General features: G+C 45.8%; 1 protein-coding gene across 6 annotated transcripts; it reads right to left on the reverse strand.

Annotated features, from left to right (window-relative positions):
* Positions 1–4,384: 4,384 nt before the first annotated feature.
* On the reverse strand, positions 4,385–119,215 carry LOC136611940 (pendrin-like). 6 transcript variants are annotated; one of them, XM_066591930.1, is made up of 22 exons: positions 119,147–119,188; positions 108,682–108,871; positions 105,485–105,621; positions 97,857–97,999; positions 87,478–87,588; positions 81,410–81,585; positions 74,705–74,869; positions 72,877–73,029; positions 70,722–70,804; positions 69,758–69,905; positions 69,184–69,297; positions 67,163–67,240; positions 64,476–64,571; positions 63,274–63,380; positions 62,270–62,339; positions 61,455–61,547; positions 61,008–61,103; positions 59,892–60,128; positions 57,221–57,275; positions 23,333–23,475; positions 22,449–22,527; positions 4,385–4,863 (listed from the first exon to the last, which is right to left on the reverse strand). In XM_066591930.1, exons 3-22 carry the CDS (start codon positions 105,604–105,606, stop codon positions 4,853–4,855), a joined length of 2,280 nt encoding a protein of 759 aa, XP_066448027.1. In that variant the 5' UTR covers positions 105,607–105,621; positions 108,682–108,871; positions 119,147–119,188; the 3' UTR covers positions 4,385–4,852. The 6 variants fall into 6 exon arrangements, with proteins under 6 accessions (XP_066448027.1, XP_066448025.1, XP_066448024.1 ...); XM_066591928.1 differs by lacking the exon at positions 108,682–108,871 and having other exon boundaries at positions 97,857–97,996; positions 119,147–119,215; XM_066591927.1 differs by lacking the exon at positions 108,682–108,871 and having other exon boundaries at positions 119,147–119,215.
* Positions 119,216–144,179: the final 24,964 nt, after the last annotated feature.

Below are 144,179 nucleotides of genomic sequence, written 5' to 3' on the forward strand. Positions count from 1 at the left end.
GGGCAGTATAACAATGCATCCGCCATCTCCCTGAACAGCACCGCATCTTAGTTTATGGTGCTGTGCCGCAGTGACCGCTGTAGGTGCCATGGGGGCCATACATCATCCTGGGTGTTCTTTGTGCAACGGATCTGGCGCTGCAGCGTGGGCTCTGTTTACAAAGGAAACCGCGACGTGTCCACGGCCGTAAATACCATGGCTGCCGGCAGAGACCGCATATGGCTGCGAGTACTGCGCACGCACACGGTTGTGCGCTGCGTGACGCTGGCTTTATAAAAAATTCTCTGCTGTGTTTCGCCAACCCTATGCAATGTATTGCGTACGGACTGCATTTGCATACACGGTCTAAATGAAAGTGTAGGACTCACGCTGCGCAGAGAAATAGAGCATGCTGCCATCTTTTTCTCATGCGTATCTACATGCAGTGTCTACACGCACAGGTGCATGGATTAATGAAAGTCCATTGACTCCACCACATATCACATGGCCGCGCATCACACGCGTAACCAGAGCCAGCCGATTCATGAATCCCGCATCCACAAGACAACGGCTGTTGATTGGTTCTCTCACCACTGCTCAGCCTATCAATGCAGCGCTCCATGAACCAACGCAATGACTGTGAATGGTTAATCATGTGCCGCATTGATTGGCTGACCAGTAGCACAATAGCTAATCACAGCCATTGCTTCCTGGAGGCGGGATTTATGAAGCCCATAACCAGGAAGTGATGTTGTATGAGCAGCCGAGGATTGCAGGACTCTGGAGAGCAGGGGGAGGGACCGGGCTACGTTTGCTAGGTAATGTATTCCTTTCTTTTTTTTCAATGTAATGCAGCTAGGGCTTATTTTGGGGTAGGGCTTATTTTCAGGGAAACACGGTATGCCTCACCCATGTTGTAGAAAGAGTACATACATTGCCGAGCACCTGCTTGCAGTATTAACCCCTTAGTGATGAAGCTTGTTGGCATTTTAATGACCAACTAATTTTTCCGTTTTTTTCTTGTCGCATTCCTAGAGGCATACCTTTTTAATTTCTCCATTGACAAGCTGTATTTTTTTAATTATGTCAGTTTTGATCTGCAATAATCAATAGGCAAAATTAGCTATTTTCGCCATTTTTTTTCATGCTGTGCAGGTTAGATAATGTACTAACTTTTTTTGTCTGGGTTATGAATGCGGTGATCACAGGTTTATGTTTTAATTTTTTTTACATATTAAAGGGGAAAGGTGGGATTTTGACTTTTTTCCATATTTTTTTTTAGCCTTTTCTAACTTTTTATTTTTGTCCCACTAGAGCACTTGAATACCACCATCTTTTCCCACTAGGAGACTTCAATATCACGATTTTTTTTAAAATCATTTTTATAACACACTATGCTATACTTCAGTGCTGCAGTGTATTTTAAAGCCTCATTACCACCGTACCTGGCAGACCCGGAGCTCACATCCAAGCCTCCAGGTGCCATAGCATTCTCATCGGGACCCCACAGTCACATTGCAGGGGTGCGATGGGTGACAGAGAGAGCCCCTCCCTCTGTCAGCCTTTAGGTGCTGCAGTCGTATTGACCGTGGCATGTAATAGATTAAACAGTGGGGATTGTGTGTGAACAGCAGCTTAGCAAGCGCCCACTATAGGAGGAGGTTTGTTACAACAATGAATAAAATCTGAGCCCTGGCTGTCTGAGAGGATGTTACAGGTGTGATCACCGCTTGTGTACCGCATGCAGGCGCGTGGAAGTTATATGTGAATAATAAAACATAACATCCAGTCATACATTAGTTGTAACACTACTTTCCTTGTGTACCTTAACTCTTGTCTCAAAAAAAAGTTCATTTTTTTCTTGTGATGATTTCACATGGAATGACCATACAGATAAGGCAGTTGTCAGATTCCATGCAGTCGAAGGGTAAACCAGTAGAAGCTGCTTGGTGTTGTGCTCTTTGGAGTAAACCAGCTATCAGTTGGCAAAACTCAACAATTGGATTTTATGACATTGAAACACTATTAAACAACAAAGGTGAGTATGGGATGATAGTACATGTGAATTATGTGGTTTGTGCTTGAACAGAACACTTTTATTAAGTTCGTAGTCATTGGCTAATGAATCTTAAAGGGGTTGTCCCGCGAAAGCAAGTGGGGTTCAGCACTTCTGTATGGCCATATTAATGCACTTTGTAATGTACATTGTGCATTAATTATGAGCCATACAGAAGTTATTCACTTACCTGTTCCGTTGCTAGCGTCCTCGTCTCCATGGTGCCGTCTAATTTCAGCGTCTAATCGCCCGATTAGACGCGCTTGCGCAGTCCGGTCTTCTGCCTGGTGAATGGGGCCGCTCGTGCCGGAGAGCTGGTCCTCGTAGCTCCGCCCCGTCACGTGTGCCGATTCCAGCCAATCAGGAGGCTGGAATTGGCAATGGACCGCACAGAGCCCACGGTGCACCATGGGAGAAGACCCGCAGTGCATCGTGGGTGAAGATCCCGGTGGCCATCTTGCTAAGGTAAGGAAGAAGTCGCCGCAGCGCGGGGATTCGGGTAAGTACTAAACGGTTTTGTTTTTTTAACACATGCATTGGGTTTGTCTCGCGCCGAACGGGGGGCCTATTGAAAAAAAAACAACCCGTTTCGGCGCGGGACAACCCCTTTAAATTAAAGTGACTGACATAGACCCCAGGAAGAAAAGCTGTCACTCAGCAAGCGCAGCTCTGAGTCAATCTTCAAAGTGTATTTATTCTGAAATCCTGCAGCTTTTCAGAGTAAAATACTCTTGGGGGTAATGGGCATTTCTGTATCAAGTTGAAGCTGTCTGTGGTTTAGGCAGCATGAATCTGATGACAGAATCTCTTTAAATACACTACATACCATATGGCTTCCTCTAAAGGTATAGGAAGCACTACTGTAGATCAGCGGTGTGCTAGCGCTAACTCTACAGCTGTTGGTGTTTGCTGGAAGTTGTAGTTCTGCAGCAGCTGGAGAGCCATGGGTTCACCGCTGTAAGGAATGCATGAAAAATCTCTTAAATCAAGAATGGTCTTCTAAGACATTTTATCATGGCTGCTAGTCAGGTCATTAATAGGCTTTGGAAATTGACTACCCCTGCATCGAGAGTACTATAACTTGAGGTCTTTGACTCACTAAGGCACATGGAAAAGCTCAGATCTTTAGATGATAATGCGGTTTCTAACTTTTCCTTTGTTGGGGGCCTTATGGCTAGACTTTAGGTTTCTGCCTGCCTTTTCGACTTGGCTATCTAATGGTATCGTTCCATCCTAGATTACTTAACGTAGCAATGTCATCGGCCCAGACACCATCGGAAGGGCCACAAGTTTTTTCTGTCTTTGGTTATTTCTTCTCTTATCTTCTCCTCGCTCTTAAAAGCCATTTACACCGGACGATTATCATTCAGAATTGGTCAAATTCCCGCTCTTATCAACCAACACATAATGTAGGGTTATATGACCTTAAGAGAAGAAGGGCATTGTTCTGTGGAGTCTTACTTCCAGAAAGTGTTGTGTGTGTATAGGATAAGTCATTGTAAATGCATTACCCTTGTGATATTTTGCAGAAGCCCTTCATGTCGCAAGAACTTCATAATAAGTTTCAGTACATATAAGGCTAGTTTGCTGATGGCCCTGTGTGTGTGTGGCTATAAGAACCAAGTGACTGCATTTCATTGATATCTGGATGGAATGTGGTCACTCTTGAAGGACCATTAATTAAATACTTTTGTGTGACACTAGTAATTCTAAATCGATACCTTATAGTGCATTAAACTGCATTGTTAACATTGTAAGTAGATCTGCTTCATTCTCACCTCTTTTTCCTTCCACATTCAGTCATTCAAGTTACTGTACTTTCCATCACATCACAAATATTCTGATTTTGTTAAGAGATATACAATCCGTCCAAAAGTTAGTCAGACAGTCAGTCTTAAAATGCGCAAGATTCATCACAGTGACTCGTTCTGGATGGTAAATCTATCAAATTTTAAGACTGTCTAAGTTTATGCCAATTATTAGTTCCCTTAGTTTACGCCACAAATTGTACTAAAATTTGACACAATTTGCTGCAATTATTGTCAAAACTTAGGCCACACACCTTTCGAATGATTCTGAAAAAAATTGGAAATGCAAAAAAGTCAGCCTCCAGTAACAGAAATAACAAAATAAAGACCGCTACTGAAATCACATCTCCACTGTTCAGAACTTCTTCAGTGTCCTCCTTAATGATGTTATGTCTGTGTGTATGAGCCAAATCTGCAGTCCTCTCAGTGCACACAACATAGTAGTAGATTCCTTCCACCAACTCGGAGAGAACTCCGAATTAGAGATGCAGCCTGCAGAGGGGAAAGTAGTGATACATGGAGGATACAAGAAATACTGGTATTCTTATTGTACATACAGCAGTTTATTCTGCAAAGTTATTTTTACATTTCAAAAGTCCAAATTATGTAATCTTTGAAAAAAGAAACTCCAATCTGAAGACGTGAGTAAAGCTTTAGGATCCACCTTTGTAGATAGGACTTGTATATGGCAAAAACCCCTGCTGTAAGAAACTTAGTCAGAAAGACTGAACTAGCGTTGAGGTGGAAAGAGGAATATTATGAAATTCCAGTAAGATTATCTTCACATTTCCTTCCTTGATTCTTTATTATGTGGATCACATTTTCAAATTTGTGAAAAACCATGTTAAGCTTTGAAATGTCTTTTGTTCCTGTTGCTGTGAAGATCCAGAGAAGTAAACAATGGCACAATCATGGATTGCTAACCATTGTCAGTCCTTTGAGTGATTGCTGGGGCCATTGTTAGCAGGCTGAGTTCTTGTATGGGATGGAAAGTTTTCAGTCTTTTGTATCATCGTATTTCTGTAATGTAGGGAGGATAAAAACGGATTCTGTAAGTTATATATAGAAACGTGGGGGAAGTTCACAGTATTTATCAAAATCTACAAATGGAAATATCATTACATTTGAGTACAATTTAATCTAAAAGGATACTGTCACGTCCCATATTGTCCCCAAACTCTGGGTAGCGAGATATAGTGACAGATATACTCATTTCAATGGTCTGTCAGTTATACTGATCAGTTTAGCAGTTCTGTATAACTTACTTTTTAAGTAGTGCAATATGGCCTGAGACGAGTCTAGTGTGGCTTATTCATATTCATATATTCACGCTCCCCTCCCCCTCCTTCCAGCCACTAACAGGTCTCTCTTTATTACTGTACATATGGAGAGACCTATCAATAAATGGCTAGAGGATGGAAGAGGGCAGGGAGAGCGCAAATATATGGCTATGACTGAACTACATCAGCCTAATTTCGGACCGCCCTGTACTGCTTAACCCCTAAAGGACCAGACTCTTTTTAGGGATTTTACCCACGTGGTGGTTTTACTGCCCTATTTTGTTTTCTTCAGCTACCAAAATTGCTTTTGTTGAGTTTTTTCCTGTGACACATAGGGCTATTTTTTATATCTTTTTCCACTGACTTTTCCCCGTTTTTTGTTTGTTTTATTGGAAGTAATTTATAGTTTTCTTTTTAACCCCTTAGTGACGAAGCCTGTTTGCGCCTTAGTGACGGAGCCAAATTTTGGAAATCTGATGTATCACTTTAACAGAATAACTCTGTAAAGGTTTGGCATATCCAAGTGATTCTGACATTGTTTTTTCATCACATATTATACTTAATTTAGGTGGTAAAAATAGACCAATAGAATTTGTGTATATTTATTAAAAGTGCCAAAATTGGGAAAAGTTTGAAAAAAATATTAATTTTTCACATTTTCAACTGTAATATCTCAAGTATGTGCAAACATACTGTACAAATTTTTGATAAGATATATATTTCCATGTGTTTACCTTATTCTGAGCACACATTTGAAAAACTTTTTCGTTTTTTTTAATCCATTTAGGAGACGTACAAATTTAACATTACTTATCAACATTTTGAGGAACACTTTGTTTCCCTACGCCAAGCAAAGATCGCAAAGGCTCATAGTTGTCAGAATGATAGATGCCCCCACTCATGACCCCATTTAAAAAACTACACCTCTTTATGTATTCACTGAAGGGTGTCAGGAGTATTTTGACTCAGTTTTTTTTCAGGAGTTAATGCAATTTAGAGGAGACAAAATAAAATTTCATATTTTTGCAAATATGTCATGTTAAAGACATTTTTTTTCTAGGGTGCACATGATAAAGAAGCTTTACACGCCAAAATGGATACCTCTGTTTGTCCCGTGTTCAGAAACATACCCATTGTGGCCCTAATCTTATGTCCGTATGCACAACAGGGCCCAAACCGTAAGGAGCAGCAGATGGCTTTCATAACAGACATTTTGCTTGAAGGTGTTTTAGGTCCCATTGCCCACTTGTAGAGCCCTTGAGAGGCCAAAACGATGGAGAACCTCCACAAATGACCCCCATTCTGAAAACTAGACCCCTTATCGAATTCATCTAGGGGTGTACTGCATATTTTGATCCCACAGCTTTTGAATGAATCTAAGCAAAGCAGAAGGTAAAAAAAATACGATTTTCATTTTTTTCACAATCGTTTCATTTTAAAAACTTTAGCACACATATTTATGAAAACTTTTACCCCAAAATGGATCCCCCTGTTTGTCCCGTGTTCAGAAACATACCCATTGTGGCCCTAATCTTATGTCCATATGCACAAAGTAGCCCAAAATGACAGGAACAGCTGGAGGCTTTCAGAACAGACATTTTGCTTGAAGGTAATTTAGGCCCCATTGCACACTTGTAGAGCCCTTAAGCGGCCAAAATGACAGGGAACCCCCACAAACGACCCCCTTTTGAAAACTAGACCCCTTAACGTATTTTAGGGGTGTACTGCATATTTTGACCCCACAGTTTTTGAATAAATCTAAGTAAAGCAGAAGCAAAAAATATGATTTTTATGTTTTTGGTAATTGAGTCATTTTAAAAACAGTTTTTTTGTGCAGCACACATATGAATGAAGACTTGCGCCCCAAAATGCATCCTCCTGTTTGTCCAGTGTTCAGAAATATACCCATTGTGGCCCTAATCTTATGTCTGTATGCACTACGGGGTCCAAACAGAAAGGAGCATTACACTTCAACTGTTTTTAACTTTTACGTGATCGTAATTATCCATTAGATAACGGCGATCATATGACCAGGACCGCTCACCGCGGCCCTCAGTCTCTGCTCCAGGAGCAAGGATATTTTAAATTTCCTGAGCCCTCCTTAGCTTCTGCGCTTACGTCTGCCATTTTGCGGACGGGCGCATGTGCCGAAGTTTGGGAAAGGTCCTTGGATAAAGATCCCATCGGGGGACGTGGCCGGAGGATGCATGTTTTTGCGTCCTCTAGGATTAAAGCCCTGTTAGCCAGGATGTTAAAATACTATGGGGCCGTCACTAAGGGGTTAAATTAGTATATTTACGCTAAAATAAAGTATGGAAATGGGTTCCTCATTTTGTTTTGGATGTTTTGTTTTTTTTTAAACTCGTTTTATTGATAGGTTAACAACATGTCAGGTACAAAAACAGAACATTGTACAGTACATAATCTTGAGTATGAGGTATAAGCCGGTCGGGCCTGTGCTTTACAGTTTACATCATGTCTGGCGTTTCATTGGTCAGGAGTGAAAGGGGGGTTTGTTAAGATTAAAGAAAAGCATGGTGACATAGGGTGGGTGGGTATGTGAGGGAGAGTGGAAGTGGCGAGGGGTCTATATAGGAAGGTGTAACCGTGCTGAGGCATATTTTAGAGCATATGTCTGCTATAGGAGTCGTCATAAGTAGACATGTATACCTTTACACCAAATTATGATTATTAACCGGTTATGTTGCGGTACGGAGTCGGGGCCATCCAGGTGCTTTCTTTTTTTTAAAAAGGGAGTAGGTATATTATTGCACTCCGGGTGGCCGACCGAGCGCGGGGCAGAATCTCCCGATCCCATCACGACCCCCCCGGGGACTTTACTACCTTCTTTGTAACGCTGATATGGCTAATGAAAGCGGTTGCGGAGGGAACAGGGTCAGTGAGGAGTCACACCATTGGCCCCACACCTTTTGGAATTTGTCCGGGCATTTGCGGGCTTTATATACTATATTGTTGTAGGGTATAATTGAGTTTGTGATTTTCTTCCACATTGTCACGGTCGGGCCTCTCTGGTCCATCCATCTCATTGCGATAACTTTCCTGGCTATGAACAGGACTTCCCATAGGAATATTCTGTGGTAGTGTTGCCACTGCTCCTCATCAAGGATTCCGAAAAGGCAGATTTCTGGGGTGGCGGGGACCGGGATATCGAGGACCGCGGAGAGCAGGTTTATGACTTCGTCCCAATATGATCGGATCCGCGGGCAGTCCCAGATCATATGCCAGAAATCGGCGTATGTGCAGGTGCATCTAATGCAGTGTGTGGAGGGGATCCTGCCCATCTTATGTAGTCTCGCCGGAGTGAGGTAGCATTGTTGAACTATGTATAGTTGGGTCAATTTATTATTTGCTGAGGGGGAGACAGATAGAGGCGATTCTAATATCTCTTGGAAGGTTTCTTCCGTCAGCGTTGGAATCAAAGATTTCCACTTAGTCAGGGCGGGAGGGATTTCCCTAGCGGCTTTTGAAGTTGTTGGGTGGGAGTATAATGTCGAGATGAGTCCTCGGGGCCCTTGTGATTTTAATATTCCGATTAATGGGTAATGAGTCCTCGGGGCCCTTGTGATTTTAATATTCCGATTAATGGGTAATGAGATATGATGCCACTCATTGGCGGGAATTGCGTCTGGAGCGCATGCCGGATCTGTAGGTATTTGTAGAAGTGGGATCAGGGTATTTGGTATTCGGCCTGGAGTTGCTCGAAGGATATTAGAGTTATATAGGTCTCCTAAGTGAGCTATCCCATGCTGTTCCCATATCTCTAGGTCTGTTAATAGCCGCAGTTCCCCTAGCCCTGGGTTCCTCCACAGCGGCATGTCAGCGGCTATGTCAGAAAATCCGCTCACCTCTCTAGTCTGGCGCCAAACTCGCATTGCCAGCCTATGGCTGGGTAGTATTTTGCCCTTCACGGTGGCGGGTAATTCCAGCAGAGGCTGGAGGTGTTTAGAGCCTGGGCCAGGTGAGCCTCTGAATTGGGCAGTGGGCTGTCATTCAGCCAGCATTTTAAGTGTATCAGTTGACCAGCAAGGTAATATAGGAATAAATCAGGGAGTGCTGCCCCGGCCTCATCCTTGGGTCTCTGTAGCGTGGAGAGCTTAAGTTTTGGGCGGGAACTTCCCCATATGAAGGAGATCATGAGGGAGTTCATAGTACGAAAAAACTTCATCGGGACTGGTACAGAGATGTGTTGCAGGGTATAGAGGCACTTTGGTAGGACTATCATTTTAATCAGGTTAATACGGCCTGCAACTGATAGGGGTAGTGATCCCCATATTTTGAATTTGGATCTATAAAGGTCTATTAATGGATAAACGTTCAGGTCTAGGGTTCGGGAAATTGTGTTGGTGATCTGGACTCCCAGATATTTGAAGTCTTTAGAGACTCGTAAGCCACACAGTGAGTCCGTGTGTTGTAGGGGGTTTTGTGCAGAAACGAACATTAGAGCGGATTTTGACCAGTTGATCTGCAGACCTGAGAAGGTTCCAAATTTATTAATGATGTCTATGGCGCGGGGCAGGGAGGTTGTTGGGTCCGACATAAATAGCATAAGGTCGTCGTCGTATAGCGCCACACGGTTCTCCCGATTTCCTATTTTAATCCCGTGGTACAATGGGCACGTCCGTAGCATAATGGCCAGCGGTTTCATGGCCAGGGCGAAGAGAAGCGGGGAGAGAGGGCATTCCTGTCTAGTACCTCTGCACAGGGGGAAGTACGTAGAGCAGGTGCCATTCACGGAGATTGCTGCCAGTGGTGTTTTGTAGATTAGAGAGATCCATTGAATAAAACGGTCTCCGAACCCGAATCTCTTCAGCAACTGGAGCAGGAAGGGCCACTCTATGGAATCAAAGGCTTTAGCTGCGTCTAGTGAAGCCAGGGCCCAGTCCGTTTTGTCTACCGATCCGATTTGTGCTATTGCCTGGACTCTTCGCAGATTTTCTCTTGTAGATTTGCCCGGCATGAATCCGGTTTGGTCTGGGTGTATCAGGTCTAGAATAACTCCATTGAGGCGTCGGACTAGCATTTTTGTCAGGAGTTTATAGTCCGAGTTAAGGAGGGAGATGGGTCTGTATGAGCCGCAATCTAAAGCGTCTTTTCCCGGTTTTAAGATCAGTACGATTGTGACCTCATAGAAGGATGGGGGCAGAGACTTGTTGTCGTAGGCAGCATTGTACGTCTCAAGTAGTGTGGGTAAGAGTGTCTCTTGGTATTTTGCAAATACCTCGATTGGTAGGCCATCTGGGCCTGGGGCTTTACCGCTGGACATCTCCTGAAGGGCTTCTGAGAGTTCAGTCAGTGTGAATGGGGCATCTACTAGGGTCTGTTGGTCCTGGGAGAGTGTAGGGAAATTAAGGTTAGATAGGAAGCTTGTTAGTTCTTGTTGTGTGGCATGGAATCCAGTGGCATAGAGGTCCTTATAGAAGCGTTGGAATCTTGCTCCTATCAAGTTTTTTTTCATGGAGAATTTCTCCTGTTTCCGATGCGATACGGAGTATCGACGGTGATGCCGAATTTTGATGCACCAGGGTGGCCAGTAGGCTGCTGGATTGGTTGCCAAGTTCATAGAATCGCTGTTTTACAAAAAAGGAGGCTCTACGGGCCTTCTCTTGTAGGTGAGTTAGGTATTGCCTGCCCTGTCCTAGCCACTGTTCCCTACGTTCGTCAGTTGGGTCTGCAACGTAACTTGCCTCCAGGCGTTCAGATTGTGACACCATCTCGCGCTCTAGCTTAGAGGATTCCCTTTTGATATATGATATAGATGATTTTAAAGCACCTCTTAAGAAGGCCTTTAATGTCTCCCACAACACTACCGGGTCGGTGTCCGGCTGGTTAAGTTCTAGGAAAGCGGAGAGTTGGTCGGGGATTCTATCATTTGTTCCGAATAGGTTTAACCAGAATGGGTGTACACGCCAGTTATGCCTATGGGCATGTGTGTCAGGTGTGGAGACTTCTATAAGTATAGGGGAGTGATCTGATATGCCTCTAGGGAGGTAGGTAATATGGGTTATTGCAGTGCATAGTCTGGCATTCCCGAGGCAATAATCTATTCGGGAGAGAGTATTCCTGCCAGCAGAGTGGCAGGAGTATTCGCGGGTCGCCGGTCGACTAACTCTCCAAACGTCTCGCCACCCAACCTCTTGCAAAAATTGCGCCAGAGGTGAGGGGTTGGTTTGGGCCGGGTGAGCGTGCGGGGCGCTGAACCTATTCAACTGGGGGTCCAGTACCAGGTTTAGGTCGCCCATGCATATTATAGAGGCATTGGGGTATTGGGTGGCGAATTGGGCCGCCTGGTGTAGAATTGTTATGTTGGCCGGTGGGGGGAGGTATATCCCGATTAGTACGTAGGGCAGGGACTCTATCCATGCCTGGATGAACAAGAATCTGCCCTCTGGGTCTCTAACTGTGCGTCCCGGTTCCCATCGCAGTCGCTTGTGGATTAGTATGGATACTCCTCTGGCGTATAAGGAATAGGTTGAGTGGATAGCCCATTGGACCCATGGTTTCTGTAATTGCCCTGTTTTCTCAGAGATCATATGTGTCTCCTAGAGGCATACTATATATGGGTTATGGTTTCTGATATAAGAGAAGATCATAGATCTTTTTCTAGGAGCTCCCATCCCTTTCACATTCCAGGAGAGAATATTTATATTGGCCATTTGGTTCGCGTGGTTCTATGTTTATGCGGATGGGGGTTCCCCAGTATGTCAAGCTGAGCCCGCGCTCGGTCCGCCACCCGGTCCCCCCGAACAAGGGTCGAGGGATGTTTTTCCCCGGCTCCGACCGAAACAGGTTCCATATATTGTACTGCAAAAACTTATCCAAAACTTTACAATTGTGATTACATCAATAGCAGGTTGCCAAGGTGTTACAAACATCATAACATTTAACATAACTTAAACGTGCGTTTAATAACGGGGAAGACTGTGCACCCAATAAACGATGGTAGATCTGGGCACAGTCAGGCAGATTAATTCTGCTTAGAGCTCTAGGCCCCCATTATCCCAGGTACATATGCTTCTCTGCCCGACTGAAGTTTCTTGTACTTGTTTATACCAGTAAGAATTTTTACTAAGTATGTAGCAGGTTCTTTCTATAATTTCTCCTATTCGGTTAAATCCTGCTACTGAGGAGTGGCACACAGGGGGATGGAAGGATGGTAGTGGCGGGGAGGGGGGAGAAAGGAGACAGACAAGGAGCAGACGCTGGTGTATGCGTGTACGATCTTGGAGGCCATGGGGGGCGTTGAATTGGTCGTGGTCTGGTATCCAGGCCCTTTATCTCCCTCCTCTCCCCCAGGCAAGCTTGTTAAGAGGTCGCTGGCGTCTAGGTCCGAGGGGGGGTGGGGGGATAGTGGTAGTCAAGAGGGTGAGAGGGGGGGGGAAACAGGAAACGGATACAGGTGTATACATTTGCAATCTTGAAAAACATAGGGGATATCAGACTGACCGTAACCGAGCGCCCAAGTCCTTCGTCCCCCTCCCCCCTCCCGGGTGAACCTGTCAGGAGATCATTGACGTCTGGGCGATCTTGGCATGCGGTTGAGCCAGTCCTCAGCTTCCTCTGGAGTGGAGAAGAAGGTGGCTCGTTCATTATGTACCACACGCAGGCGAGCTGGGTACATCATGGCGGCCTCTCTCAAACGGCGCTTGACAGCCACGAAGGACGCTCTGGTTTTCTGAAGGGCGGCCGAAAAATCTGGGAAAAGAGAAATGTTAGCGTTCTGATATTGGAGGTTCTGCACTCGCCTCGCTGCCTGGAGGGCAATATCTCTATCTTTGCTGCTGAGGAGTCTTGCCAGCAGCGGTCTTGGGGGTGCTCCTGGAGGTAGGGGGCGGCCCGGGACCCTGTGGGCCCGCTCAATAGCAAAGGCCGCGGTGAATTTGGCCTCTGGCAAGAGTTCTTTCAGCCAGGTTTCCATAAATGAGCAGGGATCTTGACCCTCAGCGCGTTCCGGTAGTCCTATTATTCGGAGATTGTTTCTGCGCAGCCTGTTTTCAAGGTCGTCTGCTCGCTGGGACCAAGTGTTCACTGCTTTGTCAAGTTCTGTGAGTTTGTCTGGTATTGGAGCCATGGTGTCTTCAAGTTGCGATATACATGTCTCGGCCTCTCCTACTCTGCTGCTGAGGTTGTGCAAATCTTGTCGCAAGAGTCCTACTTCAATTTTAACCTCCTCGATTTTACCGGTTAGGGAGGTAGTGCTGGTTTGTATGGCCTCTAGGAGCTGTGCTGTGACCTGCCTGAGCGTTGGTTCCTTTACGGTCTCTGGGGAGAGGGCGGAGCCTGAGGCCCTGCTCGCGTCCTCGTCTAATCTGGTTGATCGACGTGGGGTGTCTGTTGTCGGTTCGAGTGCGTAGGCTTTGAGACGCTCCGTTATCGGTGTAGGGGTACTGCGGCTCATCCTGGAAGACTTGCGGTTGGCCCGCTTGCGGGAGGAGAACGGCGGTGGTATGTTTGCGGTCTTCGTGCACTGAGGGGTCAGTAGAGGATCTTCTTGTGAGCAAGGGTTTGAGATGTATAGATACTCTCCGTTGCGGTGGGGTGGGAGGTTTGGGATTAAGAAGTTTCTGAGCTGCTTGCTTTGGCTAGTTGTCAGTGGAGTATATTCAATATTTGCTGTTTGCCGCAGCCAGAATTACAGCTGAGGGCCGCACTAGGTTGTGAAAGTAGCGGCTCTGATGGTCAGCGTTCAGCTGGTGTGGCTGCGTTTTCGCGGGACGTTGGTATGCCGTCAGTCGTGCCCCAGCACCTCCTTGCAGGGAGAGATGGGTGTCCACGAGTTGTTCCGTGTATTATTATTCGCCCGTTTCAGGGGTTGGGTGACTGCGGGGTCGTCAGCAGACGTTGCGTGCGGCCTGGTGGCAATTGCCCGCTCCGGGCTGGAGTGGTGTCTTAACAGGTGGGGTGTCGCCTTACCCCTTATGTTGGGGTAGTATGGATTGCAGACGGTGCCAGTTGTGGGTTGGTTCCCTGCTTCAGGGGTGCAGAAGTTGTGGGGTGGCTGGCAGTCACCTTGTGTGGTCTGGTGGTATTCACTCAGAGTAGTGCCCAGACGGATGGGGTGCCACCCTGCACCTTATGTTAAGGTGGCGCAGGTTACCAATGAGCCCTATTTAGTTATGGGGGTGCTTCCTCGTTTCTGTCTGTAGGGTACTTTTTGTGCCGAGCTACTGTTGTGGCTGGGGGGGGAGGGGGGGGCTGTACTCCCCTCGGTCCCTGTTGTGCAGAGAGGGCAATCTGGTGGCCGCTATGTCGCTTCCCCTCTTCCTCCCAGCCGCTGTAGAGGGTTCCGGCGTCCCGCCGGGTCTTCTTATGTGGGGGAGCTGTGGAGCACGCGCCGTCCGTCACGGCAGGAAGTGCCGGGGCCAGAGTCCAGGGAGCAGGCCCAGGGCCGGTATCTGCCGATTTCGCCGTCGGATGCCCGCTGAGTCTCTCCTATCCTCGCTGGGGGTGGTCACCTGTGTCCGGGTGAGTTCTTTTGCGTTTTTTTTCTCGTCGGGCAGTCAGGATGGGTGCAGGATGGTGGGGATTGCCACGGAGCTCAGGCTCTGTGCGTCCTCACAGCATGGCTGCTGGACACGCCCCCGTTTTGGATGTTTTGATATATAAAGTGTATAGTTTTGGATTGCAGGGCGCATACGGTGATGGTTTTTTATTGGTGTTGGCGGTGGGTCATTTTGTTTATGTATATATTTTTATTTTATTCTGTCATTTTTTTCTTTACTTATTTCTGGAGCCATTTTTTTTTTACTTCACACTTTTCCACTGTAGCTGGGGTATGCATAGGAGCTCGAGTTAAAGGGGAAAACATTCCCCTGTAGTAACCATAGTCACTGGCAGAGCTGATCAGGGTCTGCTAAGACCTTAGAGCTCTGCTGTAACGGGTCACCCAGCTGTCACATGATTGCCAGGTCACATAGTGAAAATAATACTTCCACTCATTAGTACATAGCTATCTACCCGGGAAAGAAGAAGACAGAAGCAGTTAAAAAACGCTTTTTTCTTCCCCTCTGGGTCCTTGCAGGAACAGAGGCTTTAATCCTGTACCATATTTCTACTATCGTCTGGGATTAAAGCCCAGGACCAAGTGCCCTAAATTTACTGCAGTTGGTCCTTATGGACACATTTGGAGGCGTTTAGTTTCACTTAAGTGCATGCATCTTTGTCTGAAAATGATTATTCCAATAGGATTTTATAAACGTTTTTCATCATTTGGTTTCTGCAGGTTATTTGTATCACAGTGCATAATAAGTTGCAGAATGATATTCACTAGTAAATCCATCTCTGAACTTGTGTAATGGCTCAGTCTCCAGCCCCTCTCTGCCCTCTTCTGAATTAACCCCTTAGTGACGAAGCCTGTTTGCGCCTTAGTGACGGAGCCAAATTTTGGAAATCTGACATGCGTCGTTCAACGTAGCATAACTCCGTAAAGGCTTTACATATCCAAGTGATTCTGACATTGTTTTTTCGCCACATGTTGTACTTCATTTTGGTTGTAAAAAGAGACCGATATAATTTGTGTATATTTATTAAAAGTACCAATATTGGAAAAATTTTGAAAAATTGTCATTTTTTCACATTTTCAACTGTAATATCTCAAATATGTCCAAACATACTGTACAAATTTTTGATAAGATATATATTTCCATCTGATCACTTTATTCTGAATGCACACTTGAAAAACTTTTGTGTTTTTTTTAACCATTTACAGGACGTACAAATTTAACATTACTTTTCAGCATTTTGAGGAACACTTTGTTTTCCTGCACCAAGCCAAGTTTGCAAAGGCTCATGAGTGTCAGAATAATAAATACACCCCCAAATGACACCATTTTAAAAACTACACCCCTTAATGTATTCACTGAGGGGTGTCATGAGTATTTTGACCCTACCAGTTTTTTTCAGGAATTAATTCAAATTAGAGGAGAAAAAATAAAATTTCATATTTTTGCAAATATGTCATTTTAAAGACATATTTTTTTTCCTATAGTGCCCATGAAAATGAGGATTTACACCCCAAAATGGATACCCCCTTTTCTCCCGTGTTTAGAAACATACCCATTGTGGCCCTAATCTTATGTCTGGATGCACAACAGGACCCAAAATGAAAGGAGTAGTCGGTGTCTTTCAGAACATAAATTTTGCTTGAAGGCATTTTAGGCCCATAGCACTTTTGTAGAGCTCTTGAGCGGCCCAAACCAAAGAGAACCCCCACAAGTGACCCCATTTTGAAAACTAGACCCCTGAACGAGTTTATCTAGGGGTGTACTGCCCATTTTGACCCCACACTTTTTGAATGAATTCAAGCAAAGCAAAAGGAAAAAAATGGGATTTTCGTTTTTTTTGGCAATTCTGTCGTTTTAAAAACTGCTTTTTTGGTACAGCACACACATGAATGAAGACTTTCACCCCAAAATGGATACCCCTGTTTGTCCCGTGTTCAGAGACATAATCATTGTGGCCCTAATCTTTTGTCTGGATGCACAACGGGGCCCAAAATGAAAGAAGTAGTCGGTGGCTTTCAGAACAGAAATTTAGCATGAAAGTGATTTAGGCCCCATTGCCCACTTGTAGAGCCCTTGAGCGGCCAAAACGACAGAGAACCCCCACAAATGACCCCATTTTGAAAACTAGACCCCTTAACGAATTCATCGAGGAGTGTACTGTGTATTTTTACCCTACAATTCTTGAATAAGTCTAAGCAAAGCAGTAGGAAAAAAATTACAATTTTCATTTTTTTGGCAGTTGTGTCAATTTAAAAACAGGTTTTTTTGTACAATGTACATAGGAATGAAGACTTTCACCCCAAAATGGATACCCCTGTTTGTCCTGTGTTCAGATACATACCCCTTGTGGCCCTAATCTACTTAAAGGACACATGGCTAGGCCTATAATGGAAGGAGCACCCGTTTGATTTCAGGGTACAACGCAATAAATTCCAGGCCCCATTGCCCACTTGTAGAGCCATTGAGCGTCCAAAACGATAAAGAACCCCCTCAGATGACCCCATTTTAAAAACTAGACCCCTTAACAAATTCATCTAGGGGTGTACTGCGTATTTTGACCCCACAGTATTTGAATAAATCTAAGCAAAGCAGAAGGAAAAAATTATGATTTTAATTTTTTTGGCAATTTTGTCAATTTAAAAACTGGGTTTTTTTGTACAGTGTACATAGGAATGAAGACTTTCACCCCAAAATGGATACCCCCGTTTGTCCCGTGTTCAAAAACATACCCATTGTGGCCCTAATCTACTTATAGGACACATGGTTAGGCCCATAATGGAGGGAACACCCGTTGGATTGCAGGGCACAACTGAATAAATCCCAGGCCCCATTGTTCATTTGTACGGAATAAAAATTGACTCCCTAAAAATATCCCCTCCCCACACACTCCGTGCCATTTTCGGCCTTCCCCCAAATCTTAGATTGAAGTAATAATGTGAACTGTGTGGTATTTCCGAAGACAGGGGTAATTACGGAGGCTGGTTGGGATGGGTACATGGGGCAATAAAACCGGGTATCTCCTCCCCTCTCCTCATGCTTTTTTGTAGGTATTTCGTGACCTCAGTAGCGGGTATGGGGTGTAAAAAGTGGTGCTCTGTGAGGCTCCGTAAGCTTGATGAGGTGCGGCGGTCTCGCACAGAAGACGCTCAATAAGGTGCTCCTGGAACTGCATGAAGGCAAGCGTTCCAGGGGCTTCTTGTAAATTGTGTATTACAGGTAGCGGTCTGAATAACGCCGGGCTCACGCAGCCATAGGTGGAATCCGCTTGTGGAGGCCCGCAGCGGATCCCAGCTGTGAGCCCGTCTGTGACCCTGCGTACGGCCACGTAATGTACTGCGCATAACTGCCTACTCACACAGGCGGTCATTCGCAGTACTTTTTTTTTGTTTGTATTTCCCGCACCGTCGCTTAGCGATGACGCGGGTACCCGCAGCCCGTTTACAATGTAGTTGCGTATGGGCAGCGGGTATATCCGCGACAATGGAGCAGAATGGGCTCTATGTTGCAGATATCCGCAGTAAAATAGAACCTGCTGTGTTCTCTTTTCTGCGAGTGGATTACACAATTCCAACCCGCTAATGTGAGCAGAATTGTGTAATCCAATGCGCTTCATCTGCGTATTACCGCGGATCAGACGCATGCGGAATCTGTAATTCCTATCCGGTCATGTGAGACCGGCCAAAGGTAGATCGCTACCTTTTTATCTCGTGACCGGGGACCGCTCAACGAGGCCACCCATCACTGCTCCAGGCTCTCGGCGACCGTTGGTCGCTGGGAGCAAGGAGATTTTAATTTTCCTGGGCTCCCCGACTCCTGCGCATGTGTCCGGTGTTTTGCCGGCGGTCGCATGCGCAGGATCCGGGAAAGTTCACGGGAGAAGATCGCGTTAGGGTGCAAATACGGAGGCCTCTGGTAAAACGTTTTATCTCCTCTCACTGATCGCATCGGTGAGGGAAGATGAAGCTTCACCTTTTTTTTACTTTTACGTGATCGCCAATATCCATTGGATAACGGCGAACACGTGACCAGGAACCACTCACCGCGGCCCCCCGTGAAATCTCCAGGCTCTCGGCTAAGTTTTGTAGCCAGGAGCAGGGAGATTTTAAATTATCCTGGCAATCCACGGCTTTTGCGCATGCGTCTGCCATTTCGGCGACGGGCACGTGCGTAGAAGCTGGGGTAAGGTCCGCGGATAAATCCGCGGGCCTTAGGTACGTCATTTCATCCTACCTCACGGATATGATCCGTGGGGGGAGATGAAACGCAAGCTTTTTTAACTTTTTTAAAACTTTTTAAAACTTTTTGTAAACTTTTTTTTTTTACTTTTACCCTTTTTTTTTACTTTTTACACTTTTTTTTACTTTACATGATCACTGCTATCCATTGGATAACAGTGATCATGTCCCCGGTATAATCTCTCTGTTCCTGGCTACACATGGCAGCCTGGAGCAGAAGGATTTTAAATTTCCCGGGGCTCGAGCCCGTCTGCGCACGAGCCCGATGTCAATCATCGGGCGCGCATGTGCAGACGGGGATTCGGGTCCCAGGACATCGGGGAGGACTTAGGTGAGTATTTTCACCTCCCCTCATGGATCCGATCCATGAGGAGAGGTGAAACTGACCATTTTTCTTTACTTTTTAAAGTTTTTTGCGATCGCCGCTATCCAATGGATAGCGGAAATCGCGGTCCCCGGTAACACCTCCTGGTTCCCGGCTACCTTCAGGAGCCGGGAGCCAGGAGATTTCAAATTTGCCGGGGGCTCCCGGGCTTCTGCGCATGCGCCGGCGGGTCTGGGAGGACACCGATCTCCGGGGGACACCGGGGACAAGCCGCGTGAGTATTTTCAGCTTCCCTGATGGATCCGATCCATCAGGGCAGCTGAATCTTTACTTTTTTACACATTTTTGTTTACTTTTTTGCGATCGGCGCTTTCCATTGGATAGCGCCAATCGCAATGCCGGGGGGGACTGCCCGCAGCCCGGGATGACAGCTCCATGCTGCCGGCTACCTGCGGGCACCGACAGCATGGAGCTGTCACGTCCTCAGGCAGGTGGGCATCAATCCAAAGAGGATGCATAAAACTACGTCCTCTAAGATTAAAGCCCACTTTCTGAGGACGTAGTTTCCCGATGGGGCAGTCATTAAGGGGTTAACTACTAACCCTTTCCAATCCAATGTGTATCCTGGTTTTCCAGGGGGCTTACTCTTTTGCTGCTGTTATGCAATGGCGCTATATGCTGGCTAAAGCCAGTACTGCATGAGGTGACACGTTGGATAGGCTCCGAGAGCAGAGAGGCTGGCAATATACAGTAAGAGAACCCCGACGGGCGTCTTCCAACATCGGAGCTGTACAGCCTTAAATCATAATGTCTTTAGACGTCAGACAGTGGATTGGAAAGGGTTAAGTTGATTTATGATCAAAACAAAATTTATACTACATGACATTCACTGTACAGTATAGTTGACATGTCAACTGTATTCTGTGAGTCAATGCGATTACACCATTACTAAATTTATGTAATTTTGTCAAGTCCTGTTGATTTTTCACAATAAAATCACTTTGTTAAAGAAATTACTTTTTTTAAGTGTCGTCATATACTGAAAGTCATAGCATTTTGGTTTTTATCGGTGGAGTTGTATGACAGCTATTCTTGTGGGACGAGCTTTTCACAGGTATTATTTTGTGGTACATACAACTTTTAGATCATTCTGCATTCTATAACATGGAATAAAACTGAACAGGAAACAACAATTCCAGAATTTTTTTTTCTTTATAGCATTCACTGTGGGGTAAATAACATGGTAATTTTAGTATGGGTAAATGCAATGTTCCTTATGTCTCCTTATGGGAACACTAAACAGAAACGAAAGATAATTTCCTGATGACCTGTGGGAGTAGAGTTTAAGGAACCTTTCAGATGGGACAGAATTTGTCCGTACGGACATTTATGTGTTACAATGTTATTCCTATAGGGCTTGTATTCCACACCTGTTAAAACCCACAGGTCTTTGCTTCTGTTCTTTTCCTAATTTTTTCTCTCTTTTTTTATTTTCACCTTTTCTTCTCACTTTCTTTGCAAATTTTTCGTTTTGATTAAAATAGTTAAAACAGTTACAACAGTTAGGGAACGTCTTTTCAGTCCTCCACACACGACAGACTGTCCGTAGACCTATACCACAAGGGATTCTTGCTCGCCTCGGGGGTCTTGTGGCTGCCTGGTGGGCCGTTTGTGGGACCCTTTGATATCTCAAGGGCTTGTTCGACATGTTTTGATTTCGTACCCATGTTTAGATCAGTCGAGAGCTGCCCTAACCGCGGAATGGGTCCAGCTTGTGGCCCAACCAGCAGCTATATCAAGGATCTCAGAGTTCCTTTCATAGCCCTATGTTGTTGGCTCTGTTTATGGTCTCCTCGAACTTAGACCGTTTTTCACCAGGTGGATTTCCCCTTATTTTTTCTTTTTTCCTCTCCCTCCTGATCGCCTCAGGAGGGAGGTGACTTTCATGCAAACCTGCATAAAGACTCCTAGTCCAGGGGGAGGGGGAAAAGGTGTGCTCTCTTTTATGTTTTAGAAAGATTATATCTCTAATGGCGTAGTTTATCATATCTGTTTTCTAATGTATGTTCGTTTTGTCAATTAAAACAATAAATACATTTTTGAAAGAAAACCCACAGGTCTTTACTTCTAAACTGCAAGATTCAATTCCACAGTTTTTTGCTGCGGAATTAAGGACTTTTTTTCAGAATTGTTCTTGTGAATTTCTAACATACAGTAGATTTTATTACACAACTAAAGTCCGCGGAAAAGAAAACAAGAAATTCCACAAGACGTTCCACCTAATAAATTCCGCAGTTAAAAATGCAACAAAATCCACACTAGACAAAAAACCTGCATTTGCCCTGCATCTTGTGGATAATTCCATTCCTGTGTAAAGTCTCTAACACTACTTGTAACCTACTATAGACAGAGTGGTGGGAAGAGTCTCCTGCTGCAGTCAGCCGTCTCACAGCCACATACAGAACTGGGAGGAGGTAGGCCGTCTGCAGACGGCGGGGTCGGATCCCACTACGAGAATTCTCGCAGCAGGACCCGACCTGAGCCCCTACAGGGACCAGTGTGGCGCTCACCTCTCCTGCAGCTCCAGCTCTTTGATGTGCAAGACCCGCACAGAATTAGAGCATGCTGCGATTTGTTTTCCGCATGTATTTTCACACGGACAAATTGCGTCCGTTTGCATAGGATTGCGTTTAGTAATGAAATCGTATGCAGACGTCCAGGGGCGGAAATTCTGCGGGAAATCCCGACGTGTGCTGGGGGCCGTAGAGTGGGAGAAAAGGCTGATTCCCTGGCAGACACATAGTGTGTGTGTGTGTGTGTGTGTGTGTATGTATGTATGTATGTATGCATGTATGCGTGTATATATATACATACATACATACACACACTTATGTAATGCTTTTAATTTCAGTATGAGACAGGTCAGGATTAAAGGAAGAGATTGAGGGAGGAATTGATGGGATATGTTTTATGTTTTTGTGAATTCTCTATGTTTAGTATTCCTTTAATTGAACTCCAGACATGTTACTTGTGTAGACTATATGGATCAGCTGACTGTTTTTAACTCATTGGACCAAGTCAAAAAGTCTAAGGCATATCACAGGATTTTGCTATTACATTATAATTTTGGCATCAGTTTTTAGGAACATTTAGAGAGCTCAGCTCACATAATTAGGGAAAACTTTAATTAGATTTTTCTTTAAATACATCTGCCTTAATATATGCAAAAACATAATCATCCCACCTCTTTCCACTGATTTTACTGGTAGCGTTCTTTTAAGAATTTCATTTCGACTAGCTGGCTGGACTTGCATATGTGATGCCTTAAAAAGAAAATTGGAAATAGTTTCAGTAAATATAACAGAAAAGCGTACACATACAAACATTTTACAGTGCTAAAATATGACACTTTTGGTTAGGTTTACTATGCAATTAGTTTGTGGAGAACAATGTTTATAACTACAAGAATTGATATATTTTATAATGTACTGCATTAGCTTGTTGTTGGTTATAATTTGCAATTAGTTTTCACTGTCACCCAGTTCAGCAATAGGGTTGATGATCCGAGGATTATTCCAGTTGCCAGATTGGAGCTGGGAAGGAATTTTTTCCCTTGAATGGGGAAAATTGGCTTTTACCTCAGGGTTTTTTTTTTGCCTTCCTCTGGATCAACATTGGGGGTAATATGCTGAACTGGATGGCGATCTGTCTTTTTTCGGCCTTACATACTATGTTACTTTATGTATGTCTTTTTAACCTGTGCTACAAATGTACATTTATGCTTACTGCCTTTTACATACTGTACATGTAGAGTTACTGGCATAACTATAGGGGATGTGGTTGCACCCGGGCCCTGGAGTCTTAGGGGGCCCATAAGGCCTCTCGTCTCCATATAGAGAGCCCAGTACTATGAATAAAGCATTATAGTTGGGAGCCCTGTTACAGGTTTTGCATTGGGGCCCAGAAGCTTCAAGTTATGCCTCTGTGTAGAGTAATTATATTTGACAGTATATCATACAATGTACTTTTACAAAAGCTAGTAACTAATTGAGAGCTATTATTGTAGGTTTGTAACTTCTCAATGAAGGCAGTTGTGTGGTTGTAAATCCCAATCTTATATCTGCTTACCATATCCAGAAGACTACAGCTACTGCAGTTCTTTTTCTGCTTCTGTATATGCAAAACAGCATCATGTATAGTTAGGAAACAGAGGTCTGTCTTGATTGCGTCATTAAAGAAATCACAACTTTCCAACTGTCCAAAAACATTATCTATTAAATAAAAGAATGAAAAAGAAATATTATAGACCACTTGTTTGTCACTGTAACCATGCAGATATTATATAAATTGTTTCTATAGCCACTTGTGTATAGCAGGTTAGGGACTTAAAGGGGTTGTCCCGTGGCAGCAAGTGGGGTTATGCACTTCTGTATGGCCATATTAATGCACTTTGTAATATACATCGTGCATTAAATATGAGCCATACAGAAGTTATTCACTTACCTGCTCCGTTGCTAGCGTCCCTGTCGCCTTGGTGCCGTCTAACTTCAGCGTCTAATCGCCCGATTAGACGCGCTTGCGCAGATGGGTCTTTTCCCTTCGGCTCGGTTCGGCAGCAGCGTTCTGGCTCCGCCCCTTGTACGCGTCATCGCGTAGCTCCGCCCCCGTCACGTGTGCCGATTTCAGCCAATCAGGAGGCTGGAATCGGCACATGTGACGGGGCGGAGCTACACGATGATGTGTACAAGGGGGCGGAGCCAGAACGCCGCTGCTGCCGAACCGAGCCGAAGGGAAAAGACCCATCTGCGCAAGCGCGTCTAATCGGGCGATTAGACGCTGAAATTAGACGGCAACGGGGACACCAGCAACGGAGCAGGTAAGTGAATAACTTCTGTATGGCTCATATTTAATGCACGATGTATATTACAAAGTGCATTAATATGGCCATACAGAAGTGCATAACCCCACTTGCTGCCGCAGGACAACTCCTTTAATGTATCAGTTTATTCCCACCTATTAATACAGCAAGGAAAACAAGAAAGCAAGCTGCGCTGTTTTATCTGAAAACATTTCACCTGGCATGTAGAAAGCCAGACCGGCCCCATTATAAGCAAGAACATCAGTCTGGTGAGTGCCGAATCTACTGGTTGCAGGATTTTTGTAGTTTGGTTCTGAGCATGGAGCCAAAAAATAGAGGTTAGCCAGAGTCCTAAGCTCAGATCTGAGCTTGGCCTTAGTGGTGGCTGCAGGTAGCTGCAAGTTATGTTTAAAATGTAGGTTTTACCTCTGTAACAGAAAAATGGATCTGTGAGACTATGAAAGATAGTAAGAGATTAGATATATGAGGACCAAAAAAATGGTCTCTCGGCACCACTCTCCAATAAAGGTTGTAAGGCAGTAGGATGTAATATCCTACTTCTCTTTTTATTAAATAAATTAAAAACCAGCATAAAATATGTGTTTCGGGGTGAACCCCTTCATCAGTCAAGCTAAGTAGGTCTAATACACACATAAGATAATTGAGACTTTTGCAACATACAGTAGGTGAATTGCAAGGATAGAAAAAGTATATAAAGAAGAAAGAAAGGGGGGGGGACACAAATAAAAAAATGAGGAAGTGAATAATTAGCACAAGCGAATAAACAAATAATGAATAGAGATGAGCGAACGTACTCGTCCGAGCTTGATACTCGTTCGAGTATTAGCGTGTTCGAGATGTTCGTTACTCGAGACGAGTACCACGCGATGTTCGAGTTACTTTCACTTTCATCTCTGAGACGTTAGCGCACTTTTCTGGCCAATAGAAAGACAGGGAAGGCATTACAACTTCCCCCTGCGACGTTCAAGCCCTATACCACCCCCCTGCAGTGAGTGGCTGGCGAGATCAGGTGTCACCCGAGTATATAAATCGGCCCCTCCCGCGGCTCGCCACAGATGCATTCTGACATAGTTCAGGGACAGTGCTGCTGGTGCCGGAGCTGCTATAGGGAGAGCGTTAGGAGTTATTTTAGGCTTCAAGAACCCCAACGGTCCTTCTTCGGGCCACATCTAACCGTGTGCAGTAGTGTGGAGGCTGCTTTTTGCAGTGTTGCACTTTTTTTTTTTGTATATCGGCCGTGCAGAGCATTGCGTCCTGCAGTAATTTTACATTGTCCAGGGCCAGTAGTGGTGAGGCAGGGACAGAAGACATATTTAGTGTATATAGGCAGTGGGCCTTTCCAAAAAACATTAGGGAAAAAAAATCTATTTGGGCTGCCTGTGACCGTCCTCGGTGTACTGGGTCTCTGCTGGGGGTAGTTGTCCTAATTCATACTCAGCCAGCTAAGTGTTACAGCAGGCTTGCGCAAAATCCTTTCCTGCCTCTGTGTTGCCTCTTACATCACCGCTGTATTCCTGTCCACAAGTGTACTGGGTCTCTGCTGGGGGTAGTTGTCCTAATTCATACGCAGCCAGCTAAGTGTTACAGCAGGCTTGCGCAAAATCCTTTCCTGCCTCTGTGTTGCCTCTTACATCACCGCTGTATTCCTGTCCACAAGTGTACTGGGTCTCTGCTGGGGGTAGTTGTCCTAATTCATACGCAGCCAGCTAAGTGTTACAGCAGGCTTGCGCAAAATTCTTTCCTGCCTCTGTGTTGCCTCTTACATCACCGCTGTATTCCTGTCCACAAGTGTACTGGGTCTCTGCTAGGGGTAGTTGTCCTAATTCATACGCAGCCAGCTAAGTGTTACAGCAGGCTTGCGCAAAATTCTTTCCTGCCTCTGTGTTGCCTCTTACATCACCGCTGTATTCCTGTCCATAAGTGTACTGGGTCTCTGCTGGGGGTAGTTGTCCTAATTCATACGCAGCCAGCTAAGTGTTACAGCAGGCTTGCGCAAAATTCTTTCCTGCCTCTGTTGTGCATTCCGTAAGCGAAGTCAGCCTCCAACCACAGGCCAATAAGCGGCACATTTAATTACAGCGTTCTGTTTCTGCACTACTGGTAATACACCATGCTGAGGGGTAGGGGTAGGCCTAGAGGACGTGGACGCGGCTGAGGACGCGGAGGGCCCAAGTCAGGGTGTGGGCACAGGCCGAGCTCCTGATCCAGGTGTATCGCAGCCGACTGCTGCGGGATTAGGAGAGAGGCACGTTTCTGGCGTCCCCACATTCATCTCACAATTAATGGGTCCACGCGGTAGACCTTTATTAGAAAATGAGCAGTGTGAGCAGGTCCTGTCGTGGATGGCAGAAAGTGCATCCAGCAATCTATCGACCACCCAGAGTTCTGCGCCGTCCACTGCTACAACTCTGAATCCTCTGGCTGCTGCTGCTCCTTCCTCCCAGCCTCCTCACTCCATTACAATGACACATTCTGAGGAGCAGGCAGACTCCCAGGAACTATTCCCGGGCCCCTGCTCAGAATGGCCAGCAATGGTTCCTCTCCCACCGGAGGAGTTTGTCGTGACCGATGCCCAACCTTTGGAAAGTTCCCGGGGTCCGGGGGATGAGGCTGGGGACTTCCGGCAACTGTCTCAAGAGCTTTCAGTGGGTGAGGAGGACGATGACGATGAGACACAGTTGTCTATCACTCAGGTAGTAGTAATTGGAGTAAGTCCGAGGGAGGAGCGCACAGAGGATTCGGAGGAAGAGCAGCAGGACGATGAGGTGACTGACCCCACCTGGTTTGCTACGCCTACTGAGGACAGGTCTTCAGAGGGGGAGGCAAGTACAGCAGCAGGGCAGGTTGGAAGAGGCAGTGCGGTGGCCAGGGGTAGAGGCAGGGCCAGACCGAATAATCCACCAACTGTTTCCCAAAGCGCCCCCTCGCGCCATGCCACCCTGCAGAGGCCGAGGTGCTCAAAGGTCTGGCAGTTTTTCACTGAGAGCGCAGACGATCGACGAACAGTGGTGTGCAACCTTTGTCGCGCCAAGATCAGCCGGGGAGCCACCACCACCAGCCTCACCACCACCAGCATGCGCAGACATATGATGGTCAAGCACCCCACAAGGTGGGACGAAGGCCGTTCACTGCCCCTGTGCCCCAACCTGCCACTGAGATCCAACCCCCCTCTCAGGACACAGGCACTACCATCTCCTGGCCTGCACCCACACCCTCACCTCCGCTGTGCTCGGCCCCATCCACCAATGTCTCTCAGCGCACCGTCCAGCCGTCGCTAGCGCAAGTGTTGGAGCGCAAGCGCAAGTACGCCGCCACGCACCCGCACACTCAAGCGTTAAACGTGCACATAGCCAAATTTATCAGCCTGGAGATGCTGCCGTATAGGGTTGTGGAAACGGAGGCTTTCAAAGGTATGATGGCGGCGGCGGCCCCGCGCTACTCAGTTCCCAGTCGCCACTACTTTTCCCGATGTGCCGTCCCAGCCCTGCACGACCACGTCTCCCGCAACATTGTACGCGCCCTCACCAACGCGGTTACTGCCAAGGTCCACTTAACAACGGACACGTGGACAAGCACAGGCGGGCAGGGCCACTATATCTCCCTGACGGCACATTGGGTGAATTTAGTGGAGGCTGGGACAGAGTCAGAGCGTGGGACCGCTCACGTCCTACCCACCCCCAGAATTGCGGGCCCCAGCTCGGTGGTGGTATCTGCGGCGGTGTATGCTTCCTCCACTAAACCACCCTCCTCCTCCTCCTTCACGTACGCAACCTCTGTCTCGCAATCAAGATGTGTCAGCAGCAGCACGTCGCCAGCAGTCGGTGTCGCGCGGCGTGGCAGCACAGCGGTGGGCAAGCGTCAGCAGGCCGTGCTGAAACTACTCAGCTTAGGAGAGAAGAGGCACACGGCCCACGAACTGCTGCAGGGTCTGACAGAGCAGACCGACCGCTGGCTTGCGCCGCTGAGCCTCCAACCGGGCATGGTCGTGTGTGACAACAGCCGTAACCTGGTGGTGGCTCTGCAGCTCGGCAGCCTCACGCACGTGCCATGCCTGGCCCACGTCTTTAATTTGGTGGTTCAGCGCTTTCTGAAAAGCTACCCACGCTTGTCAGACCTGCTCGGAAAGGTGCGCCGGCTCTGCGCACATTTCCGCAAGTCCCACACGGACGCTGCCACCCTGCGCACCCTGCAACATCGGTTTAATCTGCCAGTGCACCGACTGCTGTGCGACGTGCCCACACGGTGGAACTCTACGCTCCACATGTTGGCCAGGCTCTATGAGCAGCGTACAGCTATAGTGGAATACCAACTCCAACATGGGCGGCGTAGTGGGAGTCAGCCTCCTCAATTCTTTACAGAAGAGTGGGCCTGGTTGGCAGACATCTGCCAGGTCCTTGGAAACTTTGAGGAGTCTACCCAGATGGTGAGCGGCGATGCTGCAATCATTAGCGTCACCATTCCTCTGCTATGCCTCTTGAGAAGTTCCCTGCAAAGCATAAAGGCAGACGCTTTGCGCTCGGAAACAGAGGCGGGGGAAGACAGTATGTCGCTGGATAGTCAGAGCACCCTCCTGTCTATATCTCAGCGCGTTGAGGAGGAGGAGGAGGAGCATGAGGAGGATGAGGAGGAGGGGGAAGAGACAGCTTGGCCCACTGCTGAGGGTACCCATGCTGCTTGCCTGTCATCCTTTCAGCGTGTATGGCCTGAGGAGGAGGATCCTGAAAGTGATCTTCCTAGTGAGGAAAGCCATGTGTTGCGTACAGGTACCCTGGCACACATGGCTGACTTCATGTTAGGATGCCTTTCTCATGACCCTCGCGTTACACGCATTCTGGCCACTACGGATTACTGGGTGTACACACTGCTCGACCCACGGTATAAGGAGAACCTTTCCACTCTCATACCCGAAGAGGAAAGGGGTTCGAGAGTAATGCTATACCACAGGACCCTGGCGGACAAACTGATGGTAAAATTCCCATCCGACAGCGCTAGTGGCCGAAGGCGCAGTTCCGAGGGCCAGGTAGCAGGGGAGGCGCAGAGATCAGGCAGCATGTACAGCACAGGCAGGGGAACACTCTCTAAGGCCTTTGACATCTTTCTGGCTCCTCAGCAAGACTGTGTCACCGCTCCCCAGTCAAGGCTGAGTCGGCGGGAGCACTGTAAAAGGATGGTGAGGGAGTACGTAGCCGATCGCACGACCGTCCTCCGTGACGCCTCTGCCCCCTACAACTACTGGGTGTCGAAGCTGGACACGTGGCCTGAACTCGCGCTGTATGCCCTGGAGGTGCTTGCTTGTCCTGCGGCTAGCGTCTTGTCAGAGAGGGTGTTTAGTGCGGCTGGGGGCACCATCACAGATAAGCGTACCCGCCTGTCAACCGACAGTGCCGACAGGCTTACACTCATCAAGATGAACAAAGCCTGGATTTCCCCAGACTTCTCTTCTCCACCAGCGGACAGCAGCGATACCTAAACAATACGTAGGCTGCACCCGCGGATGGAAGCATTGTTCTCTATCACCATCAAAAACGTGGCCCTTTTAGCTTCATCAATCTGTGTATAATATTCATCCTCCTCCTCCTGCTCCTCATCCTGAAACATGACGTAATCACGCCGAACGGGCAATTTTTCTTAGGCCCACAAGGCTCAGTCATATAATTTTTGTAAACAATTTTTATACGTTTCAATGATCATTAAAGCGTTGAAACTTTCACCTGAACCAATTTTTATTTTAACTGGGCTGCCTCCAGGCCTAGTTACAAATGAAGCCACATTAACCAAAGCGATTAATGGGTTTCACCTGCCCTCTTGGTTGGGCATGGGCAATTTTTCTGACGTACATTAGTACTGTTGGTACACCAATTTTTTGGGGCCCTCGCCTACAGTATAATCCAATAAATTTTTTGCCCACCTGCATTAAAGCTGACGTTACATCAGCTGTGCTGGGCAATGCAATGGGATATATTTATGTACCGCCGGTGGCTTCCTGGCACCCACCCATGCTGTGGGTCCACAGGGAGTTGTAACTGCATGTGTCCACTTCTAAAGAACCCCAGTGTGACTGGGGCATGCAGTGTGGGCCGAAGCCCACCTGCATTTAATCGGACGTTACCGCAGCTGTGATGGGCACTGCAATGGGATACATTTATGTACAGCCGGTGGGTTCCAGGTGGCCACCCATGCTGTGGGTGCACACGGAATTCCCATTGCGGAGTTGTACCTGCCTGTGACTATTTATAAAAAAACGCGGTCTGACTGGGGCATGCAGACACCTTGACAGAATGAATAGTGTGTGGCACATAGGTTCCCCATTGCTATGGCCACGTGTGCAGCTCCTGATGGCGGTGGCACACGATTATATTTCTCATTGCTTCTGTACAGCATTGTGGGCTATCGCCCCGCCCCTTTTAAAGAGGGTCGCTGCCTAGCCGTGCCAACCCTCTGCAGTGTGTGCCTGCGGTTCCTCCTCATGGTAGACGCACTTATAAATAGACATGAGGGTGGTGTGGCATGAGGGCAGCTGAGGGCAGCTGAAGGCTGCGCAGGGACAATTTGGTGTGCGCTGTGGACACTGGGTCGTGCAGGGGGGGGGGGGGTTGGGCAGCATGTAACCCAGGAGAAGTGGCAGCGGAGTGTCATGCAGGCAGTGATTGTGCTTTGTTGGAGGTAGTGTGGTGCTTAGCTAAGGTATGCATTGCTAATGAGGGCTTTTCAGAAGTAAAAGTTGTTGGGGGGGGGGGCACTCTTGCCACTATTGTGGCTTAATAGTGGGACCTGGGAACTTGAGATGCAGCCCAACATGTAGCCCCTCGCCTGCCCTACCCGTTGCTGTGTCGTTCCCATCACTTTCTTGAATTGCCCAGATTTTCACAAATGAAAACCTTAGCGAGCATCGGCGATATACAAAAATGCTCGGGTCGCCCATTGACTTCAATGGGGTTCGTTACTCGAAACGAACCCTCGAGCATCGCGATAATTTCGTCCCGAGTAACGAGCACCCGAGCATTTTGGTGCTCGCTCATCTCTAATAATGAATAATAAATAAAATAGTAGAAGAGTATCATAAAATAAAAATGCATAAAATTAGTGATATATAGATAATAACAATGAATATTAATAATAAAATTAATGAATGATGATGTCAGTATGATTTGATACAATAAGAGTGCCCTAAATCACAGGGGACTATTACTTTAGACACATATATTTCAAATGCAGGAATCCGGCTATTGTGAAGAACCTTGCTTTTATTCCAATAACTTCGTGCTCATACAGACAAACAGAGTACGCGTTTCGGTTCGCAGAACCTTGCTCACCTCTGTTTCGACTATTACTTTACCTAATCGAACTCTTCTTCATTTACCCATCTTCTACAGCTTTTCTCAGAACCTGACCCTCTCTTTAATCAGTAATAGAGATGAGCGAGCATACTCGTCCGAGATTGATACTCGTTCGAGTATTAGGGTGTTCGAGATGCTCGTTACTCGTAACGAGTACCATGTGATGTTCGAGTTACTTTCACTTTCTTCCCTGAGAAATTTGCATGCTTTTCTGGCCAATAGACAGACAGGGAAGGCATTACAACTTCCCCCTGCAATGTTCAAGCCCTATACCACCCCCCTGCAGTGAGTGGCTGGCGAGATCAGGTGTCACCCGAGTATATAAATCGGCCCCTCCCGCGGCTCGCCACAGATGCATTCTGACATAGTTCAGGGACAGTGCTGCTGGTGCCGGAGCTGCTATAGGGAGAGCGTTAGGAGTTATTTTAGGCTTCAAGAACCCCAACGGTCCTTCTTCGGGCCACATCTAACCGTGTGCAGTAGTGTGGAGGCTGCTTTTTGCAGTGTTGCACTTTTTTTTTTTTTTTGTATATCGGCCGTGCAGAGCATTGCGTCCTGCAGTAATTTTACATTGTCCAGGGCCAGTAGTGGTGAGGCAGGGACAGAAGACATATTTAGTGTATATAGGCAGTGGGCCTTTCCAAAAACATTAGGGAAAAAAAATCTATTTGGGCTGCCTGTGACCGTCCTCGGTGTACTGGGTCTCTGCTGGGGGTAGTTGTCCTAATTCATACGCAGCCAGCTAAGTGTTACAGCAGGCTTGCGCAAAATTCTTTCCTGCCTCTGTGTTGCCTCTTACATCACCGCTGTATTCCTGTCCACAAGTGTACTGGGTCTCTGCTGGGGGTAGTTGTCCTAATTCATACTCAGCCAGCTAAGTGTTACAGCAGGCTTGCGCAAAATTCTTTCCTGCCTCTGTGTTGCCTCTTACATCACCGCTGTATTCCTGTCCACAAGTGTACTGGGTCTCTGCTGGGGGTAGTTGTCCTAATTCATACGCAGCCAGCTAAGTGTTACAGCAGGCTTGCGCAAAATTCTTTCCTGCCTCTGTGTTGCCTCTTACATCACCGCTGTATTCCTGTCCACAAGTGTACTGGGTCTCTGCTAGGGGTAGTTGTCCTAATTCATACGCAGCCAGCTAAGTGTTACAGCAGGCTTGCGCAAAATTCTTTCCTGCCTCTGTGTTGCCTCTTACATCACCGCTGTATTCCTGTCCACAAGTGTACTGGGTCTCTGCTGGGGGTAGTTGTCCTAATTCATACGCAGCCAGCTAAGTGTTACAGCAGGCTTGCGCAAAATTCTTTCCTGCCTCTGTGTTGCCTCTTACATCACCGCTGTATTCCTGTCCACAAGTGTACTGGGTCTCTGCTAGGGGTAGTTGTCCTAATTCATACGCAGCCAGCTAAGTGTTACAGCAGGCTTGCGCAAAATTCTTTCCTGCCTCTGTGTTGCCTCTTACATCACCGCTGTATTCGTGTCCACAAGTGTACTGGGTCTCTGCTAGGGGTAGTTGTCCTAATTCATACGCAGCCAGCTAAGTGTTACAGCAGGCTTGTGCAAAATTCTTTCCTGCCTCTGTGTTGCCTCTTACATCACCGCTGTATTCCTGTCCACAAGTGTACTGGGTCTCTGCTGGGGGTAGTTGTCCTAATTCATACGCAGCCAGCAAAGTGTTACAGCAGGCTTGCGCAAAATTCTTTCCTGCCTCTGTGTTGCCCCTTACATCACCGCTGTATTCCTGTCCACAAGTGTACTGGGTCTCTGCTGGGGGTAGTTGTCCTAATTCATACGCAGCCAGCTAAGTGTTACAGCAGGCTTGCGCAAAATTCTTTCCTGCCTCTGTTGTGCATTCCGTAAGCGAAGTCAGCCTCCAACCACAGGCCAATAAGCGGCACATTTAATTACAGCGTTCTGTTTCTGCACTACTGGTTATACACCATGCTGAGGGGCAGGGGTAGGCTTGGAGGACGTGGACGCGGCTGAGGACGCGGAGGGCCCAAGTCAGGGTGTGGGCACAGGCCGAGCTCCTGATCCAGGTGTATCGCAGCCGACTGCTGTGGGATTAGGAGAGAGGCACGTTTCTGGCGTCCCCACATTCATCTCACAATTAATGGGTCCACGCGGTAGACCTTTATTAGAAAATGAGCAGTGTGAGCAGGTCCTGTCGTGGATGGCAGAAAGTGCATCCAGCAATCTATCGACCACCCAGAGTTCTGCGCCGTCCACTGCTACAACTCTGAATCCTCTGGCTGCTGCTGCTCCTTCCTCCCAGCCTCCTCACTCCATTACAATGACACATTCTGAGGAGCAGGCAAACTCCCAGGAACTATTCCCGGGCCCCTGCCCAGAATGGCCAGCAATGGTTCCTCTCCCACCGGAGGAGTTTGTCGTGACCGATGCCCAACCTTTGGAAAGTTCCCGGGGTCCGGGGGATGAGGCTGGGGACTTCCGGCAACTGTCTCAAGAGCTTTCAGTGGGTGAGGAGGACGATGACGATGAGACACAGTTGTCTATCACTCAGGTAGTAGTAATTGGAGTAAGTCCGAGGGAGGAGCGCACAGAGGATTCGGAGGAAGAGCAGCAGGACGATGAGGTGACTGACCCCACCTGGTTTGCTACGCCTACTGAGGACAGGTCTTCAGAGGGGGAGGCAAGTGCAGCAGCAGGGCAGGTTGGAAGAGGCAGTGCGGTGGCCAGGGGTAGAGGCAGGGCCAGACCGAATAATCCACCAACTGTTTCCCAAAGCGCCCCCTCGCGCCATGCCACCCTGCAGAGGCCGAGGTGCTCAAAGGTCTGGCAGTTTTTCACTGAGAGTGCAGACGATCGATGAACAGTGGTGTGCAACCTTTGTCGCGCCAAGATCAGCCGGGGAACCACCACCACCAGCCTCACCACCACCAGCATGCGCAGACATATGATGGTCAAGCACCCCACAAGGTGGGACGAAGGCCGTTCACCGCCTCCGGTTTGCACCGCTGCCTCTGCCCCTGTGCCCCAACCTGCCACTGAGATCCAACCCCCCTCTCAGGACACAGGCACTACCGTCTCCTGGCCTGCACCCACACCCTCACCTCCGCTGTGCTCGGCCCCATCCACCAATGTCTCTCAGCGCACCGTCCAGCCGTCGCTAGCGCACGTGTTGGAGCGCAAGTACGCCGCCAAGCACCCGCACGCTCAAGCGTTAAACGTGCACATAGCCAAATTTATCAGCCTGGAGATGCTGCCGTATAGGGTTGTGGAAACGGAGGCTTTCAAAGGTATGATGGCGGCGGCGGCCCCGCGCTACTCAGTTCCCAGTCGCCACTACTTTTCCCGATGTGCCGTCCCAGCCCTGCACGACCACGTCTCCCGCAACATTGTACGCGCCCTCACCAACGCGGTTACTGCCAAGGTCCACTTAACAACGGACACGTGGACATGCACAGGCGGGCAGGGCCACTATATCTCCCTGACGGCACATTGGGTGAATTTAGTGGAGGCTGGGACAGAGTCAGAGCGTGGGACCGGTCACGTCCTACCCACCCCCAGAATTGCGGGCCCCAGCTCGGTGGTGGTATCTGCGGCGGTGTATGCTTCCTCCACTAAACCACCCTCCTCCTCCTCCTCCTCCTACGCAACCTCTGTCTCGCAATCTAGATGTGTCAGCAGCAGGACGTCGCCAGCAGTTGGTGTCGCGCGGCGTGGCAGCACAGCGGTGGGCAAGCGTCAGCAGGCCGTGCTGAAACTACTCAGCTTAGGAGAGAAGAGGCACACGGCCCACGAACTGCTGCAGGGTCTGACAGAGCAGACCGACCGCTGGCTTGCGCCGCTGAGCCTCCAACCGGGCATGGTCGTGTGTGACAACAGCCGTAACCTGGTGGCAGCTCTGCAGCTCGGCAGCCTCACGCACGTGCCATGCCTGGCCCACGTCTTTAATTTGGTGGTTCAGCGCTTTCTGAAAAGCTACCCACGCTTGTCAGACCTGCTCGGAAAGGTGCGCCGGCTCTGCGCACATTTCCGCAAGTCCCACACGGACGCTGCCACCCTGCGCACCCTGCAACATCGGTTTAATCTGCCAGTGCACCGACTGCTGTGCAACGTGCCCACACGGTGGAACTCTACACTCCACATGTTGGCCAGGCTCTATGAGCAGCGTACAGCTATAGTGGAATACCAACTCCAACATGGGCGGCGTAGTGGGAGTCAGCCTCCTCAATTCTTTACAGAAGAGTGGGCCTGGTTGGCAGACATCTGCCAGGTCCTTGGAAACTTTGAGGAGTCTACCCAGATGGTGAGCGGCGATGCTGCAATCATTAGCGTCACCATTCCTCTGCTATGCCTCTTGAGAAGTTCCCTGCAAAGCATAAAGGCAGACGCTTTGCGCTCGGAAACAGAGGCGGGGGAAGACAGTATGTCGCTGGATAGTCAGAGCACCCTCCTGTCTATATCTCAGCGCGTTGAGGAGGAGGAGGAGGAGCATGAGGAGGATGAGGAGGAGGGGGAAGAGACAGCTTGGCCCACTGCTGAGGGTACCCATGCTGCTTGCCTGTCATCCTTTCAGCGTGTATGGCCTGAGGAGGAGGATCCTGAAAGTGATCTTCCTAGTGAGGAAAGCCATGTGTTGCGTACAGGTACCCTGGCACACATGGCTGACTTCATGTTAGGATGCCTTTCTCATGACCCTCGCGTTACACGCATTCTGGCCACTACGGATTACTGGGTGTACACACTGCTCGACCCACGGTATAAGGAGAACCTTTCCACTCTCATACCCGAAGAGGAAAGGGGTTCGAGAGTAATGCTATACCACAGGACCCTGGCGGACAAACTGATGGTAAAATTCCCATCCGACAGCGCTAGTGGCCGAAGGCGCAGTTCCGAGGGCCAGGTAGCAGGGGAGGCGCAGAGATCAGGCAGCATGTACAGCACAGGCAGGGGAACACTCTCTAAGGCCTTTGACATCTTTCTGGCTCCTCAGCAAGACTGTGTCACCGCTCCCCAGTCAAGGCTGAGTCGGCGGGAGCACTGTAAAAGGATGGTGAGGGAGTACGTAGCCGATCGCACGACCGTCCTCCGTGACGCCTCTGCCCCCTACAACTACTGGGTGTCGAAGCTGGACACGTGGCCTGAACTCGCGCTGTATGCCCTGGAGGTGCTTGCTTGTCCTGCGGCTAGCGTCTTGTCAGAGAGGGTGTTTAGTGCGGCTGGGGGCACCATCACAGATAAGCGTACCCGCCTGTCAACCGACAGTGCCGACAGGCTTACACTCATCAAGATGAACAAAGCCTGGATTTCCCCAGACTTCTCTTCTCCACCAGCGGACAGCAGCGATACCTAAACAATACGTAGGCTGCACCCGCGGATGGAAGCATTGTTCTCTATCACCATCAAAAACATGGCCCTTTTAGCTTCATCAATCTGTGTATAATATTCATCCTCCTCCTCCTGCTCCTCATCCTGAAACATGACGTAATCACGCCGAACGGGCAATTTTTCTTAGGCCCACAAGGCTCAGTCATATAATTTTTGTAAACAATTTTTATACGTTTCAATGATCATTAAAGCGTTGAAACTTTCACCTGAACCAATTTTTATTTTAACTGGGCTGCCTCCAGGCCTAGTTACAAATGAAGCCACATTAACCAAAGCGATTAATGGGTTTCACCTGCCCTCTTGGTTGGGCATGGGCAATTTTTCTGACGTACATTAGTACTGTTGGTACACCAATTTTTTGGGGCCCTCGCCTACAGTATAATCCAATAAATTTTTTGCCCACCTGCATTAAAGCTGACGTTACATCAGCTGTGCTGGGCAATGCAATGGGATATATTTATGTACCGCCGGTGGCTTCCTGGCACCCACCCATGCTGTGGGTCCACAGGGAGTTGTAACTGCATGTGTCCACTTCTAAAGAACCCCAGTGTGACTGGGGCATGCAGTGTGGGCCGAAGCCCACCTGCATTTAATCGGACGTTACCGCAGCTGTGATGGGCACTGCAATGGGATACATTTATGTACAGCCGGTGGGCTCCAGGTGGCCACCCATGCTGTGGGTGCACACGGAATTCCCATTGCGGAGTTGTACCTGCCTGTGACTATTTATAAAAAAACGCGGTCTGACTGGGGCATGCAGACACCTTGACAGAATGAATAGTGTGTGGCACATAGGTTCCCCATTGCTATGGCCACGTGTGCAGCTCCTGATGGCGGTGGCACACGATTATATTTCTCATTGCTTCTGTACAGCATTGTGGGCTATCGCCCCGCCCCTTTTAAAGAGGGTCGCTGCCTAGCCGTGCCAACCCTCTGCAGTGTGTGCCTGCGGTTCCTCCTCATGGTAGACGCACTTATAAATAGACATGAGGGTGGTGTGGCATGAGGGCAGCTGAGGGCAGCTGAAGGCTGCGCAGGGACAATTTGGTGTGCGCTGTGGACACTGGGTCGTGCAGGGGGGGGTTGGGCAGCATGTAACCCAGGAGAAGTGGCAGCGGAGTGTCATGCAGGCAGTGATTGTGCTTTGTTGGAGGTAGTGTGGTGCTTAGCTAAGGTATGCATTGCTAATGAGGGCTTTTCAGAAGTAAAAGTTGTTGGGGGGGGGCACTCTTGCCACTATTGTGGCTTAATAGTGGGACCTGGGAACTTGAGATGCAGCCCAACATGTAGCCCCTCGCCTGCCCTACCCGTTGCTGTGTCGTTCCCATCACTTTCTTGAATTGCCCAGATTTTCACAAATGAAAACCTTAGCGAGCATCGGCGATATACAAAAATGCTCGGGTCGCCCATTGACTTCAATGGGGTTCGTTACTCGAAACGAACCCTCGAGCATCGCGATAATTTCGTCCCGAGTAACGAGCACCCGAGCATTTTGGTGCTCGCTCATCTCTAATAATGAATAATAAATAAAATAGTAGAAGAGTATCATAAAATAAAAATGCATAAAATTAGTGATATATAGATAATAACAATGAATATTAATAATAAAATTAATGAATGATGATGTCAGTATGATTTGATACAATAAGAGTGCCCTAAATCACAGGGGACTATTACTTTAGACACATATATTTCAAATGCAGGAATCCGGCTATTGTGAAGAACCTTGCTTTTATTCCAATAACTTCGTGCTCATACAGACAAACAGAGTACGCGTTTCGGTTCGCAGAACCTTGCTCACCTCTGAGCAAGGTTCTGCGAACCGAAACGCGTACTCTGTTTGTCTGTATGAGCACGAAGTTATTGGAATAAAAGCAAGGTTCTTCACAATAGCCGGATTCCTGTATTTGAAATATATGTGTCTAACTAAAGCCAAGGTAGCCGGATGGCAATGTGAAGGCTTGTGAGTATACCTGCTTATGGGACCAAGACTGCAGCGCAAGAAAGCAAGATGGGACAGTTTATTTTTTGTTTCGACTATTACTTTACCTAATCGAACTCTTCTTCATTTACCCATCTTCTACAGCTTTCCTCAGAACCTGACCCTCTCTTTAATCAGTAATAGAGATGAGCGAGCATACTCGTCCGAGATTGATACTCGTTCGAGTATTAGGGTGTTCGAGATGCTCGTTACTCGTAACGAGTACCATGTGATGTTCGAGTTACTTTCACTTTCTTCCCTGAGAAATTTGCATGCTTTTCTGGCCAATAGACAGACAGGGAAGGCATTACAACTTCCCCCTGCAATGTTCAAGCCCTATACCACCCCCCTGCAGTGAGTGGCTGGCGAGATCAGGTGTCACCCGAGTATATAAATCGGCCCCTCCCGCGGCTCGCCACAGATGCATTCTGACATAGTTCAGGGACAGTGCTGCTGGTGCCGGAGCTGCTATAGGGAGAGCGTTAGGAGTTATTTTAGGCTTCAAGAACCCCAACGGTCCTTCTTCGGGCCACATCTAACCGTGTGCAGTAGTGTGGAGGCTGCTTTTTGCAGTGTTGCACTTTTTTTTTTTTTTTGTATATCGGCCGTGCAGAGCATTGCGTCCTGCAGTAATTTTACATTGTCCAGGGCCAGTAGTGGTGAGGCAGGGACAGAAGACATATTTAGTGTATATAGGCAGTGGGCCTTTCCAAAAACATTAGGGGAAAAAAATCTATTTGGGCTGCCTGTGACCGTCCTCGGTGTACTGGGTCTCTGCTGGGGGTAGTTGTCCTAATTCATACGCAGCCAGCTAAGTGTTACAGCAGGCTTGCGCAAAATTCTTTCCTGCCTCTGTGTTGCCTCTTACATCACCGCTGTATTCCTGTCCACAAGTGTACTGGGTCTCTGCTGGGGGTAGTTGTCCTAATTCATACTCAGCCAGCTAAGTGTTACAGCAGGATTGCGCAAAATCCTTTCCTGCCTCTGTGTTGCCTCTTACATCACCGCTGTATTCCTGTCCACAAGTGTACTGGGTCTCTGCTGGGGGTAGTTGTCCTAATTCATACGCAGCCAGCTAAGTGTTACAGCAGGCTTGCGCAAAATTCTTTCCTGCCTCTGTGTTGCCTCTTACATCACCGCTGTATTCCTGTCCACAAGTGTACTGGGTCTCTGCTGGGGGTAGTTGTCCTAATTCATACGCAGCCAGCTAAGTGTTACAGCAGGCTTGCGCAAAATTCTTTCCTGCCTCTGTGTTGCCTCTTACATCACCGCTGTATTCCTGTCCACAAGTGTACTGGGTCTCTGCTGGGGGTAGTTGTCCTAATTCATACGCAGCCAGCTAAGTGTTACAGCAGGCTTGCGCAAAATTCTTTCCTGCCACTGTGTTGCCTCTTACATCACCGCTGTATTCCTGTCCACAAGTGTACTGGGTCTCTGCTGGGGGTAGTTGTCCTAATTCATACGCAGCCAGCAAAGTGTTACAGCAGGCTTGCGCAAAATTCTTTCCTGCCTCTGTGTTGCCCCTTACATCACCGCTGTATTCCTGTCCACAAGTGTACTGGGTCTCTGCTGGGGGTAGTTGTCCTAATTCATACGCAGCCAGCTAAGTGTTACAGCAGGCTTGCGCAAAATTCTTTCCTGCCTCTGTTGTGCATTCCGTAAGCGAAGTCAGCCTCCAACCACAGGCCAATAAGCGGCACATTTAATTACAGCGTTCTGTTTCTGCACTACTGGTAATACACCATGCTGAGGGGCAGGGGTAGGCTTAGAGGACGTGGACGCGGCTGAGGACGCGGAGGGCCCAAGTCAGGGTGTGGGCACAGGCCGAGCTCCTGATCCAGGTGTATCGCAGCCGACTGCTGTGGGATTAGGAGAGAGGCACGTTTCTGGCGTCCCCACATTCATCTCACAATTAATGGGTCCACGCGGTAGACCTTTATTAGAAAATGAGCAGTGTGAGCAGGTCCTGTCGTGGATGGCAGAAAGTGCATCCAGCAATCTATCGACCACCCAGAGTTCTGCGCCGTCCACTGCTACAACTCTGAATCCTCTGGCTGCTGCTGCTCCTTCCTCCCAGCCTCCTCACTCCATTACAATGACACATTCTGAGGAGCAGGCAAACTCCCAGGAACTATTCCCGGGCCCCTGCCCAGAATGGCCAGCAATGGTTCCTCTCCCACCGGAGGAGTTTGTCGTGACCGATGCCCAACCTTTGGAAAGTTCCCGGGGTCCGGGGGATGAGGCTGGGGACTTCCGGCAACTGTCTCAAGAGCTTTCAGTGGGTGAGGAGGACGATGACGATGAGACACAGTTGTCTATCACTCAGGTAGTAGTAATTGGAGTAAGTCCGAGGGAGGAGCGCACAGAGGATTCGGAGGAAGAGCAGCAGGACGATGAGGTGACTGACCCCACCTGGTTTGCTACGCCTACTGAGGACAGGTCTTCAGAGGGGGAGGCAAGTGCAGCAGCAGGGCAGGTTGGAAGAGGCAGTGCGGTGGCCAGGGGTAGAGGCAGGGCCAGACCGAATAATCCACCAACTGTTTCCCAAAGCGCCCCCTCGCGCCATGCCACCCTGCAGAGGCCGAGGTGCTCAAAGGTCTGGCAGTTTTTCACTGAGAGTGCAGACGATCGATGAACAGTGGTGTGCAACCTTTGTCGCGCCAAGATCAGCCGGGGAACCACCACCACCAGCCTCACCACCACCAGCATGCGCAGACATATGATGGTCAAGCACCCCACAAGGTGGGACGAAGGCCGTTCACCGCCTCCGGTTTGCACCGCTGCCTCTGCCCCTGTGCCCCAACCTGCCACTGAGATCCAACCCCCCTCTCAGGACACAGGCACTACCGTCTCCTGGCCTGCACCCACACCCTCACCTCCGCTGTGCTCGGCCCCATCCACCAATGTCTCTCAGCGCACCGTCCAGCCGTCGCTAGCGCACGTGTTGGAGCGCAAGTACGCCGCCACGCACCCGCACGCTCAAGCGTTAAACGTGCACATAGCCAAATTTATCAGCCTGGAGATGCTGCCGTATAGGGTTGTGGAAACGGAGGCTTTCAAAGGTATGATGGCGGCGGCGGCCCCGCGCTACTCAGTTCCCAGTCACCACTACTTTTCCCGATGTGCCGTCCCAGCCCTGCACGACCACGTCTCCCGCAACATTGTACGCGCCCTCACCAACGCGGTTACTGCCAAGGTCCACTTAACAACGGACACGTGGACAAGCACAGGCGGGCAGGGCCACTATATCTCCCTGACGGCACATTGGGTGAATTTAGTGGAGGCTGGGACAGAGTCAGAGCGTGGGACCGGTCACGTCCTACCCACCCCCAGAATTGCGGGCCCCAGCTCGGTGGTGGTATCTGCGGCGGTGTATGCTTCCTCCACTAAACCACCCTCCTCCTCCTCCTCCTCCTACGCAACCTCTGTCTCGCAATCTAGATGTGTCAGCAGCAGGACGTCGCCAGCAGTTGGTGTCGCGCGGCGTGGCAGCACAGCGGTGGGCAAGCGTCAGCAGGCCGTGCTGAAACTACTCAGCTTAGGAGAGAAGAGGCACACGGCCCACGAACTGCTGCAGGGTCTGACAGAGCAGACCGACCGCTGGCTTGCGCCGCTGAGCCTCCAACCGGGCATGGTCGTGTGTGACAACAGCCGTAACCTGGTGGCAGCTCTGCAGCTCGGCAGCCTCACGCACGTGCCATGCCTGGCCCACGTCTTTAATTTGGTGGTTCAGCGCTTTCTGAAAAGCTACCCACGCTTGTCAGACCTGCTCGGAAAGGTGCGCCGGCTCTGCGCACATTTCCGCAAGTCCCACACGGACGCTGCCACCCTGCGCACCCTGCAACATCGGTTTAATCTGCCAGTGCACCGACTGCTGTGCGACGTGCCCACACGGTGGAACTCTACACTCCACATGTTGGCCAGGCTCTATGAGCAGCGTACAGCTATAGTGGAATACCAACTCCAACATGGGCGGCGTAGTGGGAGTCAGTCTCCTCAATTCTTTACAGAAGAGTGAGCCTGGTTGGCAGACATCTGCCAGGTCCTTGGAAACTTTGAGGAGTCTACCCAGATGGTGAGCGGCGATGCTGCAATCATTAGCGTCACCATTCCTCTGCTATGCCTCTTGAGAAGTTCCCTGCAAAGCATAAAGGCAGACGCTTTGCGCTCGGAAACAGAGGCGGGGGAAGACAGTATGTCGCTGGATAGTCAGAGCACCCTCCTGTCTATATCTCAGCGCGTTGAGGAGGAGGAGGAGGAGCATGAGGAGGATGAGGAGGAGGGGGAAGAGACAGCTTGGCCCACTGCTGAGGGTACCCATGCTGCTTGCCTGTCATCCTTTCAGCGTGTATGGCCTGAGGAGGAGGAGGAGGATCCTGAAAGTGATCTTCCTAGTGAGGAAAGCCATGTGTTGCGTACAGGTACCCTGGCACACATGGCTGACTTCATGTTAGGATGCCTTTCTCATGACCCTCGCGTTACACGCATTCTGGCCACTACGGATTACTGGGTGTACACACTGCTCGACCCACGGTATAAGGAGAACCTTTCCACTCTCATACCCGAAGAGGAAAGGGGTTCGAGAGCAATGCTATACCACAGGACCCGGGCGGACAAACTGATGGTAAAATTCCCATCCGACAGCGCTAGTGGCCGAAGGCGCAGTTCCGAGGGCCAGGTAGCAGGGGAGGCGCAGAGATCAGGCAGCATGTACAGCACAGGCAGGGGAACACTCTCTAAGGCCTTTGACATCTTTCTGGCTCCCCAGCAAGACCGTGTCACCGCTCCCCAGTCAAGGCTGAGTCGGCGGGAGCACTGTAAAAGGATGGTGAGGGAGTACGTAGCCGATCGCACGACCGTCCTCCGTGACGCCTCTGCCCCCTACAACTACTGGGTGTCGAAGCTGGACACGTGGCCTGAACTCGCGCTGTATGCCCTGGAGGTGCTTGCTTGTCCTGCGGCTAGCGTCTTGTCAGAGAGGGTGTTTAGTGCGGCTGGGGGCACCATCACAGATAAGCGTACCCGCCTGTCAACCGACAGTGCCGACAGGCTTACACTCATCAAGATGAACAAAGCCTGGATTTCCCCAGACTTCTCTTCTCCACCAGCGGACAGCAGCGATACCTAAACAATACGTAGGCTGCACCCGCGGATGGAAGCATTGTTCTCTATCACCATCAAAAACGTGGACCTTTTAGCTTCATCAATCTGTGTATAATATTCATCCTTCTCCTCCTGCTCCTCATCCTAAAACATGACGTAATCACGCCGAACGGGCAATTTTTCTTAGGCCCACAAGGCTCAGTCATATAATTTTTGTAAACAATTTTTATACGTTTCAATGATCATTAAAGCGTTGAAACTTTCACCTGAACCAATTTTTATTTTAACTGGGCTGCCTCCAGGCCTAGTTACAAATGAAGCCACATTAACCAAAGCGCTTAATGGGTTTCACCTGCCCTCTTGGTTGGGCATGGGCAATTTTTCTGACGTACATTAGTACTGTTGGTACACCAATTTTTTGGGGCCCTCGCCTACAGTATAATCCAATAAATTTTTTGCCCACCTGCATTAAAGCTGACGTTACATCAGCTGTGCTGGGCAATGCAATGGGATATATTTATGTACCGCCGGTGGCTTCCTGGCACCCACCCATGCTGTGGGTCCACAGGGAGTTGTAACTGCATGTGTCCACTTCTAAAGAACCCCAGTGTGACTGGGGCATGCAGTGTGGGCCGAAGCCCACCTGCATTTAATCGGACGTTACCGCAGCTGTGATGGGCACTGCAATGGGATACATTTATGTACAGCCGGTGGGTTCCAGGGAGCCACCCATGCTGTGGGTGCACACGGAATTCCCATTGCGGAGTTGTACCTGCCTGTGACTATTTATAAAAAAACGCGGTCTGACTGGGGCATGCAGACACCTTGACAGAATGAATAGTGTGTGGCACATAGGTTCCCCATTGCTATGCCCACGTGTGCAGCTCCTGATGGCGGTGGCACACGATTATATTTCTCATTGCTTCTGTACAGCATTGTGGGCTATCGCCCCACCCCTTTTAAAGAGGGTCGCTGCCTAGCCGTGCCAACCCTCTGCAGTGTGTGCCTGCGGTTCCTCCTCATGGTAGACGCACTTATAAATAGACATGAGGGTGGTGTGGCATGAGGGCAGCTGAGGGCAGCTGAAGGCTGCGCAGGGACAATTTGGTGTGCGCTGTGGACACTGGGTCGTGCAGGGGGGGGTTGGGCAGCATGTAACCCAGGAGAAGTGGCAGCGGAGTGTCATGCAGGCAGTGATTGTGCTTTGTTGGAGGTAGTGTGGTGCTTAGCTAAGGTATGCATTGCTAATGAGGGCTTTTCAGAAGTAAAAGTTGTTGGGAGGGGGGGGCACTCTTGCCACTATTGTGGCTTAATAGTGGGACCTGGGAACTTGAGATGCAGCCCACCATGTAGCCCCTCGCCTGCCCTATCCGTTGCTGTGTCGTTCCCATCACTTTGTTGAATTGCCCAGATTTTCACAAACGAAAACCTTAGCGAGCATCGGCGATATACAAAAATGCTCGGGTCGCCCATTGACTTCAATGGGGTTCGTTACTCGAAACGAACCCTCGAGCATTGCGAAAATTTCGTCCCGAGTAACGAGCACCCGAGCATTTTGGTGCTCGCTCATCTCTAATAATGAATAATAAATAAAATAGTAGAAGAGTATCATAAAATAAAAATGCATAAAATTAGTGATATATAGATAATAATAATGAATATTAATAATAAAATTAATGAATGATGATGTCAGTATGATTTGATACAATAAGAGTGCCCTAAATCACAGGGGACTATTACTTTAGACACATATATTTCAAATGCAGGAATCCGGCTATTGTGAAGAACCTTGCTTTTATTCCAATAACTTCGTGCTCATACAGACAAACAGAGTACGCGTTTCGGTTCGCAGAACCTTGCTCACCTCTGAGCAAGGTTCTGCGAACCGAAACGCGTACTCTGTCTGTATGAGTATGAAGTTATTGGAATAAAAGCAAGGTTCTTCACAATAGCCGGATTCCTGCATTTGAAATATATGTGTCTAACTAAAGCCAAAGTAGCCGGATGGCAATGTGAAGGCTTGTGAGTATACCTGCTTATGGGACCAAGACTGCAGCGCAAGAAAGCAAGGTGGGACAGTTTATTTTTTGTTTCGACTATTACTTTACCTAATCGAACTCTTCTTCATTTACCCATCTTCTACAGCTTTCCTCAGAACCTGACCCCTCTCTTTAATCAGTAATAGAGATGAGCGAGCATACTCGTCCGAGCTTGATACTTGTTCGAGTATTAGGGTGTTCGAGATGCTCGTTACTCGTAACGAGTACCATGTGATGTTCGAGTTACTTTCACTTTCTTCCCTGAGACATTTGCGTGCTTTTCTGGCCAATAGACAGACAGGGAAGGCATTACAACTTCCCCCTGCAATGTTCAAGCCCTATACCACCCCCCTGCAGTGAGTGGCTGGCGAGATCAGGTGTCACCCGAGTATATAAATCGGCCCCTCCCGCGGCTCGCCACAGATGCATTCTGACATAGTTCAGGGACAGTGCTGCTGGTGCCGGAGCTGCTATAGGGAGAGCGTTAGGAGTTATTTTAGGCTTCAAGAACCCCAACGGTCCTTCTTCGGGCCACATCTAACCGTGTGCAGTAGTGTGGAGGCTGCTTTTTGCAGTGTTGCACTTTTTTTTTTTTTTTGTATATCGGCCGTGCAGAGCATTGCGTCCTGCAGTAATTTTACATTGTCCAGGGCCAGTAGTGGTGAGGCAGGGACAGAAGACATATTTAGTGTATATAGGCAGTGGGCCTTTCCAAAAACATTAGGGAAAAAAAATCTATTTGGGCTGCCTGTGACCGTCCTCGGTGTACTGGGTCTCTGCTGGGGGTAGTTGTCCTAATTCATACGCAGCCAGCTAAGTGTTACAGCAGGCTTGCGCAAAATTCTTTCCTGCCTCTGTGTTGCCTCTTACATCACCGCTGTATTCCTGTCCACAAGTGTACTGGGTCTCTGCTGGGGGTAGTTGTCCTAATTCATACTCAGCCAGCTAAGTGTTACAGCAGGCTTGCGCAAAATCCTTTCCTGCCTCTGTGTTGCCTCTTACATCACCGCTGTATTCCTGTCCACAAGTGTACTGGGTCTCTGCTGGGGGTAGTTGTCCTAATTCATACGCAGCCAGCTAAGTGTTACAGCAGGCTTGCGCAAAATTCTTTCCTGCCTCTGTGTTGCCTCTTACATCACCGCTGTATTCCTGTCCACAAGTGTACTGGGTCTCTGCTAGGGGTAGTTGTCCTAATTCATACGCAGCCAGCTAAGTGTTACAGCAGGCTTGCGCAAAATTCTTTCCTGCCTCTGTGTTGCCTCTTACATCACCGCTGTATTCCTGTCCACAAGTGTACTGGGTCTCTGCTGGGGGTAGTTGTCCTAATTCATACGCAGCCAGCTAAGTGTTACAGCAGGCTTGCGCAAAATTCTTTCCTGCCTCTGTGTTGCCTCTTACATCACCGCTGTATTCCTGTCCACAAGTGTACTGGGTCTCTGCTGGGGGTAGTTGTCCTAATTCATACGCAGCCAGCTAAGTGTTACAGCAGGCTTGCGCAAAATTCTTTCCTGCCTCTGTGTTGCCCCTTACATCACCGCTGTATTCCTGTCCGCAAGTGTACTGGGTCTCTGCTGGGGATAGTTGTCCTAATTTATACGCAGCCAGCTAAGTGTTACAGCAGGCTTGCGCAAAATTCTTTCCTGCCTCTGTGTTGCCTCTTACATCACCGCTGTATTCCTGTCCACAAGTGTACTGGGTCTCTGCTGGGGGTAGTTGTCCTAATTCATATGCAGCCAGCTAAGTGTTACAGCAGGCTTGCGCAAAATTCTTTCCTGCCTCTGTTGTGCATTCCGTAAGCGAAGTCAGCCTCCAACCACAGGCCAATAAGCGGCACATTTAATTACAGCGTTCTGTTTCTGCACTACTGGTAATACACCATGCTGAGGGGTAGGGGTAGGCCTAGAGGACGTGGACGCGGCTGAGGACGCGGAGGGCCCAAGTCAGGGTGTGGGCACAGGCCGAGCTCCTGATCCAGGTGTATCGCAGCCGACTGCTGCGGGATTAGGAGAGAGGCACGTTTCTGGCGTCCCCACATTCATCTCACAATTAATGGGTCCACGCGGTAGACCTTTATTAGAAAATGAGCAGTGTGAGCAGGTCCTGTCGTGGATGGCAGAAAGTGCATCCAGCAATCTATCGACCACCCAGAGTTCTGCGCCGTCCACTGCTACAACTCTGAATCCTCTGGCTGCTGCTGCTCCTTCCTCCCAGCCTCCTCACTCCATTACAATGACACATTCTGAGGAGCAGGCAGACTCCCAGGAACTATTCCCGGGCCCCTGCCCAGAATGGCCAGCAATGGTTCCTCTCCCACCGGAGGAGTTTGTCGTGACCGATGCCCAACCTTTGGAAAGTTCCCGGGGTCCGGGGGATGAGGCTGGGGACTTCCGGCAACTGTCTCAAGAGCTTTCAGTGGGTGAGGAGGACGATGACGATGAGACACAGTTGTCTATCACTCAGGTAGTAGTAATTGGAGTAAGTCCGAGGGAGGAGCGCACAGAGGATTCGGAGGAAGAGCAGCAGGACGATGAGGTGACTGACCCCACCTGGTTTGCTACGCCTACTGAGGACAGGTCTTCAGAGGGGGAGGCAAGTGCAGCAGCAGGGCAGGTTGGAAGAGCCAGTGCGGTGGCCAGGGGTAGAGGCAGGGCCAGACTGAATAATCCACTAACTGTTTCCCAAAGCGCCCCCTCGCGCCATGCCACCCTGCAGAGGCCGAGGTGCTCAAAGGTCTGGCAGTTTTTCACTGAGAGTGCAGACGATCGATGAACAGTGGTGTGCAACCTTTGTCGCGCCAAGATCAGCCGGGGAGCCACCACCACCAGCCTCACCACCACCAGCATGCGCAGACATATGATGGTCAAGCACCCCACAAGGTGGGACGAAGGCCGTTCACCGCCTCCGGTTTGCACCGCTGCCTCTGCCCCTGTGCCCCAACCTGCCACTGAGATCCAACCCCCCTCTCAGGACACAGGCACTACCGTCTCCTGGCCTGCACCCACACCCTCACCTCCGCTGTGCTCGGCCCCATCCACCAATGTCTCTCAGCGCACCGTCCAGCCGTCGCTAGCACAAGTGTTGGAGCGCAAGCGCAAGTACGCCGCCACGCACCCGCATGCTCAAGCGTTAAACGTGCACATAGCCAAATTTATCAGCCTGGAGATGCTGCCGTATAGGGTTGTGGAAACGGAGGCTTTCAAAGGTATGATGGCGGCGGCGGCCCCGCGCTACTCAGTTCCCAGTCGCCACTACTTTTCCCGATGTGCCGTCCCAGCCCTGCACGACCACGTCTCCCGCAACATTGTACGCGCCCTCACCAACGCGGTTACTGCCAAGGTCCACTTAACAACGGACACGTGGACAAGCACAGGCGGGCAGGGCCACTGTATCTCCCTGACGGCACATTGGGTGAATTTAGTGGAGGCTGGGACAGAGTCAGAGCGTGGGACCGCTCACGTCCTACCCACCCCCAGAATTGCGGGCCCCAGCTCGGTGGTGGTATCTGCGGTGGTGTATGCTTCCTCCACTAAACCACCCTCCTCCTCCTCCTCCTACGCAACCTCTGTCTCGCAATCAAGATGTGTCAGCAGCAGCACGTCGCCAGCAGTCGGTGTCGCGCGGCGTGGCAGCACAGCGGTGGGCAAGTGTCAGCAGGCCGTGCTGAAACTACTCAGCTTAGGAGAGAAGAGGCACACGGCCCACGAACTGCTGCAGGGTCTGACAGAGCAGACCGACCGCTGGCTTGCGCCGCTGAGCCTCCAACCGGGCATGGTCGTGTGTGACAACGGCCGTAACCTGGTGGCGGCTCTGCAGCTCGGCAGCCTCACGCACGTGCCATGCCTGGCCCACGTTTTTAATTTGGTGGTTCAGCGCTTTCTGAAAAGCTACCCACGCTTGTCAGACCTGCTCGGAAAGGTGCGCCGGCTCTGCGCACATTTCCGCAAGTCCCACACGGACGCTGCCACCCTGCGCACCCTGCAACATCGGTTTAATCTGCCAGTGCACCGACTGCTGTGCGACGTGCCCACACGGTGGAACTCTACGCTCCACATGTTGGCCAGGCTCTATGAGCAGCGTACAGCTATAGTGGAATACCAACTCCAACATGGGCGGCGTAGTGGGAGTCGGCCTCCTCAATTCTTTACAGAAGAGTGGGCCTGGTTGGCAGACATCTGCCAGGTCCTTGGAAACTTTGAGGAGTCTACCCAATACAGCAGGTTCCACTGAAAGCAATGGGCTGCCGGCGTGCGCGGGGATGAATTGTCGGGAAGGGGTTAAATATATAAGCCGTTCCCTGCAATTCATCCAGAAATGTGTTACAATAAAAATATATACCGGCGTATAAGGCGACGGGGCATATAAGACGACCCCCCCAACTGTCACCTTATACGCCGGCAATACAGTGGAGCAAAGAATAAAAATCATTACTTACTTCTTCTGACGTTCTGCGGCGCTCCTGCAGACTGTTGCTCCCTCCTGGTTCCCGGCAGAGCATTGATTTCTCTACGAAGGGCTTTAAATCCCCGCCTCCAGAAACACACGTGCCTTCAGCCAATCACAGCCAATAACAATGATGTCATTGAATGGCTGTGATTGGCTGTGTTTCTGGAGGCGGGGATTTCAAGCCCTGCGTCCAGAAAGCAATACTCTGCCGTGGACCAGGAGGGAGCAACAGCCTGCAGGAGCGCCGCAGAACATCAGAAGAAGTAAGTAATGATTTTTATTCTTTGATCCACTGTATTCCCGGCGTATAAGGTGACAGTTGGGGGGTCGTCTTATATGCCCCGTCGCCTTATACGCCCGTATATATTTTTATTGTAACACATTTCAGGATGAATTGCAGGGAACGGCTTATATATTTAAGCCCTTCCCGACAATTCATCCCGCGATCGCTGGCAGCCCATTGCTTTCAGTGGAACCTGCTGTATTGCTGGCTCCATTGAATTCAATGGGCAAACATCGTTCTTCTCTGCCACAGCTGTTACAGTTATGGCAGAGGAGAACGATCTTTACGCTGACAGTGGGGGGGGGGCCCACTCTTGCCGCTATTGTGGCTTAATAGTGGGACCTGGGAACTTGAGATGCAGCCCACCATGTAGCCCCTCGCCTGCCCTATCCGTTGCTGTGTCGTTCCCATCACTTTGTTGAATTGCCCAGATTTTCACAAACGAAAACCTTAGCGAGCATCGGCGATATACAAAAATGCTCGGGTCGCCCATTGACTTCAATGGGGTTCGTTACTCGAAACGAACCCTCGAGCATTGCGAAAATTTCGTCCCGAGTAACGAGCACCCGAGCATTTTGGTGCTCGCACATCTCTAATCAGTAACCCTCAGAGGCAATTCATAAATCCCCTCATATCAGTTGTGAGGGACTAGCATTTAGGATCGGTAGCAACCTGGGCATAAGCAGTCAGAGACAGTGACATATAGGATAAAGTCTTTAGTCCAGGCTTTGCCTGGGTTTAGTTCCAAGCAAACAAAGCAAAATACAGGCCTTTACATCAGGCAAACATAAAGTAAATCCTGCTTGTCTGAGCACTTACTATACATGTAGCGTCCCTGTCTACGTACTGGTAAACAAATGGCTCCTGCACACAGCCAGCCAGGACTCTCAGACCTGCAAAGGTCTCAGCTCTCTTCTTGGCCCTGTAGGCCCAGGCTTTATAAGGCCTGGTACCAGCCCCACCTGGTACGTGGGAGTGATCATCCCACCCTTCACTTTGGTCACTCCAGGAAAAGCCGGCCCGGATTATGCGGCTTGGAGCCACTTACTTGCTACAACGTGTCAGTAACTTAGTGTTACTGACACCATACTGCCGGCTTCCTCCACCGAGCCCAGGCTGCTCGGTGGCACGTATCTGCCCAAGCGCTCCCCAAAGCAGCGTAGGAGAGCATCCTAGGCGAAATATACCTGCCCTCCAGCACCTTGCCGGTCACCGTCTCACATACCCTCCCCCTCTGTTCGAGCCTGTAGGGTCGGACACCTTTAGCCGCCATGCAATGCGTCCTTGGCAAGGCATCGGCATTGCCCTGTAGCTTTCCTGCCCTGTGTTCGACAGAGAAACTGAAGTTTTGAAGTGTCAGGAACCACCTGGTGACTCTTGCGTTTCTCTCTTTTGCCTGTGACATCCAGGTTAAGGGAGAGTGGTCTGTGATCAGCTTGAAGTGCCGACCTAGAAGGTAGTATTTTAGGGATTCCAGGGCCCATTTGATGGCTAGGCACTCCCGTTCAACAATGCTGTAATTTTTCTCGGGTGGCGTGAGCTTCCTGCTTAGATAAATCACGAGATGTTCCTCTCCCTCTACTTCTTGGGACAGAACTGCTCCCAGTCCCACGTCGGATGCGTCTATCTGAACAATAAACTGTCTTTTAAAATTAGGTGTGACCAACACTGGACGTCTACAGAGGGCCCATTTTAACTCCTGGAACGCCTTTTCTGCGTCAGGGTTCCACTTGACCATGACTGACTTACTGTTCTTGGTCAAGTCTGTTAGGGGTGCTGCTATGCTAGCAAAGTTCTGCACGAACCGCCTATAGTACCCTACAATGCCTATAAAAACTCTCACCTGCTTTTTAGTAGTGGGTTGTGGCCAGTCCTGAACGGCTTCAACTTTATTGATCTGAGGTTTTATAATACCCCTGCCTATTACATACCCCAGGTATCGTGCTTCTTCGAGGCCTATGGCGCACTTCTTTGGGTTTGCTGTGAGCCCTGCTTTTCTAAGGGAGTTCAGTACTGCCTGTACCTTGGGTAGATGGCTGTCCCAGTCTTCGCTAAAGATGATGATATCATCTAAATATGCTGACGCATATTGACGATAGGGTTTGAGTATGATATCCATCAATCTTTGGAAGGTTGCTGGGGCTCCATGCAAATGAAGGGTAGGCAGATGTACTGAAACAATCCTTCTGGTGTGGCAAACGCAGTCTTTTCTTTCACGCTCTCTGTAAGGGGAACCTGCCAGTAGCCTTTAGTAAGGTCGAGAGTGGAAAAGTACCTGGCATGACCCAGTCTCTCAATTAACTCGTCCACTCTCGGCATTGGGTATGCGTCAAATTTTGACACGTCATTTAGCTTCCGGAAGTCGTTACAGAGGGCTGGACCATTCGCTTTTCGACTCCTCAATTACTCCGAGGTCTAGCATTTTCTTGACCTCCTCTGAGATGGCTCGTCGGCGGGCTTCTGGAACCCTGTACAGTTTCAACTGAACCTTTACCCCTGGTTCAGTTATAATGTTGTGTTTTATGACACCAGTACGCCCTGGTATATCAGAGAACACATCTGAGTTACGTTGTATAAATTCCCTCGACTCTTGTTGTTGGGATTTGGACAGGGACCTTGATACACACACCTCTGGGACCTCACCATGGGGGGTGCTCACTGCAGTCAGGGCTTCTCTGTCCTTCCATGGCTTAATTAGGTTTACATGGTACAACTGTTCTGGTTTCCGCCTACCTGGCTGGTATACCTTATAATTTACCTCTCTGACTTTCTCAATTATTTCATAGGGCCCTTGCCATTTTGCTAGGAATTTACTTTCTAGGGTGGGCACCAACACTAGTACCTGATCCCCAGGGTTGAAGGTTCTCACCTTGGCGGACCGGTTATATACTCGGCTTTGGGCTTCCTGAGCCTGCTGTAAATGTTCTCTAACAATGCGCATGACCGCTGCAATTCGATCTTGCATGAGGGAGATGTGTTCAATAACACTCCTGTAGGGGGTGGACTCGTGCTCCCAGGTCTCCTTAGCTACATCAAGGAGCCCTCGGGGATGTCTACCATAAACTAATTCAAAGGGAGAGAACCCAGTGGAGGATTGTGGTACTTCACGGATTGAGAACATTAAATATGGCAGCAGACAGTCCCAGTCCTTCCCATCCTTATTGACTACCTTTTTGAGCATGCTTTTTAGGGTCTTATTAAATCTCTCAACCAGACCATCCGTCTGTGGGTGGTACACAGACGTCCGTAAGTGCTTAATATTCAGCAGCTTACACAATTCCTTCATGACCTTTGACATAAAGGGGGTTCCTTGGTCCGTCAGGATCTCTTTTGGTATGCCCGTGCGGGAGAACATGTGAAGTAGTTCCTTTGCAATACCCTTGGATGACGTATTGCGTAAAGGAACGGCTTCGGGGTAACGGGTGGCATAGTCTACAACCCCCAATATATGTTGGTGACCCCGGGCAGACTTTACCAAGGGCCCAACTAGGTCCATAGCGATCCGCTCAAACGGTACCTCTATGATGGGCAAGGGCACTAAGGGGCTCCGGTAATGGGGCATAGGAGCTGTTATTTGACACTCCGGGCACGACTCACAGTAACGTTTTACATCACCATGTACCCCCGGCCAGAAAAAACGCTGAAGGATGCGTTCCCTAGTCTTTTCGCTCCCGAGATGACCTCCCAGCACATGCTTGTGCGCCAGGTCTAAGACCATCCTGCGATAAGACTGAGGTACCACCAGCTGTTCCACAACCTCCCCACGGACCTTGTCAACCTGATACAACAATTCTTGATTGACTGCCAGGTGTGGAAACACAGTATCAGCCCCCGGGAATTGAGGCTCCCCATTTAGTACTTTAACATTTTCCCTGGCCTTTACTAAGGTGGGGTCTCGGAGCTGCTCAGTTCCGAAATTGGCACGTGAGACCTCTAAGTCAGGCATAGCAACCACTTCGTCCTGTACCTCTGTCTCACCCGCTAGTACTGTTAAGGGAAAGTTATCCCCATTCTCTTGGGTCACCCCTACTGCTGGAACCGTACCCTCAGGGTCAAACGGTTCTGGACACACATCATACACATTTGCATCATCATGAACCTTATTTGCAGACGACCCTCGGTGCCGCCACAAGTCCCAAAATAGGGGAAAGTCTCTACCGAGGATCACGTGTGCATTAAGGATTTGACGACGCCCACCTCATGGGTGGCAAGTCCACACAGAGTCTCAAGTCTTACAAGGGCAATAGGATACTCCTTGGTGTCCCCATGCACACACACAACTCCCATGCGACGGCCGGTGAAGGTTGTGGGATCGACCAGGCTGGAGTGCACCAGCGTAACCAGGCTCCCTGAGTCCAGTAGAGCTGTCACCGCAAAGTCATTCACCTTTAGGTGACATAATGGTCGATCAGTCTCTGACACAGTCTCTGCAGAACATACTGGCAGTGCGAACATCGACCTCCGCCGGGCAGAATCACAGTCCATGGGTTCCACGGTAAGTGGACAGTTGGCGGCAATATGCCTGGGCTCACGACAGCGCCAACATAGTATGGGGCCCCGGTCCCCTTGGGGTTCTACCCGGGACCGGACTGTCCAGTTGGGACTCCTCTTCTGTCCCACATGATGCCCTCTGAGCCGCCTCCCTTTGGGACACTTTTGACACCCCTTACATACGGAACAGTCTTACCAGGTGCTCCGGCCGACTTGCTGTTCCCGGGGTTGGAACGTCGAGGAGGCACGGCTTGCAGTAAGTCCTCCGTGGCTTTATACCTCTCGACGAGGCTCACGAGTTGGCCCACATCCTGGGGACCCCCTTGTCCCACCCAGCGCTGGATTGCGGGGGGCAACGAGCGGATGAACTTGTCCAGAACCACTCTTTGTACGATCTCCGCCGGGGACGACTCCTCTGGCTGCAGCCACTTTCTCACCAGGTGGAACAGGTCGTACATCTGGGAGCGAGCTGGTAGGTCGTCCGTGAAAGTCCAGGCGTGTACGCGTCGGGCCCGCACATGGGTGTCCACGCCCAAGCGTGCCAGGATCTCACCTTTGAGCTTATTATAGTCCTTGGCATCCTGCTCTCCGAGGTCAAAGTAGGCATTTTGGGGTTCTCCTGTCAGGAAAGGCGCTACTACCTCTGCCCACTGAGGCGCTGGTAATTTCTCCCTCTCGGCCACTCTCTCAAAGACCGTGAGATAGGCCTCGATGTCATCGGTGGCCGTCATCTTTTGTAAGGCCGCCTGTACCGCGGTATGGGTGGTGGGGAGCGAACCAGACGACCTCTGCACACTTTGCGCCAGGAGAGCATTAGTCTCGGCCTGAGCTCTCATGGCCTCCTCATGGATCTTTTGCTGGGTCGCCGCCACTTGTTGCTGCTGGGCCAACGCTTGCTGTTGCTGCACGTTCATTTGTACCAGCTGCTTTATCAGTTCCTCCATCTTGGCAGTATCTGATGGCTGTGCCGTTGCAGCTTTCACCCAGGACATGGGGGTTACAGCACTCTCCAGTCAATCTCTCTTGGGCGGTTGCCCTTAGCAACGGTTCTCCAGCTGCTGCAGCAAAATGTCCATTAATTGGTGTATGTCTCTTTAAGACCGCTGCCCGCATCCAAACACCATATGTGAGGGACTAGCGTTTAGGATCGGTAGCAACCTGGGCATAAGCAGTCAGAGACAGTGACATATAGGATAAAGTCTTTAGTCCAGGCTTTGCCTGGGTTTATTTCCAAGCAAACAAAGCAAAATACAGGCCTTTACATCAGGCAAACATAAAGTAAATCCTGCTCGTCTGAGCACTTACTATACATGTAGCGTCCCTGTCTACGTACTGGTAAACAAATGGCTCCTGCACACAGCCAGCCAGGACTCTCAGACCTGCAAAGGTCTCAGCTCTCTTCTTGGCCCTGTAGGCCCAGGCTTTATAAGGCCTGGTACCAGCCCCACCTGGTACGTGGGAGTGACCATCGCACCCTTCACTTTGGTCACTCCAGGAAAAGCCGGCCCGGATTATGCGGCTTAGAGCCACTTACTTGCTACAACGTGTCAGTAACTTAGTGTTACTGACACCATACTGCCGGCTTCCTCCACCGAGCCCAGGCTGCTCGGTGGCACGTATCTGCCCAAGCGCTCCCCAAAGCAGCATAGGAGAGCATCCTAGGCAAAATATACCTGCCCTCCAGCACCTTGCCGGTCACCGTCTCACACAGTGCATATACATACAGTGGCTGTTGACTGGCTTATGCAGCTTTATATACACTATCCTATTTTTAGTAATAGGTTATATCAGATTTTGCCTATACATATGCCAATTGATTTGTGAAATTCTCTGAAGTATGTTGGCACTATATAAAGATATTATTTCAGCCAATTATGAAAAAAGTAAGGTTAAATAATGCTAAATTGCTGCAAGTTAAAAGTAGCCATTTGCAGCTCTGAGGTTTTCTGTTCCTCCTACTATGCTAAGTGATACAATACCTTTTGGAATATATAATTTTCAAAACTAAATAAAAGACCTATTAATAACGTAAGGGCTATGTATTTATTCTTACTGTATAGAATATCATTCACACTGACTGGAATTGCCTTTAGCAGCAGACAACTTACCATCATACTCTGCTATAAATACGTCTACCTCAATCCTCTGAAATTCTTTAAATATCTGCAAAAAGAAATAGAATTAATCTTTATAAATCTACTTGAAAACCAAATTCCCAAGGGTTATATAAAACTGACAAAACAGTCTCACATCTAAGAATATCATTAACGTTGCTCTTAATATTGTTTTCTGAGTTTTTCCTTTTTAAAGGTAAAAGGCGTAAAATAAAGAAAAAGCCGCATTCCCCTTTCCAAGGGCCCCAGCACTGCTAGTTCAATCTTGGAAGAGCGTGCAGCCATCACATGTCATTCAATATTCATATGACTGCAGAGCCTATCATTGACCTCAGCGGTCACATGCCATTCATACACAGATGCCCGCTGAGGCCAGTAATTGGCTGAATGGTCATGTGAGCAATGAACAAGTGAACGTTACAGTCTCTTCCATGATGTGACCGGCAGCGATCTGGCGTCATTGGAAAGGGGAGTAAGGCTTTTATTCTGTATTTTACACTTTATCTGCCCAGCAATTTTTTCTTTTTAATTTCATTCAGCCATCTTTGATAGCCGTCACTATTCCGTCCCGTGTAAAAGTACCCTTAGCCACTTGCTAGTATATTGTTGCTTACAGCACATTTGTGAAAGTGATCAAGGAAAGAAAATCCTAAAGGAGAGTTGTAAGGGATGTGCCCAAGTAAAGCTCAATTGGCTGCAGTGAGCATAGAGTTCTGGTACTTTTCCATGATGGGGGCAATTTTGTATGTGGGCTGATGGGGTTTGTAAACTAGAGCTGCTATTTTAGTCACAGCCTGGTCCTGCTTGTCTTATCTGTAGACTAGTGATCTGCAAACTTTTTGCAAGTCCAGCATCTTATACTCCCAGGTGAGCAGCTATTATCAGCCACTACAAGTGAAATGGTGCCTATTCAAATGCACTAGTTCTCTACAGTAACTATGGGTGCTTTTAGATGAGCCAATTTATGGTTTGAACAAGCGAATGATGTCAGGCTTAGCTTCTCCGCTTGTGTAGCCTGTTTAGACAGACAGATACATCATTGGCTCGTTCAAATGAGAAATAGTTCAGTCTTTCACATTTGCTGTATGAGAGGGACTGAATAAGTTCTTTTTAAACTGAGCGATAGGTGAACGAGCCAACAAAATGTGTATGCCTGCATAAAATGAATGAGTGAAAAGTAAACGATTATCGTTCGACCATAGGTGCGCGTTTCACTCGTTTGAACGATAATTGTTCTGTCTAAAAGGACCTTAAGTGTGCTCCTCAACAGTGGATTCCCCACATGTCAATATGCCTTAATAGAAGAAGATAAGCTACAGTATGAGCAGACTCAATATTCTGTTTAGAGGTTTGTTTCTGTTTCTGACCATGGACTTAGCTAGTGCTGGCCTGCTTACATAAACATTCATATTTATATCACATGCACATGTCTTCATAATTAGAGGTCAGGAAGGATGAATAATATTAAGGGAACATATAATTTACAAAAATGTCTTTTGTAGGGTGGAAAGAGAAAAAAAAATGTAATTGTGCTATTATTTTTTTTTGGAGGGTTTATTTTAATAACACTAACTGTGCAGTAAAAAACACATGCTAACTTTGTTGTGAGGGCCAGTATGATAAGGGCTCACTCACATGGGCGTATGTGTCCCACATATATGATTGTTCTCACTAAGAGAAACCAAGTAATCTTGTAGATATGATACCTTTTATTTGGCTAACAAAAATACATGATGTTATTGCAAGCTTTCAGATCCTCTCAGGATCCTTCCTCAGGCACAATGAAACAGATTTGGATAGAGCATACATAAATACAAATGTTCACACATGAAAAGGCACAGAAATCGGGGACTAATTTGTACTTAAAACAATACCAAACATGATGAGCAGAGAAGTAAATACTTAATCAGTCCACTGGCAAGGAATGTGACAGTTTTATGATCTCTACATCGGTGCTAGGAAGTGACAGGCCTGTGTGTTCTCTCTCCGTCAGACCTGCACATAAAGAGGATGAAACAATACCCCTGCAGCGCCACCTATTGGATGGCAGCATTCCTTCAAATCAATGTATGACTTTTTACCACGTCTTTAAAACAATGATTGGGAAAAGCATCCTTTCTGGTATAGTACCTTATATCTGTTTTCACGTTTGATGTTGTGTGTGATTGTCAGCGCTATGTCTCACTGATGGAGCATTACGTCATCAGATTTATAATTTTTACTAGACAAAAGAATTAGGCTCTATCCATTATTTTGTTTTTCACGTAAATTAATTGATATCAATATGAATGTATTTATGTACATGAATTTCACTACATAAATATATTATCCAATTGTGCACTATAATTTTTATGCACCATATCTCGTTAAGAGATTTTATATGCAGTGCAATACATGAAGGTGTACTTGTGCTTATCGTTTATGTATTTTTATGATTCTTATGAACATCCTATAGTAATTTTTTTTTCATACTGTGTGACTTTATTTTATGCAGTTTTTAATCCTATTCATATTAATTATCTATTTAATTATTCAAAATTTGCAATTAACTTTGATTAATTGTCTACACACTATAATATTACACCCCACCATACCAGGTACATAGAACACATATATTCTTCTTTTTATATAACTTTTCTAGACTGTGACATTAACTCTTACTTACCCCCTTTAGACAGTCCACAGCTACCACATCAAGGAAGCTTACTTGTCCAAAATCAAAGATGATACTGTGCATGGTAATTACTGGAATTGGCACACTGCTGGAGAATTCCGTATTCCCATCTGCTTGCATATTAAAGTTATTTGCATTGACCTCTTTCCTTTCTACTCCATAATAATTATGCATCTCCTCATCTGATTCTGTATCTTCACCAGTAGCAGAGTTTCTGTTGATCCCATTCTAAAACAATATACATAAGGTACAAATATATAAGGACTACTATAAGAATCTCAGTGACCTGAGTAAACATCAGAGGCTTACTGAGGCCAAGTTCACAACTGTACTGAGACCTCTGGCTGATTTTGTTGTTCAACTCCGTCCTCCAAGCCAAACAATAAAAATACTGCAAACGCCCGGATCAATGGGTGCCAAATGGACCCAATGATTATATTGGGATTCATCCAGCTTCCAGCACGCTTGACAAAAGATTTCTGGGATTTTGTGCTGTATATGCGCCCGAGGCTCCTAATGGATATCAAATACTGGGATATCACTATGCCTATGTGCGTTTTCTCTTGGTAGGCATTAAAAAGATATCAACTCAGTTTTAAAAGAATATAATAAAAGTGACAGTAGCCTAAAGGCCCTTTTACATGCAACGATTATCACTCAGAATTCGTCAAAACGGCCAAAAATGAGCGATAATCATTACATGTAAACGCGGGCATCCTGCTCTTTGTTTGAACAATGGATTTTAGTTCACTTGAATATATTTAGCTCATCTTTCAAAAGATTGCAGGATGTTCTCTCCAAGGCATGTTTACTCTAGTCGGGAGGAGAACAATGCAATCTGCCTGCAGCCTACAGGAAAACAATGGAAGGTGTGGCAGCTGTTTGCACAGCTGGGTGTGTGTTTAAACACAACAAGTAGAGGTCCTTTTACCTGCAAATAAAGATGATAAAGTTTTAATGGCCATTAACACTTTACACAAATAGATCACTAAATCTTTCAGTCATTTGAAAGATTACTTTGTGTGTAAAAGGGCCTTTATATTTACTAATTGTAAACACATTGTTCTATTTTTTGCACTAACTGTTTGTCATTAGCACATACATTACCTCATTTGTCATTATAAGTTTTTTCTTGAGAAGTCTGTTTACTTTTTGTTGAGCTTTTGTTCTTTTGTTAAAAATTTTGACCGGATCAAACCCAACCTGTGGAAAATAATTATCAACGTTATCTTACATAGCTTAATTTCAAATTATAAAAGTTAAACAATTGCATCTAAAATTTTACCTAATTTGTGACTTTTTTTTCTCATTCTAGAATGGAAAACAGTCAAGAAAAGTAGGCATGGTTAGCCTGTAAATTTGCTTTTAGACTCATCAAATTCATAGGCTAAAGAAGGCACAAATTAGTGGCACAAATGTACAACTGCTCACAGCTGGTGTAAAAACAAATTGCACATGCACCATTATGAAGACATGCGCACCTCTCTCTATTTTCATTGGAACAAAATATGTCATTATTAAATAAATTTGGTCTTTTGATATAAGCATACTCACAATTAATTTAATTCCATCTTTCAGACTTTCAACATTGCCATAGAATATAGCACTGGAGAATCGGATTACTTTTATCCCTTCTAGTTCATCAACCTTACAAAAACAAAACATGAGCACATAACTAAGATGCTTTGTCACATACAAAAAAATGCTTTACCTCTAGGACAGTTCTCTATCAAAGTCCTAAGACAGAGATGGCATGAAAGTTAGTTGTAGAGTTTCTGAGTTGTGGGATGAAACAATCCATGGACAGGGTCTATAGCTGGGTCCACACACCATGGCATGTTGGTTTTGTTGCTCCTGATGGTCTATTTCCCAGATATCCATTATAGCAGTGTCAACTAAAGATCCCCTCAAAGCAAAGTGAGGCAGCCACAGAGTCCCTCTAAGGTGCCAGCTTACCATTGGGAGCTGCTGCCACATCTCTCAAGGCCTCTTAATTCCCCACTAATCCGAAGCCACCTAATTTTACCTGTAGGAGATTCAGCGACAACAGCATAATATACAAGTATAAAAAGATTTGCAGTTGTCACCTAACAGCCCTATTATTGGTAGGCAATTGATATTTTACTATTCAGAAACATAGAAGAGATAGCTGTGACATCAGACATCATAATTACATCTGAGAATTCACATGGTGAAATATGGCTTTCATTATTATATATCTTTAAAGTGGGCTGGTTGACACACATAGATCAAAATCAAGAATACTTAAGTGGTAGGTGAAGTAAATAGGGGTGAACTGGTTTCCATCCATAAAACCATTTTCTAGATATAATTAAAATGTTAAAAATGGAAAGGAATTTCTTACATACATTTTTGTATTTCTTCACATCTCTATAAATATCCGTACCAGGAACATTTCCAAGAGAACTGCATGAGGCACTGAAAAAGAGCATTCAGAATTAACAACATTCAGAGATATCCTTTAGATAATCTGTTCGTCGTTCAGTTTCTGCAGGCATAAAAATCAAAAAACTATCAGCCCACTTAAATAAGCTGTCATTCATCTATGAACAACGGCCTGTGTACTGTGAATGGAGGCAGGTGGCCGGAGCGATCAGCGGCCTGTTCCGTCTACATTCAGTGAGCTAACCTCACTCCTATCTGAACGTACAGGAGCAATAAAAACGGATGGCTATTAGCCGCTGAAGCACTCAACAGCTGTCCCATGTAAAAGGGCCCTAAGCAGTGATATCCAGTGTACAGGAATTGTCAGCCTATTTCAAGGACCAGTGGCCAGAGCCAAACCTGCAATATTTACAGATTGTGTTAAACCCAAGATAGTCACATGAAAAATTAGAAAAAGTCTACTAAAAGTATTTTAAAATATGTTTAACATACAACCCCAATTCCCAAAAAGTTGGGATACTATGTAAGAAATGAGTATTAAGAAAAAAAGAGTGCAATGATTTGGACATCTCATATAACCATATTTTATTCACAATAGAACACGTCAGAAAGTGAAAGTGATATCTATGATATGTTTGCAGTAAGCTTGTTATTGCATCTGTGCAGTAAACATCATTCAAACTTTTCTCCTGGGGAGCCTACAATGTTCATAGAGCCCAGGGCAGATATTGACCTTAATCTGCCCCTGGTCAGGATGAACAGAACATGGACAACAGGTCAGGAGACTGATGAGGACACTGTTCACTGTTAATTTCCAGTGTACCAGCCTGATTTCTGCACCTTTTTTTCCTCTCTATATATTTAGGTTGATGTAAAAAAGTCATAGTTTCTTTTTACCTTGCAACATAATGTTCTTCTCAATTATGTTGCAGTATAGTTTACCAATAGCAGAAACTGTGATACTCACTACTGAACACGCAGAAGGACAGTAAAAAGTCCAAAGAGGACGCCAGCCAATAACCCCAAATCAATGTCCAAAAGTAGAGATGCGAAACATGTGAAAAGCCAGATAGCCTGAAACGAAAGGTATATAATCTTCATAATAATAGGGTTCTCTGTGCCAGTAAGGCCATGCAATAAATTGTATGCAGTACAAATATCTGTGCATAAAATAAAGGGTTAAATTTAGTAGATATGCAGTATACCAAATAGGCTGTATTTACACAGCCAATAGCGAGTGAAGCCTGAGATTCTCAGGTGCAACTGGCATGGCAAAGAACACGAACACCATGTCAGAGAACACACATCTGCATGTTCAATTCTCATGCAAGACCCGCATGAAAATAGGACACGCTGTGCTTTTTCCATCTTGCAGCCTTGTTTCGATAGAAAGTTCACCCATGTAAATAGACCTATTGCAAACAATGCAATTTACTTTCATAATGGACACACTTGAGTAAGAATATCGGCCATGTAACTACGGCCTTAGGGCTCCTTTACACGAGCGCATGTGAAGACACATTACTTTCAATGGCTAATTTGTCTAATGAATTCCAGATGTGTTCATTTTTCAGCAGAATTATGCAGCATATTACCCATTTTCTTGCAAATTGTGTGTGCATTTGCATAACCCCATTGACCTTTGTGGGGAGCTATGCCCTCACGCATCCACTGGTCCCAAAAATTCCTAATAGTCTGGTCAGACTAGTCCAAGTGCCGGGCACTTCGTTGATATGACCATCGAACTTCTCGCATTCTAATAATGCGCCCCTCTCAAACTCTTAACTGAGCAAAATCTCTTTGATTGCATCATAGAGGCGTCCAGTGGTCAAGAAGCTCTACACAAGGGGAAAAAGAGGTCACTACACACAAGGAGCCTCTGAGAGCCTATTTACAGGCCAAGGGGGGAACCACTTTTAGGGCCTCAGGTGACAAGACCGCTCATCTAATCACCACAACTCTAATCATTTTCATATCTACCTGAGATGTAACTGCATGCTGGGTTTTACAACTCCATCTAGATGTTTGTTTTTTTTTCTACAAAGCGTGTATATTAGTTAGCTGAGGGTGCAAGCAATGGTCAGTGAGAACAGAAAAAATAGAAATTCAAATGCAATCTTCTACAACGAAAACAATCCTCTTAGATAACTTCATAGAATAGGCACTTACTGCATCCCACTTGCTTTGTCTCCATAAACGAGGAATATCAGCCACTTGCCAGAACATCCCTTTAAGATTAGCTACGACTATGGCCGCCAGTACTGACTGTAATAAGAAGGGACTCTTGTCAAAACAATTTAAGAGCTAAATCACGGCAGCATTTTTGAATTTGTATTTCTCAGCACAAATCCTAAATATAGTGCTGTACAAAGATGTCTGTCTCCTAGCATGTCTGCTATTGCGGTCTCATTAGTAAATATACAATACAGTGTTGGCATTACTATTACCTCTGTTTAAAGGGAACCTGTCAGCCTCCCCATGCTACCCTGCGTGAGAGCATCATGCAATCATGGCCGGCACACTGTTTTTTATTATCTCAGACTCAGAGTTTAATCCTTGCTAGGTGTGGCCAACGCTATGAGGGTGGCTGTACATGCTACTGCTGATGCTCTGTAACTGTATATGGATCACTGCTAATTGCCAGGTAACACCTAGATTTGCCAACTGAAGCTGCAATATGTCCAAGTACAACCCAGCAATTAGCGGTGATCCTCATGCATTTACAACAGATTATTTGTAGCATGTACGCGTGTTTTTGGCAGAAGAGTTCAATCGATTTATGATATGCAGGCTCCACCCATGCTGATTGAGAGCCTTCTCCCCATTACTGTGCATAGGGAAAAATCTATCAATCAGCAGCAGGGTAGGAAAGCCAGCATATTGCAGCATATTAGTACAGTATTCAGCTTTAGATACTCATTGTATTGAGCACTGCTGCTGATAGTTTGTATACTTTTTTTGGTATATTTGAGCAATAGTTCTCAGATGTCTTTTTTGCTGTTCATTCTTTTTATAATGGTTTTAATGTTCATGAGAATTTGGAGCTGCTTTTCCACACAGCATAAAACGCTTATAACTAGAACTCATCAGCAAGATTGTGCAGTCATCAGCCTCAGTAGCTGTGTGGTGTTTCAGCCACAAGTGGTTTGTGCTGTGTAGGAACGCAGCTGTCATGTTACAGCCAGCAGACTGTCAAGTCTCGGCCAACCTTAGGATGGCTTCACACGAGCGTGTTTTTGTGCGTACATAGGTTCATACATAAGTGCGCACCTGTGTACATGCAAAAACACGCGTGAATGCAGGTCTGTGCATTGTCTTCAATGAGGCCACGGCTGCTGCCGGCGGCTCCATTGAAAACAGTGGTCTGCCGGCACCCCTGCATTGTTTTTCAGGAAAGGGCTTTACATATAAGCCCTTCCCTGAAAAACTAAAATTTTAGTGTAAAAAGAAATGCGGCAGATGTTTCCTTCATCCTCGCTAGTAAAAAGAATTCCCTGCTGCTGCATCTGTGACAGATGCAGCAGAGAAATTCTTCAATTCTTTACTGCAGTTGTCACACATGACAGCTGTGCTAGAGGATTCTGCTGCTGGCAGCCAGTCAATTGCTTTCAGGGAAGGGCTTTAAATATAATCATTCAATCTGCGAGAGCTGTCTGTGATTGGCTGAGCACCTCAGCCAATCACCTTCAGCTCTTTCAGCAAGTGGGGATTTTAAATCCCCGCCTGCTGATAGATCAGCACCACAGTGCAGGGGACAGCAGGAGAAGACGCAGATGAGCCCCGGAAGCTAAAGCACGGTGAGTATCTATTTTTTTGTTTTTTACAGCAGTTTTACAGGATTTTCAGGGAAAGGCTTATATTTAAAGCCCTTCCCTGAAAGCAATTGACAGGGTGCCAGTAGCAGAATCCTCTACCTCAGCTGTCATGTGTGACAGCTGCAGTAGAGAATTGAAGAATTCCTCTGCTGCATCTGTTACAGATGTGGCAGATGTAACAGCAGGGAATTTTTTTTACTAGCGAGGATGAAGGAGACATCTGCCGCATGCAGCAGATGTGTTCTTCATCCCCGCGGGGGACACGGCAGCGGCAGAAGGTAAGTTTCTTTTTTATTTGTTTATTTTTTTTTTTACACTAAAATTTTTGTTTTTCAGGGAAGGGCTTATAAGTAATCTAATCTGCAGCAGCCATCTGCAGCAAATACATCTTCACTACGGCCACCTGCAGATGGCCGGGTCAGAGAATTTAAGCAGCGGGATGCGGCTCAGCCACCCCCGATGTCTTCCATCTCTACTATGCGCCAGCTGCCAGCCAGCCGGCACATGTGCAGAATGGAGCCAGCCCATCACTACTGATGTTTCTGTGCGGTCTCTGCGAGACCCGCAGAAATAGAACAAATCGCAATTTGATTTCCGCACGTATTTTCACGCAGGCAAATCGCGGCTGCGTGCACAGGATTGTATTTTCTAAAGCAATCCTATAGCAGCGGGCACGGGCAGAAATTCTATGGAAAAATCCCGCAGCGGAATTTCCGCCCGTGCACAGGGGGCCTACATTGGGTAGTTCTCTATAGAGAATTTATAAATATTTGGTCTTCTGTTTAGGAAAAAAAAATGACAAAAATCTTTGCACCTCTTATTGCTCTGCTATCTACAATTTGGAATATGGACTGCAGTATGATGACATTTTCCAAATTGTATAATTGTAATTAGAATTTCCAATGTAATATAGACATACAGTACATACAAAAAGCAAACACAACGGATTAAAGTCAAAATGTTCTTTTTTCAATTATTAACATACATGACTTAGAAATTTAACTACAACTTCAAAACACACATCTAAAATAGGTCAGGTACCTTCTGCAGCGGCTCCAGGTATCTGCCAACTGACAGTAGGGAAATCATTACTACTGCAGCAGTAATTATGCCTGCAATCTAAAAATGGATATTTCCATTAATTAGTGAAAGACATAGATACACATTACTGAATTGTATGCAGCAAGTGAGTATAAAACGATGTGTTTTACGACTTCTATTCTCACATGGAATTAAACGGACCCATTTTTACCACCATTGATTTCAATGGGGTTTTTTTTTTAAATTGAAAGCAGTCTGAAAGCTTTCCCTTTGTTCCATTAGGATTCCGTTTTTTTAAATGGAGCAAAGAGTACTGCAGACTGCGCTATTTGGGAAAAGCAGATCAGTTTAGTTCCATCTTAATTCTGTCTCTCTGCTTCAAAAAAAATGGTACAAAAGAGATGGAAACCCTGAACGGGGGCTAAATGCAGATGTGAACTCACCATAAAACCTCATGTCCATGGGCCCGCACAGTTTCCCTGTGCAGAATCCCGGCCTGCGGACATGGGCCAAAACATACATTTTACTCACCTGTCCGGACACTGCGGGACTCTCCTCTGTTGCGGCCGGATCTTCTTCTGCATGGTGGATGCGCTCGGGACACCTTTTTAAACTCCTGCTTTCCTGCGGATCCGCGACACAGCCACAGTGTCATCCACGGCTGTGTTGCCAATTGGATGGCTTCCGTGTGGGAAAACCACATAAAAATAGAGCACGCTGCAGTTGTTTTCCCGCGCGTGCATTCCGCATGCCAGAGAAGAATGACATCCGCAGGGATTTAATTACCTGTGGGTGCCCAATGATTCCCCATGGGTGGGGATCGGACATGCAGGAGACCCACACGGATTTTGTAAGTCAATTTATGCCACGGACATGAGGCCTAAGGCCACTTTCAGTCAAGCGTATTGCAACACGTCTAATACGGATCTATATTACAGATGTGTTAACAATGACATTACAACTGTATGTCATCAGTATTTGCCTCCATATGTTTTATTTTCTACTGAGCAAATACTGTTCCATATTTGCCCAAAAGAAAAGAACACAAATACGGAAGCATAAAAGTAAAAAAAATAGGTTATGCTATGTTCATAAGAAAATGGCTGTGAAAAATACGGCCACATGAATAGATACATAGATTTAAGCTCCATATTACGGTCTGCAAAAAAAAACAATGAACAAATATGGAGCTAAAATACGCCCATCCTAAGGCGGCCCTATTGAGTATTCATGATCATCATTAGAATAAGCTGATGATCTATGTTAGAGCCACCATAAACACTGTATTAACAACCTAACAGTTATACCACATAATCCAGAGTCAAAATGTGCACATCAGTTTCTTTCAGCATTGTATATAAATGCAGAAGTGCTTTAGAAAAGTTGATACTTATTTATATGCTTTAAAATGCAAAGATCACAGGCCTCTCACTAGCCAAACTGCAAACTAGTCCTACTGCACACTGATGAGGCACAAACAACCCGAAACAGCTGTCTGTGTATAGATTCTGGCTTGGTTTTTAATTCCCAATCATTGTTTAAAAGACCTGTATAAGGGGTCGGACATGGATTTGCAGGAATGCTGCCATCCAATCAGTGGTGCTGCAGAAGTATTGTTCCATCTTCCTTATTTAAGATGTAAATACACAGTATATTCACCCAGTGCCAGCCAGTGTATGTGCACGAGAAGCATCTCACAACCATATAATTTATATTCAGCAGATTAAAAAATGTCAACCAACAACCCCTATCAGCATGTGTATATCACAGGCTAGATATACCTCGTGCTCGGGTTTGCATTCATTTACAGTCTTCCGTTGACTGGTTTTTGTATACAGCCATAATGACAGCACTTTTTAGTCCCATTGAAGCAGTGTGATTTTTCCACTTGCTGCACCAACAGTACACCACTGATGTGTGAATTGAGCCTTATTGTAATGAATTACCTCAATCTGGTAAGAAGGGGAGCTGATCTAGTTGTATTTTGCAATATGAACGATAATAAATCACTGTATACTCACTTGGGTTTTCCCTCCAGTACTTTCTTGCACAGCAGTACGAGACAAGGCAGTTGTGGCACAAAAGCAAGAGAAACAACTGCTGAATATATTGCTGACACCAAAAGCAATGAATTCCTGGAAACAACACAAGTGATAAAAAATAACTACTTTTTGATATAGTGTGCTGTACATATTTATATGTTAACTGGTACAATGATACATTACTGGGTGTTTTCAAACCTGCGCCCGGGGTTCCGCTTTCCTGCTCCGTTTAGGGAGCAGAAAAGGGAAATCCCCGTAGCCGAACGGCTCCGTCTCAGGATGGAACTGAACAGTGTCGGGCTTACCCCATTGACTACAATGGGGTCTGTTCAGTTTCCGCTGAGCTGCCCAGTTTTTAGACAAGCGCATGCAGCACTTTTTCTTCCGGTATTTTGAACCGTATCCGCGATAGAAGCTCCAACCAGAGGTTCAACACAGATGTGAAACCACCCTTACTTTGTCGTTGTAAGGCTGAATGTAGTCGCTATATACTAGTTGTAAAAATGTATTCTCTTAATAAATAGCTACAGATGATTACGTTATGATACTCTACCTGATTTCCATCAATCTCATAATTATACTTTGTGGCATAAACTTTTCCCAAAGAAACAGCAAGGGCATATGCCAAAATTCCAATGGAGAAAGCTGGCACAATCATTTGTGAAAAGAGGCTGATGTCTGGTGCCACAGGTGGTACGAAGCTATATTTTCAAAGACAAAAAAATTTACTTACAGGCCTTATGTAAATGTAATGCAAAACTAATCAAATATTACAGGAACCTTGGTCACAATGACTACTGTACATAGGACTAGACCTCGCATTTCTATGCAGATGCAGAAGTAGTCACCCGGGTGCATACAGTGGTAGCTCTGACATTGCATAGAGGGGCATTGGTCGGGAAGGTGAGTATAATACATCCCCAGACTCAGCGTTTCTGCTCCTATAAACCCATAAGTTTAGATTTCATAGAAGCTGACAGACTCCCTTTAAGTGTTTGGCTGACAGTCTGACCTTTATCTGATTTATTATATTCTCCTAGAATATTAAAAGGACTACTAGGCCACCATGAACATGTCAATCGCCGAACTGAAAGAAGGATGAAAGACAGGAATGTGTAGAGAACATTGATCGATACAGTGACCGAAGGTCAGATGAGACTGAATAAATAATCATCATTTTCATTATGAGCAATTTCGTAGTCAGTATCTTAAAGCATTCTATAAAAGACCTTCTAACATTGTGCTCATATGAATCTGTAAGCGATTTGGGAAATAGAAATAAATCCCCAGTATATTTTCTGAGGCTATGTTCACATATGTGTTGCAGCCTTTGTCCCAGATTTTGCAAAATGACTGACACCTCAGCAGAACCCAACGTATCCATTTCAAGTCAGCTGGGTCGTGGGCCTTCAGTGATGTTTGTCATGTAATGAATCCAACACTGCACCGTGATTTCCATTACAAACAGAAACTACAATGCAGTTATGAACAAGGCCTAAAATCTACATTGTACTTACCCACTTGGAACATTCTTCACAATGGCAGCATTATAAGTGCCCTCCAAGTTAACGCCATATGAAATTCCTGTGGCAATAATTGCCTATAGATTAAAACAAAGGGAATGAAAATACTTACAAACAGATGGAATTCACTTGTAATTTTACCTACAGTAAAGAAAATATTTACTCATATGAAGTCCTGTAATTATTACAACTATAAATGACGAGTTCTGATAATGTCAATCGCATCTCTGTAACCTGTAAAAGGTAAAGGTTAACATCACACTTTGTGTGTATACTAAGTTGTGATTAAGGTTGTAGCCAATACCATAACCTGTAAATCTTGAATTCTAGCTTCTTGTATATTTTTTTTATTATTAAGAAGTAGGGCATTGACAGCAAACCCACCCTGGAACACACATAATAGTTCACAACAGATATGACCGTGTTATCAACTATATATTTGTAAGTGGAAGTTAGGCCGGGCTCACACGGGCAGATCGGATTCTGCATGCGGGAGGCCAACAGCGGATTCTGGCTGTGAGCCCTGCTGGTGACCCCGTGTATCTGCTATTACTGTATTACAAATTACTATGGCCACTCGGCCGTGGTCATGCGTGATACAGTTGTTTGGTTTTTTTTCTTATTTGTATTTTCCATGCCGTCGCTAAGCAATGACACGGGTACCTGCAGCCCATACGCAATGTTAATGCAGGTTAAACGGCCTCCAGTGACATGCCATCTGCGGGGATTCCACAGCAAAATAGAGCATGCTGTCATTTTTCTTCCGTTTGCAAAAATGCATGCCTTTCAATAGCTGCGTTTTACTGCGGATCGCCTGCGTGGAATCCACAATCCAAATCCGTGTGAACTTAGCCTTAGAAAATCATGCACGTGTCTAACTGTGGATGTTGATGCAGAATTACAGGCAGGTTTTAAGGCATTTTTAATTCTGCATGAAAATCTACAGGTAGCCTGCAGATTTTGGTGCGGAATTTACTATATGTTGCAGTGCGTCTTGTGGGCTAACTCCGCCCATGGGCAAGCACCCCAAATGTCGAGTTTTAACTACGTTAGATTATTTCTGCATTGAGTCTATGAATATAGTTAACAAGCATAACTGGCTAGCATAATCAAACCTATATCTAAGGCTAGAGCTACATAGCAACTTTGAATGCAACACACATAACACAGCCAAAGATTTAAGTATGCTGATGCTACATTGCAATCGAATAAAAGTGAATGTGGTCATGTTGTAACTCACAGGTTGCCGCATGTATGACCCAGCAATCACAAGAAATCAAGAAGGTTTGCATATTCTTACAACTGTTGGTTTGTAGTAACTTGTGAGTCACAATGTGACCGCATTCACTTTCATTAGGTTGTGATGTAGCAGAGATACTATGATCATGCCCACTCGATATCTGCTGGGGCTCAGGTCTCCTTCACACAAACATGCATTTTTACAGTTGCAGCATATATATGCGCAAATTACTTTTTTTTGCTAGGGGGCAAAATCATTAAATAGCAGCTCTCTTTTTTTGGACATGTGATGTGCGCTAACTCACTGGAAATAATACTGATGCCTGGCAAGGTCAGTGGAAAGAGAAGATCAGGACGACAAAGAACAAGATGGCTAGATACAATCAAGGCCACCACGAACATGTCAATCGTGGAACTGAAAGAAGCGGTGTAAGGGTGCATTCAGACGACCGTATATCGGCTGGGTTTTCACACCCAGCCGATATACGGCATCTCTCTCTCTGGAGGGGGGGGGAGGCTGGAAGAGCCGGGAGCAGTGCTCTGACCTCCCGCCCCCTCTCTGCCTCCTCTCCACCCCCCTGCACTATTTTCAATAAGCAGAGGCGGGACGGGGGTGGAGCTAATCCCTGTAACCTAGCCCCGCCCCTGTTCCATCTCCTTTCATTGCAAATAGTGCAGAGGGGCGGAGAGGAGGCAGAGAGGGGGCGGGAGCTCAGTCCACTGCTCCCGGCTCTTCCAGCCTCCCCTCCCCCTGCAGAGAGAGACGCTGTATATCAGCTGGGCGTGAAAACCCGGCCGATATACGGTCGTGTGAATGCCCCCTAAGACAGCAGGAACACTGATCCATAAAGTGACTGAAGGTCGGATGCGACTGAATGGATAATCATCATCAATATAAAATCTGGCTTACCACAATAACTTCAATGGGAATAGGAATGCGAAGAATATGTTTAAATCTCTCATTTAAGTCTTTCACAGCCAAACATAACACTACAGTTATCGATCCAGCAGTAAGATCAGCAAAGTTTGTTTTGCTAATATTGGTAAAGATATCAATGGTTGTCTAAATAAAAAAGAAACAATTAGTATGGCAGGTATTTTAATTGTTACGTTACACAAATAAGGATTACAGAATAACTACTTCATTAAAGAAACCTGTCAGGTCCTTTATGCTGTCCCTTCTGACAGCAGCATAGTGTAATTAGCGAATCTCTGATTTTAACCCATTCCCGCTGCAGGGCGTAAGTTTACGTCCTGGGAGCCGGGTACTTCCCGCAACAGGGCGTAAACTAACGTCCTGGGGATAGCGCGGGATCACATATGATCCCGCGCTATTCCGCAGCGGGAGCCAGCTGTCAGTCACAGCCGGCGTCCCGCTGCAATAGCGGGGGGGCATCGGAGATGCGCCCCCTGCTGTTAGATCGCGGCAGGGAAAGAGTTCGCACTCCCTCTGTGTCTCCAGCCGGCTCTCGCGATGTTATCATGAGAGCCCGGCCTGTCGCCATGGTAACAGGACGCCAGACACTGGCGTCCTGTGTTACCAGTGCCTGAGATCACTGTATAAGCGATAAGGCATGACAGAGCAGTAGCTCTGCCATGCCTTATGACAGCGATCATCAGGGCAGTGTTGTAAAATAAAAAAAAGATTTAAAAAATGAATTAAAAAAAATGTAAAAAAAGAGGAAAGAAACCCATTTTTTATGCTTTTTCTCAGATTAGCATAAAAAAAGGTAAAAAATAAATAAAACCCCACATATTTGGTATTTTCGCGTCTGTAACGACGCGTACAATAAGTTGCACATGCTTCTGACTGTGCACGGAAAAAAAACGCAAAAAAAAAAAACCTAAAAAACTGAGGCAAAATGCTAATTTTTAGCATTTTGCCTCACTAAAAACGCCATAAAAGTGATCAAAAAAGCCGTATGTACCCCAAAATGGTACCCGTAAAAACTACAGCTCGTCTCGCAAAAAGTAAGCCCTCACACAAAAAATTAAAAAGTTACAGGACTTTGAATGCAGCGATTTAGAAAAAAAAAGATTTCCAAAAAAAGTGTTTTTATTGCAGAAAAGTTGAAAAATCTAAAAAAAATGTAAGAATTTTGGTATCGTTCTAACCGTACCGGTCCGCAGAAAAAATGGAATGTCTCATTTATGCTGCATGATTAACGCTGTAAAAATTAAAAAAATCTATGTCTATCATAAAAAAAACAAAAGTTTTACAGTTCGCCACGCAAAAAACAAGCCCTTACACGGCCGCGTCGACGGAAAAATAAAAAAGTTATGGCTTTTGATAAACAGAGAAGAAAATCCGCCAAAAATTGTTGCGTCCTTAAGCCCAAAATAGGCCATGTCATGAAGGGGTTAAAGAACATGCCTGTCATGTAGGAGTTCATGTGAAGCGGTTCTTGAGTATTTACTTACATATTATTTATGAACATAAAACAGACATCATGCAACACCACTGATTTACCTTGGTGTATTCAGATATATGTTTTTAACGTGAAAAAATGAAGAAAAAAATTGCAGCATGCCGTATTTTGGTTCATATTCACGGACCAAAATAGCCCATGAAAGCATACGGGAGAGTAAAGAAATTTTGCGCATTCACTGAGTTTCTTACGCGTGTTGCCAGGAGACAGTTTGAAAAATTAATCAAGCATTTTCCACATAAAATTGCATCCGCCTAATACTGTAAAATTAGACTTGCACGTCTCCAGCTCTCAATTGTTTGTACTTACATAAAATATTGCCAGCACTCCACTGTAAGTTCTTGAGGGTAGATTGAGAATCAGTTTGATCTGTGAGATGAGTACTTGGAAAGCGGCAGCTGTGGTAAATCCGCGAACTAATGGATCTCCCAAGTATCTGACAACAAAGCCAAACTGTAGTGCTCCTAATACAAGCTGATGATAAAGCAAAGGAACAATGCAAACGACAGTTAAATCTTCAGCTGTGTTGGTGAGAAGTCCTGTACTTACAAGGTGCAATGACATTTTGTTTCTCTTGTTACAGAAGGAATCTAGTCTATAAAGCTGGGTTCCCACAGGGCGGCATTGCTGCAGAATTTCCATGCAGACTTTCTGCAATTTTTAACCCAGGATAAAGCAGCAAAGTGGACGGGATTTGCAAAAATCTCGTCCACACGCTGTGGGGAAGCCTGTGCAGCCAGGCCGCGCTGAAACTGACATACTGTGTGGAATTCAAAGTCAATTGTATTGCCGTCTCCGCTGCGGCCATCTCTCCTCTCTATGGGGAGGAATGTAGGCAGATAAGCTGCACTTCTGCCACAAAAATCTCGCAATATTCCCATGCAGTCCTGCTGCGGTCATTCCGCGCGATTTACACTCCGTGTGACTACAGCCTAAAACTGAAGGTGGCCATACCTATTAGATATCTTACCTGAGGATTTCGGCGGTGCCAACTCATCATTTAGTGTGTATGGGGGTCTCCCCAGGCTCCTCTATCAGTAGATGTCGGGGGGTGGAGAGAGTTGGACAGTTGGATTTCAACATGCACAATCCTTTGTTCTCTAGGGAAATAATCCCCCGGAGGTGTCTGACAGCATTTTAAAGACGGAACTAGAAAATGTGTTAAAGGTTTTTTTTGCTATTGAACCAGGGGCATAAGGAGGACTTTTGAACATTATTCCAACCATGATAAAATCGTCAGGTTAACTTTTTTTTAATGAGAGCCCACATTGTATGCAAATTAAGTTCTTGGAGCCATTGGGGAGGGTGCAGCGGGGTAGAGTCACAGTGTCATGGCTTATAATTACATGTATGTGATTCCCATACCCCTTGATGTCTGACGTCAGTGGTAGGCATGTGCCAAGGTGAAGCCAAGGTGTGTACAGCTTGCCTCACTGCACATGATCACATGGGATTTCAGCAGCTGACCCCAGATAGCATGGGGAAATGTCAATCCCACAGGAATGCGTGTGAGTACAAGTCCTGACTCCACAACAATGACTTTAGGTACTTAATCATACTGTGCAGGCCTTCATTAAGCTTCTTGTTCCTCAAAAATGCTAATATAGCCTGATTATGGTAAGATGTAAAAAGCAATCCGCGCTCCTTTAAACAAAAAGACCTTCCATACAATGCTCCGAGACATGAAAGCACGATCTTCTTTTATTGTACAACGCGTTTCATCTCATAAAAGAGACTTTTTCAAGAACAAGAACATCTGCATAGCTCTCCTGCTTCTAGCTCAGCGGGATTCCAGCAACAGCTGCTGATTTATTTCAAGGCTTTCCAGGATTCTGTGTGCTAGTGGAGTTCCTGGCCCAGGACTCTACAGCACACCGGGTGAGTTTACACCTTGTCATAAGTTCTTTACTGCTATTTGGAGTGTTTGTTCCGTTGAGCGCTATTCTCATTGGTTGTATCTTAAAAATGCTAATATGACCTTTTTTAATGGGCGTTGTTGTGACTGTTTAAAAGTCCTATTCCAATGTGCCCATTGTTTAATAACAAAAGATCTAATGACAGCTTCCATTTAAGATACAATTCAACTATTAAGTGGTGCTTGGAGTCAATCAAAATACATTGACCTACTCACATTAGCGATTTTTTATTATAATATGTGCATAAAAAAACTTGATGTGTTCTATTATACCACCTATTACACGTGTACAGGCCTATTGTTCTCTATGGGTGAGTATAAAATGCTGTACATACGCTATATATTGTGTATGTACAGCATGTATATGGTGTTTAATACGTAACTCCGCAAAGAGACAGAGCGGGGAATTAAAAAAAAAACTAGCCACACTGGACATGACAGCGTGCGTGAGGTACACTGTCATGCGCAGTGCCCAACAACTGCCATACGCAGGAATAGCTGGCTCACCATCGGCTCAGCATTACTCAGCAGTAAAACGCGGAGTAATACATTCAGTGTTTTACATATATGACCATGTGAATGAGCCCTAAAAAATACACACCTAATACGCAGCATAAGTACACCTGTGTGAATGATCCCTTAACATGTCATTTTTGCTGGGTTATAGTGTTAACACAATCCTGGGCAAATTAGGGGAGCATCTGTCCGGGAATCCACTGCCTGGTTATAGCACCCCCACTCCCAAGCTACTTCTCCCTGGCTCCTGTGACATCTAATTCACCACCGGGACTTCTTCAACAGAGCTCTGTTCTAATTTTTCGGCTCCCCCTTAGAGAGGGACTATATCTTTTCATATTCACTCAGCAAAAAAAAAACATTTAGGGCTCATGTCCACGGGCAAAATGTGATTTAAAATCCGCAGCGGATCTCCCGCGCGCGGATCCGCACCTCATAGGGATGCATTGACCACCCGCGGGTAGATAAATACCCGCGGATCGTCAATAAAAGGCATTTAAAAAAAAATGGAGCATGAAAAAATCTGGACCATGCTCCATTTTCATGCGGGTCTCCCGCGGGGACGGCTCCCGCGGGCTTCTATTGAAGCCTATGGAAGCCGTCCGGATCCGCGGGAGACCTAAAATAGGAATTAAAAGCATTTACTCACCCGCAGCGGGCCGCGAAGCTCTGCTCTTCCTCACGGCCGCATCTCCCTTGCTTCGGCTCGGCGGATGTGCCCGGCGCATGCGCGCGGCACGTCGACGACGTGCCGGCGACGTGCCGCCGGCGTCAGGAATTCATCCGCCGGCCGAAAATGAAGATCCGGCCGTGAGGAACAGCTGACCTTCGCCGCCCGCTACGGATAGGTAAATGCTTTTAAATTCCTATTTTCAGCACTCATGTCCGCGGGGCAGGAGGGACCCGCTGCAGATTCTCCATGTAGAATCTGCAGCGGATCTGATTTTCCCCGTGGACATGAGGCCTTAAGGAACCTAGAGCCCTAATTTATATCGGAAAATAATTTTCTGTATTATTCACCTTCAATATTTCACAACTACAGGACTGTTGCACCATCTAGTGGGCAATTGGATAATACCAGCTGAAAATATTCTGGTTTTACTATTTGGTCACTGCTTACTCACGTAGTTATGCTTTGAACTGTGGCTTTCTTTAAACATGGAGGACACATGAATGGTAGTGTCATGTTGTCGCATTAAACCCCGACCCATTGGTGGCATGTGATACCAAAAAGAGACAAAGCTCTACCTCTAACAGACAAGCAGAATTTACCATTTTCACACTGCTAAATTAGATATGCCTAGGTTCGGGAAACAACAAAAGGTTTCTTCTTTACATAACGCCTCTCAGACAATTCCAAAAATGTTTTGCTCCAAAATTCTCCATGGCGGATCAAGAATCAAGATCAGTCATCTACATCCTCTGACCACGATCTCTCTCCATCAGCCTCTATACCTGGCATCGTTACCCCTCCAACCCTTGATATTAAAGGGGTTGTCCCGAGGCAGCAAGTGGGTCTATACACTTCTGTATGGCCATAATAATGCACTTTGTAATGTACATTGTGCATTAATTATGAGCCATACAGAAGTTATAAAAAGTTTTATACTTACCTGCTCCGTTGCTGGCGTCCTCGTCTCCATGGTGCCGACTAATTTTCGCCCTCCGATGGCCAAATTAGCCGCGCTTGCGCAGTCCGGGTCTTCTCCTCTTCTCTATGGGGCTCCGTGTAGCTCCGTGTAGCTCCGCCCCGTCACGTGCCGATTCCAGCCAATCAGGAGGCTGGAATCGGCAATGGACCGCACAGAAGCCCTGCGGTCCATGGAGACAGAGGATCCCGGTGGCCATCTTCAGCAGGTGAGTATGAAGACGCCGGACCGCCGGGATTCAGGTAAGCGCTGTGGGGGTTGTTTTTTTAACCCCTGCATCGGGGTTGTCTCGCGCCGAACGGGGGGGGGGGGGTTAAAAAAAAAAAAACCCGTTTCGGCGCGGGACAACCCCTTTAAGGAATTGTACGAGAACATTCAACAAGTTTTTAAAACGAAGCTCCATAATGCTATCTCGGAATTCTCCAAACAAGTACAAGAATTGGGTCAACTGGTTGATGAGATAGAAAGCAAGACTAACGAAATTATTGGAGCGATGGATGCTGATAGATCAAGCATCGCAAACAACCTAAATAAAATTGAACAACTTGAAAAACGGTCCAGATGAGCCAACCTACTCATCCCTGGCAAACTAACAAACTTTCTACGATCTATGATTTCCTACTACACAGCAAATTGATCTCCATATCTTTTAGAATTATTATCATTGTTTGAGCGTTGGCATGTTTTTGCTTGCTTCTTGCTTTCACTACAACATTCTAAACTGCTCCTTATTCTCCAATGAAAAAAAACCAGAGCCGCAGTACACACTAACCCTAGAGCATTGGCAACACTGTTGTGAAACACTTCGAAAAAATAGCAGATCAACCTGGCCAAGTCACCCTTAAGGCCGCCTGCAGACGGCCGGGTCGGATCCCGCTGTGAAAATTCTCGCAGTGGGACCCGACCTGAGCACCTGCAGGGACCAGTGCGGCGCTCACCTCTCCCACGGCTCCGGCTCTTTGATGTTCCGGCTGCCGGCCAGCCGGCCCATGCGCAGAGCAGAACCGCGGCGCCGGGAGAGACATTTCTGTGCAGGCCTCTGCGAGACCCGCACAGAAATAGAGCATGCCACAATTCGTTTACAAATCGCGGCCGTCTGCCTAGGATTGTGTTTTTTAATGCAATCCTATGATAGATTCCACGGGCGGAAATTCTGTGGGAAATCCCGCCGCAGAATTTCCACCCGTGTGCAGGGGGCCTAAAGGTTCTACACAGGGCTTATCTTGTTCCTATGTGGATACATGCCATTTTCCCAGAAGTGTCAAATTTATGCTTCTGTGGTTGTGATGCTACAAGCTCACATCAACATATCTGGTGGTCCTGCCCAATGGCACAAGCCTTCTAGAGAAAGGACTCTTAGCTTGTAACCTCTGTTACTTGTACATGCCCTGGACTAGACCCTTTAGTATTACTATTAGGTAACAAACCTGCTGGCATCTGAAACACACCTTTCAAATCAATGGGTCTGCGTGTGCACAGCATGCAGCCAGCAATCCAGCTGCTTGGTTCAAGCTGACATTTTGAGGTGTGCAAGAACAATAAATGTGACAGCAGCACTGCGTGTGTCCAACAAGGCTGAACAGGTCTCCTGCAACGCCATCCGTGGTTAAGATCCACGACTCAAGGTGTCGAAATGTCGTGTTTGCATGTTTTGGGAGGAATAAAGATCGTCTATTTCTTTGCACCACAACTGCTGCCTACATCAACTTTTTTCAAGTATCGACATTTTGAGGTGTAGCAGCGCTGGATCGGAGGGCCAGGTAAGTACCTCACAGACTCTAGGGAAACTACCATATGAGCACCAAAACTAAGTTGATGGTGCTTATACCTGGTGACATGTTCCCTTAAAATCTGCAACATACCTATTTATTTTGCAAATTTGGAGCACATTTCAGTGGCATTATTGTACCTTGACGCCACCGGAAACTAGGGGTGTGACAGGGCTTCCATGGAGGAACACCCCTGACACACCCCTACCTCCCGATTGGTTGCCAGTACCTCTCCTGTGCCCTCTCCTTTCTTCGTGTTCTCCCTTCCCCTGTGCCTCCTCCTATGTCCTCTCTGTGCCCCTGTTTTGCAGTATGGCCCGTCCAGTGTCTGTACCTCTCTTCGTCGCTGTGGCCCCCTCTTCCGCTGCTGGAAGCTGCTGTTCTCCTGACGCGGCCCACTCTTCCTCCCCGATTTCCAGATCCTCAGTGTCGTCCGTCAGTTTCTGCCACCTCGTCCGCCTGTGTTCTCTGTTTCCTGGCACTCCGGCAGGTGTGGAGCGTTGTTGCAGGGCCGGGATCCCATGACTTTCCCCCATTTATCTCGCACACTCCACTAGGCTGTGATCTTCGTCCCCGGTCGTCATGTGCTGCCGCAGCGAACTTTGCCCTGAGAGCGGACAGAACTTAATGGCAGCAGGGAGGTCGCAGGATGGTACCGGGGGAAGCTGCCTGGTCGTCCTCTGCTCTGTGACAGCTTTAGTGGCTCTCTGGACCCCTAGGCGCCGTGTTCCGGGGACACTGATAGCAGCAGCAGCATCTGCAGTGCCTTACTTTTCCAGTGAGTCTTACATTATTACCTGTTAACGCTTCTATGTTACACCTGTAATATGGAAGCATTTACAGCTCATAATGTAAGACTCACTGTAAAAGTTACCATAACCCTCCAGGGCACCAAAACTTCACTGCTGATGCTGCTGCTGGGACCTTCAAGGACCTTCAGCAATTGACCCTATCGGGAGCTGGGGGTGTCAGAGGGACGTTCTTCCTGTCAAACCCCTAGCTTCCGGGGGCGTCAAGGTACAATAATACCCATTTCAGTTTTTGCAATGCAGCTTTTGCTGTGAATTACCAGCTGATCTGAGGCAAAAATATTTTGACAATGTAATGGCACTGAATAAGATAAGGATATTTCATACATCATTCACAAAGATATATAATGTACTACCTGTATTATTCCAATTAGGAAGGTCAAAGTACTTGATACGACAACTCTTGCAGCATCCCGGGCTTCATAATCTATCTGTGTTTCATTTAATGTGGCATTGGCAATTATAAATTTGTCATTGGGAGCCAGAGCAAGCACAACTTGTCCAACCATTAAAGATATAACTGGAAATGGTCCTGTTGACAGAAATGTTTACTTTCATGAAAGGGCTACTCCAGTGAAATGCTTTTTCATTCATTATGTAGCTACCCCCCTAGTATATATAAGTGAGCTACTGTTACTTTGGTTAGTTATTCCTTTCTATCTGAGATTCGTTATCTCTTTCTCCTTAGGTGGTCATCTGATCTCAATTCTGAGCTGCTCATATTCACTTGGGGTTGTATGTACATTTTCTTGTCAGTTTCTCAATCAGCATAACTCTTGTGTGGTAGACTCTACAACAGAAACTGCTTGGAGGAGGACACAGACACTCCTACCACAGTCACTGTGATACTTATGATGATTAGAGACTCTGTCAGAGTTATCATAGAATCATAGAATGGTAGTTGGAAAGGACCTCCAGGGTCATCTGGTCCAACCCCCTGCTCAATGCAGGATTCACTAAATCATCCCAGACAGATATTTGTCCAGTCTTTGTTTGAACACTTGCATTGAAGGATAACTCACCACCCCCCGTAGTAACCTGTTCCACTCATTGATCACCCCCACTGTCAGAAAGTTTTTTCTAATATTTAATTTGTGTCTCCTTCCTTTCAGTTTCATCCCATTGCTTCTGGTCTTTCTTTCTGCAAATGCAAACAGGGCTGATCCCTCTGCACTGTGACAGCCCTTCAGATATTTGTAGACAGCTATTAAGTCTCCTCTCAGCCTTCTTTTTTGCAAGCTAAACATTCCAAGATACTTTAACCGTTCCTCGTAGGACATGATTTGCATACCGCTGACCATCTTGGTAACTCTTCTCTCAACTTGCTCCAGTTTGTCTATGTCTTTTTTAAAGTGGGGCACCCAGAACTGGACACAGTGTTCCAGATGAGGTCTGACTAAGGAAGAGTAGAGGCGAATAATTACCTCACGTGATCCAGACTCTACGCTTCTCTTAATACATCCCAGAATTGTGTTTGCCTTTTTGGCTGCTGCATCATATTGTTGACTCATGTTCAGTCTATGATCTATTAGTATACCCAAGTCTTTTTCACATGTGCTGCTTAGCCCAATTCCTCCCATTCTGTATGTGCTTTTTTCATTTTTCTTACCCAGATGTAGGACTTTGCATTTCTCCTTGTTAAATACCATTCTGTTAGTCGCCTCCCACTGTTCAAGATTTTCTAGATCTTTTTGAATCATCTCTCTCTCTTCCCTAGTGTTAGCTATCCCTCCTAGCTTTGTGTCATTGGCAAATTTGATCAGTTTTCCATCAATTCCCTCCTCCAGATCATTTATAAAAATGTTGAACAAAACTGGGCTAAGGACAGAGCCTTGTGGTACCCCACTTGATACATTCTTCCATTTGGATGTGCAGCCATTTATGACCACTCTTTGAGTACTGTCACTCAGCCAGTTGTGAATCCACCTAACAATTGCCTTGTCAATCCTATATTTGGTCATATTTTCAATAAGTATGGTATGAGATACTTTGTTAAATGCTTTACAAAAGTCAAGATATACTATATCCACGGCATTTCCTTGATCAACCCAGTCGGTGATTCTGTCATAGAAGGAAATTAGATTCGTCTGGCATGACTTGTTTGTTAAAAACCCATGCTGGCTCTGGTTATTTACTCAATTTTTATCCAAGTACTTGCATACATGCTGTTTAATAATTTGTTCAAAGATCTTTTCCAGTGTAGAAGTCAGGCTCACAGGCCTGTAGTTTCCTGGATCCACCTTCTTCCTTTTTTGAAGATAGGGACAACATTTCCCCTTTTCCAATCTTCTGGGACTTCTCCTGTTCTCCAGGAATTTTCAAAGATTATGGCTAGTAGTTCAGCAGTTACCTCCGCTGCTTCCTTTAGTATCCTAGGATGTAATTCATCTGGACCTTGAGACTTGAATTCATTTAAGTTAGCTAAGTGTTCCCTCACCATTTCTCTGCTTATAGATAGCCTGCATTCTTTTATTTCCCCAATAGCACAAGGAAGATCAGTTGATGTTCCATCTACGTTCTGAGAGAAAACAGATACAAAATAGGAATTTAAAAGTTCGGCCTTCTCAACATCATTCTTAACCAATTCACCATTTTCATCTTGTAAGCATCCAATAGCATCTTTGACTTTTCTTTTGACATACCCCAAAAATACTTTTTTATTGCTTTTGGCCTCTGTTCCAAGCATCAATTCATTATCAGCCTTAGCTTTTCTGACACTTGCCCTGCAGTTTTTGCAGACCACATTATATTCTTCTTTAGATATTTCCCCCTCTTTCCATTTGCTAAACACAGTTTTCTTCGTTTTTAGCATGTGTGCAAGTTCTGTGTTCATCCATCCTGGTCTCTTTAAATGCTTCCAATTCTTCCTTCTTTTAGGGATTGTTAGCGATTGTGCTTTGAGAATCTCATTTCGCAATATTTCCCAAACTTCTTGGACATTTCTGTCCTTAAGAACATCCAGACATTGGATCCTTCCTACCCTCTTTCTGAGTTCATTAAAATCTGCCTTTCTGAAATCCAACCTTGAAGTCTGAGTTTTCTCAGGTCTTCCTCCCATTGTTATTCAGAATTCAAGGATAGCATGATCACTGCCTCCTAAGGTCCCAGCCACCCTTACTTCCTCAATCATTTCCTCCCTGTTGGTAAGAATTAGGTCCAAGATAGCATCTCCTTGTTTTCTCTTCTCCTTTTTGGAAGATAAAGTCAGCAAGAGCAGATAAGAATTTGTTGGATCCATTACTTTTACCTGAGAGAGATTCCCAACAAATGTCTGGATAGTTAAAATCTCCCATGATCACTATGTTATGCTTCTTTGAGAACTTGGCCATCTGATGTAGAAAGAGCTCATCAATATCTTCTGCTTTCTAGGTGACCTATAGTAAATGCCTACAACAGTGTCCTTTCTGTTGTTCTCTCCTTGTATTCTTACCCAAACATTTCTACAGAACTGTCATGCTCTGAAGCCTGAATCTCCGTGGAGATGAATGTTTTCCTAACATACAACGCAATACCTCCTCCCCTTTTTTTAGGTCTATTTCTTATAAATAAGTTGTATCCTTCAAGCCTTCTATTCCAATCATGTGTATCATTCCACCAAGTTTCCGTGATGCCTATGACATATTTCTCTTCCTGTGTTAGAAGCTCTAATTCTCCTTGTTTTTTTTCCATGCTCTGTGCATTTGTGTGGAAACATTTTAGTTTATGATCGGGGTCTCTTGCTCCTCTACATTCCTTCTGAGTTTTTTGTTTCTGTTCCTTCTTTCCACTTCTAATAGCAAGGTTCTCAAATGTATTCATTAGCTGTATATTTTTACCTGGCTTTTCACTTCCCTTTCCAAATTGTTCTAGTTTAAAGCTCTCCTAATGAGGGAAGCAAGGTGCCCACCAAATATACGCTTACCTGTTTTCGTAAGGTGCAACCCATCTCTAGTTATAATAGAGGAGATCACAGCTCATCCTCCTGACTGTATACTTATGGTCTGTAGCCTATTTACGGGAATAAAGAATGTAATGGCAGTGGTCTGCCTATAGGAGAAATGGCACAATCTATAGCTGCTTATGTGATGCTGTACTGATGCATCATGGGATTGATGTGAAAGTAAAAATCACAGCATCTAGATAGTGCCTGATAAGCATCAGAAAGGGAGCTGCACTGAATAAAGGTGACTGCAATATACATAGGAGACCTCCAGAGTGTGACAGGCAATCAGGTGAGGGGAGGCACGGATGGAAAAATGTGTTCTCACGGAGTGACCCGGCTCTTGAAGTAACTTCCAAATAAAACCAAGCATATTGTCAAGTATTGGTATCAACCCTTTAGTGACGGAGCCTTTTTGCTTTTTTCCATTTTCGTTTTTTCCTCCCCCCTTTTAAAAAATCGTAACTCCTTTATTTATACAACGACGTCACTGTATGAGGGCTTGTTTTTTGCGGGATGAATTGTATTTTTGAAAAGTACTATTTAATGTACCATATAATGTACTGAAAAACTTTTAAAAAATTGTAAGTGGTGAGAAATTGAAAAAAAAATGACATTCTGCCATCTTTCAGTGCGTCCTGTTCCTACGGCGCACAAACTGCAACAAAAATGACATGATAACTTTATTCTATGGGTCAATATGATTACTATGATACCAAACGTGCATTGATTTTTTTTGCTGTACTACTTGTATTTTTTTAAAGATATTTAATTTTTAAAAATTATTTTCTGTCTCTATTTTCTGCGCACAATAACTTTTTTATTTTTTGCCGACATAGTTGTGTGAGGGCTCATTTAGTGCGGTATGTTCTGCCGTTTATGTTGGTACCATTTTTGTTTACAAATGACTTTTTGATCGCTTTTTATTACATTTTTTCTTGGACACAGGGTGACCAAGAAGCGCATTTCTGGCGTTCTTTTTTTTTTTTTTTGGACAACGTTCACCATGCGGGGTAAATAATGCATCACTTTGCTAGATCGGACTTTTATGGATGCAGCGATACCAAATACATATTTTTGCTTTATTATTTAGATTCTTTTATTGCAAATGTGGCAAAAGGGTTTTTCTTTAACTTTTATTACTTTTTTTCTAATAATTAGCAAAACTTTATTGTTTTTTTTTTTACACCTTCTTTTAGTCCCCAAGGGGGACCACAACCAGCGATGCTTTGATTGCTCCTGCAGTATGACGTAATGCTATACCATTACGCCATACTGCTTTTGACAGGCAGTCTATCAAGCCACCCCACGGGGATGGCTTGATAGGCAGTCTCCTAAGGCAGCGCTGGGGCCTTTCAGAAGGCCCCCAGCTGCCAGGACACCTGCACGACTCCCCCAATCTCACCGCGGGGGAGGGCGTACAGGACCCCCGAACATTGGGGGATTTAAATGCCGCTGTCAGAATTGACAGCCGCATTTAAAGGGTTAATAGCTGCAATCAGCCGCGCGTCCGATTGAAGCTATTGCCCGCCGGTGTCAGCTGTAATAAACAGCTGGCACCCACGCTGTATGGAGGGAGATAGCGGCACTATCTCCCTCCATACATGTCCTGCAATGGCAGAACGTAAAAACACTATTGGGCCGTCACTAAGCGGTTAAAACTGTTCAGAGTGCATGGTATGTGTCAGGGGGTTCAGGCAAACTGCTATTTTTGTATGTAGGATTCCCAGGGCTTATATTTCTTTTTATGCAATTACTTATATAATGCTTGTCTCAAGACGGAGACTGCAATCTATATATATTACTAGCCATACTCAGGAAAATTATACAATAGAAATCTTTCTTGCCCATAGCAACCAATCACAACACAACTTTCATTTTACCTCAGCAATATAAGAAATGAAAGCTGTGCTGTGATTGGTTGTTATGGGTAACAAAGGCAGAAGATTTTCTTTTAGATAGCTTTCGTAAGGGTGTGGTTTCAGAGTACTTTTTCATAGCCCACCCTATAGATGCTATGGTGGTGATAAGTGAGTGTGAGGCATAGCATGTAGTACATAATGCTTACATAGACTAAGATGTGTGTGTGTGTATATATATATATATATATATATATATATATATATACACACAAGTATGTACACATGTCTGTCTATCTATCTATCCATCCATATATAGATATCCCAGGCAGACAATTCTACTGACTGTTATTGAAACACTAGTAAAAAAAAAGTTATTTTCATTATTGAATTACATTTCCCAGATTTTCTTATTTTTAAAAAAAATTCTATTTTGGTCATCTCACATGCCATAAATGACGGTGAAAGCCGTGTTCTGTCAGACACATTCCTCGCAGGAAAAAGGCTGCCACGTGACAACTAGTATGGCTGTAGCTAGTAGCCATCAGAACTATCACCTCTCCCAGGGGCTAAAGACAGGAGTTGTAGCAATGTTTCTGAAATAAAAGTAAGCATTGTTGCCCATGTGGATTATACAGGTACCTACCAACTGAAATGTGCCTAGATGTTCCCAAGAAGAAGTATGTCAAGATCGGAAAGAAGGAGGAATATAGTCCATATCCCACAGGAACCTCAGCAAGTAACGCAAATGCCAAACCTATAAAGACACATAACACTATATTTTTTAAGCAGATCACAGTACTAAAACCATGACATACATTGATGGAAAAAGAAGTTATTGGGGTCAAAAGGTAGGAACGGAAAACAGTTTTTTAAAGGTACTGTATTTGTTATTGCCATAATTGTACTGCTGCCAACAGATGCAGAGAAATATATAGGATCTAGAGATGAGCGAACGTGTTCTTCCGAGCTTGATATTCGTGCGAATATTAGGGTGTTCGTGATGTTCGTTATTCGTAACGAACACCATGCGGTGTTCGGGTTACTTTCACTTCCTTCCCTGAGACGTTAGCGCGCTTTTCTGGCCAATTGAAAGACAGGGAAGGCATTACAACTTCCCCCTGTGACGTTCAAGCCCTATACCACCCCCCTGCAGTGAGTGGCTGGGAAGATCAGGTGTCCGCCGAATATAAAAGTCGGCCCCTCCCGCGGCTCGCCTCAGATGCCGTGTGAGTTAGATGAGGGACAGTGCTGTTTGTACCGGAGCTGCTGTAGGGAAAGAATTGGTAGTTAGTGTAGGCTTCAAGACCCCCCAAAGGTCCTTATTAGGGCCACTGATAGCTGTGTGTTGGCTGCTGTTAGCAGTGGCAAATTTTTTTTTCTCAAAATCGCCTCTGCAGAGCGTTGCACCCGGCATTAGGGACAGAAGTGCTGCATAGGCAGGGAGAGTGTTAGGAGTGAGTGTAGCCTTCAAGAACCTCAACGGTCCTTTCTAGGGCCATATTTAACCGTGTGCAGTACTGTGCTGGCTGCTCTTAGCTGTGCTGCATTTTTTTTTACTTCTCAAAATCGCCTCTGCAGAGCATTGCACCCTCCATTGATACTGCAGGGAAAGAATTGTATAGGCAGGGCCACAACACAGTTATTATTCATTGAATATACGCAGTGCTGCCTTTTGGTGCAAAAAAACGGAAAATAATTCTATTTGTCCTGCCTCTGTCCGTCCTAAGGGCGGTGGACACGTGTCGGCTGCGTGTGCAACCTTTAAAAATCAGACGCACCCAGCTACGGTTTACTGCTGGCTTCGCCATTTGCTTTCCTTAATTGGGAAAAAAAATACCTGCTCTGCCACAGTTAATAACTCTGCTACCCTCACGTTCTGTGACACATTAGCAGGAAAACAGCACAGTTATTAAACTTCTCATGTTCATTGAATATACGCAGTGCTGCCTTTTGGTGCAAAAAAACGGAAAATAATTCTATTTGTCCTGCCTCTGTCCGTCCTAAGGGCGGTGGACACGTGTCGGCTGCGTGTGCAACCTTTAAAAATCAGACGCACCCAGCTACGGTTTACTGCTGGCTTCGCCATTTGCTTTCCTTAATTGGGAAAAAAAATACCTGCTCTGCCACAGTTAATAACTCTGCTACCCTCACGTTCTGTGACACATTAGCAAGAAAACAGCACAGTTATTAAACTTCTCATGTTCATTGAATATACGCAGTGCTGCCTTTTGGTGCAAAAAAACGGAAAATAATTCTATTTGTCCTGCCTCTGTCCGTCCTAAGGGCGGTGGACACGTGTCGGCTGCGTGTGCAACCTTTAAAAATCAGACGCACCCAGCTACGGTTTACTGCTGGCTTCGCCATTTGCTTTCCTTAATTGGGAAAAAAAATACCTGCTCTGCCACAGTTAATAACTCTGCTACCCTCACGTTCTGTGACACATTAGCAGGAAAACAGCACAGTTATTAAACTTCTCATGTTCATTGAATATATGCAGTGCTGCCTTTTGGTGCAAAAAAACGGAAAATAATTCTATTTGTCCTGCCTCTGTCCGTCCTAAGGGCGGTGGACACGTGTCGGCTGCGTGTGCAACCTTTAAAAATCAGACGCACCCAGCTACGGTTTACTGCTGGCTTCGCCATTTGCTTTCCTTAATTGGGAAAAAAAATACCTGCTCTGCCACAGTTAATAACTCTGCTACCCTCACGTTCTGTGACACATTAGCAGGAAAACAGCACAGTTATTAAACTTAGATTATACATTCACTAGAGGCAGTGGGGCCTTTCGTTTTCAAAAAAGGGAAAAAATTATATTTGGCCTGCAGTCTTGCGCCAATTTATTAGCTGCCTGTGAAATCAAATCACTGGTAATACAGCATGCTGAGGGGTAGGGGTAGGCCTAGAGGACGTGGACGCGGCCGAGGACGCGGAGGGCCAAGTCAGGGTGTGGGCACAGGCCGAGCTCCTGATCCAGGTGTGTCGCAGCCGACTGCTGCGCGATTAGGAGAGAGGCACGTTTCTGGCGTCCCCACATTCATCGCCCAATTAATGGGTCCACGCGGGAGACGGTTATTAGAAAATGAGCAGTGTGAGCAGGTCCTGTCCTGGATGGCAAAAAGTGCTTCGAGCAACCTATCGTCAACCCGCAGTTGTGCGCCGTCCACTGCTGCAAATCCGAATCCTCTGTCTGCTGCTCCTCCTTCCTCCCAGCCTCCTCACTCCACTACAATGACACCTGCTCAGGAGCGGGAACACTCCCAGGAACTGTTCTCGGCCCCCTGCTTAGATTGGGCAGCAGCGGTTCCTCTCCCACCAGAGGAGTTTATCGTCACTGATGCCCAACCATTCGAAAGTTCCCGGGGTCCGGGGGAAGAGGCTGGGGACTTCCGCCAACTGTCTCAACAACTTTCTGTGGGTGAGGAGGACGATGACGATCAGACACAGTTGTCTTGCAGTGAGGTAGTAGTAAGGGCAGTAAGTCCGAGGGAGCAGCGCACAGAGGATTCGGAGGAAGAGCAGCAGGACGATGAGGTGACTGACCCCACCTGGTGTGCAACACTTACTCAGGAGGACAGGTCTTCAGAGGGGGAGTCAAGGGCATCAGCAGGGCAGGTTGCAAGAGGCAGTGCGGTGGCCAGGGGTAGAGGCAGGGCCAGACCGAATAATCCACCAACTGTTTCCCAAAGCGCCCCCTCGCGCCATGCCACCCTGCAGAGGCCGAGGTGCTCTAAGGTCTGGCAGTTTTTCACAGAGATGCCTGACGACCGACGAACAGTGGTGTGCAACCTTTGTCGCGCAAAGCTCAGCCGGGGAGCCAACACCAACAGCCTCACCACCACCACCATGCGCAGACATATGATGGCCAAGCACCCCACAAGGTGGGACGAAGGCCGTTCAGCGCCTCCGGTTTGCACGCCTGCCTCTCCCCCTGTGCCCCAACCTGCCACTGAGATGCAACCCCCCTCTCAGGACACAGGCACTACCGTCTCCTGGCCTGCACCCACACCCTCACCTCCGCTGTCCTCGGCCCCATCCAGCAGTGTAGTTCAGCGCACCGTCCAGCCGTCGCTTGCGCAACTGTTGGAGCGCAAGCGCAAATACGCCGCCACGCACCCGCACGCTCAAACGTTAACCGTCCGCATAGCAAAATTCATCAGCCTTGAGATGCTGCCGTATAGGGTTGTGGAAACGGAGTCCTTCAAAAGTATCATGGAGGCGGCGGCCCCGCGCTACTCAGTTCCCAGTCGCCACTACTTTTCCCGATGTGCCGTCCCAGCCCTGCACGACCACGTCTCCCGCAACATTGTACGCGCCCTCACCAACGCGGTTACTGCCACGGTCCACTTAACTACGGACACGTGGACAAGCACAGGCGGGCAGGGCCACTACATCTCCCTGACGGCACATTGGGTGAATTTAGTGGAGGCTGGGACAGAGTCAGAGCCCGGTACCGCTCACGTCCTACCCACCCCCAGAATTGCGGGCCCCAGCTCGGTGGTGGTATCTGCGGAGGTGTATGCTTCCTCCACTAAAGCACCCTCCTCCTCCTCCTCTGTCTCGCAATCAAGATGTGTTAGCAGCAGCATGTCGCCAGCAGTCGGTGTCGCGCGGTGTGGCAGCACAGCGGTGGGCAAGCGTCAGCAGGCCGTGCTGAAACTACTCAGCTTAGGCGATAAGAGGCACACGGCCCACGAACTGCTGCAGGGTCTGACACAGCAGACCGACCGCTGGCTTGCGCCGCTGAGCCTCCAACCGGGCATGGTCGTGTGTGACAACGGCCGTAACCTGGTGGCGGCTCTGCAGCTCGGCAGCCTCACGCACGTGCCATGCCTGGCCCACGTCTTTAATTTGGTGGTTCAGCGCTTTCTGAAAAGCTACCCACGCTTGTCAGACCTGCTCGTAAAGGCGCGCCGGCTCTGCGCACATTTCCGCAAGTCCCACACGGACGCTGCCACCCTGCACACCCTGCAACATCACTTTAAGCTGCCAGTGCACCGACTGCTGTGCGACGTGCCCACACCGTGGAACTCTACGCTCCACATGTTGGCCAGGCTCTATGAACAGCGTAGAGCTATAGTCGAATACCAACTCCAACATGGGCGGCGCAGTGGGAATCAGCCTCCTCAATTCCTTTCAGAAGAGTGGGCCTGGTTGGCAGACATCTGCTATGTCCTTGGTAATTTTGAGGAGTCTACCCAGGTGGTGAGCGGCGATGCTACAATCATTAGCGTCACCATTCCTCTGCTATGCATCTTGAGAAATTCCCTGCAAACCATAAAGGCAGCTGCTTTGCGCTCGGAAACGGGGGCGGTGGAAGACAGTATGCCGCTGGATAGTCAGGGCACCCTCCTGTCTATTTCTCAGCGCGTACAGGAGGAGGAGGAGGAGCATGAGGATGAGGAGGAGGGGGAAGAGACAGCTTGGCCCGCTGCTGACGGTACACCGGCTGATTGCCTGTCATCCTTTCAGCGTGTATGGCCTGAGGAGGAGGAGGAGGAGGATCCTGAAAGTGATCTTCCTAGTGAAGACAGCCATGTGTTGCGTACTGGTACCCTGGCACACATGGCTGACTTCATGTTAGGATGCCTTTCTCGTGACCCTCGCGTTGCACGCATTCTGGCCACGACGGATTACTGGGTGTACACACTGCTCGATCCACGGTATAAGGAGAACCTGCCCACTCTGATTCCCGAAGAGGAAAGGGGTTCGAGAGTGTTGCTATACCACAGGACCCTTGCGGACAAGCTGATGGTAAAATTCCCAGCCGATAGCGCTAGTGGCAGAAGGCGCATTACCGAGGGCAAGGTAGCAGGGGATGTGCGTAGATCGAGCAGCATGTACATCCCAGGCAGTGCAACAGTCTTTAAGGGCCTGGCCAGCTTTATGGCTCCCCACCAAGACTGTGTCACCGCTCCCCAGTCACGGCTGAGTCGGCGGGAGCACTGTAAAAGGATGGTGAGGGAGTACGTAGCGGATCGCACGACCATCCTCGGTGACGCCTCTGCCCCCTACAACTACTGGGTGTCGAAGCTGGACACGTGGCCTGAACTAGCGCTGTATGCCCTGGAGGTGCTTGCTTGTCCTGCGGCTAGCGTCTTGTCGGAGAGGGTGTTTAGTGCGGCTGGGGGAATCATCACAGATAAGCGTAGCCGCTTGTCAACCGACAGTGCCGACAGGCTAACACTCATCTAGATGAACAATGTCTGGATTCCCTCAGACTTCTGTTCTCCACCAGCGGACAGCAGCGATACGTAAGCAATACGTAGGCTGCACCCGCAGATGGAAGCTACGTTCTCTCTCACCATCCAAAACGGGGACATTTCTGCTTCATCAATCTGTGTGTAATATTCCTCCTCCTCCTCCTGCTCCTCCTCCTGCTCCTCCTCCTGAAACCTCACGTAATCACGCTGAACGGGCAATTTTTCTTAGGGCCACAAGGCTCACTCAAATAATTTTTCTGAACAATTTTTATGAGTTTCAATGCGCTTAAAAGCGTTGGAACTTTAACTTGAACCAATTTTTCGTTACACTGGGCTGCCTCCAGGCCTAGTTACCACTTAAGCCACATTAACCAAAGCGATTCACCTGCCATCTTGGTTGGGCATGGCCAATTTTTACTGAGGTACATTAGTACTGTTGGTACACCAAATTTTTGGGGCCCTCACCTACAGTGTAATCATAGCAATTTGTATGTTCTTCGCCTGCACTCATGGTACAGAAAGGTGTGTGGGGTTGGCCTACACTTTAGCTACATAAATGTAACTTGGGCCTTGGCTATACTAAGGCTACTGAAATGGAACTAAGACTGCGCTCCCGCTATACTGCTGCTTCGGAATTGTTACTGGGGCCTGTCTTGAGTGCTACTATTGCTGACATGGAACGAAGACTGCGCTCCCGCTATACTGCTGCTTCGGAATTGTTACTGGGGCCTGTCTTGAGTGCTACTATTGCTGACATGGAACGAAGACTGCGCTCCCGCTATACTGCTGCTTCGGAATTGTTACTGGGGCCTGTCTTGAGTGCTACTATTGCTGACATGGAACGAAGACTGCGCTCCTCCTATAATGCTGCTAGTGATATGTTAGTGGGGCCTGTCCTAATGCTACGGCTGAAATGTTACGAATTCTGGGCTCTGCCTATACCGCTGCTAATGGTATGTCTCTGGGGTGTGGAAACAGAGGCTTCCCAAAGACATGATGGCGGCGAGGCCATTTCCCACCAACGCGGTTACTGTAAAGGTGCATATAACCACGGACACGTGGAGAGGACAGGTAGTGCCTCAAAAACATCCCCCTCCTCCTCCAACAGGGAAAACATTCTTGGCAAATGTCTTTGCATTGGTTCATCTGGTGGCAGTCCAAGAATTTCACCTTTACCGACACAACAAGAGAGCCCCCACACCATCCCCCCGCCACGGCCCACTTAATCCTGGCCGCATTCCGAAAACCAACAAAATACAACCGTGCTACTAGGTCCGCAGTCACCACCACATTACCACCAACGCGATTACTGTAAAGGTGCATATAACCACGGACACGTGGAGAGGACACGTAGTGCCTCAAAAACATCCCCCTCCTCCTCCAACAGGGAAAACATTCTTGGCAAATGTCTTTGCATTGGTTCGTCTGGTGGCAGTCCAAGAATTTCACCTTTACCGACACAACAAGAGAGCCCCCACACCATCCCCCCGCCACGGCCCACTTAATCCTGGCCGCATTCCGAAAACCAACAAAATACAACCGTGCTACTAGGTCCGCAGTCACCACCACATTACCACCAACGCGGTTACTGTTAAGGTACATATTACCAGTCTGATTGGGGCATGCAGACACCTTGACAGAATGAATAGTGTGTGGCACATAGGTTCCCCATTGCTATGCCTACGTGTGCAGCTCCTGATGGCGGTGGCACAGGATTCTATTTCTCATTGCTTCTGTACAGCATTGTGGGCTATCGCCCCGCCCCTTTTAAAGAGGGCCGCTGCCTAGCCATGCCAACCCTCTGCAGTGTGTGCCTGCGGTTCCTCCTCATGGCAGACGCACTTCTAAATAGACATGAGTGTGGCGTGGCATGAGGGCAGCTGAAGGCTGCGCAGGGACACTTTGGTGTGCGCTGTGGGGGGGAGGGGGGGCGGTTGGTCAGCATGTAACCCAGGAGAAGTGGCAGCGGAGTGTCATCCAGGCAGTGATTGTGCTTTGTTGTAGCTAGTGTGGTGCTTAGCAAAGGTATGCCATGCTAATGAGGGCTTTTCAGAAGTAAAAGTTGTTGGGAGGGGGGGGGGCACTCTTGCCGGTATTGTGGCTTAATAGTGGGACCTGGGAACTTGAGATGCAGCCCAACATGTAGCCCCTCGCCTGCCCTATCCGTTTCTGTGTCATTCCCATCACTTTCTTGAATTGCCCAGATTTTCACACATGAAAACCTTAGCGAGCATCGGCGAAATACAAAAATGCTCTGGTCGCCCATTGACTTCAATGGGGTTCGTTGTTCGAAACGAACCCTTGAACATCACGGGAAGTTCGTTCCGAATAACGAACACCCGAACATTTTGGTGTTCGCTCATCTCTAATAGGATCACATTAATTCATTTTTCTAAAAATGATTTTTTTAAAGTTTATTTTCACAGATTTGTACACAATATACAGTATATTGCTTTTCATTAAGAATAAAAGGGCTTTTCAGTTATTTTTTAAAAAAATTACCTCTCATCTACTGACATTGCCCACAGAATTGAGTGACTGTTACGTCTACCCAGCGCACTAAGGCCAATTGCACCTCTCCAGGCCAACACGGAAGGACCCTTGTCTCTTACTAATCAGGGAAAGTGGGGAACCCCTGCCTAAAAGCAGCGTAATCAATAATCGTGATAAGGTCGCCCCCACTGTCTTCATCTGGGACCTGGCTATCCTTGATCAGGAACCTGGAGAAGATGCACTAAACACACATGGGACACGACACTGTTCACACACACCGAACACAGAACAGGACTGCACATACAGCACATGGCCACTAGCACAGACATATCACCCACGTCACTATTCACACCAACACACATGGTTGTGCATACAATATATAACAGGAACCCCACCCAGAGCTTACATGCATACAGATGGTAAACCATAGCCAGTCCAAGTGTCCTCACACCAGGGGAATAGAAAGTCAGCCACCGTGCTGACATAGGGAACAGTGTCAGGCATCACCCATTTGACACACACAAGACATAAGGCGTCTGGAGGCTGCACCTGCCAAGGTGATAATGAGAAACCTGCAGGATCATACACCCCAGAAACCATAAGGAGAGGAGAGACAGCAGATGTCCAGAAAGTCTTCAGGGACAGCGAGAGACACACAACAGACTGACATGCACCACACCAGCTCTAAGTGGGATTAACAGTGATACATAGAGCACTAAAATGACCAGCAATCTCTCACAAGAGTTTTTATCTGCTGTCGACGAGGGGGATTGGCTGGTGGAGAATACCACACCCTGTCAGCTCAATTACCCTACCTGTGAAGGTGTGCACAAGGAAATCTGTAGAACCACAGGTCCCAGAAGCACAACCTTAACAGTGCCACTGCATGTAAACATGGCCAGCGACATTTAAATCCATATATGCTTGCCTTATAAACTGTGCAGTGTAGTGGACACCCACATTGTTAAGGTTGTGCATCTGGGACCTAGAATCATAGAATAGTAGAGTTGGAAGGGACCTCAAGGGTCATCTGGTCCGACCCCCTGCTCAGTGCAGGATTCATTAAATCATCCCAAACAGATATTTGTCCAGCCTTTGTGGTTCTACAGGTTTCCTTGTACACACCTTCACAGGTAGGGGTTAATTGAGCTGGCTGGGTGTGGTATTCTCTACCAGCCAATCCCCCTCGTCGACAAAAGATAAATACTAGAAAACTCTTGTGAGAGATTGCTGGTCATTTTAGTGCTTTACTCTGTGTTTATCCCACTCAGAGCTGGTGTGTGCATACTTGTCTGAAGTGTCTCTCTCCTTCCCTAAAGACAGTCTGGACACCTGTAGTCATTGTCTGTATCTTATGTAGACCCCCTCTTCCCTTCCCTTTGACAGGTGCAGCCTCCAGACATCTTATGTCTTGTGTGTGTGTGTCAGATGTACATTATAAACTAGCATAGAGATTCTGATACATACAGATGTGCATATCTGTCCACAATATTGATACATATTGAATTAACATTTCCATTATAAGTATGTACTTAAGGTGGGTCTATCATGTACCCAGTTGTGACAAGACATGAAAAACGTTTTGTTAGGGTTCTCATATGTATTCAGATCTCTTATATATGCATATCCAATTATAGGGTAGCCATAATGGCTAGTTCCTGTGAGTTGTGGACATAAAGCTAATGAGAAATCCAGTAGGTGCATTTTACAGAAATATTCCGCATGTGTGAAAGGTCCCTTAGGGATCTACGATGTGGTGAGCACGGGTCAGCAGCCTGCAGCTGGGCCAGGACATTCATCTGTAATAAGGGTGCAAAAATACGCCTGCAATATGATTATAAGAAAATTGCATTAGAGGGGTTTTATCATTACCATAAAAACTTTCTTAGCAACTGGACACATTATAAAATAAAAAAAAAATAGATCTTGTTCACAACTCCATGGTCTCCCGAAACTGAGTGGCTCATACTGCACCAGCGCCGGCTTGCGGGTAGAAACACGTCACCACTGCAGCCAATCAAAGATCGCAGTGTCATGTCCCCAAACACTTGGCATCATGGAGACCAGGATATGAGTGCTGATGCCAGGAGTGCCAACAGTGATGTGGTTCCGCCCAGACGTCTACCCAGCAGCCAGGGCAGTGTGAGCCTCTGCTTCAGAGGTCTGAGGAGAGGTGAACTTGATCTACTTTTTGTTTTATAATGGGCCCATTTGCTGGGAAAGTGTTTATGGTCATCATAAAACCCCTTTAATCAGTGACATGACTGTGTTCTACATGACTAATAGTAGGTGTTTTAGTTGAAGAATCTTGCATGGAGGAAAAATCTTACCTTGCAATGTGCCAACAAGCCCCGTACATAGTCCCGCGATAATATCATGAACAAACCACTCTTTCCATTGGTAATTTGGCAACCAGCTAAGGACTGGTAAAAACTTCTTGAGCTTCAGATGAGCTGTTGCTGGACTACAGCTGCTGGAAAAAACATAGCAAAAATTATATTTGCTATTAGTAGAGAAGTAGTAAAGTACCAAAATCTACATGAATTATGGGGTCCATGAGAGAGCACTGACTAACTCCAATTAATAAGTCACAGTGGAAACAGATAGTTAATGACTTATTGTTAATGTTTCAATTTAAAACAGTGCTGTTAGGCTGGATTCCCACGAACGTATATCGGCTCGGTTTTCATACCGAGCCGATATACGTCGTCCTCTTCTGCAGGGGGGTGGAGGATGGAAAAGCCAGGAGCAGGAACTGAGCTCCCGCCCCCTCAAAAATAACAGAACCACGGTTACATAGTAATCAGTTGATGGAAACAATAGGGGTGAGGGTCCTGCTCGAACGAGCTTACATACTACGAATAGTGGGGTGATACAGAAGGTAAAGGGCTGGAGATGTGCGAGGTGGAGAGTGAGGGATTCTATACACATAGACAATGGTTAGACATTTAACCGTGTGACGGCAGAAACGGTATGACTGCAGGAGCGGTTTATGATAGCTAGCAGGGATTGCAGTCAATAGGTCAGGGAGCATGTTATCAGGCGGAGAACAGAGGGGTTTTTTAGGAAATGCGGTATGCCTCCCTGAAGAGGTGCGTTTTTAGAGCACGCCTGAAGTTCTGCGAGTCCTGGATTGCTCGGGTAGCCTTTGGTAGTGCATTCCAGAGGACTGGTGCTGCTCTGGAGAAGTCTTGGAGGCAGGAATGAGAAGTTCGAATTAAAGGGGCTCTCAGTCTGGTTTCCTTAGCAATGCAGAGAGCCCGGGCTGGTTGATGGATTGAGATGAGGGAGGCGATATAGGGGGGCGCTGCACTGTGGAGGGCTTTGTGGATGAAGGTAGCGAGTTTAAATTGAATTCTGTATTTAACTGGCAGCCAGTGCAGTGACCGGCACAGGGCAGAGGCGTCCGAGTAGCGGCTGGACAGGAAGATGAGCCTGGCTGCCGCATTCAGGATGGATTGGAGAGGGTAGAGTCTGGTGCAGGGGAGGCCGATCAGCAACAAGTTGCAATAATCGAGCCGGGAGTGGATGAGGGCAACAGTGAGCGTTTTTAACGTGTCCACAGTGAGAAAAGAGCGGATTCTTGTTATGTTCTTGAGGTGCAGCTGACCTGTTCAGGCCAGAGATTGGATGTAGGGGGTAAAAGAGAGATCAGAATCGAATATGACCCCAAGGCAGCGGGCATGTTGTCTAGGAGTTATGGTGGCACCACACACTGAGATGGAGATGTCAGGAGATGTGAGGTCGGTTAGTGGAGGGTGGAAATACCAGTAAGACAGTTTTAGAGAGATTTAGTTTTAGGTAGAGAGAGGACACAGTGTTGAAGATAGCGGACAGACAGTCGGTGATGTTTTGGAGGAAAGGTGCAGAGATGTTACGGGAAGAGGTGTATAGCTGGGTGTCGTCAGCATACAGGTGGTATTGGAGGCCAAATCTCCTGATTGTTTGTCCAATAGGGGCTGTATAGATAGAGAAAAGAATGGGGCCGAGTACAGAGCCCTGGGGGACCCCAACAGCAAGGGGAAGAGGAGGGGAGGTGGAGCCAGCAAAGAAGACATTGAAAGAGCGGTCAGATAGGTAGGAGGAGAACCAGGAGAGAACAGTGTCCTTTAGGCCAATGGAGCGTAGCATACTGAGGAGGAGTTTGTGGTCAACAGTGTCAAATGCTGCAGAAAGGTCGAGGAGGATCAGTAGGATCGATTTGGCTGTCAGTAGGTCATTGGATACCCTTGTAAGGGCAGTTTCTGTCGAGTGTTGAGGTCGGAAGCCAGACTGTAGGGGGTCTAGGAGAGAGTGCTCTGATAGATAGCTTACAAGGCGGGAGTAAACCAGGCGTTCTAGTAGTTTGGAGATGAAGGGGAGGTTTGAGATGGGTCGGTAGTTGGCAGCATCAGTCGTGTCCAGAGTCGGCTTCTTTAGCAATGGAGATATGATGGCGTGTTTGAAAGAAGAGGGAAAGATGCCAGAGGTCAGAGAGAGGTTGAATATAGTGGTGAGATGGGAGATGACCACTGGGGAGAAGGAGCTGAGGAGGTGTAAGGGGAGGGGGTCGCTAGCGCAGGTGGTGGGGCGAGCAGAGAAGAGCAATTTGGAGACTTCTTCCTCAGTCGCTGGTCTGAGTACAGACAGTGAGCAGGAGCTAGATGCAGTGCTGACAAGACTAGGGTCAGGGCTAGTCTGGGATTGGGAAGTTATTTCCTGACGGATGTCATCAATTGTCTTTTTGAAGTAAGCAGCCAGCTGTTCAGCACTGAAATCCGTCACAGGGGGCTGCGGTTTAGGGCTGAGAAGAGAGTGAAAAGTATTAAAGAGCCGTTTAGAGTTGTGCAATAGTGAGGAGACTAGAGAGGTGAAATAGACTTGTTTGGTGTGGTGGAGGGCGAGGTTGTAGGTTCTGAACATGAATTTGTAGTGGAGGAAGTCTGCGGACGTTTGCGATTTCCTCCACAGCCGTTCAGCACTTCTAGAGCACCGCCGGATGAAGCGCGTTTGCGGCGTGAGCCAGGGTTGCCTTGTTCTACATCGGATGGCTTGGGTCCTGGGGGGGCGCTGCTTCATCCAGGGCATGTTTGAGAGTGGTGTTGTAGTGAGCAGCAGCCAGGTTGGGGCAGGAGAGGAGAGAGATAGGGGACAGAGAGGACTGCAGGGATTCAGCAAAGTCCTGGGTGTGAATGGCCTTAAGGTTCCTGTAGGTACGGTAGGTAGGTGGGTCTGTAGAGATGTTAGGGAGCGTGACAGAGAAAGAGAGGAGGTTATGATCTGAGAGCGGGAGAGGGGAGTTAGTGAAGTTGGAAGCAGAGCAGAGACGGAGGAAGACCAGATCAAGAGTGTTTCCATCCCTGTGAGTGAAAGAAGCTGAGAGGCAAATGGGGAGTTGGGGTCATTAGTGGGGATGTTAAAATCACCTAAGATGAGGGTTGGAATTTCACAGGATAGGAAGTGGGGGAGCCAGGCAGCAAAGTGGTCCAAAAACAGGCGAGGAGCACCTGGGGGCGGTAGAGAACTGCTACTCGCATGGACAGCGGACGGTAAAGCCGTAGCGTATATACCTCAAATGATGGAAAAGTGAGTGAGGGTACAGGGGGGATGACCTGGTAGGTACATTTCGGGGAGAGAAGAGCACCTACTCCTCCGCCACGCCTATCATCTGGTCTCGGGGTATGAGACAACTGCAGGCCATTATAAGACAGTGCAGCAGGGGAGGCTGTGTCAGACTGCTGTATCCACGTTTCTGTGAGAGCGAGCAGACTTAAAGATTTAGCAGTAAAAAGGTCGTGGATGGTGGGGAGTTTATTACATGCTGACTGGCAGTTCCAGAGCGCACATTTAAAGGAATCAGGAGAGGGTATGCATGGGCTAGCAGTTGGGCTTGGGGATTTTATTAGTGAGTCAGGTAGGGGGTGATAGCTAGGAGCAGTGGAGGGTGGGCCAGGATTGGGAGAGATATCCCCAGCAGCTAGTAACAGCAGGATAGTGAGGGTTCGCAGATGGTTAGGAGATTTATGAGGATGACTGTTATTTTTGTTAGTTGCATTAGGGGGTTTGAGGCTAAGCAAGAAGGTAAAGAGTGCATGCGAGCTGTGCATAGGTGAGGACAGAAGAGAGGGGCTAATGTGAATACAGTGCCCCAGAGGTTGGCACTTGAAAGACGTTCTGAAACTGAAAACAAGGATGAGAACAGAAGTGTCAGCATTAGCAATAGCTTTGAAGTGTAAAGTATTTACGCAGAGTTTGTGGCCTACCTGTCTCCTACCCTGTCGAACAGCGGCAGCAACGCCGGCCCCATTGAAAACCTAGAGAGAACATTGCGATCCTCTGCCACAGCTGTGACAGCTATGGCAGGGGATTCCTTCATCCCCGCAGGGAGCCCCCTCATCACTAAACACTGTGAGAGCAGCGGCAAGGTGTTCAGTGATGAGGGGACTCCCTCATAGCAATGGCAGAGGATCGCGATCTTCTCCCATTGCTTTCCCCCATTGCTTTTCTCCTATTGCTATTCGGCGCTGCTGCTGCCCCATTGAAAGCAATGGGATGAAAACACCTTGTATCCAGGGGTTTTTAGAAGGTTTACAAGAGCGATATTGGGCTGTGAATCATAGCCCCATATAGCTCTTGCCAGTGTGCAGGAGCCCTAAGGCTTATATTTACAGATAAAAATCTGACATATATTGTGTTCATTTTTTCTGCGATTTACATGCATTATAAACATGTGATTTGCATCCTGGGACATGCATTTTTCATGTGGAAAAAAAAATCACATGTTGTTCCTATAGTTAAAATGGTACAAAACACAATTACACAAAACCCGTGCGTTAACATCACCCATGTAATACAGCCTTGGATATCACTCTGAATATTTAGTAGAAACATCTTCTAGGTAATATTTTTATTACAGCAACACAGAATTTAACCCCTTAGTGACATGTCCTATTTTGGGCTTAAAGACGGAGCAATTTATGGGGGAATTTTCATCTCCACTTTTCAAAAGCCATAACTTTTTTGTTTTTTTGTCAACATGGCCATAAGAGGGCTTGTTTTTGCATAGCAAGTTGTAGTTTTTATTGGTACAATTTTTGGGGTACATATAATATATTGCATAACGTTTATTAATTCTTTTGGACAGCAGGGAGAAATAAACATCAATTCTGCCATTGTTTCTTGGTGTATTTTTTACAGTGTTAATCATGTTACATAAATTTACCGTATATACCGGCGTATAAGGCGACGGGGCGTATAAGACGACCCCCCAACTGTCACCTTATACGCCGGTATACAGTGGAGAAAAAAAAAAAAATTTATTACTCACCTCCCCCGGCGTTCTATCACGCTCCGGCAGGATGTCGCTCGCTCCGGCAGGCTGTCGCTCGCTCCTCGTCCCCGCCGCAGCATAGCTTTCTGAATGCGGGGCTTGAAATCCCCGCTTCCAGAAAGCTAATACACACGCCGGCAGCCATGACATCATTGAATGGCTGTGATTGGCTAAAGCCTGCCGGAGCGCGACAGAACGCCGGGGGAGGTGAGTAATAAATTTATTTTTTTTTACACTTTTTTTTTTTTTTGTATTACCGGCGCATAAGACGACCCCCGACTGCAGAGCAGATTTTTCGGGGTTCAAAAGTCGTCTTATACGCCGGTATATACGGTAATGATATTTTTTCTGCGGGCTAATACAATTGCAATAATACCAAAATACAATATATGTTTTTAGGTTTTCCCACTTTTGCACAATAAAATCCCTTTAAAAAAATATATATATCCATATTTTTTTGCATTGCTGCATTCAAAGCCTTATTACTTATTTAACTTTTCCATCGATGGAGCTCTAGGAGGGCTTGATTTTTTTTAGTGACGATCAGTAGTTTTTAATGGTTGCATTTTGGGATACATATGGCTTTTCTGATAATTTTTATTGTGTTTTTTGAGGGAGGTGAAATGAAAATAAGAAATTTTTTTTTTATAGTATTTGTCATGTGGGCTAAAAAGTATATTCAATTTATTGTACAGATCATTACAGATGCGTTGATACCAAATGTGTTTTTTTTTTCACAAAAGAGGGGAATGTGTGCAAAAAAAGGTTTCTTTTCTATTTCAATTTTTTATGTCCCTGTTGGGGACTTGAACCTGCGATGATATGATCGCTCTAATAATACACTGCAGTACTTCTGTACTGCAATACATTACACCCAGACATCATTGACTGACATCTAGTTGCTATTACATGGCAGAGGAACGATGACGTCATGAAGGGAACACCCTCCCTCTGATAACCTTTTACATGCCACAATCAACATTGATTGTGGCATATAAAGGTTTAACAGTGGGAATCAGTGTTCTCACCAATCTTCACTGTTGCAGCTGGAGGCTGTCTGTCAATAACAGCCAGCTCCCAATGCGGATGGTGTGGGCTCACCTTCTCAGCTCGCACCATACATAGGATGTAGCTGTATGGCCATTGGCGGGAACCCATAGGATGAGGAGGGGTTAACGCTCAGAATACCAACTGACATAGTAAAGTTTAGGTCAGTCTCACATAATCAGATTTAAATTGCATATTCCACAAGCATATGATCCGTGGTAATACGCGGGCAAGCAAATGCAATGACTTATGCAGTTCCAATCACATTAGCGTGTCGGAATTGTGTAATCCGCGAACAGAAAATAAGACACAGCATGTTCTATTTTACTGTGGATATACGCTACATAGGGCCCATTGTTCTCTATGGTCACGTACATACCTGCAGCTCATATACAATTACATTGCGTATGGATATCCGCATCATCAATAAGTGATGTTGTCATGCTACGTGAGTACGCTGTCATTTGCAGTACAATTTTGTGGCCGTATGCAGTGTCACAGCCGGGCTCACAGCTGTAATCTGCTGCGGTAGGCACGCAGCGGATTCCAATTACGGTTGTGTGAGCCTGGCCTGAACTTGACTGTGCAAACTATCTGCAACAAGCTATCTGCTTTTTGTGCCATTGAAAAGCTATTGTTATACCTTAAAATAAAAAAAGCTATTGAAAGGGCAAACAAATAGTGGCACAAAACATTTTCTTAGGGCGAGCACCCACTGGCGTTTGCGTTCTCCGCGGGAAAAAAACGCAGCGTTTTCGCCGCGTTTCGCGCGTTTTTCGCGGCGTTTTGCGTTAATTTCCATTGACATTCATGGGTGCATTAGGAGAAAAATAGGGACACATATGCAACTGACAGTTCCTATGTTAAAAACGCAAACGCAACGCAAAAAAAACGCCAGTGGACAGGAACACATGTTATCTCTATGCCTGTGCAGGAAAAACGCAAAACGCAAAACGCAGGTAAAAAAACGCCAGTGGGTGCTCGCCCTAAGAGTGTTAAGTGTCAAGTTAAACTTTGCTACATTTGTTAATGCTAGTTTCATTGTTTATATACATATTTACCCGTCTCACATACAAATTGAGAGCCTGTTCTACGGAACGGGGCAGGCCTGGATCTCCTTCTGTTCCTCGGAGGGATTCAAGAGCTGGGTGGAAACCGGACAGTTCTGAAAGGGGTCCCCGAAGACCCCACTGCAGCTCGGCCTGGGCACTGTTCGCTCGAGGGCTCCAACCTGTTGTCCCAAACTTTTTCCGCTTTCCCCCCCCTCTCTCCCTTCCCCCTCTATCCCCCCCATAAATTTTCCCGTCAATCATATTCACCCTGTAATGTGATTTCGTCCTGTGTCTTTGTCGTGTCTTTATTTGTGTAAATGTTCTATAAGGTGTTCGTGCAATTTTGTTTATACTTTTTGCTTTTCTTTTGTTCAACTATGCAGCCGAAAGGCCTTTATTGGGCTCACAGAAATCAAGAACAGTTGAGTTGCAACCAAAATGAGCCCGCAAATATGCATGTATAGCTAGGTTAAAACATTTGTTTAAAAAAAAATCCTTTCAGACTCAAAAACTAAAAGCCTGAGATTTAGAAAATAATTCTTTTATCAACCTGCAGTTATTTTTCAATTTGTGTGGAATACTTTTCTTTACACCTTCCCTCTTCTCAATTTTCTGCTGGAAAGTTTTCTCAGAGTATATTGTTCGAGATACAAGATACTGATCACAGTCCATTCTTGTCTTTATCACCTGTGAATAACATATAAACACATGTAAATTACTTAGTCAAATGGGAAAGCCGCACCCCAACTTTATTTATACAGTCAGTTAATGAGGTTGTTTTGGATCATTGGAAATCTGATCAAAAGCACACAATGGTATAAAATACCAGAAGAAGCATTACTAACCTGTCTAATCTAATTTGCTTGTGTATATTTATTAAAAATGTGCCAAAATTAGGAACATTTTGAAAAAACTGTCATGTTTTCACATTTTCAACTGCAATATGTCAAATATGTGCAAACATACTGTACAAATGTGTGATAAAATATATATTTCCATCAATTACTTTATTCTGGAAGCACATTTTTAAAAAGTAAGCTTTTTTTTTAACAATCTAGAAGACATACAAATTTAACATTATTTATTAAAATTTTACAGAGCATTTTGTTTTCCTACACCAAGCTAAGATTGGCTCATAGGTGTCAGAATGATAGATACCCCCGCAAAGGACCCTATTACGAAAAACAGACCTTGATATATTCACTGAGGGGGGGGGGGTCATGATTATTTTGACACCACAGTTTATTTCCAGGAGTTATTGCAATTTAGAGGAGACAAAATAAAATTTCATATGTTTGCAAATATGTCATTTTAAAGACAGTTTTTTTTTCTATAGTGTGCATGAAAATGAAGACTTGCACCCCAAAATGGATCCCCTTGTTTCTACTTTGTTCAGAAAAATACCCATCATGGCCCTACTATTATGTCTCTGTGCACAATGGGGCCCGAACCGGAAGGAGCAGCCGGTAACTTTCAGAACAGAAATTTTGTTTGAAGGTGATTTAGGCCCCGTTGCCACTTGTAGAGCCCTTGAGCGACCAAAACGACAAAGAACCCCCACAAATGACCCCATTTTAAAAATAGGCCCCTTATCAAATTCATCTAGTTGTGTAATGCGTATTTTGACCCCACAGATTTTGAATGAATCTAATCAAAGCAAAAGGAAAAAATTACAATTTTCATTTTTTTGCAATTGTGTCAATTTAAAAACAGATTTTTTTGTACAGTACACACATGAATGAGGATTTGCACCCCCAAATGGATCCCCTGGTTTGTGCTGTGTTCAGAAACATACCCATTGTGGCCCTAATCTGCTTACTGGACACATGGTTAGGTCTGTAATTAATGGAACACCCTTTGGCTCGTAGGGCACAAGTGAATAAATTCCAGGCCGCATTGCTCACTTGTAGAGCCATTAAGGTGCCAAAACGATAGAACACCCCCTACAAGTGACCCCATTTTGAAATCTAGACCCCTTTACAAATTGATCTAGGTGTGTACTGAACATTCATGTGAAAAATAAATAAAGTTAAATTATTTTTATAAATGTCACTTTCATGACTATTTTCTTTGTTTCAAGCAGGAAAAACTGTGGACACGCACCCCAAATTTTATAGCACTAGTTAATTTGTGTTCATCAATACCACCATTGTAGCCCCGATCTACTAATAGGACACATGGCTAGGCCTATAATGGAGGGAACACCCATGGGATTTCAGGGCACAACTGAATAAATTCCAGGCCCCATTGTACACTTGTGCCAAAAAAAACTGACTCCCTAAAAGAATCCCCACTGTCCTTTTCTGGCATTCCCTAAATCTTAGGTAAAAGTAATAATGTAAACTCTGTGGTATATCTCAAAACAGGGATAATTACAGAGGCCTGGTTGGGACGGGCACCTGGAACGATAAAACCTCCTCCTCCCATGTTTGCTGCAAACCCAACACTTTTTGGGGGGTATTTGTTGACCTCAGTGGCAGGAATGGGGTGTAAAACGCTGTGCTCTGTGAGGCTTCATAATCTTGCTGAGCTGTGGTGGTCTCACACAGAAGGCGCTCAACAAACTCCTCCTGGAACTGCAGAAGGTGAGCATTCTCTGGGAGTTTTTGTAAATTACATAGGCATTAGTTAGCAATCTGAATAATGCCGGGCTCACACGGACGTATTTGGAATCTGCTTTCAGAGGCCTCTAGCAATTAAGCAATTATGTGAGGCAGCAGCAATGGAACATTGTTTCCCTAAAGGCAACCTGCACACAGGCGGGTCAGATTCCGCATGTGGATTCCCGCAGTGGAATCTGGCCCTGGCAGAGGTGTGTCCACACCCACCTGCTTTCTTTTCTTTGCGGATGGTCCACATGGCTCGCGGTCAGACATGCGCAGTACAGATCTTTTTTTAAACTCCTGCTTTTCCCACATCATAGCCTAGCGATCGCGCAGAATCTGCGACCTATCCGAAATGTCAATTGTGGAAGGGCTGCAGGTCAGAGGGCTTCTATTGACTTTAAAAAATGGAGCATGTTGTGATTTCTCATCTGCGAGCAGGAACCGCAATTGGTTTCCACTCATATGCAGGAAGAATCACTTTTTCATAGCATGCTATGGACAGTACTTGCTGCAAAATCCCGAGGCAAACTCCTGCTCCAGATTCCGCAATGCAAATCCACCTGTGTGCAGACGACTTTAATGAATAAGGTACTGAATACATTTAAGCAGATTTTACTGTATAACCCCCCTTTGTAGGGACCCCAAACTGACAGAGTATTTTAGGTTGGGGGGGGGGTTCACCTTGAGAGAAGAGAGTGGTAATGCTTTTGGATCAGGTACATTCTGGGGGTCTTTTTCATGGTTGTAAACAATTTAGAGAGTTTTATGATGTTCCTCATAGTTGCTTCTTTCAGTTCCTTCAATTACGACATGCATTTTCTGCTCAGACCCGGTCCCTATCTGTGCTTACAGTTTGGTGAATTTCGTTGGGTTTTCTGGAGCTACAAAGGGTGTAATATCTTATTTAGATAGAGAGATGCTTTCTCATTACTTGCAGCAATTTCCAATACAGCAAAATAAAACTGGGAAAAATGTGTAGGTCAAACTAATGACGATAAATAGGCCACATTGTTACGTATGATTCCAATGTTATCCTTATTTGATGGTCAACAGATGTAACAATGTGTAAAGAAAAGCTGCGCTTCTAGGTAAATGTGAAGAGATTAATGTAATGGTACAGGAAGAAATCTGCAGTACTTACTTCTGTGAGGAGACTACTTGTTTACGGCAGAACTCCTCTATATACAGGTTTGCTTGTGATAGCCCTTAATTAGGCGCCCATAACGAAGGTAGTTGGTTTAGATATTCCTTATTCCAAAAGATAGTAGGTCAGGGGGAATGATGCAGGTTTCTTTGCTGACACTGCCAAGGTCACAGTCATGTGACTAGTACTTAGACACATGACCGGAAGTTGCCCAGAATTCATCAATAAAGTTTATTTGAAAAAAATGGCAATAAAGTAATAAAAAAAAGAAAATTTGACAATAAAGTTAAAAAAGATAATATACTGCTTGTAGTGTTCTAGAGAAGGTACAGAAAATTACAAGGACATCAGACAACAATAAAATATTCACAGTGAATAGGTGCTTTTTAAAAGGGGCACCAATACGAATTAATTAAGTATAAAGTAATAAACATAATAACATAAGAAGGCAATTATCATAAGACAGGGGAAATCACGAATGGGGAATATGCTAAATACTATATAATAAGAGGCATATATCAAAAGATATAAAAGGATACAAAGGGATAAAAAATGAAGAAAACTTCAAATATTTCAAATATTTTCAATATGCAGATTCACAATCAATGGTAATATCATGAAGAGATAACATAAGGGGATCATGAGGCAAGCAAATAAAAATACTAAATATATGGTCACACTTAGATATGGGGATTATAATTGATCAAGAAATATGACATCAAAGAAAAAACAGGCTCAATTTTATGGTGATGTCTCCCTGACCCGAGAAGGATTTTTCGAAAATAAATTAAAATTTTTTGAGATATATCTAATAAATGAATATACTCATACATAAATAAATATGAATGAATGACAGGTGCCTCAGCCAATCAGAAACAGCTCTTTAACACTTATAAAAAATAATATGAGGGTTCTGGATATGGTTTTCTTCAAATGCACCGCATGTAGAGATTGGCGTGATATGGCGCAAAGTTCGTCCTTGTAGCGGTGACTTTCTGTTGAAGATAAAACCTATTTTCATATGAAAAATAATTATTTATCAAGATAAAGTGTATAGCGTCAAAGATAAAACTATTTTTGTTTAAAAGGCATAAGCAGGTCGTAATTTAACAGGGTGACCAAAAAAGAGCAATTCTGAGGTTGTATTTTTTTTTCTGATGGCATTTCTCATGCAGGGTAAATAATGTATTACTTTGATAGATCAGACTTTTATGGACACTGCAATACCAAATATGTTTTGGGTTTTTTTTATTTAGATTTTTTTATTATAAATATGGGATAAGAGTTTTTTTAAATTGCTTTTTAAAAAATAATTAATAAAACGTTTCAAACTGATTTTTGTATTTTTTTTTTTAGTCCCCAGAGGGGACATGAACTTGCGATGGTTTCATCGCTCCTGAACTATCATGTAATACCATAGTATTACATCATACCACAAGATAACAGGCAATTTATCAAGCTGTGCCACAGGCATGGGCTAATAGGCAAACTGCAATGGCAACCCTGGGGCTTTCAGAATGTTGCACTAAGCCTCCATTCATTTCAATAGTGCCTCTTAGATTAGCATTTTAGCACAGCATTTTCAGCATGCACTAATTCAAACACTGTATATTCTATTTTTCAGCATTGAAGTGCGTTTTTGACACCCTACATCAAGAGGAATGGGGTGCGTGTAAAACGCTGTAAAATGCAGTTTAACAGCATTTTACTGCGTTTTTAATGCTGCTTACTACGCCACTGGGAGGGGAAAAAAAGTGGTGACATCATCAGCCTACTTTACCTGTGTTATTACTACACAAAATATGCAGTAAAAATGCTCTGCAGGCAGTAAAATGCATTAAAAAAATACTGTATTTTTACAAACGTCTGTGTGAGAGTAGCCCTACACTGAAAAAAAACCTTCTATGTCGGTATAGAAACCTTCTTTCCTCTGGACCAGTGATGGCAAAACTTTTAGAGACCAAGTGCCCAAACTGCAACCCAAAACCCACTTTACTAACAATTCAGGGGACAGGGCTTATCACAACGTATGATTTTACCTCTGTCGTTATAAAAAGGTCTGGGCCTTTTCAAAATAGACAGGGAGGAATGGCCAGTGTTTTTTTTGCTAGCTGGAGCACTGGAGTACCATTGGTGCAGATTTTGACTGGAAATTAGCAGCATAAATGCAGCTGATTTAATATTATGCAGCGCTCCCCCTCACCTCCTCCTGAAGGCTTCTCACTGTCAGCACTTCCCCGCTTCCTGTTCCCAGCGGCCTGTAGTGACCTCACCTGACCAGCATCACCTGATTAGCAGCATCACACCTGACCAGACCGGGAACAGGAAGCGCTGACAGCGAGAAGCCTTTGGGGCAGGTAAGGGGGAGTGCCGCATAGTATGAAATCAGCTGCGGATACGCAGCTGATTTCCGTTCAAGAACTGCACTGAGAGTGCAGATTTTGACAGTTTCTTTGGATGCAGAAATGCTGCAGCATTTGCCACAGAAAGTTCCACTGTGGACATTCTGCAGCATTTCCACCACAATTAAACATACCCGAAGTCAGCTTCAGGTACGCTACTATGTGCAGAGGGACCCCAGTAAAAATAGTGTCCCCTATATCTGCCCCAGTAGTAATAGTGTCCCCCACAGACGCCTCAGTAGTAAGAGTTTCCCACACAGCGGCCTCAGTAGTAATAGTTTCCCCCACAGTGGCTTCAGTAGTAATAGTTTCCCCCACAGTGGCCCAAGTAGTAATAGTGTCCCCTATATCTGCCCCAGTAGTAATAGTGTCCCCCACAGATGCCTCAGTAGTAAGAGTTTCCCCCACAGCGGCCTCAGTAGTACTAGTTTCCCTCACAGAGGCCTCAGAAGTTATGACATGCACATTGGCCTCAGTACTAACAGTGACACCCACAGTGGCCTCAGTCGTAATAGCGACACCCACAGTGGCCTCAGTACTAACAGTGACGCCCACAGTGGCCTCAGTAGTAATAGTGACACCCACAGTGGCTCCAATAGTTATAGTTTCCCCCACAGTGGCCTCAGTAGTAATAGTGATCCCCACAGTGACCTCAGTAGTAATACTATTACTACTGGGGGCGATATAGGGGACATTATTACTAATAGTATCCCCTGTATGAGCCCCAGTAGTAATAGCACCCCACCCTTAAAACCCATATACTTACCTCTTCCTCTGCAGCTCCTCTTCTCAGCACTGCTGCGGACGTCATTGTGTGCGTCCGGATGCTTCCTCCCCTCTCCTCTCACGGAGCCAAGGGGGAGAGGTCAGGGGGAATGATTGCGGATGCAAACACTGCTGTCAGCGCCACTGAATAATTACCGGCCAGGGAGCCGTGGCATTCCGGAAAGTATTCACAACCATAGTGAGCAGTCATCAGTGCGTGTGTGAGCAGAGAGGGCTCTGCATACCTCCTATGGTACTTGCGATATAGGTTCACCACCACGGGTCTAGATGTGGAGGGCGTACCCCCTGTTACAGTCCCCGACCTCTTTTTGCACACGCACAACCCTCTGCTTAATCACTGTCAGTCCCTTCAGAGTATAAGGCGTATAGACTTTTTAGCAATACTTTCTCTTGCTAAAAAGTGTATCTTATAGTACAGAAAATATGGTAAATAGCCTCATAAACTATAATGGCCTGTATGCTGTTTGTAGAATACAAGGACGGCATATGACCTGAAAATATGGTCACGTGAATGGTTCCTTAACGAAAAGAGTTTTAAACAGTCAGAGGTGACCTAGGTAGAAACTGTTTTTTGAGATGCCTAAAATAGTCTAAACATTGACCTCAAATAACAGATGAAACCTGGAGCAAAATGTGTGACTTCACAAAGCTTTGGAAAATAACAATACACTTCTCATTCTTCGTGTCGCAGTATTATCAGTATTATTTCCACGGCCCACCCTGTATATGAGCAGCAGATATATACTATATATTACAGTATATTAATAGAAACAAAGTAAATGCAAAATAACCTTAATATTTAATAAATATTCATATTTTGAGAGGATAGGCAAAGCAGAAATGTACTTTTGTGATGTCACATATTTTTTTCTACTGGAGATATTTAAGGGAATTTCTCACATTAAATACAAGAATGCATAATAGAGGCACAGTTAAGCTATGTGTAAGAAATTCAGTGAACTTCGCCCACTTTCACATGGCAATATTTAGGTCAGTAGTTTCATCCCTATTTGCAAGCTAAAACCAGGAGCAGACTCAAAGCACAATGGAGGTGCAAATCTCTCCATTAAAGTTTTGTTTATTCTCCACTCCTGGTTTTGGATCACAGATACTGATGCACAACACTGATCCAAACACTACTGTGTGGAAGTGGCCTCATGCTTATGAGTCTCCTGCATGCATGAGCGAGGATGCTGCCCTGAGCTTTCCCCTGCTGGCGTTATTTTTAGAGCATAACTATACTCAGATGACTTTTCAGAATAAGCTTCTATGTATGCATACACGAGGAATAACACTATTTCTGCTCATTATTTTACTTATATATGACATTTATCACCAGTTTTCCCCTCTGCAGGCTGTATCTGTAATTCTTAGTAGTCTCTGAGCTGTTGGGAGGAGACTGCCACCATGTTGTTTCCTATGCATTGCACATGGAGAAAAAAGCTGATTCTGTTTCCTAAGGCCTTGTTCAAACAGCAGATTTCGACGTAGATTTGATGGAGAATCCACAGCAATTCTGCATCAAATTAATGGCAAAAAGTGCCCCATTCATTTGAACATGAATCTGAACAGTAGTCTATACAGCATTCTAAATCTGTGTCATGGAAAAAAAAACATGTCCAGAATCTGCATTGGGCTTACCACACATTAAAGTAGGCACGCACAGAAGCAGGATAGCATCATGGAGGATGTTATACAGCAGTACTGAGTAGTATAGATCTGATTTCAGTAGCTGTGAAATAATGATCACTTACTATTAACTGCAGCAACCATATCTGTGTGAGTCTCTATTATTCTGTCTTCCTCAGAAACAGCTTCCTCCTCCCCATACCACTTCCATAGACATTTTTGAGCTATTTTACTTCCTGTAATTATCTGTTAACACAGTTGGACCTTAAAGGAGATGTCCCGCGCCGAAACGGGTTTTTTTTTTTTTAAACCCCCCCCCCGTTCGGCGCGAGACAACCCCGATGCAGGGGTTAAAAAAACCACCCGCACAGCGCTTACCTGAATCCCGGCGGTCCGGTGACTTCAATACTTACCGCTGAAGATGGCCGCCGGGATCCTCCGTCTTCGTGGACCGCAGCTCTTCTGTGCGGTCCACTGCCGATTCCAGCCTCCTGATTGGCTGGAATCGGCACGTGACGGGGCGGAGCTACACGGAGCCGCTCTCTGGCACGAGCGGCTCCATAGAAGACTACAGAAGACCCGGACTGCGCAAGCGCGGCTAATTTGGCCATCGGAGGCCAGAAATTAGTCGGCTCCATGGGAACGAGGACGCCAGCAACGGAGCAGGTAAGTAAAAAAACTTTTTATAACTTCTGTATGGCTCATAATTAATGCACAATGTACATTACAAAGTGCATTATTATGGCCATACAGAAGTGTATAGACCCACTTGCTGCCTCGGGACAACCCCTTTAAGGCCCATTTAGACACAACAACAATCGCTCAAAAATCGCTCAAAGCTGTCTTTTGAGCGATTCTTGCTCTGTCTAAATACACTGAGATCGTGCAGTTTTCATGGACCAGTCGCTGAATTCTAGCTTAATTAAATACCCGGATGTCATTTTTCTCGGCGCGCAGTTTGCCCGCATGGGAAAACAACCACAGCATGCTCCATTTTTGTGCGGCTTTCCCGCACAGACGGCTCCCGCGGCTTCAATGGAAGCCAATGAAAGCCATCCTGATTCACGTTACAGACGCCGCCGCCAGCGTCCCGAGCATATCCTCTATGCAGAAGAAAGGAAATCTGACCTGCATTGAGGAAAGCCCCGCTGCGAAGAAATTGACATGCAGTGTGGAATTTTAACCTGCAGCATGTCAATTTTAGCAGCAGACTTGCGGTGTGGATTCCAGAATTTCAAATTAGGAGGTGAAATCTGCACCAAATTCCATATCAAATCCACAACACAGAAGGTGGATTATGACACAAATTTCGTGCTGCGGAATGTCTGCTGTGGAGACTTCGCAGCAAATTCCTTCCCATGTGGTTGCAGCCTTATTATCGAATCTGCACTAAATATTTAAAATGTGGCACATGATATATTTTTCCTAACCTGAATGGAAGAGAATTACGTATATGCAACATGTCTAGACTGCACAGTGGGATGACTCATATACAGTGACTGCTGAGGCACATTCTATTCTATTTTGTTTAACCGAAAACTGTTAGTGCTATGACTTAAAAGGGTTTTCCTGCCATATCAATGTATACCCTATCCACGGGATAGAGGATAACTTGCTGATCACTTCAATGGGACCACCCGAGGTAGTCAAGTTCAAGCGGTTGGCAATCTCCAGCGGTCCCATTGGAGAACTTAGGTTATGAATTAATAGATGCTACATATTTTGCTTTCTCAGGTAAATCTGCTAATTTCAGGGGCACCATTTTTCATTCAAGCATATCCCAACTAATTCTACAGGTTTTGTCAGGTGTCTGAAGTTTTGATGGCAAGAATTGCCCTGAGGACTATATTTTTCCCTGTTTAAAATACTGGAATGCTAACAATGCAGCATAACAAGCTCACACTTGTAACATGAGGTCTTAACCCTTTCCAATCCAATTTGTATCCTGGTTTTCCTAGGGGGCTTACTCTTTTTCTGCCGTTATACAACAGCACTATATGCTGGCTAAAGCCAGTACTGCATGAGGTGACACGTTGGATAGGCTCCGACAGCAGAGAGGCTGGCAATATACAGTATGAGAACCCCGACGGATGACTTCCAACATCGGAGCTGTACAGTCTTAAATCATAATGTCTTCAGACATCAGACAGTGGATTGGAAAGGGTTAAAAAGATGATATTCACTTCTCTTCAAGATGTCCATACTAATATTCGAAATGTGAAAGTAACTCTGTCTGTCTTTGTTACCTTTTTGCAGCTAAACCGCTGAAGCGATTTTGATTAAATTTGGCAGGGAGATAGCTGGCATCCTGAGAAAGGTCATGGGCTATGTTTTATCACGAAAATTTATAGAGTTCTCTAGGGAGCGCGACAATACAGATTTATTTGGTGATGCGTGGGCGCACATCCGTGCCATGCAGCGAGGCGGAGGGGAAGGGGGTGGCTACACAAACGGGCAGACATATGAGGGCAGACGTTGTTGCCACATGTATGCAATTATTAAGCTAGCAGGGATACCCAGCGTTGCCCAGGATTAAAACTTCAACAAAAGACACATAAATGGATTGAGATTTGAAAGAAAATCTATGTTGCCCATAGCAACCAATCACAGCGCAGCTTTCATTTTACCTCAGCAGTATAACAAAAAGCAACCAATCACAGCGCAGCTTTCATTTTACCTCAGCAGTATAACAAAAAGCAACCAATCACAGCGCAGCTTTCAGTTTACCTCAGCAGTATAACAAATGAAAGCTGAGCTTTATGACACAGACAGACAGATTCTGCAAGGTTTATTCTCAACTACAACCCAGTATATAGAATAAAGAATGGTTGTATCAAGGGGCAGTTTTGGCACCAACTAATGAGACTGTAGGACAGATGAGTGAGAAATGATTTCACAAGGGGAAGCAGTATTTGTAGAGTGTCTGTGGGTGGATGATGTTATGGACACTCAACAAGTCCCCTCATACCTTGTACAGTGGAATTGTCAGCAGTGCCTTCCATAAATGGAGGTTAAAAGTTAGTGTCCCGGTTCTTTTAATGCGTAATCTTGATGCGCCAAAACGTTGCAGCGGGACACAATTACAAATTACACGCCCGGGACAAAATATTATAAGCGCTATTAGTATGACTCAAATAGCAAAAGGAGAAAGTGTTCCACGCATTCCAGTAATACCGATGGATTTGCCTTTTCAATTCAAAAGGCCGCAATTCCCTCTAAAAATAGCATTAGCCATTGGCCCATTCGTTGGCGGTATCGTCGAAATTCCAAGAAACAAATTATAAAATGTTATCTCAATGGTAAAGGACTCCTACACTTTTGGCTAAGATGTATCCTCAGACCCCGCACACCTGCTGGAGATGTTCCAGAGGGAGAGGTGATTTTATTCACATATGGTGGTCCTGCCGCCTGGTCTTTCCTCTGTGGCAGGAGATTACCAATTTATACAATGCAGTATATAGGGATTCTGTGATTCCTACACCAGAAGCAGCTTTGCTGTCCATGATCCCGAGACCCTTCTCAAAAATTAAAAAAGTGCCCTCAGGTTTTTCTTCGTCACCATGAGGCAGATAATTCCAAGGCTTTGGAGGTCATATTCTCCTCCCACGTGGATCATGTGGCTGGAGACCATTACTAATATAAACCAAATGGAGAAACTCACAGCAACAGATGAGGGCAAAATACAAAAATACCACGCAATCTGGACAGCCAGGATTTTAGTCAGGAATTCCACAGAACTAAAAACATGGCTCCTATCGGGTGTTATCCCCACCTTGTCCTATTCATTGGTTAACATCCATAGAGGTGTAGACTGGAGCTCCTGGTTGCTGAGATGGTCCCCCACCCCTCACCCCCACCTTTCCTATTCCCATCTTCCTTTTATTCTGTATATGTTATAATTACACATTCTTTATGAAGTCTGGAAACACTCATATCATCGCCGGCTCCCTGATCTATGGAGACCTACAGAAGGGACAACCTGACCCTCAGGCAACCTTCATGGGGGCTCTGACTGTGCAGATTTGGGAGATACCGATGGCATTTTCCTCTGTAAGATCTGGCTTGAGACTTCAGACGTAAATCAGTTTTGAGATGATGCTGTAATAGGTTTGTTTATTAAAATTTAATAAAAATTATTTGAACACTAAAAATAGCATTTGCGATGACAATCAATAAGGCTCAAGGGCAAACACTAAGGCTGGGCTCCCATGGGATGGAAATCCTGCAAAAATCTCGCAGCTTGGTCGCACCAAAAAGCCGCGAGATTTCCGGGTTTTGGAGCGGTTCGTTCGCCGGCAACCTGTTGCAACTTTCTCTCCCCATGGAGAGGAGTGAGGCCGCAAAGGAAAAATAAAAATAATTTGACATGCTGCGGCTGTCAATTCCACGTTGCATCACTAGTTCCACCTGGCTTTGCTGCGACGGATTGTCTGCCTCATGTGGACAAGATTTTTGCAAAATCTCGTCCCCATGGCTGGCTAATCCCAGGATTAGGAGCCACAGGTGGATTTGCCGCACATAAATTCCGCACAGAGTTTCTGTGGCAAATCCGTCTTGTGTGAACCCAGCCTTAAGGCCTCGTGTCCACGGGGAAAATCAGGCCCGCTACGGATTCTCCATGTAGAATCTGCAGCGGGTCCCTCCTTCCCGGCGGACATGAGCGCTTAAAATCGGAATTTAAAAGAATTAACTAACCCGCAGCGGACCGGGAAGGTCTTCTCTTCCTCACGGCCGTATCTTCTTTTTCGGCCGGCGGATGAACTCGTCACACCTGCGGCACATCGCCGGTGTGCCGCGCGCATGCTTCGGGCACATCCGCCGAGCCGAAGCCAGAAAGATCCGGCCGTGAGGAAGAGAAGACCTTCCCGGTCCACTGCAGGTGAGTTAATTCTTTTAAATTCCTATTTTAGGTCTCCTGCGGATCCGGACGGCTTCCATAGGCTTCAATAGAAGCCCGCGGGAGCCGTCCCCGCGGGAGACCCGCACGAAAATGGAGCATGGTCCAGATTTTTTCATGCTCCATTTTTAAAAAAATCCCTTTTATTGACCATCCGCGGGTATTTATCTACCCGCGGGTGGTCAATGCATCCCTATGGGGTGCGGATCCGCGTGCAGGAGAAGAGTTAAAATCCGCTGCAGATTTTAATTCTTCTTTTGCCTGTGGACATGAGGCCTCAAGTAGCAGGTGTACATTTAGAAAAAACATGTTTTACTCATGGGCAACTGTATATGGCGTGCTCATGTGTATACAGCCCACACAACCTTTATATCCTAGCAAAAGATAATAAGACCAACAACGTACAGAACGGCGCTGACAGCAGATCACAGTTACATTTCTTTCATTATTTGAACTTTTTATGTTTCAATATATAGCAAAACACAAATTAGATTAAAAAAATACAAATTCCACGCGGACGAAGTCACCGGTAACAAGCTAGTTTTCCCATAAATTTCTGTCACTTTTGTATTTTATACGAACTGTAATAGGATTAAAAAAAGACTGCACTTTCCCTTTATTGAAAAAAATGTGTATCTTCATAAATTACAATCTCTAGGAACTAATCCTATTGGAAATATACACAATTAAAGTCTATTATTTCAGTGCCCTTAAAACATTTACAAAGTGAAAAGTTTTCTTACAATACCTGTTTTGCCCAGTGTCCAGGAGCTCTGGTATGTGAAGTGTAACACTTTAACATATAGGAATCCGAATATATAGAGCTTGTAACCTGATGAGGGCTTGTGTTTTGGAAAAGCAAGTTTAAGTAAGACTGAACCTGTGAGCCGCTGCATACATTCTAATCTTCATATATTTCTTCCGAAACCGCTAATAGTTCAATCATTAATGCTAGCAGGTGCAAGTTAGAAGATGCACCTATGTTTTCCTTACAGTACCAGCTTATGGTCCTTTTGTATACTGAACACCTATAAATCTCAATGTAAAGTGTCCACTGAAGACATATTTACCCGGTTGATGCAAACTGAGGGCTCTTTCACATGAGCACATACACGGCGACGGCATTTTTCCGTTTTCATGCCCGCTGCATATAAGCGCCTAAATAGGCACTTTTCCGCAATCACGGCCAGTGTATTCTCGTCCACTCACACGACCGTGTGCATCGTTTTTAGCGAAAAAATACGCCGCACCCCTTCACTCCTTCTCTCTGCCCAAATCCTCGGGTTTGGCTTCCAATGCCTTTACAGTGGCACCTGTAAGCTTTACGCAGCATTGGAAGCTGCATAAATACCTCCCCCTCCCTTCTCTTTCCCTGCTCCCATAGGAGTCTATGGGACCCGCCGACGTATATTAGCCAGAAGATAGTTCCAGAACTATCTTTTGGCTGAGCGTTTATGCATCAGCCATGTATATGTTTCTAAATTTCATGCTGCCGTCATATTTACACGCCATATTTTCACCCGTGTGAACTGATGCATTGAAAATCAATGCCTCTCATGGGCGTGTAAAAACGCGCCGTATATGCACTCATGTGAAAGCCCTGAGCCTGAGATTTTTGTGTGCAACCATCAGTCTGAATGAAAAATCACTTTTGTACTTTAACCCATTCAAATGAATTAGTTATTTTCCAGTTCGAGTTCCATACACAGGGCAATCAGAATATCGCCCATATAAATACGTTCTTAATCTGCAGTCTAATATTAAAGGGAATGAATCATCAGAAAATGCCCCATTACTTAAATCATATTTTTATGCATTTTTTTAAAATATGTGGTTTTTTTTCAAATATCTATGTCAATATACACATCCTTTATGTATAGAACACAAAGCATATTTGACAACTCACCTCTTCAAAAGTATGTGAATCTTGAAAGTTATTTCCCTCTGCAAAGTATGTGGTACCCACCAATGAACTTGGCAAAATGTACTGCCCCCTCCCACCAATCCACACCTACTTTTTTTTCTACAAAAGGGAGGCAAAAAATGCTGAAAAGTTGCAAGTTAGACTTGCACAAAAATTTTGAACTTTGCATTCCTAGAATTCTGGCATAATCAAGTCAATGAATCCCCCCCGATTGTATACAAAAAATCTTTCAGTGTTGATGCCTAATTTATAAATATTTGTACAGATAGTCCCCGACTTGCGAACATTCGAGTTATGAATTTCGCAAGATACGAACAATCTGTCCTGCACAGTATGATGTAATGCTACGGCATTACATCATACTGTGCAGGGACCGGACAAGCTTCTATCAAGCCTGATAGAAGCCTGTCCGGTCAGATCGCGGCTGCTAGGCAGCCGGGGGCCTTCTGAAAGGCCCTAGGGCTGTCTATGCAGAGCGCCTATCAAGCCGTGCGCTTGATGGGCACTCTGCATAGGCAGCCCTGGGGCCTTTCAGGAGGTCCCCGGCTGCCTAGCAACCACACAGCGTCCCGCGATCTCATCGTGGGACACTGTACGGGCCCCCCTGAACGTCGGGTGCAAGCTGTTTCTTACAGCCGGCACCCGGCGGCAGCAGTGCCGCCAGAACTGTTAACACTTTAAATACCGCTGTCAGAACGGTATTTAAAGTGTTAACAGTTCTAATGAGCGGCGCGGCTCGTCGGAACTGCTGCCGCCGGGTGCCCGCTGTAAGAACAGCCGGCACCCGACGTTGTATGGAGCGAGATCCACCCGCAATCCCGCTCCATACAAGCATTTGTTCGACTTGCGAACAAAATGGACTTGCGAACGGGCTCCTGGAACGGAACCTGTTCGCAAGTCGGGGACCATCTGTATATAATTGATGCATGCAATGAAAGAAGAAACATTTAAAACTAAAAAAAACAAAAAATATAAAACCATAAAAACTCAAAAACTCTAAAACCATAAAAAAACAAACTATAAAAAAACTGCGTGGCAATTTATAGAAGGTGATCCACGACTTTTGCCTAGTAGCATTATTATCCTTTTAAACGCTTCTACATTTTGTATTTTAATATTTCATGAAAAATTAAAGATCAGTTTTCTAGAACATTTTTTTCACATTATGGGCTTTATTGCAGGTTTAAAAATAATCTTGAAATAGTACGGTTTTCACACCACTAAGCCTCATAAGAGCCTGAAACTTCCTGTCCTGTATAGATCACATCTCAAAAGTCATCTCATCATTGTCACAGGCAGAATTACAATGAGTACCAACAGCTCTACAGTATTATAAAGCTGGAGGCAGATAACACAGGATCCATCACTGACAATGGACAGACAGCTCAACCATTCCTCCCCTGCCTAGTGACCCCTGCACAGATCACGGTGCATGCACACAAAAATTTCCATAAAAGTCAGTGCGTCTCCAGAAATCATGTGGCTGCTGTAAAGCAATTCTCTAAACTGCTTATCGTAAAATAATATATCTCACTTTCTAGTTTTATGACAAAATATTTTACATGTTTCTGTTAAGTAGCAGCATTCAGTAGTCTTGAAGCATAAGTCCACATTCACAACCAATTGTGTTTTAAAGGGGTTTTCCAGTAGAATAGTATTGATGGTCTATCCTCAGGATAGGTCACCAGTATCAGATTGGCAGGGGTCTGACACCCAACAGCCCTGATGATAGGCTAAAGTCAAGAATAGATGGCTTGCCAAAAGACTCATAACCTTATCCATTGTGCAGCAGCCTGAAATGGTACAGCCTCTCTCTCCCATTCACTTCAAAATCTTCAACGCAGGATGGAAAATATTTCTTATTTTACATAGAAGAATAATCTAAATAAGATATCATTTGATTTTACAAACTTCAGGGAAAATATTTTCTCTCTTAAACAACAACTGCAAACAAAATGTGGTTCAAACTTTTTGATAAAGAACAATCAGGTATCATTATATAGCATGGCAAGCAAGCGCAGCTGTACGCTAGTCTGAGCACTGGATTTAGAATGGTTGTTTTGGATATCTTTGTTTTTCTCTGTGTTCACTGCGCTCTCAGTCTACTCTCCCATCTACTTATTAATCTTCTTTAGTAGTCATCACTTCAAAGTGACATATAACGTGTTAAGAAATTGCATCAACTTATATACACAGCAGCTATGAACTTTATCTTACAAGTTCCCCAGGACACAGAAAAGAGTATAGCCTGTGGTATAACTGCTATTTCTGTTACAACTCATAATGAGCTGGGTTACAGAAGACTTCAGAGTTATATTATGTTAGATCAATAACACCACAAGGTCATGCTGATCTGTTTGATTACAGATACAGTAAACCTCTACCACTTTCACAATGTAACTGGAATGAACTGGCTCAGACATCCCTCATTCTATACAGCACAGGTTATTGCTCAATGTCACAGCTATTGTTTCTAGCAGTCAAATACTCAAAGGAAAATTCCCAGACTCCTAAGCACTAGAAAAAGTTTCATTAGTAGTTATTAAATGTCACAAAATGTTCTAGTATTCCTTGAGTAGCAACTGCTGAGGTAGGTTTTAGGTCTTTTTAAGAGCATGTTTGTTACAAAAAATCATATATTTCATATAACAAGGATTAGTAATACTACAGACACTGTATGACACTGAGTCCATGTTTCAGCTGCCTACCTTACCTTTTCTTGAAAAGCCCTCCTCCTTGTTGAGAAACAGCACAAGGGTCAGTGTAAGGTTTAGATTGACAGCTGAGCACAAACTGCCTGTCTATCCTAGTCAAACAAGAAGTAGCTGCTGCTACTATCCACAACTACAGGAGGTCAAGTCACCATCATCATGTTATCCAGTAACTACTCAATTCTGAGTAATGTTATGTATTATCAACTACACAACCTTGTTATAGAATATTGCAAACATTATGAAGGACTCTTTTTTTCAGAAATCAATAGTACAATTTTTACATAAACATTAGTATAGCTCCACTTATCAGGCTTCTCTCCTCCATCCCACAGTCTCTGGCAATGATCACTCACTTTAAATTAATTGAGAAAATTTGTACACAGGAGGCAGAAATAAAGATGGATTATCAGCTCACTGAAAGGTCAGGTTACAGGTGTTTCCTATAAACATCTATGGAGAGGGGAGTAGGGGGAAGCTACAGAGATACAGTACTGTTAGTACTGCTGTATAATGCTCTCCATGCTGCTGCTGCTTCTCAGTGTCTGAGTAAGATTGAGGACAGGATCTGTTCTTTTCTATGTGTGCTGTGTATAGAAGACATCATAGCAGCTAGACTCACACAGGAGCTAAGATTATGGAAAACTGACAATTAGAGATGGAGTTTACAGAATGGGAAGTAATATGATGGCCGGGTGTAGTGTTATTAATAATACACATACACACAATGGCTTATTTTGAAAATGTGTAAAGTGATTTATTTCCATGTAAAGATGTCTTGTGAATATATTGCTTTAAACAATCAGATGAGTATTTCAGAAAGTAATACTGAGATAAATATATAGCCCTTTTGTAGGAAAAACGAAATGTATATAAATGATGTCACTGCAGCTATCTTGTTTGTAAAGAGCTTTATTGTCACGTCTTCTCACCTTTGTCTGCCACCTTAAAGGGGTTGTCCCGCGAAACAAAGTTGGGGTATACACTTCTGTATGGCCATATTAATGCACTTTGTAATGTACATTGTGCATTAATTATGAGCCATACAGAAGTTATTCACTTACCTGTTCCGTTGCTAGCGTCCTCGTCTCCATGGTGCCGTCTAATTTTCAGCGTCTAATCGCCCGATTAGACGCGCTTGCGCAGTCCGGTCTTCTCCCTTCTGAATGGGGCCGCTCGTGCCAGAGAGCTGCTCCTCGTAGCTCCACCCCGTCACGTGTGCCGATTCCAGCCAATCAGGAGGCTGGAATCGGCAATGGACCGCACAGAAGACCTGCGGTCCACCGAGGGTGAAGATCCCGGCGGCCATCTTCACAAGGTAAGAAGTCACCGGAGCGCGGGGATTCGGGTAAGTACTATCCGTTTTGTTTTTTTTAAACCCCTGCATCGGGTTTGTCTCGCGCCGAACGGGGGGGCTATTGGAAAAAAAAAAACCCGTTTCGGCGCGGGACAACCCCTTTACGTCAACTGTTTGTGTGTTATTAGTTTAGCTAGCTTGTGTTTGTCTATTATTGTGAACTTGTAGAACTTCTATAACAATCAGACCACATTATATTAAGGTCCATTTACAGTGGACGATTATCGCTAAAAATTTGCTAATCGGCAATCGTTTTAGTGATAATCGGTACGTGTAAATGGGCACGGGGCACCCACATTTCGGGCACTTTTAGCTGATTGTTAAAATCAAGCTCACCTAAAAATCATCACTCACTTTTATCATTAGTTCTCCACGGGGGAGTTGTTACGGTATCCTACCCGATGATACGCCAGCCCAGGTCTGCCCTAGAACTTACCCGCAACCCCTGTCCCTGCCTACTTGCCTTCACTCCTGGCTAACCCCAGGCGGGCAACTGGGCGGCGGTCCCTGCTCTCACTAGGGACCGAGAGGGGGGACTGGCGTACCAAGATGGAACAGGGTAGAATACCGACAGGAAGGGCAGATGAAGAAAACCAACAGGAAATAAATGCAGACCGAGGCAGATGGGATAACCTGGCAGATAAAGCAAAAGCTGACAAACAGGAGACTGACAGAGGCAGGATGCTAGCACACTGAACAGAAACCAATAACTGGCAGTGTCTGAGCGAGAAGGGACAAAAGATTTCAGTAAAGACTTATGGAAAACTCTGTGAACCCTCTATGTAGCTGGCAAACCCAGTTCATAGGCGAGAGGGTTCGCTACACGTGTGATGACAAAGGGCCCCACGTAACGTGGCGCCAGCTTCAAGGACGAGACCATTAATTTGAGATTTTTAGAAGACAGGTATACCTTCTGTCCCACCCTGTAAGGTTCAGATACTGAAGGACTCCTCCCTCTATGCAACTGCATACGACCCCCAGTTGCCTTCAAGTTTTTCTGTACCTCTTTCCATACTCCCTGCAGCGTATCTGTGGCGGCGTCAGCTGCAGGACAGACAGATGGAGTAGAGATCGCTGTTAGGAAGCGAGGATGCTTACCGTATACACAAAAGAATGGCGATACCCCAGTGGAATAGCAAGTGCGGTTGTTTAGCGCAAACTGTGCCAACGGCAGGAACTCTGCCCACTGATGAGCCTTTTCGCTAGCAAACAACCGTAAATATTGCACTAAATCTTGGTTCTTCCGCTCAGTCTTACCATTGGTTAGCGGGTGGAATGCTGATGAGAAGGAAAGCGACGTTTCCAGGTTTCTGCAGAAGGCTCGCCAAAACTGCGCCACAAACTGAACCCCGCGATCAGATACAATGTTTTGGGAAATCCCATGTCGGCAAATGATTTCTTTTACCAAAATCTTGGCAAACTCTATTGCCGACGGTAGCTTCTTTAACGCCACAAAATGTACCATCTTTGAGAAGCGGTCGACAGACACTAAGATATTGGTGAATTTCTGGGATTCCGGTAGATCGGTGATAAAATCTACCAATAACTGCGACCACGGACGAGAAGGTACCGGTAATGGTCTCAGAGGACCCTCCGGAGGACGCTGACGACTTTTATTGTGTGCACAGACAGAGCATCCCTTAACAAAGTTGCGGATCTCCTGAGACATGCCTGGCCACCAGAAGTGTCTAGAACAAAGATCCAGGGTCCCCTGAAACCCCAGATGGCCTGCGAAAACCGACGAATGAGATTCTTCAATGACTCAGACATAAGGTCCCTAGCACAAACCATCTGCCCTCCGGCACCCCCGAAGGAGCGTCCTGCTGACAGTTCTGTAGTTGAGGGATGAAGTTAGATTCTACAGCTGCCACCACCACCCCTGGTGCCAAGATATTCTCGGGAGTCATAGTCTCACTTTCTGGCGCCCCGAAACTCTGTGACAGGGCGTCCGCCTTCACGTTCTTCTCTCCTGGGATATATGTCATGACGAAATTAAACCTGGCGAAAAACAATGCCCACCTGGCTTGACGAGCTGTGAGTCTTTTAGCATTGGCGAGATATACCAAATTTTTGTGATTGATATACACGGTAATGGGGTGTCTAGCCCCCTCAAGATGGTGTCGCCACTCCTCTAAAGCCCATTTCATCACCAGTAACTCACGGTTACCCACGTCGTAGTTGCGTTCTGCTGAACTAAACTTCCGCGAAAAGAACGCACATGGACTATACCCGGATCTCCCACTGACTTCCTGAGACAATACAGCTCCTGCCCCCACCTCAGACGCATCTACCTCAATGAAAAAGGGTCGTCGCACGTCCGGTTGTACTAGCACCAGGGCAGTAGTAAACGCTCTTTTTAGACGACTAAAAGCCTCTAGGGCCGCAGACGACCATTTTACCAAGTCGGCCCCCTTCTTAGTCAGATCGGTCAAGAGTTGAGCGATAACCGAGTAATTCTTAATGAATTTACGGTAAAACCGCTGGAGAGCCTTAAGGTTGTCTGGTCTGACCCATTGGGAGATTGCTGCTACTTTATCAGACTCCATCCGAATTTCCGTGGGTGAAATCACATAACCAAGGAAAGATACTTGTTTAGTACCAAATATACATTTCTCCAACTTGACAAAAAGTTGATACTCGCACAAACAGGTCAGAACCAACCTCAGATGCCGCACATGTGAATCCCAGTCTGGAGAATACACCAGAATGTCATCAAGATATATGACCAGAAATACCCCCTAGGAAGTCATGGAAGACTGCGTTCCCAAAACCCTGGAACACAGCGGGAGCGTTATAGAGTCCGAAGGGCATGACCAGACATTCAAAATTTCCCAACAGGGTGTTGAACGCGGTCTTTCATTCACCCCCCTATCGAATGCAAAGTAAATTGTGAGCCCCCCCTTAAGTCCAGTTTGGAAAACCAGTGGGCCCCTACCACCTGATTCAACAAGTCCGGAATCAGGGGAAAGGAGCACTGGTTCTTCACTGTGATTTTATTCAAAGCCCGATAAACCACACAAGGCCTCAATGTCCCATCCTTCTTCTCAACAAAGAAGAGAACTGCCCCGGCAGGGGACCTGGACGGCCGGATATGTCGCTTGGCCAGAGATTTCGAGATATAGGACTTAAGGGCTTCGTGCTCATGCCCCGACAAATTGAAAATGGCTCCCTTAGGGATGGGACTATCGGGAATCAGATCAATACCACAGTCCCACTCCCTATGGGGAGGCAAAGTCTCAGACAGTTTTTTGGAGAATATGTCCTCAAAATCCGACAAATACTTCGGGACCAGTACGGTATCTACTGTGCACACGGCTATAGTAGTTAAGTGATTATGACAGGACAACTCCCAATGTGTCAATTCCCGGGTGGACCAATCAAATTGGGGATTGTGCAGTGCCAACCAGGGCATACCAAGTACCACATCAACAGACATCTTTTTCATAACCAGGAAAGACAGATTCTCAGAATGGAGAGAACCCACAATGAACTATAGAATGGGAGTCCTCCATTGGACAACACCTGTGGGGAGAGAGGTTGAATCAATACTGATGAAGCATATGGGGGACTTCAGCATGGAAAATTCGGTCATCAAAGGTCTGACAAAATTAATCAGATTGGCGGTAGCAGACAAATCAATAAAGGCTTGACCGGACCGAACAAAATTCCGGAAGCCAACCTGAGAAGGCACCAACAACTTAGGGAATACCTGTGATCCTAGGCAATCCTCCCGACAATCGCCTAGGATCTGTAGTTTTTCTGCTGGTTCAGACTGATATTGCCGTTGCTTCTGTGGACAGGTTGCTACCCGATATCCGGCTTCCCCACAGCAGATGCAAAGACGGTGAGGAATCCGGAACCGTCGCCGTTCCCCGGGACTTAGCTGGGCCACTTCCATAGGCTCGGCCCCAGGAGATGGCATGGGAGCAGTGGGAGCGGGTATGCAGAACTCCCTAGTTTTACAGGCCTGACGTTCCTTTTCTCTAGATCTCAGTCTCCTGTCAGTCTTTACTGCCAATTCTATCGCCTCATTAAGTGTTGTGGGAGCGGGATGGGAAATAATTGGATCCTTGACAGCATCAGAAAGACCCAACAAAAACACATCTTTGGGGGCACCTTCGTTCCAGGAGGTTTCACCGGCATACTGTCTAAACTTAGAGCAATAGTCTTCATCACACTGCTGCCCCTGACGCAAAGCCATGAGGTGAGACACTGCTAACCCCGCCCTATCCAGCTCATTAAAAATACCTCCTAGTTCCCGAAAAAACGAATCAACAGACTGCAGGCAAGCCGAACTCTCGGGTAAGGCGTAGGCGCATGTCTGGGGGGGGGGGGGGGGGGACACCACAGTAGGGACATAATCAATCCCACCTTTTGGGCATATATTGCAAAAAGCCATAGTTTTTTTGCACAAGCCGCGCTTATTCCAAAAGTCACAACTTTTGGTATGCCAGTTTTCATTAGATAAATCCCCCCTTTGTTTCTTTTCATTGAGGTTCCTACCCACTTTTGATTATAAGAAACCTACAGAAAAGCGGCATCACAGTCTGGCAGTGGGTTTGGAGTCCATTGGCTGAGACAATCTGGATGGATGCTGTTAACCCTTTAAGGATATGACCAACTTTTGTGGATTTTCATCTCCACATTTCGAAAACCATAGGTTTTTAATTTGTCAACATTGCCATATGAGGGCTTGTTTTTTGTGTGGCAAACTTTTATTGTTACCATTTTTGGGTACATATAATGTATTGTAAAACTTTCTATTATTTTTCTCTGGAGGACAGGGAGAGAAAACACATCAATTCTGCCATTGTTTGTTTTTTTTTAAACAGTGTTAATCATGCAGCATAAATGACATGACAATTTTTTTTTGTAGGCTGCTATGATTACGATGATACTAAATTTGCTTTTGTCTTTACCCCCACTTTTGCACAATAAAAGCCCTTTTTTAACATTGTTGCATTCAAAGTTCCATAACTTTTTTATTTTTTTCATGGACGGAGCTCTGGGGCTTGTTTTTTGTGTGATGAACTGTAGTTTTTTGGTACTATTTTGGGGTACATATGGCTCTTTTGATCCCTTTTATTGCGTTTTTTTGGGAGGCAAAATGAACAAAATAAGCACTTGGCCTCCTTTTTCTTTTTCTTTACAGTTTTTGCCATTAGAGATAAATAGTGTATTCAATTTATTGCACTGGTCTATCAGACACAGCTGGCTTCTGCTGCAGGATGGCGCGAGCACGCTTGACAAAGACTAACTGTAGTCGAGACGTTGCCTGTACCGCTTTGAATATGAAGTAATAAAGTTGCTGATTTTATTTTAACCCCTTAATGACACGGCCTATTTTGGCGTTGAGGACCAAGCGATTTTTTTGGTATTTTTCCATCTCCATTTTTCAAAAGCCATAACTTTTTTATTTTTCCGTGGACGCGGCCGTATGAGGGCTTGTTTTTTGCGTGGCGAGCTGTAGTTTTTATCGGTGCCACTTTTGGGTGCATAGACAATATCGTAAAATTTTTACATTTTTTTTTATGATAACAGGGAGAGAAAACGCATCAATTCTGCCATAGATTTCTTTTTCTTTTTTTTACAGCGTTAATCATGCAGCATAAATGACACACTAAATTTTTTCTGCGGGTCGGTACGGTAACAACGATACCAAAATTGTTATATATTTTTTTAGGTTTTTACACTTTTTTGCAATAAAACCCCCTTTTTTTCCCTCTATAGCTGCATTCAAAGTCCTGTAACTATTTTATTTTTCTATGTACGGAGCTCTATGAGGGCTTATTTTTTAGGAGACGAGCTGTAGTTTTTATTGGTACCATTTTGGGGAATGTACGGCTTTTTTGATCACTTTTATTGCATTTTTTGGGGGGCAAAATGCTAAAAATTAGCATTTTGCCTCTGTTTTTTAGCGTTGTTTTTTACGCTTTTTATCGTACAAAATAAAAAGTGTGTTCAACTTTTTGTACACTTCGTTACGGACGCGTCAATACCAAATATGTGGCGTTTTAATTTTTTTTCCCCTTTTTTTATGCTAATATTAGAAAAAGCATAAAAAAAGGGTTTTTTTAAAAAAATTTAAAATTTTTCTTTTTTTACACTTTTCTTTTCATTTTTTTATACTATTTGAGTCCCTCTGAGGGACTTACAACACTGTGCCTATGATCGCTGTTATAAGGCATGGCAGAGCTTGTACAGCGATTATAGGCACAGGCAATACAGGACGCCAGTGTCTGGCGTCCTGTTGCCATGGCGACAGGCCGGGCTCTCGCGATGACATCGCGAGTTCCGGCCGGAGACACAGGGGGATTGCGATCCCTCTGTGAACTCTTTCCCTGCCGCGATCTACTTAGATCGCGGCAGGGAAGGGGTTAACAGCGGGCGGCGCATCTCTGATGCCCCCCCGCTGTTGCAGCGGGACGCCGGCTGTGACTGACAGCCGGCTCCCGCTGCGGGATAGCGCGGGATCACATAAGATCCAGCGCTATCTCCAGGACGTACCGGTACGCCCTGTTGCGGGAAGTACCAGGCTGCCAGGACGTACCGGTACGCCCTGGAGCGGGAAGGGGTTAAAACCCTCAACGGATGCTGCCACTTCTTCCTTGTTGATGTCTGACTTGGGGACTGGAGGTCCATAGTTCCTTCAGTGGCTTGGCATACATTGCTGGATACTTCTGCACTGTTAACGTATTGCCTGGTGTGCTGCGGGATTCTCTCTTGGATACCACCGGATCTAAGTCTATGTCCTGTTGCATTAACAACCACCCTGCCAGGACATAAACTTACATCCTGTGGCATTAAGGGGTTAATGAAGCAAGTGTGATCAGAAGTCTAGGTAAGGTACACAGACAAGCAGCAAAAGATTGTAGCTTGAGGCAGGGACATAGTCATAAGCAATGAAAATTGGCTATACAGATAAGCAATAGTAGATTGCAATGTAAGACAACAATAGTAGCAACAGGCTAGACTGCTGGCAGGTAGCATGATAATCTACCAAGGAGAAAGTGCTAGGGCCACACTTATGGGCCATTTACACGGGACAATTATCGTTCAAATTGCTCAGTTTTCATTCACAAGTTTTTATCGCTGATTTTCAGTCAGGTTAAAAACCATCGCTGGATCGCGGGCTTGTCGCTCTGTGTAAACGCTCACAGCTAAGCGCTTCACATAGAAGGTGAAGCGCTGAGCGAGAAGCCTGCGGTTCAGCAGTGAAGTCTGTCAGTGTAAACTCTCTGCACGAGCGCTGACTACTTTAGTGGTGACAGCAGTGCTCGTGCAGTCGTTTACCCTACTGCCCGTATAAAAGGGCCATTAAATACAGTACAGGTGGAGCTATGTAGGCAATGAAGGCAGGGAATTACAAGAGGCATAGAACTAGGTCAGTAAGTTCTGCAAAGGAGCTGTCCGGTATCACCAGTATCTCAGTTAGAAAAGCCACTATCTGGGGCGCGAAAATTCTGGGCTCAAATCCGGACAAGCTGATCTCCCAAATGTCATGTGTAATCAGGTTTGCTTGTTGATATTATCAAAGGGGTTGTCAACATTAAATTTTTATGTATAAAACTGGTTCCCCATGGCTACAAATAATAAACAAGCAAATATCCAGTGGTGGATTAAGGGGACCATGGGCCTGAGCTGTTCACACAACGTAGCGCTTTCTGCCTCATTCTCTGTTGTGCTAGTTGGTAATATAACCCTCTGTTGCACCAATTATTAACATGATCCTCTGTGGCCCCAAACAGTCTTAGGCCTCAAAAAGAATAGGGCCCCTTTGTGGCCCATGGTAGAGTGCTTGGCCCCAGTGCTAAACCTCTGGCCGCAGAAAGAGGTTTAACCCTTTCCAATCCACTATCTGACATCTGAAGACATTATGCTTTAAGGCTGTACAGCTCCGATATTGCAAGACGTCCGTCAGGGTTCTCTTACTGTATATTGCCAGCCTCTCTGCTGTTGGAGCCTATCCAACGTGTCACCTCATGCTGTACTACTGGCTTTAGCTAGTATATAGCGCCGTTGTATAATGTCAGAAAAAGAGTAACCCCCCTAGGAAAACCAGGATACAAATTGGATTGGAAAGGGTTAAACCACACACACACACACACACACACACACACACACACACACACTTCCTGCTTTGCCCAGTGATCTCACAGGCACACGCACTCTGTGGCCGCTGCATTACAGATAAAGCTGACTGTTTCCAGCTCTGTCTGCAATTGCAGCAGACCCAACGAACAGCTGATCAGTGGCGATCCCAAGTGGCGGACCATTGCTGATCAACTATCCTATGAATAGTAAGATCCCGGACAACTCCTTCAACAGTATTTCCCCAAAATACTGTACTGGGGAAAAAGACTGCCTCACAGTAAATAATGCTGCACACATAGTGTCCCTAAAGTGGATCTACTTTTGGCTTTGGCTCAAAAAAACTATAACAAAAACCGTCACAAATATTATGCTTGAAACCACCCTTTAGAATACCATTTGTTTTTGATTATGCCATATAAGTCTGCCTGTCCACGGGCAAGTTGTCATTGCGAGATCTGCAGCGATAGATCACCCATGGACCTCGCATAACACGCTCTCTATAAGCTAACTATGGAAAGTGCAGCCCGACGTCCACGAGCGGAGAATCATAACGATTCTACGCTCGCGGGATTCAAATTGCGGCATGCCATGATTCTCCGCATGCCATGATTCTCTTCTATTAGATAGGCTCATCGTACAGACCTGTCAATGCTACCTCCTCCTCCCCCGTGGCAGAATATCGCTAGCGATGTTCCGTTCCGGACGTGTACAGGCAGCCTAAGCATGATAAAAAGACTCTGGTACCCTAAGAAATGTTTACACACAGAATTTTTGGAAAAGTGCCATGTTAAAAGTAGATGTATTTCCTGATTTATTTCTGCTAAAAAAAAGGCTGAAGCTAGAGGTAAGCTGTAGGATAACGAATTATAAAGTACACTGTAAATAGTGTATTTTTTGTCAATTTTTTTAAACTGGTAATGTATTTTTGAGTAGTCAGAAAAAAATGCATGTATTAAATAAACTGTAAAAAAAAAAAAAAGACTACACAACCAAAAAACACTGCGAAAAAACACACTTATGGACCTTTCACACGTGTGAAATATTTCTACAAGACACGCCTAAAAGACAGAGAATTCTGCATCAAAATCCACACCTATACATGCAGATTATGCAGCAGAAATCTTGGTGCATATTGCGGAACTATTCTAAGGGACCTTTCAAATGGATTGGATAATAATGCCAGGACACACCGCAAGATGCAGAGTTACAGAATTCTGCATTACAATGCACAGGTCTAGCTGCAGAGTTTTATACAGAATTGCAGGCAGATTTAAGACATTTTCAATTCCGCATCAAAATTTGCAGGAAAATCCGAGTTGGAATTCTGCACATGGATTTTGCCCATGGACACTGCTAAATCCACAGCAAAAACTGCGTAAAAAAAATACACCGGTATTGTCGTGGTTTTTACAGGCAGGATTCAGGCAAAAAATTCTGAGGTGAATTCTGCCGTGTGAACTTCCCCATATACTGCATATGCCAATGTTGTGCATGTAGAATCTAAACTTTTTATTCCACTTGGGATATTGTAGATTTATAATTTGGCTCCATGTAAATAATTTTCTATACATTTTGCTGTTGAATACAATATAATTATTTGGTTTTTAACTCATTACATTTTTTCAAATTTAGGCGGCCTGTCCATGGGCGTTCTGAGCAGGAGCCAGCTGACAGATCTCTCATCGCGGAGAATCGCGGCAATTCGCAGCATGCTGCGATTTGCCGGGTGTGAGCAGAGAATCGCCATGATTCTCCGCTCGTGGACAGGGGAGCTGCGCTTTCCATAGCAATGCTATGGAAAGCATTCTCTGCGTTCCCCACAAAAGAATTATCGCTGCGGGGAATGCAGTGAAAATTCGCCCGTGGACAGGAGCCCTTAAAGCGGCATAATGCTGAATTTAGAAAAAACAGATATTATCCTTCGAATAACTATATCATGCAGTATTTGAAACACTTAAATTAATACCATTATATAGATGGTTTGGATTAGGGATTATACTTTACACTATATTTAAAATTCATACCATACCTCCCAACTTTACGGCCGGTCGAAGAGAGACACTAAGGGACCTTTCACACAAGATGGAATTACTCCCCAGGCCGCAGCTGTGGAATTCCACACTAAATGTTCATGGGTGGGTCGGATTCCGCGCGGGAAATCCTGCACGGAATCCAGCCCTGCCTGCGGCCGGTGAGCCCTGTGTACCTGTATTATTTCAGGCCTGGCATCCGCGTGGACCTCTCCCCTTCCGGGTTTGCTGTACTACGCATGATCCTCAGAGCTCGCCGTTTGACATGCACAGTAAAACATTTTTTAATCTCCTGCTTTCCCGCGGCACATCCGTAGTGCCAGCTGCGGGTGCGTCGCGGATCGTACGGCTTCTATTTACTTCAGTGGAAGCTGTCTGTGTGGGAACCGCACAAAAATGGAGCATGCTGTGATTTATTTCCTGGACCAAAAGGTCTGCTTACCTCTGACTACGCTCCTGGATTATTCCCTGGGCTTTTTGTCTCCTGTCTCCCTGTTTATGAACCCTTACTTAGTTCCTGACCTCACTACCATCTCAGCATTACAGTGACTGGTCTGAGACTACTTTGGGAACTGTTACCTGAGGATTCCCTGCAGTAAAATCCAAATCCCTGTATAGGGCTTAAAAAGTGAGAAATAATTCATCAAGGGTCCACTGACACCACTTACCAGTACAGCATAACAACAAACTCGATAATTGTCCTCCTTAAGGCCATCTGGCTCTGGCAGTTCATTGATGAATGCACATTAAAATTACAGTTTTCACTCTCCTGATCAATACGAACAAGCCTCTGACTATTTAAGATACCCACCCCTATTAGCAGATGCAAAAGTACCAGACTATCTCCGGTCTGTTTCCATGGTTTTGATCCATCCCTGTCTCACTCAGCTATTTTTGACTTTTCCACTCCTGACCTTGACTTGATTATTGATTTCCATACCAGCTGCCTGCCCTAACCCTCAGCCTACTTCTGAACTATGCAAAAAATCCACTAGTACTGACCTTGGTTCTGTTCCTCCACTATGTCTTTGTCTACAACCTACAGTACTGCGTTACAGAAAACCTGAGCAAGTTGCATCGACTGCCTTTTAACCAAGAGTATTTCTGGAGTAACGGTCTAGAGTTCCCTGCAGCAAAGACCAGATCCCGATTTGTGAGTTTAAAGGGTGAAACCGAGGATCTTCAGGTGTAGCATTCCAATGTATCCCTAAGTTAAATTGATACACAGGAAAATGGAGAAAGTCCAGCGTTGGGTTAAAAGCTTTGAGTTTTTATTAATAAAATCCAGACAGACATGAAGGAACAGAGAGCATATCCATGCCCTTTTCTCTTTCTGCTTTTGCCATGTCGTCTTAATTGCAGCCACAGGATTTAGGGATAATGCCCATGGACGGATTTCTGCCACGTTTCACATGGCGGAAATCCGCGGTGTTACCTCGGAGCTATTAGGTTCTATTGAACCTAATAGCTCAATGCGGAATTCCGCAGCGTGAAAGAAAACGCGGCATGCGTGAAAGAAATGTGTCATGCTCTATTTGCCGTGGGAATACGTGCGGCCAGCATCCATTGTAGTCAATGGAAGCCGGCCGTTACGCTTTACTTCCGGTGTAGCACAGCGGAAGTATCGCATGAATACGCGGCCCCGCCCACCGCCAGCTGTGTCATCTGACACTGCCAATCCTCCACGCGGGACACGTACAGCGGATCCGGAGTGGTAAGTATGGGGCTTTTGGGGGGGGGGGGGGGGCGCTGTGGTGGACTCTACTGCAATATTCCGCTGGCGGAGTAGGTCACGGCCGTGGGCATAAGCCCTTGAGCAGGTAGCCAGCGATGAAAAGTCAATAACATATAAATAAGACATCATATCACACACTATGGTGCTTGCTTGCATACTTCAGCCACACTTCAGTGCAGGTAATAGTGGGCAGCTGCCCAAACTGTCCATGTTATAATCTGCCACTGACCTCTATGTTAAAACCACTATTAGAGTCCATTCACATCTAACATTAGTTCACTATGCTGTGCTTGAACATTTAATAATAGTTTTATCAAAGTGTGTGTGTGCGCAGCCCTCAGGATTCATGTTTTAACCCCTTTAGGATGAGGCTGTTTTGTATCTAAAGGACCAGACACTTTTTAGGGATTTTACTGCCCTATTTTTTGCCCTTCAGCTACCAAAATAAATTTCTTTTTCCTGTGACATAAAGGGCTATATTTTATATCACTTTTCACTGACTTTTTTCCCCGTTTTCATTTATTTGGGGTAAAAAGGTTAAAAAATTTATAGTTTTATTTATAAATTTATGCTAAAATAAAGTATGGCAACGGGTTCATTTTGTTTTGGACGTTTTGATATATAATATGTATAGTTTTGGATTGAAAGGTGCAGTTTAGGTTGGCGTCGGCTTTGAGTCATTTTCTTTTTTATGCATGTTTTTATTTTATTCTGTAATTTTTTTTAAACTTATTTTTTAACCATCTATGTCCCCCATAACGTCATATAAGACCTCTGGGGATTATTCACATTGTCTTTTTTTCATTATTTAACACTTTTCTACTGCAGCTGGGGCATCCAGAGGAGCCGCACACAGAATAGACCTGGCTAAAATATATCTTTTATTTGAATAATGACTGAAAAAAAACATTCAGGGCACAGACAACACGTATTCAGCACAGATAGTAGCTATGTATGCTTGAAACGTGAGATAAACGGACATTACGTATACTCAGATGAACTAACAGTAATTACGAGGTTGTCTCCACATGATAGATCAATACAAGACAATGGAACCCCACAGTGTGGGGGGCCTATGGCGATTAAGGACTTGCTGGGTAGCTCGCAACTTTTCAGATTTTAGTATATGCCAATAGTTAAAGCAGTGGATAGCTAGTCTGATGTGTCTTGCTAGTAATGATAACTAAAAAGCACCTCCCTGAAGGAGTAGCTAGTGATCATATTGGAGAGATTCCAACTCATCCGAGGAAGGTGTCTTGCCTAATAGGTAAAGAACAGGTCTATTTACCGATGGAGGCAGAAATACTCGTGATATGTATCTTTGGATGAGATAAAGTACAGAACATCAGTTGCACTAAATTCTACTGGAGCCAAATAGATGGTTCAGGATCCAAGTGATTTATTCCTGTAAGCGAGTAAAGGCTCGAGAAAAATGCTTGAGAGCTCAGGTGAGTGATGCACGCTCAGGTGAATATTTCACTTAAGAGCTCAGGTGAGTAATTCAAGCTCTAATAGATATTCCTCAAACTCGGGTAAGTATTTCCAAGTTCAGGTAAGTATTTAAGCTCAGATAAGTATTTCTTTCGTCGTGTTTCCCTGCAGTTAGTGAGAGAGTGAGTTAGTGGAGAGAAGCTAGATACATAGCACCTCCTAGATCAGTGATGGCGAACCTTTTAGAGACCGAGTGCCCAAACTGCACTCCAAAACCCACTTATTTATCACAAAGTGCCAACATGTCAGGGGGCGGGGCTTATCACAACATATGATTTTACCCCCGTCGTTCTAAAAAGGACCGGGCCGCTTCAAAATAGACAGAGTGCAGATTTTAACTGCTTTTTGGATGCGGAAATACTGCAGAATGTACTCAGTGGAAAATACTGTGGAAAATTCTGCAGCATTTTTGCATTCAAAAAGCAGTCAAAATCTGCACTGGTCTATTTTGAAACAGCCCTGCCCTTTTCTGCCGCATGTAAACATACCCCAGCAATAATAGTGACATCCCACAGCAGCCCCCCTGCAGTAATAATAGTGACACCCCCCCCCAGCAGTGATAATAGTGACATCCCCCAGCAGTAATAATGCCTCTACCCAACGGTCACCCAGCAGTAATAATGCCCCCCCAGCGGTTTCCCAGCAGTAATAATGCCCTCCTCCCCCCCAGCGGTTCCCGCAGCAGTAATAATGCCCCCCTCCCCGCCAGCGGTTCCCCAGCAGTCATAATGCCCCCCCGCCCCAGCGGTTCCGGCAGCAGTAATGATGCCCCCCCAGCAGTCATTATGCCAACCCCACATACTTACCCCTCCTCCTCGTGGAAGCGCCGTTCCTCTTCTGACTGATCGCTGGTGCACACTGACATCAGTGTGCTGTCGGATGCCTCCTCCCCCTGCTCTTGCGGAACCAAGTAGGAGACGACGGGGTCGGGGGGGGGGGGGGGGGGGGGGAGGATCCCGGCTGCACACTGACATCACAGTGTGTGCCGGGATCAGCGCAGATAGCAGCACTGAGTGAATGTCGGCAGGGGAGGCGCGGCCCCTGCAGGCATTCACTAATGTGGTGAGCGGCCGATGGTGACGCGTGCCAGCAGGGAGGGCGCTGCGTGATACCTCTGGCACATGTGCCATAGGTTCGCCACCACTGTCCTAGATGCAGTTCTGCTAGTAACAGGGGGCTCCCAGCAGTCACATGATTGCCAGGTCACATACTGAAAGAAACACTTTCACTCATTGAACACTATATACCTGGGAAAGAAGAAGGCAGAAGCAGTTAAAAACAGCTTCTCCCTTCTTCTCCGGTTTCTTAGCTGTGACTAACAGCTAAGTAACCGACCAGCTCCTGTTTGATTGCAGGAGCGGAGGCTTTAATCCTGTGCCGTAGTTTTGTTAACAACAGGGATTTAAGCCCAGGACCATGTGCCATATATTTACCGTGCTGGGTCCTTAAGGGGTTAATACTCAGCTCCTGTTTTTCAGTGGCTGAGAAAACGAAGCCTAACAAGTTGAGAGGAAAAAAAAAAAAAAGCACTACGAAGCTCTTATTTAGGTCACCGAGCTCTGAAAAAAATGGATGAAACATTCAATTACTGATCTACTGTTCCACTTACAACAACTGCAATACATTGTTTTAACCAAAGATTTTTTCTGATTTATATTTAACTAAGTTAAGTTAATAAATCAGAACTAAATGTCCTGATGGAGAAAAGAGAGGTTTCACATTCTTTGTGATATCAAAGTGCTAAAGACCACTTGTCTGTCATTCGTGTATGCCTGGTGATAATCACAGGTCCTTTATTCTCCTTGTGCAGTAAATGAGAGATTATGGGCGGACTACATCCCCCACAAACCCCTGCAGCCTCAGTTGCTATGGATACAGCAGTATTCAGTCTGGAAGTTTGTGCCTGGTTTTGAGACAGCTGCACACCTGTGTGGAGACTCCACATACATAGTTTGTGTGCTGACAGAACCTGTGATGATGGCAAACAGAGTCCAAGAGCAGCATATCAGGTGCAGAAAAAACGCATCACAACAAATGTATCTTTATTTCCTTCACATAGAAACACAATGTTTTCGACCACATATAGCTATATGTGGTCAAAATGTTGTGTTTCTATGTGGAGGAAATAAAGATGCATCTGTTGTGATGTGTTTTTTTGCACCCAATATGCTGCTCTTGGACTCTTTTTTTACTGCTATTGTTGGATTTGTCAAGATCCCTTCCTCGAGCATGCATCCCCACTACTTCCTGATATATCGTATAGTGTTTATGCTGCTGACTGTACAAAATACTTTGAGGACCTGTGATGATATCACCATCATGTGATCAATCACATGGTTTCTGAGCTGAATAAGGGATTATGGGCAAACTACATCCCCCCACAAACCGCCGTGGCCTCAGTTGCTATGCATACCACAGTACTCAGTCTGGCAGTTTGTAGCTGGTTGTGAGACAGCTGAACACCTGTTTGGAAACTACAATAAATGACACCTCACAAATTTCCACATACAGTACATAGCTGGCAGTGCATACTGACCAACAACATTAAAGCATAGTCCTTCCCCACTATCTTCACATCTCCTGAACGTGATATCAGGTCATCTCAAGTGCTAATGCCGCCAACACCAGTCCAGCCTTCAATTAATCGTGAGCCATTGTCAAGTGTTGAAACAAACCATCGCTGTCGTGCAAATATGTCATCACAGCGGGTTCAACACCGCTATGAAGCCAATGCAGCTTACATGACACAGCGACAAGCCACGATTTCACCTTAGCCACTAGCTGAAGTTTGTAAATCTCATACAGCAGATATGCGAAAGCTACGAACGAACATGTCTCCTCAGCAAGTTGCTGAAGTTCGTAAATCACGTGCAGCTCATTTGCGAACGCAATGTAGCAGAGCTGTGTGTGACGTGCATGTAGCAGAGCTGTGTGGCACATTGCTCCACCAGAAACACTGGAACTATAGTTTCCTAATAATTACTAGTAGTGTAGTAAAAATAACACACTTTGAACACTTGTATCCAAATCTTACGAACTTGGTTCTGGTGTTGTCTTTATGTAACAGGCTTTGTTCTGGGGCTCTACTTACAAACTGAACTTGGTTCTGGTGCAGTATTTATGTACTGAACTTTTGGTTCTTGGCCTCTAGTTATGTACTGGGCTTGAGTCTGCATATTGTGGTTATGCTCTGAGCTCTTTTCTAGTGCAATAGTTGTTATAACCTCAGTCCTGGTGCTACATTTATGAACTGTGCTTGCTTCTGATGCTATATCTATGTTATGAGTTTGGTTTTAATGCTGTATTTATTTACTATGCTTTATTCAGTTCACACTGTAATGGACTATGTTTCCATATGATATTGAACGTGCAAATATACTGTAGGTCTATAATGGATGACTTTAACCCCTAATGACACAGGACGTACAGTTATGGGCTGTGCATTCAGCGTTTGCTTGGAGGGAGATTAGGAGTAGATCCCACTTAATAAATTGCAGCTTCTGGTTGTTTCTCATAACTCACACCTGCCAGCAACAGCCACAGTCAGCATTAATACTCATTGCAGCTGTTAACCATGTAAATGCCACTGTCAATTCTGACAGCAGCATTAAAATTCCCTGATCACTTTTGCGGGGTACCGAATGGCCCCTGGCGATGAGAGCAGAGTTGCTGTGTATTTCTATCTAATAAGTCCTGCTTGTGGCCCATGGCAGGGATTAATAGAATCCCTACAGAAATACAAATTCTGTAATGCTGAAGTATTGCAGTATAGTGTGTAAGCTTTCAAACAACCCCTAGTTCAAGTCTCAAATAATTTTAAAAAAGGTAAAAATAAAAATATTTAAAATATTTTAAAAGCCTTTAAAAAACATATTTGGTATTGTTATGTCTGTAGAAGTCCAATCTATTAAAATAATGCATTATTTATCCTGTATGGTGAATTCTCTCAGAAAAAAAATACAACTCCAGAATTGTGCCCAAATGTTTTGGTCATCGCATCCCCAAGCAAAGTTTTTTTTTAATAAAAAGCCATATGTACCTTAAAATAATACCAATAGAAACTACAGATAATCCCACAAAAAACAAACCTTCACATAGCCCCATTGATAGAAAAAAAAGGATACCACAGAGTAATTTTTCAGATTTTTTTGAAAGTAGCACAAAAAAATTGTATCAAAATTTAGTATCACCATAATCATACTGATCTACAGGATAAAGTTAACAAGCCATGTATGCTGCTGGTGCAAAAAAAGTCTACTGAAGTGGCACACTTGCATCTTTTTCCATTTAACCACACTGATCTTTGATAATTCCACTAGTACAATCACAATGAAAGTTTCTTCTGCCTTCAGAAATCTAAAGGTGTTCAATCCTTCTAAATAACCGACAGAATAAGTTAAAATATAACCGTACAAATGTAAAAAGAACAAAAAACAAACTCTTGCCCTTGATGTACTTCTGCAAAGCATGATCTCTGACCCATACCATTATATTCCAATGCCAAAATAAACAGGGATAAAACAAATTCTTACTAAATTAAAGGCATTATCCAGGATTAGGATAGTTTCTGGGGTTGTTCAAAACAAAAGTGCCATTCCTAGACCTGGGCAACCCTTTAGCATCATACATTAGGACACTGCCATAATTTTGAATAAAGGTTAATGAAATTATAAAATAGGAGATAAAAGGGTAGTTTAAGAAATTAAGAAAATCGCTGACATATACAGCTTGTAAGAAACTTATCCTGAAGTGTAGAATGGATGGATTAATGAAACCTTAAAGAAAGGAGGACTAGCTGAGCCATTGACAGGGGCGGAGCCTAAAACTTTAGTGTTTATCAGTGCAATATCAATCTGAGTTTCTCAAACAGATATCGCACTTATCTGTGAATATAGCCTTCTCTTCATTTATTAAAGGTATTTATCTTATTCAGCACGGTTCTCCTTCTCTTGCATGTGAACTGATGTCAGCATTTATGCCCCATTGACCTCTAGTTTACTATTCGTCTTGTGTATAACCTGGGTGAATACAGACACAGTCCTCCTCCTTAAGTAGCCACCGATCTCTAATCGCCCAGGCTTATTTCTCTCTCCGTTCTGCTGTGTCTTTTCATCCTCTGACCGATCTGGTTTTATCTTGGCTTCGGCTGGGGAGCCTGCGGTTGCCCTGGGGATGGTATCTGGTGCCTGCTTTTCCATGTCCCAAACTAGATTGGTATCTCTCAGGCTCCCATCGGCAGTACCCTGGCCACCTAAAACATATACAGCGTAGTCTCACTTTTTTTTCCTCTTTCCTCTTTTTGCCTGTTCCTGGATAAGCCAGAATCAGTTTCAGGGCCGACCCTAGTAACCCAGTGGCTCTTTCCCTTCTTTACTTACTATGGTTAAACCTTTTGGTTATTTCTATTCCCTTTTTCTGTTCTTTTGGACTTTCCTTTTCCCTTGCTCTCGCATACTCTTCTCTCCTTCCCCACCTTCAGGTTTTTTTTCCCTTTAGGCTCGGGACAATGATTTAAACACTATTTCCTTTGCACACTTAAAACCCGGGGCTTCAACTCACCAGAGAGGAGATACTCCCTTCTCCTGCTGCTTTGGAGCAAAAGGGTTCAGATAGCTTTTCTCCAGGAGACCCACTTCAAAGATGGCTCATCCCCTACCATCCATTCATTCAGTTACCAAAGAACAAAGGCCACTCAAATAGCAGGACTGATACATATGATGTGTCATTGTCAGAAATTGAACCAAAACTAGAGTGAGGTTCACTCCCTGATTAACACTGTATATAAAATAAATCTGGAGTTTACTCCATTAGTATGTATCCTAGGATATATAAGCGCCATACCAGTGGAGGAGCATGAACAACTAGCAGTAGCGAGACTTTTATATATTGCAAGAAAATTGATAGAGCAACATTGGCTGGATTAGTCCCCCCTACATTGACGGAATTTAAGGATAGAGTCAACCGACTCTTACCTTGGGAAAAAGGGATATACTTTAAATGTAAAGCAGGACACAGATGCATCAAAATATGGTCTAAATGCTTGGATGCATTTGGCTTGGCACAACTGAATTTCCACAGTAAGTAAACTGGGCATTAGTGTATCTTGAAGCCACCAGAAGTGTGGGTGGTGACAAGATACACTCAGGTTAACAGCTCGGCCACTCCCCCCTCATAGGTCCTGCAATTCAGTAAAGTGTGCTTACCAGGCGAGGGAACGTTCGCAGCACAGCGCCTTCCCCGCTGGCCAGATTGCACTCGACAGCGGACAGTAATGGAGTGCCAGCGCAAGATAGTTGTCGGTGGCGTCCTGCCTCTACTGGTCTGTGGACTGTGAGCGGTGCGTGACAGTGACAGAGCGGCGGCACACACCTTTCCCTGCCGACCTGGCTGTACTGGGCTGTGGACATTGAGGGAGCAGTGGCGGCAGAGCGCCTTCCTC

The sequence above is a fragment of the Eleutherodactylus coqui genome, chromosome 2 (genome assembly GCF_035609145.1).
Source record: "Eleutherodactylus coqui strain aEleCoq1 chromosome 2, aEleCoq1.hap1, whole genome shotgun sequence".
Lineage (NCBI taxonomy): Eukaryota > Metazoa > Chordata > Amphibia > Anura > Eleutherodactylidae > Eleutherodactylus > Eleutherodactylus coqui.

Excerpts from the sequence above, each read along its gene's own strand:
- LOC136611940 (XM_066591927.1), bottom strand. The coding sequence starts at position 119,200 with ATGTTAAAGTGTTACACTTCACATACCAGAGCTCCTGGACACTGGGCA. Across the intron at positions 74,870-81,409 it reads TCCTAATTGGAATAATACAG|CTTGTATTAGGAGCACTACA; the intron begins GTAGTACATTAT and ends CTTTATCATCAG. Across the intron at positions 60,129-61,007 it reads AACTTATAATGACAAATGAG|AATGGGATCAACAGAAACTC; the intron begins GTAATGTATGTG and ends ATATTGTTTTAG.